The sequence below is a fragment of the Furipterus horrens genome, unplaced genomic scaffold (genome assembly GCF_987537825.1).
Source record: "Furipterus horrens unplaced genomic scaffold, mFurHor1.1.pri manual_scaffold_4, whole genome shotgun sequence".
Lineage (NCBI taxonomy): Eukaryota > Metazoa > Chordata > Mammalia > Chiroptera > Furipteridae > Furipterus > Furipterus horrens.
In genome coordinates this window covers 22,311,927-22,433,774 of record NW_028327174.1, presented here as the reverse complement: position 1 = coordinate 22,433,774, position 121,848 = coordinate 22,311,927, and the positions used below count along the sequence as shown (strand labels likewise).

At 45.3% G+C, this 121,848-nt stretch overlaps 6 protein-coding genes and 1 pseudogene across 17 annotated transcripts; 3 read left to right on the top strand and 4 right to left on the bottom strand.

Moving 5' to 3' along the window:
- Window positions 1-13,333: 13,333 nt before the first annotated feature.
- On the bottom strand, window positions 13,334-30,936 carry PEX5 (peroxisomal biogenesis factor 5). Of its 7 annotated transcripts, XM_090272805.1 has the most exons (17): window positions 30,879-30,936; window positions 30,089-30,251; window positions 29,463-29,498; window positions 29,068-29,200; window positions 28,718-28,849; window positions 22,779-22,884; window positions 22,204-22,294; window positions 21,690-21,800; window positions 21,336-21,428; window positions 20,896-21,015; window positions 16,864-17,007; window positions 16,587-16,657; window positions 15,983-16,195; window positions 15,492-15,657; window positions 15,000-15,157; window positions 14,589-14,809; window positions 13,334-13,620 (listed from the first exon to the last, which is right to left on the bottom strand). In XM_090272805.1, the coding sequence occupies exons 2-16, from the start codon at window positions 30,233-30,235 to the stop codon at window positions 14,608-14,610; spliced, it is 1,923 nt and encodes a 640-aa protein (XP_090128931.1). In that variant the 5' UTR covers window positions 30,236-30,251; window positions 30,879-30,936; the 3' UTR covers window positions 13,334-13,620; window positions 14,589-14,607. The 7 variants fall into 7 exon arrangements, with proteins under 7 accessions (XP_090128931.1, XP_090128930.1, XP_090128932.1 ...); XM_090272804.1 differs by having other exon boundaries at window positions 13,334-14,809; XM_090272806.1 differs by having other exon boundaries at window positions 13,334-14,809; window positions 20,896-20,991.
- A 3,706-nt stretch (window positions 30,937-34,642) lies between these two features.
- Window positions 34,643-35,633, bottom strand: LOC150011303 (DNA dC->dU-editing enzyme APOBEC-3C-like). Its single transcript, XM_090275386.1, has one exon. It carries the CDS (start codon window positions 35,593-35,595, stop codon window positions 34,963-34,965), a length of 633 nt encoding a protein of 210 aa, XP_090131512.1. The 5' UTR covers window positions 35,596-35,633; the 3' UTR covers window positions 34,643-34,962.
- A 6,173-nt stretch (window positions 35,634-41,806) lies between these two features.
- Window positions 41,807-68,421, bottom strand: CLSTN3 (calsyntenin 3). Its single transcript, XM_090272803.1, has 18 exons — window positions 68,067-68,421; window positions 65,621-65,743; window positions 64,970-65,165; window positions 63,479-63,687; window positions 63,079-63,228; window positions 62,673-62,858; window positions 61,946-62,227; window positions 61,076-61,188; window positions 58,228-58,390; window positions 57,560-57,616; window positions 56,468-56,625; window positions 56,183-56,331; window positions 50,498-50,724; window positions 50,029-50,199; window positions 49,056-49,201; window positions 48,692-48,827; window positions 42,920-43,122; window positions 41,807-42,657 (listed from the first exon to the last, which is right to left on the bottom strand). The coding sequence occupies exons 1-18, from the start codon at window positions 68,128-68,130 to the stop codon at window positions 42,517-42,519; spliced, it is 2,874 nt and encodes a 957-aa protein (XP_090128929.1). The 5' UTR covers window positions 68,131-68,421; the 3' UTR covers window positions 41,807-42,516.
- Window positions 68,422-69,607: 1,186 nt separating this feature from the next.
- Window positions 69,608-73,332, top strand: RBP5 (retinol binding protein 5). Of its 4 annotated transcripts, none has more exons than XM_090275384.1 (5): window positions 69,608-69,935; window positions 70,078-70,158; window positions 70,448-70,626; window positions 72,655-72,756; window positions 73,057-73,207. In XM_090275384.1, exons 2-5 carry the CDS (start codon window positions 70,086-70,088, stop codon window positions 73,126-73,128), a joined length of 426 nt encoding a protein of 141 aa, XP_090131510.1. In that variant the 5' UTR covers window positions 69,608-69,935; window positions 70,078-70,085; the 3' UTR covers window positions 73,129-73,207. The 4 variants fall into 4 exon arrangements, with proteins under 4 accessions (XP_090131510.1, XP_090131509.1, XP_090131511.1 ...); XM_090275383.1 differs by having other exon boundaries at window positions 69,611-69,935; window positions 70,032-70,158; window positions 73,057-73,206; XM_090275385.1 differs by lacking the exons at window positions 69,608-69,935; window positions 73,057-73,207 and adding an exon at window positions 73,217-73,332 and having other exon boundaries at window positions 69,943-70,158.
- An 18,276-nt stretch (window positions 73,333-91,608) lies between these two features.
- C1RL (complement C1r subcomponent like) lies at window positions 91,609-101,021 on the top strand. Of its 2 annotated transcripts, none has more exons than XM_090272802.1 (6): window positions 91,609-91,704; window positions 92,340-92,568; window positions 96,411-96,600; window positions 97,652-97,777; window positions 97,911-97,985; window positions 99,424-101,021. In XM_090272802.1, exons 1-6 carry the CDS (start codon window positions 91,640-91,642, stop codon window positions 100,194-100,196), a joined length of 1,458 nt encoding a protein of 485 aa, XP_090128928.1. In that variant the 5' UTR covers window positions 91,609-91,639; the 3' UTR covers window positions 100,197-101,021. The 2 variants fall into 2 exon arrangements, with proteins under 2 accessions (XP_090128928.1, XP_090128927.1); XM_090272801.1 differs by having other exon boundaries at window positions 92,281-92,568.
- Window positions 101,022-103,390: 2,369 nt separating this feature from the next.
- On the top strand, window positions 103,391-115,870 carry C1R (complement C1r). 2 transcript variants are annotated; one of them, XM_090272799.1, is made up of 11 exons: window positions 103,391-103,514; window positions 104,237-104,465; window positions 105,939-106,131; window positions 106,452-106,598; window positions 106,700-106,896; window positions 107,161-107,308; window positions 107,423-107,544; window positions 109,555-109,633; window positions 110,002-110,157; window positions 114,272-114,346; window positions 114,813-115,870. In XM_090272799.1, coding segments are annotated over exons 1-11 (2,118 nt in total). In that variant the 5' UTR covers window positions 103,391-103,512; the 3' UTR covers window positions 115,583-115,870. The 2 variants fall into 2 exon arrangements, with proteins under 2 accessions (XP_090128925.1, XP_090128926.1); XM_090272800.1 differs by lacking the exon at window positions 103,391-103,514 and adding an exon at window positions 104,083-104,159.
- Window positions 113,330-114,087, bottom strand: LOC150011299 (transmembrane protein 14C pseudogene; annotated as a pseudogene).
- Window positions 115,871-121,848: the final 5,978 nt, after the last annotated feature.

Sequence of the window (121,848 nt, the reverse complement as noted above, 5' to 3'; positions counted from 1 at the left end):
AATCTAAGAAGAAGGACAAGCAAGAAGAGTCACCTAAAAATGTGGAGATAAAGAAACAACCCCTCATCTGAGGGAAAGGAGGAATTCCCAGAAAGAATGATAGATGGAATAGAGGCAAGCAAACTGTCAGACACTGAATTCAAAATAATGGTTATAAGGAAGTTGACTAGTTCCGTGGGCTCAGAGAAAACTACAAAGAACTATAGGACAGCTACAACGAAATCCAGGGAGCTACAAGGAACTTACTGAGAACTACACCAGCATTAAAAAAGACATAGAAACTATCAATAAGTGCCAGAAACAAATGAAGAATACAATTTCTGAATTGAAAAACACAATACAGAGAATCAAAAGCAGGCTAGATGAAGCAGAGGATCAGATCAGCACACTAGAGGACAACGTAGAAAAAAAATTCTACTGCAGCAAAATGAAAAAAGACTGGAAAAGAAGAAAGAGGGTTTAAGAGAGCTGCAGGACAACATGAAACATAATAATATCCACATCATAGTGATACCAGAGGGGGAAGATGAGGAGCAAGGGATAGAAAGCCTGTTTGGAACAGTAATGACAGAAAACTTCCCTGACTTGAGGAGAGAAAAAGTCTTGCAAGTGCAGGAAACACAGAGGGTCCCAATGAAGATGAACCCAAACAGGCTCACTCCAAGACACATCATAATTAAAATGAGAACATTTAAAGACAGAGAGAATCCTAAAGGCAGTAAGAGAGAAACAGCAAATAACATACAAGGGAGCTCCGATAAGGCTATCAGTGGATTTCTCAATAGAAACACTACAAGCCAGAAGAAATGGCAAAAAATATTCCAAGCAATAAAAAACAAAGACCTACAACCAAGACTACTCTACCCAGCAAGGCTCTCATTCAAAATGGAAGGTGAAATAAGGTGTTCCCAGACTAAAAGGCTAAAAGAATACATCTCCCAAACAAACATTGCAAAAGATGCTAAAGGGACTGTTTTAAGAAGATGAAAAAAACAGAGAGAGACAGAGAGGAACAAAGGTACAAAGAGAAAAAGTCACAATGAATAAATACCTATCAATGTAAATGGATTAAATGCTCCAATCAAAGACATAGGGTAGCTGAATGGATTAGAAAGCATGACCCACATGTATGCTGTCTACAAGACACCTACCTCAGAATAAAAGATCTACACAAACTTAAAGTGAAGAGTTGGAAAAAAAGTATTTCAAGCAAATTGACACACAAAAAAAGCTGGGGTAGCAATACTTATATCAGGCAAAAGATATTTCACAACAAAGACCATAAAAAAAGAAAAGAAAGTCATGTCAGAATACCTAAGGGAACAATCTACCTAGAAGATATAACTCTTGTAAAAATATATGCACCCAACATAGGAGCACCCAAATATATAAGGAAAATTTTGGAGGACTTCAAGGAGGATATCAACAGCAGCATACTCATAGTAGGGGACTTTAACACCCCATTGTTAACAGTGGGTAGACCTTCCAAGCAAAAAATCACCAAGGATACTGTGCCACTGAACAACACTCTATATCAAATGGAATTAATTGCTATGTACAGAACCCTTCACCACAAAGAAGCAAAATATACATTCTTTTCAAGTGCACATGGAACATTTTCAATGATAGACCACATGATAGGACACAAAACAAGTCTCAACAAATTCAAGAAAATTGAAATTATATCAAGCATCTTCTCAGATCACAATGGCTTGAAACTGGAAATCAACCTCAAGGAAAAAACTAAAAAACATTCAAAGTCATAGAGACTAAATAACATGTTATTAAATAATGAATGGGTTAACAATGACAACAAGGAAAAAATCAAAAAGTTTCTGGAAACAAATGATAATGAGCACACAACAGCCCAAAACCCATGGGACACAGTGAAGGCAGTCCTGAGAGGAAAGTTCATAGCCATACAGGCCTACCTAAAAAGGATAGAGGAATCTCAAATAAACAATCTGACCCTACAGCTACAAGAACTAGAGAAACAGCAACAAACAAAGCCAGAGCAAGTAAAAGAAAGGAAATCATCAAGATCAGAGCAGAATTAAATGACATAGAGACTAAAAGAACAATTAAAGGATCAATAAATCCAGGAGTTGGTGCTTTGAAAAAATTTTAAAAATTGGCAAGCCTTTATCCAGACTCATTAAGAAAAAAAAGAGAAAGGACCCAAAAAGTAAAATCAGAAACAAAAGAGGAGAAATCACAACTGATACCACAGAAATACAAAGGATTGTAAGAAATTACTACAAACAACTATATGACAAGAAATTTGAAAACCTGTGTGAAATAGACCGATTTTTGGAAACATATAATCTTCCAAAACTGAATCAAGAAGAAGCAGAAAGCCTGACTAGACCAATAATGACTAGTGAAATTGAAGCAGTAATCAAAAAACTCCCAGCACACTCCCCAGACCCGATAGCTTCACAGGTGAATTTTACCAAACATTTAGGGAAGAACTAACTCCTATCCTTTTCAAACTATTCCAAAAAAATCCAAGAAGAGGGAAGACTCCCAAACTCTTTCTATGAGGCTAGTATTATTCTAATTCCAAAACCAGGCCAAGACACAACAAAGACAGAAAACTACAGGCCAATATCGCTGATGAACATAGATGTTAAAATCCTCAACAAAATATTGGCTAACTAGATCCAGGAACACATTAAAAAGGTCATAAACCATGACCAAGTGGGATTCACCCCAGGGATGCAGGGATGGTGTAATATTCACAAATGAGTAAACATAATACACCACATAAACAAAATGAAAGACAAAAATCATATGATCATATCAATACGTGCTGAAAAGACATTTAATAAAGTACAACACCCATTTAAAATAAAAACTCTCAACAAAGTGGGAATGGAGGGAGCATAGCTCAGTGTTGCAAAGGCTACATATGAGAAACCTGCAGCCAACATCATACTTAATGAGAAAAAACTGAAAGCTTTCCCCCTAAGATCAGGAACAAAACAAGGATATCCACTCTCTCCACTCTTATTCAACATAGTTTTGGAAGCTGTAACCACAGCAATCAGACAAGAAGAAGAAACAAAAGGCATCCAAATTGGAAAGGAGGAAGTAAAACTGTCATTATTTGCAGACAACATGATAGTATAGATAGACAACCCTACAAACTCCATAAGGAAACTACTCAACCTAGTAAGTGAATTGGTCGAAATAGCAGGATGCAAAGTCAATAATCAGAAATCAAAGGCATTTCTGTATACCAACAATGAAATATCAGAGATAAAAACTAAAATAATCCCATTACTATAGCAACAAGAAAAGTAAAGTATTTAGGAATAAACTTAACCAAGGAGGTAAAATACCTGTACTTGGAAAACTACAGAACATTGACAAAAGAAATTAAGGAAGATACAAATAAATGGAAGCATATACCATGTTCATGGATGGCAAGAATTAACATCATTAAAATGTCCATAGTACCCAAAGCAATTTATAGATTCAATATAATCCCTATTAAAATACCAATGACATATTTCATAGACCTAGAACAAATGTTTCAAAATCTATATAGACCCAAAAACAACCCTGAATAGCCTCAGCAATCTTGATAAAGAAGAATAAAGTAGGAGGAATCACAATACCTGGTATCAAACTATATTACAATGCCATGGTAATCAAACAGTCTGGTACTGGCATAAGAACAGACATATAGATCAATGGAACACAATAGAGAGCCCCAAAATAGACCTAGGTCTCTATAGTCAATTAATATTTGACAAAGGGAAAAGGAGCATAAAATGAAGTGAAAATAGCCTTTTCAGCAAATGGTGTTGGGAGAACTGGACAGAAATATGCAAAAAAATAAAACTAGACCACCAACTTACACCATACACCAGAATAAACTCAAGATGCATAAGAGACTTAAATGTAAGCTGTGACACCATAAAAGTCATAAAGGAAAAACATAGGCAGTAAAATTTCAGATATCACACATAGCAATATGTGCACTGATATAGCTCCTAGGGCAAGAGAAATAAAGGAAAAAATTTAAAAATGGGACTACATCAAGCTAAAGAGTTTCTGTTCAGCGAAAGAAAACATCAGCAAGATGAAAATGAAACCAACCGTATGGGAAAACATATTTGTCAAAGATACCTGAAACAAGAGTTTGATCTCCAAAATATATAGAGAACTTAAATGACTCAACATCAAGAAGACAGACAATCCAATTTTTAAAATGGGCAAAAGACCTGGACACTTCTTCAATGAGGATGTATCAAGGGCACAGAAGCATATGAAAGAATGCTCAACATCACTAACCATCAGAGAGATGCAAATTAAAAGCACAATGAGAGAGAATCCTGGCCAAGATGGAGGCATAGACAGACACACTGTGTTTCCCCCCACAACTAAGAAAGAACACAACTACCTTAAAACTAGAGACAACCAGAAGTTCCAGAAAATTGAGCTGCATGGAAGTTCAACAAACAAAGATATAAAGAAGAAATACTCATCCAGACAGCTAGGAGAGGCAGAGCCGGGTCAGAGAGGATGCAGTGTGGTGGTTGCAGCAGTGGTGGCAGTGGCAGGCTGGTGGAATGTACAATCACACGTTTTAAAAAGCAGAAAGAGACACCTGGGAGTGCTCCCAGCACCACACCAGACTGCACAACTATGGTTCCAGCTCCAGGGAAAATAAAGCCTCAGTGCTTCTGACTGTGCAAACCAGGTGAGGGTTGGGGCAGAAGACAAAACTGCCGGTCTCTCAGAGAAGTCTGCTTGTTTAAGGAGCACCCACAGTCCTAGAGCTTCTGCAGACCCATCCACTCTGGGAACAATGGCCAGGGCAACAGCTGGAGAGGCGCCGGTCCCATATGGAAACTGGGAAAGGTGCCTGGAAGTGGGGCGAGTGCTGATTGGGCAGCATTGTTTCCTCTCAAACCCCGCCCCCACATGCAGCACCACAACGTGGTGAAATGGGTCTCCCTGTACTGACAAATACCTAAGGGCCCACCCCCTTACAATGTAACAGGTACGACAGCTCTACCTAAGACACAGAGGCAAACACAGAAGCCTGTCAAGATGAAGAGACAGAGAAGTATGGCCCAAAAGAGGAAACTGATCAAGGCTCCAGTGGGAGAACTAAGCGATGAGGAGATAGCCAGCCTAACAGATGTAGAGTTAAAAACACTGGTGATAAAAATGCTCACAGGCTTGACAGATATACTTAAGTTGGGCAAATGCATAAGGGAATAAGTGAAGACTATGTTAAATGAAACAAAGGAAAATTCACACAAAACCAATGGTGAAGGGAAGGATACTGGGATTCAAATCAATGATTTGGAACAGAAGAAAGAAAAAAACAGTCAACCAGTACAGAATGAGGAAATAAGAATTGAAAAAAATGAGGAGAGGCTTAGGAACTTCTGGGACAACTTTAAACTTGCCAACATCCAAACCATATAGGTGCCAGAAGGAGAAGAGGAAGAACAAGAAATTGAAAGCTTATGTGAAAAATAATGAAGGAAAACTTCCCAAATTTGGCAAAGGAAATAGACATACAAGTCCAGGAAGCACGAAGAGTCCCAAAAAAGCTAGACCCAAGGAGAACCACACCAAGATACATCATAATTAAAATGCCAAAGATGAAAGATAAAGAGAGAATCTTTAAAGCCATTATTACATGAAATGTTAAAGGGACTTATTTAAGAAAAAGATCAAAACTATGAACATTAAAATGACAACAAACTCACCACTATTAACAACTGAATCTAAAAAATAAAAACAAAATCCAACTAATCAAACCAGAATAGGAACAGAATCATAGGTATGGGGATCATTTGGAGGGTTATCAGCTGGGAGGGGGAAGGGGGAGATATGGGGAAAAGGTGCAAGGATTAAGAAGCATAATTGGTTGGTACAAAATAGACAGGGATAAGTTAAGAATAATATAGGAAAGGGTGAAGCCAAAGAACTTATATGCACAACCCATGGACATGAACTAAGGGGGGTGGGATTGCTGGAGGTAAGGGGGTACTGGGCAGACAGGAGCAAAGGGAAAGAAATTGGGGCAACCTTAACAACATAATCAATAAAATATACTTTTAAAAAACCCACAATTAGATATCACCTTACACCAGTCAGAAAGACTATCATTAACAAATCAACAAACAACAAGTGTTGGCGAGAGTATGGAGAAAAGGGAACCTTAGTGCACTGTTGGTGGGAATGCAGACTGGTGCAGCCACTGTGGAAAACAGTATGGAATTTCCTCAAAAAACTAAAAATGCAATTGCCTTTGGATCCAGCAATTCCACTGCTAGGATTATACCCAAAGGAACCTGAAACACCAGTTCAGAAGAACCTACACACCCCTATGTTTATAGCAGTGCTGCTTACCATAGTCAAATGCTGGAAACAGCCTAAGTGCCCATCAGTGGATGAGTGGATCAAGAAACTGTGGTACATTTACACAATGGAATACTATGCAGCAGAAAGAAAGAAGGAACTCCTACCTTTTGTGACAACATGGATGGAACTGGAGAGTATTATGCTTAGTGAAGTAAGCCAAGTGGCAAAAGGCAAATACCATACGATCTCATTTAATACAGAAACCTAATGAACAAAACAAAGGAGCAGAATAGAACCAGAGGTATGGAAACAAGGAACAGACTGACAATGACCAGAGGGGAGGAAGGAGGGGGAAAAGGAAAGAAAGAAGAGAGAGGATCTAGTCAAGGAACTAGTATAAATGACCTAGGGACATGAACAACAGGATGGGTATTGACTAAGGTAGAAGGGGGAGGTGGGCAGGGCAGGTGAGAGCAATGGGGGGAAGAGTGGGACAACAGTAATAGAATAAAACAATTAAATTTAAAAAATAATAATTAAGATACTATTGTGGCAAACAAAGAATTACATAAATCCAAGAATGATAATGCAAGCAGAATTATTGTGGACAAATACATATCCAGAATAAGTATCTATTACAGTGAGGAATACATCACACCCTATACATGATGGAAAAACTAACAAAATCAGCCTGCTAACAAATGGCTGATTAGTCTCCAAAATCAGAGTGTAATATTAGGAATAAGGCTTTGGGCTCTGCAACTGTCATGTTTGGCACTCACCAAAAGTGCATCCAGATCAGCCTCGATGAGGGAAAGTCCAATTGCGGAGCTCATTTATAACCCCTATTCTTCACACTATGGCCACTTTGTTCATAAGTCCAATGAGCAAGCACCGAAATAGCTTTGGAAAACAATTGATAGGTATCCACAGAGCATATTACCTTGTCAAGATGATTTTTTAACACCTCCATGATAAATGACCTCTGGTGATCACTCACATGGGACACAAATTATCTTCACACTTTGTGTAAAAGGTTGATCTACATACCTGTTCTCCATCTCCTTCTTGTCCATCTCTCCATCTTTCTTTCCATGGTTCTGAACATCAAGCCAAACTATTAGCCACTATCCATAACTTCTCACCTCTCCTTCCAGGCAAAGTGAACAACTAAATGTACTGCCCCGGGTTCTACCCATTGAAAAGATATTTCTTCCTCACTCCCTTTCAGGAGCACCCTTGATGTATCTATAATACTGTGGTCATCCAATATCAGGTAGTGTCAACATTTTATCAGAACCATCTGTATATCGAACCTGAACTTTTTTTTCTATTGGTCATAGGAAGTTTCCCATGAAGCCTAGACATAGGTTAAAAGAGAAATGGCAACACAACAGGACTAGGTGCCAATACGCATGTAAAAATAGAGGGAAAATATGTTTCATCAAGTACTAGATAATACTTTGAAAGCTTATTATGTACCGAGAACTATCCTCTGTGGTTATATGTAATAATTCATCTAATCTTCACAACAATCCTATGAGAATTTTTATTAACATTCCTAGTCTACAAAGAGGAAAACCAAGTTAAATAACTCATCCAAGACCACTCAGCTAGCAAATATGGTATTGTGAAGCCAGCTAGTATAACTCCTGAATCTATTTTTTTAATCACCACTCCTCAGCAATCTTGGGTAAATGGTGTGGGAAACAGAATAATGGAGATGGCAGCAAACTGTTGGTTGCTATTAAGGTTCTTTGGCGCCATCTGCTGTTGATCTAGGGTTGGCAGTAGCAAATATTTGGATTTCCTAAATATGTTTCTTCTTCCTTTTATAGGATTATTTACATAAAATCGTTTCTTCTTCTCTTGGATAATTTATTAAAACAAAGAAATCAAGATTAATTTGTTCTCACTTAAACTAAAAGAAACCAGTGCCTTGAACTGGTTAATTAAACTGAGGAGTGAAAGGCAGAGGATGATGACTCCCAAGTTCACCTCTCTGTGTTATGGAGCCTGTCTCACTTGTGCTTGCCTTTAACACGGTCCACACAACTTAAAACAACCTTGGATTTGAGAACCATTAGAGAGTAAGATAAATTCAAATACGTAACAGTAGTTGTAGTAGCTTTTGCTTCATAGCAGCAGCTGCCAGATGTTGTTAGTGGAGTCAGCATATTAATTTTTTAACTGATGAAGCCTATGTAGTCAAACTCAGAGGAAGAACTGTTTAAACTCAGCCCTCTTAGAAGTTTTCAAAATTATTTTAAAATATTATCGAGTTAAATAGATATTAGACCAACTTGAGACAGTCTCCTTTGTGACATTTGAGATTAAGCCATGCAGCAGGGATCAGAGGATGAGGCCCCCAATTGCTAGAAAACTTACTAGAGTAGACCTAAGAGGAGAAAAAGGGTATGGCCCTAGGTAGATGCCCTTCCTCAAAACAAGACCCATTGCCATGTGTGGTTTGCTAGAAATCCTAAGACAAGCTGTAGTGTTTTATACTGAAATTGTCTGTGGGTCATCTATTCTCTTTTCTAAAATACAAGGCTGAAATGTAATGTCTAATGTAAACAAAATTGAATAATTTTCATCTATTTTTTGAAGAAGTGAGGATTTGTTTTCCTCTGTGAAAGCCTCAGAACATTGAAACATGGAGAGTAGAGAACCCAAGACAATTTCAGGATCCCAAAGGAACTCTAGCCTTTTGGATCAGAGCAGTGTCTGCAGAGGCTGTCTATTTCTAGAGACAAGAAACTTGTAGATGTATCTTGTCAAACTGTCAACACCTCACTCAGTTACTTCCACAAAATAAGAATGTGGCTTCCAAACCTCTTCAGACAGTTGTTTCCCCTCTGCTTTCTCCTTTCTCCAGCAGAAAGGATGGCATCATATAGGACCATGGCGCTTATCAGCATCATTTCTTTTGAGTCCATGTAACGGAATGTATTTTTCAGATATTGATATTTGCTTTTTCTATAACAATTCCTTATAATAAAATGAGGTTAAATTGTTCGTTTAAAGTGCAAACTTTAAGGGACTTCTGGCCAAGATGGAGGCCTAGATAGCTATGCTGCATCTCCCTCCACAACTAAGATGGAATACCACTACCTCAAAACTAGAGACAACCAGAAGTTCCAGAAAATCAAGCTGCATAAAAATCCAACAAAGATATAAAGAAGAAATACTCATCCAGACAGGTAGGAGGGGCAGGGGTGGGGGGAGAGAAAGCAGTGTGGGACGGCAGCGGCAGGCCAGCGGAGAGCGCAGTCACACATTTTAAAATGTAATGAGGGAGGGACATCTGGGGAGCACTCCCATCATCAGACCAGACCGAGCAGCTCACGATTCCAGTGCCCCAGAAAATAAAGTCTCATTGCTTCTGACTGTGAAAATTGGTGGGGGCTGGGGAGGCAGAAGAAACTGCCAGCCTCTCAGCAGAATCCACTTGTTCAAAGGGCCCGCATGGTCCCAGAACAGCTGCAGACCCACCCACTCTGGGAACGATGGCCAGGCCTACAGCTAGAGGGGCACCAGTCTCATACAGGAAGTGGGAGAGGTGCCCGGGAAAGGGATGAGTACTGAACAAGTGGCATTGTTCCCTCTCTGACCCCTCCCCCACATACAGTGCCACAATGTGGTGAAATAGATCACCCCATACGGATGAATACCTAAGGCTCTGCCTCTTACAATGTAATAGGTGTGACAGCTTACCTAAGACACAGGGGCAAACAAACACAGGAGCCTGTCAATATGAGGAGACAGAGAAGTATGGCCCAAAAGAGGAAACGGATCAAGGTGTGGGAGAGCTAAGTGATAAGGAGATAGCCAACCTAACAGATGTAGAGTTCAAAACACTGGTGATAAAGATGCTCACAGGCTTGACAGATATACTTAAGTTGGGCAAATGCATAAGGGAAAAAGAGAAGGCTATGTTAAATGAAACAAAGAAAAATCCACACAAAAATAATGGTGAAGGGAAGGAAACCAGGGCTCATATCAATGATTTGGAACATAGAGAAGGAAGAAACAGTCAACCAGTACAGAATGAGGAAACAAGAATTGAAAAAAAATGAGGAGAGGCTTAGGAACCTCTGGGACAACTTTAAACATGCCAACATCCAAATCATAGAAGTGCCAGAAGAAGAGGAAGAACAAAAAATTGAAAGCTTATGTGAAAAATAATGAAGGAAAACTTCCCAAATTTGGCAAAGGAAACAGACATACAAGTCCAGGAAGCACAGAGAGTCCCAAACAAGCTAGACCCAAAGAGAACCACACCAAGACACACCGTAATTAAAATGCCAAAGGTTCAAGAAAAAGAGAGAATCTTAAAAGTCACTATTATATGAAATATTAAAGGGACTTATTTAAGAAAAAGAAGATCAAAACGATGAACACTAAAATGACAACAAACTCACAACTATCAACAACTGAATCTAAAAAATAAAAACAAAATCCAGTTAAGCAAACCAGAATAGGAACAGAATCATAGGTATGGGGATCATTTGGAGGGTTATCAGCTGGGAGGGGGAAGAGAAAAGGGGAAATGGTGCAGAGATTAAGAAGCATAATTGGTTGGTACAAAATAGACAGGGATAAGTTAAGAATAATATAGGAAAGGGTGAAGCCAAATAACTTATATGCACAACCCATAGACATGAACTAAGGGGGATGGGGTTGCTGGAGGGGAGGGTGTACTGGGAAAAGAGGAGCAAAGAGAAAAGAAATTGGGACAACTGTAACAACATAATCAATAATATATACTTTAAAAAAAAGAAAAAAATACATAATGTGGAAACCTTAATAAGATATTTGTTGTTAAACTTTAATGCCGAAGTATTGATAAGCATTAAAAACAAACTAAGTTTTAAAAATAGGTAGATTGACTAAAACCCAGTTCTCTAGAGGAAACTTTGGTCTAGATTAGTTTTGCCCATCTCTAAAATATTCTTAAATTTAAAAGCCAGAACGTGTCTCAATTGCAATAGATTCCTATTTTAGTTGATGAAAGAAAAACTATGAAGCATTTTACATAAATCCTGGAAGGAATCTTAAAGGACACTGTGGTAGATCACTTTAATAATGGTCAAATAGATCATACATCCTGTATCCATATCTCTGTGTCGTATCTTCTCTTCACATCAGGAGATGAAGTCTATTTCTTCACACCCTTATTCTGTGTTGGACTTTTAAGTTCGTAAAATGAATATTTGCCTTGACCAATGAAAGGTGGCGAAAGTGAGATTGAATGAGTTCCAGAGACTTGGTTTTGAGAGGCCTTGTAATTCCTACTCATTCCCTTTTGACACCCTGAAACCACAATGCTGTGAAGAAGCCCAGCACATAAGACCACCTGGAGGAGAAATGAGGAGGCCTAGTCAATAGCCACACATGTTATTGAGACCATTTGGAACACTGCAGCCCTAGCTGGGCCATCAGATGACTGCAAGCAGCCTTGTGAGTGATCCCAGGTGAGTACAGCAGAGGAACCACTCAGCTTGCCAACCCACAGAATCATGAAAAATAATCAAGCACTGCTTTTTTTTTTTTAAGCCTCTAAGCTTTGGGATGGGTTTTTTTGTATTTTGTTTTGCAGCAAGGGATAACTAATACATCTTCCTGCCAAAAATTTGAATATCAAACCAAATTCTGAATTCTTTAAGTACACTCTTTTAGAAAAGAGGCACCTGGCACTGACCATGCAAAAAAGGCATCCTCTTGGATGCTTACATGCTACCCAGCACAGGCAAGATGGGTAGACTGGAGACTTCACTTTCAAGCCATTCACTCAGCCACTTTCTTCCTTCTTGTATCTCCACACGGTAGAAATCGCTCCTCAGCCTGCCCAGCCCACTCCCAAACCCGGTGTTTCACACTGCCCACTGCTCAGAGCCAGGACTCCAGCTGCCAGATCACCCAGGTGGTAGCAACAGATGCTCTCCTCCCTCAAGGCATTTTATTTTCTTTCCTGTGAAAAGTATTACGCATGCACTAACAAAAAATTGGAAAAAACAAATGATAAAATGGGGAAAATTACTTATAATGTTCACACTTTAAGCATATTGGGTTGTTTCCCTATTTTCCTTTTAATGTATTTTTTTTTCTTGAGATAACCTGTGGTTTGCTAATCTTTTCTCATTATACTGTTAGCTTTTATTGCCCCTGGAAAATGCACTATAAATAGCTAAATACTACTTCACTCCCCAGAAATTTACTTGACCAGTTCTCTTTTAGACATTTTTTTTTTTAACTCTAATGCGGCCATCAACATTTTTCTGGAAATATAAATATTTGTTTATATTTTTTTAATTTTCCCCAGGATAGTAACCCATGTTGGTATGGCTCTTGATACAGTCCTGAGAAAACCAGGTAGAGCCAAATGAAAACATTTATTTTTTTTTTTTAAGATTTTGTTTATTTTTAGAAAGATGGAAAGGGAAGAAAAGAGGGAGAGAAACATCAATGTGTGGTTGCCTCTTGCGCGCCCCCAACTAGGGACCTGGCCTGCAACCCAGGCAGGTGCCCTGACAGGGAATCAAACCAGCGATCCTTTGGTTCACAGGCTGGTGCTCAATCCACTGAGCCACACCAGCCAGAGCCAAATGAAAACATTTAAAAGCCCTAGGCATTGGGAAAAACTACAAAAACTCTCTAATGTAATTCACAATTTTAAAAATACCAAAAAATGACACAGCACCCTCATTTTTGTTTACAGTCGTACACAAGTGTAAAAAAATGCATATGCTTGTTAAATAGCTGTCTCTCCTGCTAAACCATAAGCTCTATGAACACAGGGAACCCTATCCATCTTATAGTACCCAGCATGCATTTGGTGCTGAATAATTACTAGGCAGATGTATAATCAATATACCACTGAGAATTTGAAAGATCAAGGGAAGAGGAAACTGTTGAATACCATCTTTCAAACAACAACCCACCTCCCATTACCCCAACTTCACGCGTGGCAGCAGAACTCAGACCCATGTCAGTTCCATTTACTCTTTATACAAATATTTCACAGTTTTATTTTAAAATCATTTACACATATTCATACAAAGAAAAATAAATTTCAGGATGGAACCTTGGGACCATACTAGTTTAAAAAAAATCTCTCTCATCATTAACTACTGAAGACAAGGCAAGATGCTCAGCAGTCATTTCTGGGGGTTGGTGTAGCTCCCCACACAGGGCACAGTTGAGAAGAATCCAAGCTCCAGATTCCCTGGGCACGGTGACCAAGCTGCTCCCACTTCTTCCCTTAATCTTCACCTTGTGGAGGTACTACAGGGGAAGGGAATTTTTTGACACTCTTTCCTAGAAACATTTCAAGAAATACAGCGAAGACCTAAGGTAACACTGAACCCTCTTTACTAGTTTTTGGCAAGGTGGTAATTTCTGAACCAACTTTCAGGAAGAGCTACTAGCTCAATTCCTACTAACCAGGCTAAGAGGAGGGACTGCTGTACTCACCACATCCCTCATCCCACTGCTCTGTCCTCCCACCAAAGGCCCCAGAACAGAGCCCTTGATCTGATCCCATCTGAACCCTTCTAGGCTAATTCCACAAATGAGTCTTCTGCCTAGCAAACACCCAAACACTGTGTAGCAACTGACCCTGCAGCTCTTGAGGACTCCTAGATGACGATGCCAACATTACTGTATGCAGCATCATACCCAGGCAATCCAGAGCGACAGCCAGGAGAGGTCCAAGATTGATAGAACTATGAGCACCCCTACCAAAATTAGGCTCTGCTGAGACAAATCAACATTTAAATCAAACAGGCTAATTCCTGACACTCCATCCTATATATAGTCATCACAGAGGTGCACAGTAGAGGAACCTCCTACACACAACTGCCCAGGAAAGCTGTACTATTATCAATTCCCTGTTAAACCGGGGGAAAGAACAGACATTACAAATGTGGCAGACCCTACGACAAATGGCAGCTGATGACAACAGTTACCCTATATCTCTGGGTCCTACCCAAAAAGCAGCACCATGAAAAGGTGTGATGAGCAGAGAGAGCTGTAGCTGGATGTGCAGCCCTTGAATTACCAAGGGACTCGAAGATAACACAGCTCATTTTCCTACAATTACATAGGAACTAGAGCAAAGTCTACCCACCCCTACATTGAAGCCATTCCTGAGAGGTCATACCGCTTATGATCATCAGCCCACCCCCTTGGTAGGCCCATTTGGGGAGAGGGAGTCACAGCCAGAGCGGGGACCCCTCCAAGCAGACACTCACAGGGCAGCCCATCCCACTGTCACTGGGACAGGCCAAACATAGCTAAGAGAGCGGACAGATCCCGGGCATCAGCTGCCCCATAGGCATCACTCTGGCCTAGCATAGACAATGCCAAACGCAGGGTGCTCCAGATGTTCTCTGACATGGCGCCTCCTTCACCCCGAGGGCCCCGGCTTTTCCTCTGCATGTTCAAGGCCTCCAAAAAGTGTTCCACAGCCTCCCTGTAGGAACCGGAATGAGAGCAGGTGAGCAGACCACCAAGGAAGAAAGTAGGTCAGCTGGTATGGGGAGAAATAAAGCTGGGGCTGGTTAGTCAAATAACAGGAGCAGAGAATGAGGAGCTAGGGTCAAAGGCAGGGAGAAAGAGTTCATTCATTCATTCATTCATCATCACTCAGTAGATATTCTCACCGGTGAGCCCCAAGGTTGATGCAGCTGATGCCCAGGTTATAGCGGGACCGTATATAGCCAGGCTGCAGTTCAAGGGCCCGACGGTATGCAGCTACTGCTTCTTCACTCTGGTTTCCATTGGCCAGGGTGGCCCCTAATTTATTCCACAGCAAATAGTCCTGGGATAGGGATGTAGAAAGGTTAGGAACATGAACCAGGCTCAGATCAAATTCTGCCCATTCTTCCCCTGGTTCACCAATCTGTTTAGCTAATATATGTTACAATCCCTTTCTCCTCAACAGTTCATTGTGTGGCTCAATTTAACCACTCTTACCATACAGATTCCCTTAAGTTCAGAGGACCCTATACTCCCCAGCTCTTTGCCCAATCCTCCCAAGGTAATCAGCATGTGGAACACTGGAAAGAAATATCCCATGACTTCAAAGGTCCCAGCACGTGATTCTTCCGTAAGGCACAGGGTTATCTCCTATTTCCTCCTGCCCTGAGACTCACATTGGGACGAACACTGAGGGCAGCTGTGAAACAGTCCACCGCCTTGTCATACTCCCCACTCAGGTTGAAAAGGACCCCCAGCCCACACTGCACATCAGGGTCAATGGACGTAGGGTCCAGGCGCACAGCTGCCAAGAAGAGCTCTTTCACTTCAAGAAACAGGGAGCTGGAAAGGAAAGAAAAAAAAGGTCAAAAAGTAGATAGAAGGGTATGTGGGTAGGTCTATATTCCCACCCCTCCAAAATAAATCCTAAATTGGTTGATCATATCCCAGAGATTCATCAATCTATCAGCCATCCCTCCTACTCTACTTCCAAATTCTAGTTTATAAACCTGTTTTTCTGTCTCCTCCCAGCAGACCTCCTTTAAGTAGACTCTGGGTCTTCCATCCCACTCTTAAGAGACCTGATTCTCAATCTATCCAAACTTCCAAAATCAAGGTTCTCCTCCTAATCAGGTTACCATTCTCATCCCAGGAACTCCTCACTCACTCAGACAACAGAGATCCCAGGATGCGCTTGCTGGGGCCCAGTCCTGCGCCACTGGCCCCTTCTTCCCCGGGCACCACCAGATGGGCATAGGCTGGTGTGTAGCGCAGCCAGTCTCGCAGGGTTTCACAGGCCTGTCGCTGCAGGGACTCGTTGGTAAAGCTGACAGCCAGTGCCATCAGTGCTGTCCGATTATCTGGCTTTAGCTCCAGACACCTGTTTGGACAGAGATGGGCACAGCTGGTACTGCAGTGACACTGCCACCCATCAGCACCCTGGATTCCAGCCAAGCTTCAGAAGGTAGTCACGATGGCCTCACCTGCCAAATCCCTCAGATGAAGACAAAGAGGAATCATCTACATCTAAGTTATTAGTAAAGTTACAGATGTGAGAAAGGGAACATTTTAGCAGCCAAGAACCAGCCAGTCCCACAAATAAAATCAAAAGCTGTTGAAGGAATAGAACCAGGTATCTCTAATTCACTCGAAACCTTAGGGTTTCAATCATGAGAAACACTCTTGTTAGTGACCAGAAAGAAGACAAGGATCTGGATCTGGGCTATTGGAGAGCCCTGGAACCACCTCAGCCCACCCTTCAGTGTACTCACTTCCGCAGCGCACTGATGGCCAATAGTTCTTGTTCATTCTCTGCTTGGGTGGTACCCAGATACTGCCAAGCCTAGGGAGAAGTTGACAGATTCAATCTCCCCTGGATTCACCTTTCCATCCTCCCTTCCTCTGGCTCCCCCCTCCACTCACCACCTCACTCTCATCCCCCACTCTAGGCCATCACCCAGGCCCTGATTCATCTGTACTGCTCTGAGGCCTCCCTCAAAACTGGAGGAAGCAGTCTCTAACTTGAAGTCCGAACAATGAGTCACTCACTTCCATGTGCTTAGGATTCTGCTGCACAGCCGCCTCAAAGAGCAGCACAGCATTCGGCAGGTCTCCATCCTGAAGTCGCCGCAACCCTTCCTCGAAAGGCTGGGGGTGGTCACGCAGGGGGTTCTCCTCCTCAAACTGGTACCCCTACAAGGAAGAAAAGCCAAGTGAGAACCCACACGAGAAGGAGCCATCACAAAGCAGCAGGAATGGGAGATGACAACCAAGACCGAGATGGAGAAGTTGAATAAATACTGGTGAATTTTCTGTATTATTAAGATCATCTATGATCATTCAGTTTTGTGCTCACACTGCTATCTCCTGTTCACAATAACTGAGGAGCTAGGTTAGTCTACAAACTGATCCATGCTGGGAATAAGCTTATTTTAGGAACTTGTTATAGACCTGGATTTCTGCATCTCTGACTTCTCCTCACTGAAACAGAACACACATCTTACCAGGATTTACTTACAGTAATAAGATAAACTCTCCCTAGCTACTCAAGGGCATTTCTTATTATCCTGTAATAGTGTGATAACATATAAAGGAAAGGCAATTTGGAATCAGGGACCCTGCCATTCAAATGCATCTCTTACCTAGCTCATGGAGTCATTGTGAGCAATAATGAAATAGCATGTGTTGAAGCACTTTGAAATTTTTAATTTATTCCCCAATTTCATTCTTAAAAGTTATTCATCTGTATCTGAATAGTAAGTGAAAGCTAGATCCCAAACTCCTGAGGGCAGAAAATGCTTCAGAAAGACACTGTTCCCTTCTAGCTGAGGATCTCTCATCTGAGACAAGATTTATGATGCCCTATGCAGTTTTGTCTACTCGTATTTCATGTTAGGTAAAGAGGTAATAAGGTAAAATGGTAATCACTAATAAACTATATGACTTGGGACAAGCAAATAAAATGTTCCTTTTTGGAAAGTAAATGGTTACCATCACAAACAATATACCAGAATGGCGACAAGATATAAAATACCAGGTAGGGCCCTTCTAAATGTAGTAAAGAACAAGTTAAAACGAAAGTGTGCATAATAAACACTATTATTGTGAAACTTCTGAAGAACCAGAAACACTTAAATCTTTCCAGAAAGTTCTAAACCATTAAGTCATCAGATGCAAATTATTTGTGACAAATAAAAATTAAATAATTACAATGGAGGTTTAAGAAACAAGACATACACAACATGGGTTTGGGGCACAGGTATAAAAAGTATATTCATGTCGAAAATAGGTAATGTTCCTGGGACTTCCCTGAACAACACAGAACAAACTCAGAAGGTAGAAATGACCCTACCCCAGGGATCAGCAAGCCTTTTCTGTAAAGGGCCAGGTAATATTTTGTCACAACTACTCAACTTCACCACTGTAGTGAGAAAGCAGCTACAGATATTATTTAAATAACTAAGCATGGTTTACATAACTTTTACATGTCACAAAATACTACTTTTCTTTTTTTCAACCATTAAACATTTAACATTAAAAATATTAAAACCATCATCAGCTCACAGGCCATATAAAACAGGAGGCAAGCCAGATTTACTCACGGGCCACAGTTTGCAGATGCCCACCTTAGAATATAAAAGTGCAACAAAATAAATCCTTCTGTATTCATCCTCAACTACTGTCCATCATCAGTCCATGTCTTAAGCCACCCTATAGGAAACAGTGATCACTGTCATCTGTGACACAATTTCCTAATAAAAGTAATTCCTGCCTCTCAGAGCTACTGAAACCATCGAATGAGAATATTCACCAAAGTCTATCAAAAAACTTTAAATACTCTTCGTAAATAGGTATCATCCTCAGCAGACATTGCAAAAAGTCATTGCCATCGTGCAGTGCCGTCATGTTTTAACCACAAGGTCCCCTAAGTATTCTCTTGTTCACGCTATCCTATCTGAGATTTAGCAAATGCTAATCAGAAAGAAATTTCTTGAAATTAGAATATTTGCATAAATTAAAAAAAAGAGTACTCTGGAGGTTATCTTCAACACTTATTACATCCTAAAAAGTCTAATCCAAGCCAATCATTAGGTCTAATAACTGTGTGGTCTATTCAAAAACCTCATAGGATCATACTGCAATAACAGGATGACTACTAAGAGTGCCTCCCATCACAGAAACTTCTCTATGCTAACAGTATACAATACCTGCTTAAGCCTGAGCTATAAGTGTTAAGTTGCCTTAAAAAATTAAAGAACCATCAATAAAAAAATAGTACATCCAGAGACCCATGAAAATGTATCTGATAATCAGAGTCAGATCCACATTTGGAAAAAACAAAGTACTAATGACAAATAATTCAGTAATAGCGCAAAGCCAGATAAAACATAAATTGTTCATTGTTAGCGAGTAATAAAGTAAAGCATATTTTTGTGGAACATTAATGCAAATATTTCTAATCCTAATTTTGCACTATGCCAAGGTACCAATGATATGAAATGGGGTTTAAGAATCTAAAAACATAATTATGTTTTTGAGTTTTGAATTTAAAATTGCCTCCGCCTAGCATATCATTAATATGTGAGTAAAAAATGCTAACAGAAAATGCTGCTCATATGAAACTAGTGCTGTATCTATATTTATCAAAAGCAGGTAAGTTTTTATCTAAAATGTTGTAACTTCCCATTTATAAGTCAACAGAGCCTATGCAGCTTATCAAATTATTAATACAAATTAATAAAAGTAATATCTCCAGGTATTTCCTAAAGTTCTTCCACGTGAGAATACAGTAGTCCCTCGCTATATCGCGGTTCACTTATCGCGGCCTCAATGTATTGCAGGATTTTTTTAAATATTATATTTAATTATCGCAGATTTTTCACTATATCACGGGATTTTGTGGTACTGTATACATATGTTGTTAAAGTTTAAAGTGTAGAATAAAATTTAAGGTTCCAACTTCACGGAGCGGACTGGAATGTAATACCCGCGATAAGTGAGGGAATACTGTACTATAGAAGAAACTCTTATTATGGTTAAAGCATAGGGCAGGGTCCCAAAAAGTCCCCTCTCTTTTCTATTATATTACTGGATAGCTCTGAGGAAATCACCCTGGGATAACAAACAAAATCATATTTCTTTCAGTACTAAGTTTTTTATTGGCTTTTTAAAGTTATCCTTGCCTTTTAAGTTATTCTGAACTTTATTTGTCTATCTCTGTAAGTTCCCTTATATCAAGATCTACCTCCAGCATGCTGCCTTGTATCTCAATTCCTGGTTCTAGCTCCAGAATCCCTTCCCAAACACGTCTGAACTGAGAAAAAGACATCACTGCTCACTCACCTCCCAGGCCCCAGTTTTGCCTTTTATAAAACCAAGCAATGCTTGCCCTTCCGAATCAAGCTTCATCTCAGAAGCTCAATTATTAACCACATCCCCAAATGCCCTACAATCCACAAGGAGTATTTTTTCACAGTGATATCCCCTGAAATAGCATAAGTCAATAGTATATGCTATATACAAAATCCAATCATCTTTAACCACTGCACTGACTGTTGGGAAATTTTCCTAATATTTATTTAATATAGTTCTTTGAAAACATCCTGAATTAGGACAAGTGGTTCTAATCTCAAGGAAGAGGTTAGAATTTAAAATAAACTTGTGAGTTGAAAAAGTACATAGATACTAAGTTGTGAAGGCACAGCAAAAGCCTCCCAACTAGCCATTCCACACCAAAGAGGCTATCAATCGTCTCAAAACATTCTCAACCTCCAAAGCAGGGCTCCCTTGTTTGTGCTCTTACTGCATCATGAGCAAACCTGTATCATAGGTGTATCATAGGTATAATGTCATTGTATCATTGTTATTTAACAAGGGTGGTCTATGATTATTAACCTTTATACCCTAAGAATAAAGTATCCTCTCAATTACTAGAGGAGAGCAGAAGCAAGGGGATGTTTCAGACTTCTTTTCATGGAAAGAGGATTAACAAAGAATTACTTAAAAATGAGTACCTGAATTCCAGACTAAAAGACAGACAACAAAACAAGAAAATCCTGCTATCTGGCAGCTAGTTCTTACCTTATCATAGGAAGCAGTCGTGAGGTCATCATAGTCAGAAAGCCAGGGGTGAGCCTCAGCATCCCGTTTCGCCATCTCCTCCAACTCTGCCTGCAACTTGTCCCAGAAATCGACATCAGACTGTAAGGAAGGGAAGGCAGATAGAAAAAGGGGATACATCATGACCACCCCACCCCGCTGTCAGCTCCCCTAGAACAATTCTCTAAAGCAGTAGTTCTTAAACTTCAATATTTTTAAGTGCATCTGAAGAGCTTTTTAAAAATGCAGACTCCCTAGATCCTACCCCTAGATTGGCATTTCTGAGGTACCCACACCACCCCAAGCAATTACGACACAGACGATAGGAACACTATGTTCATCGTCTTTGATGTTAACACACCCATTGTCTCCAAAGGAGTCTTTTCTCTTGGGGTGTCAGCTCCTGCACTACCTGCTCTCACCTCTATAGCTGACTTGGCTCGTTCAAACTCCACATCAAGGGCAGATGTGTTTCCTGGTCTTGTGAACTGGTCAACCCAGGCATCTGACGTACCCTGTGACAAAGAAGGATGGTGATACCACCACGACCAACTTTCTACCCACTAAAAACTGACTAAATACCCAGTGAACACCACCAACCTGGACACTTCTGAGAAAAACACTCTCAGAATCTCTTTCCCACCCACTCCGACCTGAATGCTACCATGATAAGCTGGCAATAAAATCCCTTCCCCATCTGGGACTGCTGAACACTGAACACAAGGCCAGGGCACCAGCTGGCTCTGAAGTGGGACTGGGAGGTGACAATGTCCTACCTGCTGCTGTATAAACTCTGCTGCCCACTGTTCTGCCTGAGCTCGGCCCGACCCTGCACCGGACTCCAGGGACACCTGCCCTTCGCCAATCTGCCGCACGAATTTCAGGAACTGGGGCACAGAGACACACATAGGCCACTCGGGAAGGAACTTCCAGGTGTGCACTCTCAACCATGCCCAAGAGGAGCCTGCACTTACCCCTCCCCCCTGACCATTCTGGCTACAGACCAGATATGCTAAAGACGCTAAAAAATGTAGAGAGCAAAAAAGAAAGAGATTTCTGGGCCTAAAGATTTGAGAAGGCACAGAACAGAAAAAGGGTCAGTCGGCAAGGAAATGAGAGAAAGAATGTTGGAAGGAAAAGGCCGATCCAAAGTCTTCATTCCCCAGTTGGGAAGGAATGGACCTAGGATCTCATCTCCTTCTCTTCAAACTGAGCTGGGGTAAGAGAAGCAAGACCATTGACTTCTAAGACCAGTTCTGCTGGGCGAAGCAGCAGTGGGGTGTGGCTCACCTCAGAGTTAGCTAATTTGGGGTCATCCACTTTGGCCACAAAGTCACTGGCGGTGTGTTGCAGGTCTTCCTCTGGATGATAATCATCGTACCTGGAATAGGGAAGGGAAAACTAATTTCACACATTAGTTAGCCATTACCTTCCTCATGCTATTCCCCACTACAGCCCACAGCAATCACAGTTCCTGTGGGGAAAACAGGGTGACCTTACTCCACTCTCTTGCTGAGGACCCACAAATTCCAAATTTACATTAAAGAAGGACAGGTGGGCAAGAGTGGTAAAGCATCACTACACCCTTTTACATCGCCCTCTCCCAAACGTATCTCTGAAGAGAGAAGGACTAAGACAAGCTCCAATTAAAAAAGGGAACAGGGTGCGTACGGTAAAGTTACAAACTTTTGGTTAGGACCGTTAGGATTCTTATGGATCATAATACAAGTGGAAACCTTAATGTACAAAATGAGGGGTTTGCAAGTTGGTTTGGGAATGTGGATGGAGGAGTTTAGGGGAGGCTGGGAAAACTGTCCAAGCCTCCTTCCACAGGGATACATCCAGAAAAAAGTACCTGCACTCACCAGCGATCAGTAGTAGCTGTTCCCTCTTGCTCTCCCAGCCACAGCTTCTCCTCTGACTGTTCCAGATATTCCTCAGCCCAGCGGGCAGGTGACACAGACAAAGGGTCTGCAAAGAGCAGAGAGTTGGGGAAATCACACAGGATTCAGTGAGCTGGCAGGAAAAGAGTGCTAACTTGACCGAGCCAAAGCAGACAAAATCCTATTTAATGCCTCAGAGATCTCCGGCCCAAAGAAAATATTACTAAATTTTCAATATCCAACCCATTCCCCCAAGGGGCCTGGGATAGAAATTCACTGGGTTGGAAACAGGAGACCAAATAAAAAGGCTCAGGAAAGAAGTATGGACCAAACCCTTTTGCTTGAAGTACCAGAAACCTCAATAAGAAATAGCAGACACTAGGGCCTCCACCTTCCTCGAAGATACTGCTGGGAAGCAAGCAGCAAGGACCTAAGGGAAAACAGAAGAGCTCTGTTCCTTAACCAGATCCCTGGTCTGTTCTCCACCGACAGGGTTCACACCCTCCCAAAGAAAGGTGCCTCATATTTCATCTTAATATACCTACCAAGAGAATCTGAGAAGCAGAATGCTGAGCTAGAAAAAAAGATACATGAGTCCACTCTTCGCACTGGATGTTTGGGTTTTTTTTCATTTTCTTAATTGAGATGTAAAATGCAAACATGAAAGTATATAAAGTGTACCAAACTTAAGTAGACTGCTTCATTAATTTCTACACAGGAATACACTCAAATCACCACCACCCAGATCAAGATACAGAAGACTTACAGTTCCCTCAAAGGCTCCCTTATGCCCCCATTCCCCAGGGATAAACACTATTCTGACTTTAGTCACTTTTGATTAATTTTGAGGGCTATGTTTTTAAGTCTAATTCTAGAAACTGTCTTAGCTCTAGTGACAAAGGACACTGCTGCAATATCTGAATAAACATACCAAGGCAACAATCAAATGAGGGTGCTGAACTGTTTGTTTCTCAATCTCCAAGACTTTGCCCTTTACTATTCTGAGGCCAGGAAAAAAAAAAAAAAAAAAGGCAAAGAAAAATTATTTAAGGGGGCCCTAAGGAATGAGTAAACATAGAGAAAATGTGAGCCTGTCATGTTCATTCCTTCTGCATCTTTACAAACCAGATACTAAGATGGGCATCCTGTCTTTGTCTCCACTTTGAAGATCTGTCATTGCTTTTAATACTGAGAAGGAGATGTATCCCCTCAGTATTAATGTTTAGCAGAAATGTATAGTCGATTCAACTGTCACTTTGTCTAAATAATTTCAACAAAGTAATTTCGATACCTGAGAAAAAAATTTCAAAATCTAAAAAAAAAGGAAAAAATGATAAAAACTTTCAAAATATACCTAATTATAAGTAAGTACTAAATTTCTATTGCCCTGGCTGGTTTAGCTCAGTGGATTGAGCGTCGGCCTGCGAGCTAAGTGTCGCTGGTTCGATCTTCCAGTCAGGGTACATCAGAGAAGGAAAACTCTGACTCCAAAAAACCTCCGCTGCCTTGCGGCATACCTCTTCTGGGGAAAGGCTAAGGGAGTAAACCCCGACAGAAAATCCGGAGCCGGAGTCCCTAAGGCGGTTTGACGTTGTAGTCAACACCGGCAACTCCTGCGGTGCACCTGAAGCCAAGCTGTATCGACTCCGTCTTTCCCTTGGACCCTTCAGCTGCGAAGAGAGGGGGGGTCTGCTGCATGGGCAACAGCAGACCCTCCATATCACCCTGCCCAGGCTCTGTAGCTTCAGCTCCACCGGAGAGGACACTCCAGCGTCATCGCAAGATGTCGATCCAACACGGGAGGAGACAGATACCGTGTCACTCCCGAGTCGGACTGCACAGCCATTCTCGGCGGTGCAGATAGACACTTAAGAAGCTACACCATCGTCTCTCGAGATGGACGGCTGCCGACGATGACTAAATTTCTAATATAATAAAAGATACAGTTGACAATTTTTTTGATCATGGACTCTGTCTCTTAATTTCACAGACTCTCAACATTTATATCCAGATTTCCCTCACTAGCTCTTACAGGCAACATTTATTTTTCCTTTGCCCCAATTAAACTGTTAGCTCAAGAGTAGAGACCTAATAAGGAGATGTTTAAACACTTAAGACTTTATAATACTTCCCAGTTTCCCATTCGGTTGAAAAACAGCCAGTCCCTCCTTCTTACTCTCCAGTCACTCCTTACTCTCAACTAGAGGCTTTTGCAAAAGCATACTCCAGCCACAAGTGCCCCTATCAAAGACAAGAAGGAACAGAAAAAAAAAAAAAAATACAAAGCACCTGGACTTTAAAATAGACATGAGATAAATTAAAAGAAAATCCAAGAGATGAGAAAAGACATCTTCAAATATCTGTAATTTGATATTTGACCATATTAGCCACAAGACTTAGAATTTTCTGGCACTGGAAACAAAGGAGTCAAAATAAAATACCAAAAGAATACCACTTGGCCATCACAATATTTTTTGAGAAATTCTTACAGATCCATTTGGATACCTCTGAGGTTGAAGCAAATATGGCCTATAGAAAGGACTGTCCCTAGATCACATAGATAAGTAGAGTTAAAACCAACAACCTAGATACCAAATACCCAATTCAGAATGTTCACCTCATAGTTTCTCCTTGTGTGTTCATTCCATCTAGGTACATCTACCCCAAGTCAAAAATTCAAAACTTCCTGCCCTTATCCATGAAAGTTTCCACATTTGCTAAACAGCACAGTGGTAAAGAATGTAGGTTCTAGAGTCGGCCTACCTGCCCTCAAATCCCAACTCCACAACTTATTCGCCATGCATCTTCAGGTAAATTACTTAACCCTCCAAGTTTCCACTTCCTTATCTATAAAACAGAGACAGTAATAGCTACCTCACAGAAATTGTTACAAAGATCACATGAGATAATGCACATATAAAACAAAAAGTAACAAATATGAGCTGTTGCTATCGCAGCTGTCCCCTCACGGCAAACCTACACCAAAAGTAGAAAACATTACAATGAAATTGTTATTCCTTTTATTCCATAGCCTCTCCCTCTGCCACCCAGGGGCGATCTACGGTAATCATCTTCTGTCACTGCTGCCTACTGCTCTTCCTATGAAAGTACAGGTTTATCTCTCATGATTACCACTGAACCTCACATACCATGATAGTCAAGGCTGTCAAAATTCAAAACTCCTTAAAGATGTGTTTTATTTCTAGACCTGAGCAATCATGAGATGAAGAATTATTTGGCCCAGAAAATTAGGGGGAGGGGAGGGGTGACAGATTCCACCAAGAAATATGGCAGACTGAAAAATGAGCTTCATGTGGTGACAGAATAATTCTATATCTTGACTGTGGTGGTGGTTACACAAATCTATACATGCTAAAACTGCATCAAACTGTAAACACAGAAATAAGGGCATGTAAAACTGATGAAATCTAGTAAGCTCTGTGGATTGTACCAAAGGCAATCTCCTGATTTTGATACTGTGCATAACTAACAGTTAGGTAAAATGCTATCACTAGGGAAACAGAGTAAAAGATACACAGAATCTTTCTGTACATTTTTTGCAACTTCCAGTAAAACTGTAATTATTTCCAAATAAAACATTAAAACAAAAAAAGGAACTTCAAGATTCCTTTTAAACTTAATTCTAGAATCATAACAATCAAAATCAGAAAATAATAAGGATTTAAAGACTATATCCTTCTCTCATCTCTAATTATCCATAAATAGGTAATCTATATCATCAATATAAACATATCACCTACAAATGCCATGGGGATAATAAAATGAATTACTAGAAAATCAATTTCCTTTGGCTCTTTCACTCAGATCTCAGTCATTCATTCACTAAATACTGAAGATCCTCTACATACAAAGCAATATACTGCTGCAATAGGACAATTTTATAAAGGCAAACTCCAAATGGCTCAGCTTCTCTCTCCAGCTTCCCATGTCCCTGCCTCTGTGAAGCAGGCATGGTTACAAAAGAATATATAAAAAAGAGAGAGATCTCCTAAGAGAATTTAACAGGTAAGACAGGTCCAACGTGTTTTTCTAAAATCGTTTTTCATTTACAGGTTAAGGAAGATTTCAATGGCTGCAAACAATTCAGGTAAGTGTAATAAAAATCTCATCAGTCTCAATGCTTATAGTAGCAGTAATTTTTTTGTTTGTTTCTTTGAGTTAAGAAAAATGACTAATGCCCACACATTACAACAGAAGTGTCTCTATAATAAGAAATAGCACTTAAGTCTACAGTTTGTATTAAACACTGAGTTTCAGTCTGGTGGAGGGTCTCCATTACAGCTCAGATTTCTCATTGATAGTGTAACGTTTCTAAGTACAGAGCCTAGAGTCAAAGAGACATGAGTCGGAATATCATCTCTGTTACTGAATGATTTGGGACAGTCTTTAACATTTCCAAAATCTCTGTTTCCTTATCCATAAAATGGGGGAAGAATATCTACCTTCTGTTACTATAAAGATCAAACTGATTTAAGAATATAATTTGGTTAGCACTATTAATGAAACCAAAAGCACCTACTGTTCACCTAAAACTCTTAATTTAAGGGTGGAAAGGGGAGTCATCGTTAAAGAAAACTTCATTAAAGGTGAGTGTTAGCTGTTAGATTTTGGGGGTTTTCTCTTGCGTGTGGAGGAAGCACTATCTTTAGGAGAATAAAATTGATAGGTGGAGAAACTAGTTAGGTCTCATTAATCATTTCAAGAAAATTCAGTAACTGTAATGATGTAAGCACCCTAAGAGTCTAGAATCTGTAACTTTATCCATTTGAGTCTCTTGTTATCCTTGATTTCTTAAGTTGGAATAAGGCTAACGATGCTGCTCTCTGAGATCAATCAGGAAGAGAAAAGCTGAAGAGAATGCCCTTCTTCCATGTCCCTCATCAGACAGGTTAAGGGGGAGAGAAAAATCAATCTCAAAAGATGCAGTGAGCATGGATGCTCTCAAAGAGGGAAAATTTGACTGAAGGGCTGAAGCTGCAGGCCTGGCAATATAGTAGTCCCTCTCTGTATCGCAGTTCACTTATCGTGGCCTCACTGCATCGTGGGATTTTTTTAAAATATTATATTTAATTATTTATCGCAGATTTTTCGCTATATCGCGGGATTTTGCAGTACTGTACAGTAAATACTAAAATAAATGTAAGGTTCCTACTTCGCGGATTTTCACCTGTCGTGGGGGGGGTGGGTCTAGAACGTAATACCCGCGATAAGTGAGGGATCACTGTACTGCATAATGGTTAAACCCACAAAGTCTAGAATCATTCAAATCCAGTCGAATCTCAAATCCACCATTCACAAAGCTGTGTCACCTTGGGCAAAGTTTTCTTATCTATAAACTAGGAATAAAAACAGTAATTATCTCAGGGATTCTCGTGGGGATTAAATAGGTAATGCATTTAAAGCACTTAACATAAAGCCTTAAACATGGTAACAGTTAGCTATTATTATTAATTTTTATTATTATCATCAGGGTATGTCTTTGCCCCCTCCAGATCTTATACTTCAGGCCCGTGAACTCAACAATCCCACTCTCCAAGGCCCAATCCTGTTCAGGATGACTTAATGCCAGAATCCCACAGCCTGTGTTAAACACTTCTCTCTTCCTGGGCCAACAGCAATCCACCCAATCTCTCCACAAAACTACAGTATTAAAGCTCCAGGTAACCAAGAAGTAAACATAATGCCTCATGTTTTCTTTCCCTCTCCCTCTCTCATCTCTTACCCAATTCAAACCCAGTCTTCTGTTAAATATAAGGTTTCAATTCCCTATTATCGGGTTCAGTGCCCCATAGAAATGAGCCAAAAGTCCAGAAAAACCATAAGCAGCTGAAATCATTCTATCTTCCAAGATGACTTAGGGTAACAGTGTCCATTTTAGATTTTCCCATGATGAGCCTCACCTGTAACTTCAGCGATGAATTCTTGGGACCAGTCAGTCTCATTATAATCCTGAGTGACATCCACAGCATCTCCAGCTGCAAGAAACTCCTGGGCCCAGTTCTCAGACAAGGCCAAGTCTGCCACACCAGGGGCTTAAGAGGGAAAAAGAGAGAACTAAGAAACAAAAGAAACACCTATCATTCTATCATGCCTAAGGAACCGGAACCCTGAATGCACATGAAAACACTGTTCGTTTTGTCTCTTTCTGCATCTCAGCTTCCAGGTCCCAACAGCATCCAAATATGGAACCCGTATGGCTCTATCTGCACAGAAAATAGTGAGCTCCTCTCCCACCAGACTCCAGACCCACCTCTCTGGGGTGCCTGGCGGAAGCTTGACTGTTCAATCTCCTGCATCTCTGCCAGGAGGTCATCCATCTTGAAGGTCTGAGGGGCCCGGGATACAAGAGGTGCATTCTGGTCCTGCAGGAACTCAGCCACCAACTGTCAGAAGAGAGGTGGTGAGATGAACCCAGCAAGAGACAGGTCCAATGGGTGGGGATCGCTAATGTCAAATACAACGGAAGGGAAACACAGAAACTCTAGATATGGAGAACACTCAAATACATTTTTAAAAATAAGCAGAAGCTAAGGCAAATTACATTTGGTCAGGAAAGTCCAAAAACTGAACTATGGATAAGCCAAATTTAAAGTAAAAACACATTGGACAAAAGAAAAATGCAATAGAAGACACTGGTCTATTTACCTCATCTTCAGAGGCTACCCCCAGCGGCTTAGAGACCTAAGACAGAAGGAAAACAATATGGTACAGTGGTGAAGACCAGACACACAACTAATTGAAACATGGGTTAAAATTCCAGCTCTGCCATTTCTATGACCTCAGGAAAAGTCACAAAACCTCTCTGGGCCTCCACTTCTTCATCTATAAAATGGCTGCCTCATCAATGTAAAGATGTGCAGTGCTTAGTATACTGTTTAGCAAACACTCATTTGGTAACCATTATTTGCAACACAATAGAGCAGTGATTTGCAACCCTTTTCATCTCCTGGCACACATAAACTAATTACTAAAATTCTTCAGCACACCAGAAAATACTTTTTTTTTTGGCCGTTCAGACAAAAAAATAGGTATAATTTTGATTCATTCATACCAGACAGCTATTATTGTGCTGGCTGCTGTCACTTTTTTATCTGACAATCTAAGGGAAAAGAGGTCAGTGCCCCTGACTATACAGCCAGGAATTGCATGTTTTAAAAATTCTTGCAGCACACCACCTGAAAATCGCTGCAATAAAGAAAGCAGTTAGGTGTGCATATGGATCCCCCGCCCCCCCCCCATCCCAAGCCGCCACTTGGGCTTTCCATACTCACCGCCTCAGAGGCTGGGGCTCCTGGTGGCCAGGGACCAGGTCTTAATCCCTCCTGCCGAAGGGCCTTGTCCTGGGTGAAGTGCCCGGCCAGCTTCATGAGCGGGTTGGCACCTCCGCATTCGGCCTCCACCAGCTCCCGCATTGCCATGGTGACCGCCAGCTCTCTGATGGGCAGAGGTTAGGAACTAAGGTCCCCTAATCAAACCCAACACACAACTCAGCCCGTATGGGGGGGGGGGGGGCGACAGACATCTGTCCCAGGTTAGCCACGGGCCACTCCCACTCCTGTGCCTTCTGCTGTGGCCCCCACCTCTGCAGGGAGTCCGGGAGGGGACCGCTGCCCTCCAGCCCTTCAGCCTCAAAAAGCCCCCGCTTTCAGCCTGAGCCTCGCCGCTGGCTCCACGACTGCGGTCTCGGGCGGCGGGACTGGCGGTCAGCCGCCCCCCAGAGGAGTCTGGACCCCAGAAGACTACGGAGGGACGATTCCACTACCAGCCTGTACCGGGGCATCGGCAGGGCAAAGTAGAGTGGGAACGCCGCCAGACCGTAACGCCAGTGCCCCACACTCCCCGCGGTCGGGTGAGCATCGCAGAGCGACCATCCAGTCCCTCAGTCACCTGAGCCCCTCCCCCAGCTCCGCCAAGCCGGGCCCACACCTCCGGCACTCCGGACCTCCACATCTCCCCCGCCCCAGTCGCAGCTTCAGTCCCGCCCCCGGGACCCGCGAGGACAAGGCAAGGACGCAGAAAGCTCGGGAATTTGGCCTGTGGCCCCCGCGGCCCTGCGCTCACCGTCGCGCGCCGCGCCGCACGACCCGCTGGGGGACCAGGTGCGGGCTGGTGGGGAGAGGAAAAGATGGGGCGGGGAACCAGGGGCGGGCCACAGGCTTAAAGGGGCCTTCACCAACGCGCTGCTGTCAGGGCCTGGCGGAAATTGTCTTAAGGGGCGGGGCCTTAAGACTGCGACGCAGCGTGATGGGAGGAGCCGTGAGTCTTAAAGGGGAAGAGCACCTTAAAGGGGAAGTCTTTGACTGCCGTGGAAGCCCTTACGAGGTTAATGGACGCCAGGACTTGTTTGAAGGAAAGCTCCAAGAAGAATGCCGCTAGGAAGGGCTTCCTGAGCTTTAGTGAAAGCCGAGGGTGCGGGATCCTGGGTTCACTTCATTCTGGCTCCCCCTGCAGGCTCATTGTGTGACGCTGGAGTTGCGAGTTCGTGATATCCGGGGCCTTCCTTAGCCTTCTAGACCTGCCCCCGTCCAAGTTGCCCCTAGCGGACCTTGTCACAGTCTCCATGGAGACAGAGGCGCGCCCCCACCCCCACCCCCATCCATCTGCAACCTCTGCGTAGAGGGAAAAATAGCACTGGATGATGACAAACTCCGGAGACTAAAATAGGGTCCAACGCATCCTTAAGACCTCAAGCTGGTAATCTACAGGGAGTTACTCCTCCTCGCTCCTTCCTCTCTCAGCGCTGGTCAAGGTCACCATGATGGCCTTATTCCCGCTGCTCCAAACTGGGAAAGTACAGACGTGATGCAAGAAATGGTTTTTAATCACCGATTAAGCCTCAGACCCCACCATCTGCCACAGGATTGGCTCGGGTGTCAAACTTCAAGGTCACTGAGAAATCCTGAAATCACACCTGGTTCCAACAACAATGACGTCCTGATGTCATGAAGAAGGGCAGGAGGTGCTCAGGTCTGCTGGTAGATGAGCAGGGATGGGTTAGTGCCCAAAGGACAAAAGTCCCAGTGCAGCCCAGGGTGCAGGAGAGGAGACAGGTAGACAGCAGGTGGCGTCCTGGACCAGGCTTGTTAACAGGCTGTCCTGCAGATTTCAAAGGTTGATGCTGAAGGGGGCCAGAAGGACATAGCTACTTAACTTATTTCTGGAAAGGTAGAGAAATTGCTCTGATACCTCGAAGGAACAGAATGACAGGGCAGACCTGAAGATTGCAAAATTTCTCCTTTTTCTTACCTTTTTACCTTCTTTCAGAGGCCATTAATATCCTTTTTCTCCTGGTACAAAAAATCCCAACCTTTGTGTGTTCACTGTTGCCAAGCTACCATTGTAAAGCAAATACCTAGTACCTAACTAAACTATGCCAAAGAGGAAGTGAGGCCCTCTGGGAAGTGCATACTTTTAAAAAGAAGATCTCTGGGGAGAGCAATGTTTAACCAAAAGCATGTGATATGGTAGAATTTCAAAATCAAGGCAACTAGAGAGGACTTCCAATACCACTCAAAGCACACATACACAACCTTCTGCTCTGCTAGCAGATTAGTAACTAATTAGCAATAACTCACTATGTGCCAGCTCTTGGGGGGGGGGATGATAATGATAATGATAATAACTGATGTGTATTGAATGCTTACTAAAGTCCAGGGATTGCATCGAACACTTTGTTTGCATTAGTGCTTGTAATCTTCATAATACCCCTATGAAATGGGTATTACTAACCCTACTTCACAGATAAGACATCCAAAATCACACAGCTGGGAAGTCAAAATTTAATTCAGATATAACTTCAAATACCAAGCCAGTATTAGAGAAGACTTGCTTATAAGCCATGGAGAACTTTAGTCTCTTAGCCATAGATTTCTTCACATAAACCTGGCCCACAAGTCCAAGATGGACTCTGGTACTAAGAAAGAACAATTGAGTTACTTGGGTTTTTAATATTTAGTTTATTGAAGTTCTATATTTAAAATCCTAGATTTTGTTAATCCAGGTTCAACTTTAAATTCTATTCATAAAAGTAATACTTTTTATTAAATGAAAACCATAATTCTTACTTATTCTTTGTGGATTTCAGACCTGCTGGTAAAAGGTTGTGTAACTGTGCAGACAAAACCCATAGTGGAGACTTCGAAGTAACTAGAGAAAAAAAGAGTAACAGAAGACACATTGGTTTCCGTGTCTGGCTGTGCCCATGACTATGAAATTAAACTCTACTGAGAAGATGGATTTGCCAATCAAGAGGTTTGATGTGGTGTAATCCTCATATCCCATTGACTAATGCTCGGTCATTTGGCCATTTTAATAGCAGAGGAGGCTGGGAAATGTAATTGTTTTACATCCATGATGAACTGGACCAAGGTTTGATGAGACGATGGTGATATCTACAAAAGTCCACCCTATGGTCACCAATGTCAGGCTATGTCAGTGACTTTGAAATTAAACTCCATCAAAAGGATTTTCAGTCAAGATATTTGTGTAACTGTTTCAGTCTTCCAATCTTCAATCTTTCAGTCATCAATTGTTCTATCATGGCTTCTACTGCAGTTTTGAGGGGCCACCTCTCAGTTGTGTCCTGGACCAAGAGTTCCCTTATAGTGTCCCCAGTCTTCCCTGGGTCATGTCTCCTCCATCTCAGATTTCTTTAGAACCCATCCCTCCTTCTGATCCAACAACTGATATGAGCTCCACAAGCACCTCATCACTGTGAATATTTTCCACTGTGTGGAAAAGACTATTTCCAGTCATCTGGGTTTAAAATTAGTATTTAATTTACTAATTTACAAGTATAAAATCTGGTTTTGCTTATGCTTTAAATTCAAGTTACAAATCCTGCAGTTCTATTTATAAGTGTACTACTTTAAACAAATTACTTCCACTTGTTCTTTGATTGATGTTTAACTCAACGTTAACACATTTAAATTTTCATAACAATTAGTATCATCTACAGACTTAGTAAAATTTCCATAACTGTTTTAGATCATATTCATATACTTAATATATTTGATGTCTTTCCCTCATGCACTTCCATTGCCTGACAAGGTAAACTTAAAATCCTCACATGCGAAATCTTTCTCATAATGTAAGCAACTCTTGTAAATCTAATTACTTGATCTACCATGTTCAGATGTAAGCTTGAGCAATCTTATACCTTTCAAGTAAAAGTCATAATTCTAAAATCAAGATATTTCAAGCTGAAAATACAAAGCTTAATTTAACCTAAATTCACATGGATTCTTAAACTTAACATCAAAATATTATGATTTACTTCACTGTCTCTGTACTAAATTCTATTCCTCCTCAGGAGAGCAGTTTGGCCATCTCAGGAAGATTGAGGTTATTAGGTCAAAAAAAAAAAAAAAAATTACTGCTGTAATAGAGTTAGTCGTCAGGTTGAAGACCGGGACAGGAGAGCTCGGGCTGCAGGACTATGTGTCGCCAAGGTAATTCTCACCAGTGAACACACTGAGCAGTCTCCTGGTGGACTTACCTCTACTGGCTGCAAGGTGGAGCTTTCAGCTGGACCAGTTCATAATTCACACGTGTAGGGTATCTTTCTCATTCCACTTTATTCCATCTTGGGCAGATGGACTGCTACTGCTCCCCGTCCCCTCAATTTCAGCAAGTTCCCCCCACCTACTAGGTCCTGCATTCTTTCTGGATGTTTCTTGTCTTACCTGATTCTCTAGCCCTGTCATTCTTCTCTTTTCTAATCTTCTAGTTAAGTCATCAGACCCTCATAAGTCTCCTTTTCCCTTTCATACCTGCCTGGCCTCTGAGACCTCATTTTCCTTTCTTTTCTTTTTTTTTTTTTTTTTTTTAGAGTCACAGAAGGGTTTATTCAATTTGGCCAAAGTAAAAGAAAAGGAGAGAAAGACCTCTCAGGTTTGTCTTCTCCAAAAAGAAGTGGAGCCTTTTTAGGCAGCTAGGGGGTGGGGCAAGGGCAGCTTCTGAGAACCTGGACAGACTTCTGTGAGTCCTCAGTCTTAGATGACACTTCTTCATATCAGACACCCGGGAGCCAGTAGCTGGGTTCAGCTACCTGGGAGACAGTCTTTCTTCTGCAAAGCACACTCGGGACTCCTCCTCGGAACCTGAAGTTTATCCCCCGGTGAACAAGTCTTGATTGAGAATCAAATTATTTCATCCCAGCTGCCCCAAAGCCTGAGGGCATTAGTGTCACCATGAGCTGAGCTATTCTGTAAGCCCAGAGGATGTCATTAAGCTCCCCATCCAGAGTATAATAATGTCGACGAATGTTCGGCCAATACCTGAAGTTCCTTCCGCCGTTGCCCACAAAGTTATCCCAACAATATTCAAAATCCTCTGGGCACATCATGGCCACCTGGGCCCCTGCCAGGTCCAGGTATCGAAGGCCCTGCTTGTCCTTGTAATTATAATAGTAGATGCGGGAGGCGAAGATGTTCAGTTTCACTTCCTTGTGCTCCCTGAGGAACGTGGCCACCGCCTCTGCACAGCTGCCGCAGGGGCTCCAGGACGCGTACCAGGTGACATCGTAATTCGCATAAGGAGACAGAATCCTGTCGAACCATTTCAGGAAGCAGAGTTCTGCGTGGAGAGGCTCCTCCAGATACCACTGGTTTCGAAAGACCCCTGAGTAGCAGGACTTAGGACAGTGGCGCTGTTTTTCTTTCACTTCGAAGCAGAGGTAAGTGAGGTTCCGCTCCGGGGCGTGCAGCAGGTTGCGGAATTGGAAGCTGAAGGTCTTGGGAGACAACTTCTCCATTGGGTTTCTGGGCCAGGGCTCCATGATGTGGTCCTCTTGCCAAGGCTTGTTTCTCCCCTGGTGTCTGTGGCCAGCACGCTCATTTTCCCTTCATGTGTCGAGGCTATCTTCAAAGACCATAAACCTTTCTTCTGATAAAATCTATGACTTTCACCAACTTAACCAGCCTTCTATTTTTTCTTTCAATTTCCACCTCTCCTGTTCTAAGAGTAAGACCAAATCCTATGTTGTTGCTGCTGCTGCTGCTGCTGCTGCTGTTTTTAAGCTATTCTTCACTCTTTGAGCAAACATGATTCCTAAGAGTCAGAATGTTTCAGACAGAGGCCTTTTCAATTGCCCTCCTGAGCCTTTAGGTTTGCAGTAATTTCAATTATTTTTCTTTCTTAACAAGAAAATTGTATATTCCTTACATAATAAGGGATCTCCACACCTTGATCTCTTCATTGGAAAAAATATACCATCCTTGGTAGCTAAAGCCACAATCTGGATCTCCCAAATTCAAAGTCATGTCCAAGGATTGCATAATTAACCAAAGATTATAAAGGCTACAATTCCAGATTCACCTGGATATGGTTAGAGGCAACTCTTGGGAGCTTGTGGAAAAGCCTAATGATCTGAGATATTGGCTGCTATATACCCCATTCCCAAGTCCCATGATATAGTTCACAAGGACAGTAAGAGACTGACCAGGCATAGCACACTTGCACAAAGCTCACACACACATGCTCGGAAATGCAACTTAGCTCCTTTTAAGGTTTGAGGCTCAGTCTGAACACTTAGCTGGAAAACACAGCAGTACAAAAAGTTATTTCATTCAACTGTTAACCTAAAAATAAAAGGCCAAAGTAAAAGGCAACAAACATTTATTTGAGACCAAAAAGGAATAACTATTTGGGAAGTACCAATTCAGGCAGAAACCCAAATCATGTTCCAATTAGGAGACAAAGGCAGTGGGTATTTATGAGAAAGGGAGGGGGAACAATGGCATCAATAGAAGGAAGGCATTTCTATTGGTGCAGATAAGCTAACATCGTGACACTATAATTCCAAATATGTTTTTGATTTTCAGTCCAGTGGGCATGATATCTGCTTTCTTATAATCTTTACAGTTATTTGGGTCACAATGTTGCTTTAGCCTCAGTCCAAAGGTTTTAACATTCCAAAGGTTTGAAGACTAAGACGTGCAACTCCATTTTAAAGTGGCTCTCTCTGTATTATTTTTCCACACACCAATGCCTCACATTAAAAGCTTTCTTTAAAAGCTTTCATAGCCAAAATTCTACCCATTTTGAGGTGTGACCAAAAGGCCACGTGTTTGGTGAACGAATCTCTATTTTTGTGCTAACTGCAATACCAGGTCACCTTTGCCCATCTAGCTCAAGGTCACCCACAAAAGTCAGCACCCAAAAGCCTGTGAGCTCTTATTTGCTAAGACCCTAGCAGCTCCCATTGCTAAATACCCTATCTATTAAAAAGATAACCCTCTGTCTGTTTAAAAGAGCCTGGCAAATATAAAAATAGTCACTCTCCTATGGGCATTAGTTCTGTAAGCTGCCAAGGAATAAAAAAACCCAGGTGTGTCTGACTCCAAAGCATGTGTTCAAAACCACCACCTTGTGCTGCCTGGGGTTTGGGTAGAAAAAACTTTAGGAATCTCCCCATCCCTAGAACCTCATGCTTTTAAAGACCCCATGGGATGGTATTGTAATTAATGATAATGATAGCTACATGCAATATGCTGATTCTGAATTACTTGAGAAAAAGTTCTTATTTAAGCCTCACTCAACCCTTTGAGAAAGCAATTCTCCTTTTAGTTGATAAAACAAAGCTTAAAGAAGTTAAAGACCAAGAACAAACACTAAATTGCTGGGATTTGAACAGAGGCAGAGCCCTCAACCTTGCTCCCCACCACCTCACCTGGCAAGGGGGACCCTCTGTGCTGTAAGATTTCCTCAAAGCAAAAAGGTAGCATGTCAAGGGTAGGGGCTTGAAGTAGATGGCTCTTGGCCTTGGGGTCAGTGAGAGGACTGTCAAACTGTCAGAGGATAGGGTAGTATGAGCAGCTTAAGTCCACCTGGTACCCTGGGGCTTTGACCAGTTGTCATCTAGAAGGTGTATTACCCTCTCTTGACTGCTTCATGCCTTTCGGATTTTACACTCTCTGTAGTACCATAGAATGAAGGAAAACTACTCTCCCCTCAGACCTAACTTAAAATTAGAGGTCTTCTCAAATATTGGTTTTGCCCACTAACAGCCTCTTCCTCCCAGAGCCAGCCACACTGCATCCCATGGAGAGACCACCGTATAATCCTAACTGCACGTGTTTAAGAGGAAATACATCTGACGAGGAGATGGGACAGGGCTGCCAACCTGAAGTAAGAACTTGGGAAATTTGGGTCAGATCTTTGACACTGGATATTTGGGACAGATACTCCCTTATCCTTATGGGTTAGAATCCTCACCCAGATATCATGGTGCTCCTACTCCTCTTCTCACAAAAACATCCCAGAGTCTCCATCATCCCACCCACCCACCCACTATTGCTAAATTTAAACCCTCATCTGTCCTTTTCCTGTAGGATGTGGGTATTTTAAGGGAGTGACAGCGTGGTGCCGCAGGAGATGCAGTGACTCTAGCGCTGTGAAAATAATCACGCCAGCTCCTCCTGTCTGTCAGATGCACCGGCCCATCAGGGACTCACCCAAAGGATGCTGGGTGAGGAGAGTGTTCTCAGGAGGTGGAGTTGGGGAAACTGTACCCACAGTGCACTGAGGAACAGAGTGGACACAAACTCATCCTCAGACATCCCTCTGAGACATCTGAAGGTCTGAGGGACTCACCAGATCAACATATAGTCCAGAGAAGCCCTGAGGTGTGATAAGTCTGGGGAATCTAGGGGACACACTTTGGGGAACAAACAAGGACATTACAATCTGAAGGGCATATGAGATCTTCCATAGCCTCTAGAAGACTGGGAGCAGAAGTGTCATTCTTTATCTGCCCAACAAAGTCCACAGCGTGGGGGCTGGTGGATGGGGAAATGGAGGTTTCCAAATTCTTGCTGATTGATGCCTCACCCGCAAAGGTTGAAGGGTGGAATGCAGATTCCTGAAGTGGGCAGAGCCCTCCTGCATTTACACACAACCAGTGTGTGTGTGCCCGCATCCCGGAAGGCACAAGGTCGAGTCTTTGGGTCTCTGGTCTGGTAACAGAAGGACACACATTGTTCTTGGACTCATGGTTACCATATCTGCCTCTACAGCATGGCTTTCCCCAAGGGCATAGCTCTTCATCATGTACCTTTCAGGAAGCTAATAAATTTTCACTGCAGAGAGAATACTTCCGAAGAAAACTGCCCTCCAATGTAGAAGAAAAGAATGGAGTCAGGCCAAAGGAGGTGTTTTGGCCATTTCAAATTAAACAGGAATAAGTAATTGGAAACACTGCCCAATGCCTGGCACCCTGAGGTTTTGCCAACTTGTATGAGGGAGGTTATGGAATAGACTTCCAGGAGATCTTGAGCAACAAAATAAAAACCCATTTGGACTCCTGCCTGCTGTCTTTTCTTTGCACAATAAGAGTTGGCATCTTGCCTCGCTCCTGATTTCTAGTGTGTGTGTGTGTGTGTGTGTGCACGTGTGTTTGAGAAAGAGAGAGATTAAGAGGGGTGGGCCGGCAAGCAAGGGCAGTGGTTTGGTGGCACAAAGAGTTGAAGATCTTCTTCAAGCCCCCAGGCTCCTACTTATCCCACTACCCCCACCTCTACCCATGACTCCTCTGTGTGTCTAATTGTCATATAGGGAGATGGCAGTAACCATACACTGGGATCTGAGGTGTCAGACACAAGGGACAGGAAAGGTTACACCTCTAAGACATAATCAGTGATCAGTGACTCTGGTTCTGGAGAGTCTCCAGGGAACTAATGTAGAACGGTACATTTCAGAGGAAACCCCATCCCAGAGACATGATCCAGAAAGACCAAGGTTGGGGCATGTGCTAAGAAAGACTCCACACTGCCATTTGCCATTCTGTGCTGCAGATGTATGTACCTCAAGGGGGGACAGAGTTCACAGCAAGTTCTCCCTCTCCCCCACCTGCTCCCTAGAGCTGTTGCTTAAACTGGATGGAGGTGAGCAAGGACCCAATGCCTAAGACTCAGCCACAGTGCTGGGCTCCAAGGGCAAGCACAGAAATAATAGGATGAACTTGGCTTCAGCCTCTCTGTGTGAGAAGCTGTAGTCTCTGACACCAGGGAGGGTGATGATAAGGAGGGATGGCAAGGGGAAAGATAATGGGGTGAGCATACTGAAATTCAGGACCACAAACTCTCTCCTACCTCTCTACCTATTGAGCCATCATCACCTGAGTCTCTGAGGGACTCAGGCTAAACAGGTAGAGCTGCCTCCCACGTGGAATTGCCACAGACAGAAACGTCAGCTTGGCATCCAGGCAGCCCCACCACAGGAGAGGCTGCCACAGGGCATCTGCTTAACCACCTCTGTCCTCTATGCACCGACCTCGTAAGCCAGAGGGCTACCAGAGCAGCTCTCCTCTCCCCTTCCACCAGTGAGTCTCTCAGAGAGCCACACGTATTACGTCATTCATCATTTACAGAGCCCCTACCACATGCCAGACCCTGTACAACTTGCTGAGGATACAGCAAATCTGGTGGTAGAGACCGACATGTCTAGCAGGAATGCTGTGATGGAGGCATAAATAAGAGGCACCAGAGCACAGAAGACTTCCTAGAAGAGGCAACATTGGAACTAGGTCTTCAGTGATAAGTAGAAGATTGCACACAAAGTAGAATAGTTAAATAGAACATATGCACACAAAGGGGAAAGAACATGCTGGGCAGTGGGAATAGCATGTGCAAAGACACAGAGGCAAGAAAGCTGAGTGAATTTGGGGAAGCACTAGTGGTCTGTGTGGCCAGAGCGCAGGTATGCAAGGGAGTTGGCGGAGAGGGGCCACGGAGGGAGGCAAGGCCTGACCCACCTGGCCTAAGGGGCCTCCCAAGGCATCAGAACTCAATCCTGGCAGTGACAGGAGGTAGGCAAGCTTCTAAAAGGAAAGTGGCATAACCAGAGTTGCACTTTAGAAAAGTCACTCAGACCCAGAGTCGGGCTGGGGTAGAGTAAGACACCAGAGGCTAGAAGAACAGGTAGGAAGCAGGTAGGAGGCTCTGGCGACGGACCAGGCCTGTATGGAAGAGGTTGTGAATCATGAGAGCAACAGCAGCAAATGGAAGAGAAAGAAAAAAAGACACACTGAGAGATTTTAAGGGGTAAAAATGACAGGGTTTTATCACTATTTGGACACAAAGTTAAGGGAGAGGGAGAAATCTAGGCTGACGCCTGGGTGTTTGGCTTATGTAACTGGGCAAAAGGTGGCAGGGAGAAGTAAGCGAGAGAATAGAGCAGAATTCGGGCAAAGTTTGGGTTTGAGGCACAAGGTGCCTGAGTGGACATACAATAGGTAGTTGTAAACAGGGATCAGGAAAGAGGTCTGAGTGGGAGAAATATATGTGGAGGCACCCACACTGAGCTGGTAGTTGAAGCCATGGGTAAGGCTGGGGCACCCAGCAGAAATAAGACTAGGCGCCGGGTGGGGCACAGGATGGGCCCGTGAGCTCCCCTCCACTCCACCTATGTTAACAGGAACCCCAGAGAACTTTACTGATACTCAAAACCCCTCATCCTGCAGAAAGGAATTGAGTCTCAGACCCCTGATATTTGCAAGGGCAGGGACAGCACAGGAAGGAGGCTCCCACCACAGGTCCCTCTTCTGAAACAACTCCATCTGGTCCCTGCTCCTTCCTACCTAGGGAACATGCCTCAGGGCCCACTCTCTTTACAAACAGCAGGGCTGCCTGCCCTTACTTCCCGGGCTCCCAGGCTAGGAGTCCATGTGCTCCGGATGGGATGTTCCAAGAGATGAGAGGGGACTGACAGTGACCCCACAAAGCCCAGGCCTCTGCAGTATCCCCTGACTTACTTCTCTTATGGCCTGGCATCCTGGCAAGGGCACTGAAGCCAGCCAGCCCTGCCCCACTCACCTCCGCTCTGCTCAGAGACCCAAAGGGGCCTTGAGACCCAAGAGCCCGCATCCAACCCAGTACCCGCACGGAATGAGGCAGGCAGGAGGCAGCTCATGGAGCTTTTTTCTGGTTGTTTTATTTGAAAACCCTCAGGTGTGTCCCCTCCCTCACCACACCAACCCCTACCCCTCCCACCCCAGGACATGACGATGCCACACACACACACACACACACACACAAGGCTGTGAGCTGCACATGGAACACAGGGGCTGTGCTCACGACATGAAAAAATATACATTATATATAATACACCGGGGCCCCTACTCCCAATCCCACCCCCACAACCTAGCCATGACCAGGTCACGTAGGAAGGGGCAGGGGCTGTAGGACCTCAGGTAAGGACAGGAGAGGGAAGAGGACAACAAAGGAAGGAAAGTGGGTACGGTGAAGAAGCAGGCGTCCCCAGAGTGAAATGGACAGAGAAGTGGGGATCATAAGAGAAGCGGGAAGGCCCCATGGAGGAAGCTGGGGGAGGAAGGCCTCGTGGACAGGAGAGTAGGGAAGGGCAGGGTGGAAGGTTCCTTCAATCCCACCCTTGGCCCCTGCCATTGTTACTGACGTCCCCCTGACCCAATCAGTACAGAGCCGGGCCGGGGGGGTGGGGGGGCAGGCAGAAAAGACAACCAACATCTTCCACACTGGGGGAGTCAGAGCCCAGAGGCATGGGAGGGAGGTGGGCTGGGAAGTGGGGAGGATAGACTCCACAGGGATTTTGAGATTAAAGGATGACCCAAGCTCTCTCCCTCTTGGTCTCTCTTCTCTCAAACTGTCCTTTTCTCGTTTCTGGGAGCATCTCCGTCTCACCAGGGCAGAATTCTCTCTCTGTTTTGGGAGGGGTGTAGGCCTTAGTAGCGGTGTGGGGGGGTCTCGATGATGCGTCTCTCGTCGCTGCTGGGCGAGTCAGCTGCCTCTGAGTCACTGCTGTCCTCGTCCTCCTGCTGGCCACCAGCAGCCCCCACCACACAGGCTTGCCGATTCTGGTAGGACTGGAGAAAGTGGGAGTGAAGGGGAGAGGGGCTCAGCGGCCACACACACCCCAGAGCGTCTCCTTTGGGGCCACACGCCCTCAGTCTTCTCACCCCCATCCCCACCACACCCCCTCCTCCGTCCAAACCATTCTCCTTCCTGCTCACGAGCTCTGCCGGGAGCTTTATTTCCAGGGCCTGGACATTCCTTAGGGGTCTTCACCATGTATGTTCCAGCTGAATCTTGACCCTTTAGACCTCCCCACACCCCAAGGCCACTCACCTCCATGGGGTTCACAATTATGGTGAGAGCAGAGTCATCCCAGAAGAGGTCCGGGTCCTTGGGGTCACTGGAGGCCCCCGGGGGCCCGCCGGCCCCTGAGACACGGCGGTGAAGGGAGTGGATCCTCACCAGGCCCAGGATGACCATGAGCACCAGGAAGCCCACACACACCACAATGATGAGAGTCGCTGCACTGGGGACCACTGTGGGGAGAGCATGCAGTGAGGAGACCATGGCCAGGCCCCCCTGAGGGGACTCAGCACAGGGAGCAGGAAGGGGGGCCCTGGGCAGAAGATAGGATCCATGATGGCCCAGAAGAAGCTGGGAGGAAAATAGAGCCGGGAAGGACCAGAGACCAGGAGAGAAGTGGGCAGCAGACTGGCTGCTGCTAGGACCAAAGGAACAGAAAGACAGAGGGAGGGAAGTGTGCAAAAATGGGGACAATGGCAGGGGAAGGAAAGGATTCCCAGTCCTATGCTGTCAGGAGCACCCCTGTTCTTAGGGGGCAGAGGGCAAGGTTTGGAACCTGCCCAGGTCATTCTCTTGGGACCACTTGGCTTAGGAATGAGGTGCCTGGTGCCCAGTGAGGGAAGGAGAGAAGCAGCCACATGGGCTTAATGGTGTGGGAGGAGAGACTGCCTAAGGTTGGGGACAGTTCCAAGGGGCAAGGAGCAGCCCCTTCACTTACCCACCTGGCCTGAGCTCACTCCTGCTCGGTGCCGCCTCCCTTCTCCTTATGGGCTTGGGGATCCTGGACATCTGGGGCTTCTGCTCCTCCCCCTGAGGTACACCCCCCTTCTCTATGGCCCGGTCATACCTCTGGCCCTGCAGCCTCACTTTGAGGCCCACGCTCAGTGGCGCATGGACCCTGAAGGGCAGTGAGACACTGAAGGGCATGTGGACTCTCACATGAACCCTAGAGCTGATGGCAGAAAAGCAGATGTGCATGCACAGGTACATGCCCAGGAAGAACGTCTGGGCACACAGCCGGACAAAGGTTGCCACACCCCACACCCGAGCCAGGCTTCTGGCCCACACAGCTGTCTGCACCAGCCGCCTGGCAGCCTGCTCACAGAGCAGGTTCAGTGGGATACGCATGAGGGTCTCCAGTAAGGCAGAGATGAGCCACAGGTGCAGTGTCACCCAGCTCCCTGCCAGCTGGGCAGACCAGGCAAGCCCCTGAAGGAAGATATAAGCAACTCCGCCGTGGGCTGCGAGGGCCACAGAGCGAGCAGCCACGAGCACAGCCCTGCGCCCCTCCTGCACACACAGAAACAGCCCTCGGCAAAGCAGGAGGAAGCAAAGCAGGAGAGTCCACAACCCCAGGGACAGCAGCTGCTGGCAGAGACCCCACACACGCACAGTCAGGCCCAGGGCCCTCACAGGCAGCTGGGTCACTACACCCCACATGGTGCACACCCCTGCCCCCTGTTTTTGCTCACAGCAGCTCACCCGACCACAGAGGCTCCATGAGGCCCAGACTCTGGGCAGTTCCGTTGCTGAGGAACTATTACATGTATGCGTCACACACACACATTATGTCCCAAGCTACAGATAATTCCTCCTTGTCCTGAATGTACCCGTAGCCTTTTAAGACTCACATGTCAAGAGAGACAGAGCAGAGCGCAGAGAAGCACACAGCTTGGAAGCCCCACGCGCCCCGCTGCAGTCTGCTCCTGCTGGCAGCCACCACACGCACGCTGCCACACGCTCCAGGCCCAACCAGGTGTGTGAAGAATGCCCTGCCTGAGCAGGCACACTGGCCTCACACCTCCCTGAGGCCACACTGATGTCGCTCTGCCAAGTTGGTCCTCATCCTGACCCGACCTATAGCCCACTTGGGGCCACCTCCAGCTACAGCTGACTGCCTATCAGGGCAGAGTTGGTCCTGGCTGGATCAGCATTTCTCAACTGCCCGGGGATAGGGGAGGAGGGAAGAGGAAGACAGAGATGACCTTTCTGCCCATCTGCAGAAAATAGTCCCTCCCAAGTCTCCAAGTCACGGAGCTAGATTGGGGGAGGGGGAGGGGGCCATGACCCTTTATCAGCATTAGACCCCTGTAGGTAAGCCCAGGCTCTAGGAAGAGTGGAGACTTCCCCTCAAAGTGGAGGCCACAGCAGGTGAACTTGCTCTGGGGCACAAAGAGAAGTCAAAGTTTCTGGTTTGTGCCTTCATCAAACGCATTTGTCCCTCTGACCTCCTGGCCTGGCAAAGGAAATTACAAGTGGACTGCCAGGACTAAGAAATAACAAAAAGGAAGGAAGGGAGGGAGGGAGGGAAGGAGAGAGGGAAAAGGGGAAGGGAGGGGAGGGGAGAAGGGAGGGAGGAAGGAAGGAAGGAAGGAAAAGAAAGAGAGGGGGGAGGAAGGGAGGAAGGACGGACCACAGGAAAGACAAAATATAGACACACTATTGGTAGGCCAAGGAGCAGGGTTAATTAGTTTAAAAATCCTCTCATCTTCCAGGGGGCCGGGAAGATGAGAGGATTTTTAAATTTGCTAGAAACAAAAATCAAGAGTCTAAAAACTACAATCAACCTTCCTTGCTGCATTAGATCTGAGCAGTTACTTCTGATTTTGAACAACCTCCATAGTCAACATGAAGGGGTGTTTTAGCAAATGGCCCATGTGAACTCCTGGTTTCAACTGATGTTGAGGACACTGTGGAGAGCCCTGTCCACAGCCCTGCGTGCTGCCATGTGAAGACCCCCAGGAGAAACGTCTCTCTGCCCTTGGGCCCAGGGCTTCTCCTGAAATCCTGCTGGGCAACTACCATATGACTTCCATAACTGCTCAGGTTCCTTTTCACTTTAGCTACAAGGAAGCTCAGAGTCAAAATTCTGACCAACTCTAGCAACTGAATAGCCTCAAAGAGTATATATTTTATGAACTGGCTTCATCTTAGTCTTCTTTCATCTTCGTCCTTCCCTCTGCACTTCCTAATTCATTTTCTACCTTCATCTTACATTGTAGGTCTTTCTGCAAAGCCTTATTGGAAACAAAGTAGAGAAATGGATTCGAAATTCAGCTGCACATGGGGATCACCTAAGGAGTTTTGAAAACCCTGGCGCCTGGCTCCCACCCCGGGACACTCCTATTTCACTGGTACGAAGTGTAACCTAGGCACCAAACGTTTTTACAGTTCCCCACGTGATTCTGATGGGCATCAAATTTTTGGATGACTTGATAAATACTGTCTTCACCATTTGGTCTCACCCTTCTCAGACAACCTTATTCTCCCTTACCATATCACCCTAAACCAACCACCCACCCCTAATTTTCAAATTCTCATTCTCTCTCATAACCACGCAAACTCTCTTCTGTCCTTCAAGGTTCAGGTTCAAGTCTAAGTGTGCCACAAAACATTCCCTGACTGCCCACTCACACTGATCTCTGTTTTCTGAGTACTTAGGAGCTTCAGAGAAATCAACCTCCTGCCCCATTGGAGGAAATGGTTTCTCTTACAGCTTCTGTATTGGCTAAAGGAATCTGAAATTGCAAAGCCATAGTTCTGTAATACCACCTTTGGGGTTGGGAGTGGTAGGGGAAGGATTGCTCTGAGGAGGCATATGGACCAGGTTTTACGAAGTGGATCTCCTGGTAAGCTCAGATGTCAATCACCAACAACCGCAAGTGAACTATGAACTCTGCACAACACTCAGGCCAAAATAAGGGGAAAGGCAAAGTCAGGCTGCTGCTCTCAGGCTCTCGGAGTGAGCTTGGTTGGCCCAGACATCAGCTCAGAACAGGGGATGGGGAAGTGAAACAAGGGCAACACTTATACACCCTGGAGCACCCCAAGGCAGCTGGGCAGATTAGGGTGAGGGGAGGAAACTCTGGGGTAGTTAGAACGGGGACTCCCTCCCCTGGGACCTCACGCCAGAGAAAACAAAGACTGAAAACCTCAACAGGCCCAGCAACAATGCCAACCGGGATCTACCTTGAGCAGGACCTAGTTTCCAACCCAGAGAAGGTTGAGTGGGCCGATTCCCACAGAAAGAACTGGAGAACGAGCTAAGGAATCATGGGAAAAGAGAGGCGTGGCTCTTTGCTTACATGTCTCTACCAACTAAAGATGGAGTGAAGCTTCTTAAAACTTGGGCAACTTGGTAGTGCCATGTACTCCCTCATCACCCCTATATCCCCATCTGCTCTGCCATAGTGAGTCACAGTAAAACACTTAAAAAGGCTTCCGCCGAGAAAGAAGGGAAGCAGTCCCAGGGAAAAGGAAACACAAAGGTAGTGTAACAGTGGCCACTGCCCAAAGAGAGGAAGCCAGACTGAGTAAGAAGCCCTGGGAAGCCCTCAGAACTCCCCCAAATTGGGTGCAACTATAAAGCACTGAGGCTAGCAGTAGCTTTTTAAAGCATCAAACATAAATACAGAGGGTATTTAGGGCCCTGGTTAATGCATGGGCTCTGGAATTCTGCTGCCTGGATTTGAATCCTGGCTCTATCACTTTATAGCTGTGTGATTTTTAGATAAGGTACTTAACCTCTCTGGGCTTCCATTTCCCTCTTTTTAAAGGGGATAACTCTAGTACCTATTCCATTTGTAATGACTTAGTGAGTTAATATGTGTAAAAGCCCGCGAGCATGGTGCCTGGCATACATTGGTGTGTTCACTGGTCTTTTATTCCATTATTGAAATGAGGGCTGCCCTTTCAGGGTAGTGTTCGGTGACCATGTGCTTCTTCCAAGAAAGCATTCTTGGAACTCCTTAAGGACTTGCCTTCAGAGCTTGTGATACACTTTTTCATGTTTTCTAAAAGTGACAAATCTGTGCCTTTTGAGAGTGGGTTTACTGTTTAAAATCATAGAATGACATCCAATGCCAGCTCTGACAAAAGTGGGTGTTGAAGCTGAGTAATATTGAACTGGGCCAAAAGCAAGGCGTGTCCAAAAACTGAAATAAAATAAATGCATTTCCTAAATTGGCTTTGAAAGCAATCTGAAAGGGGATTCTAAAAATCATTTTTAGCAACATCAAAATGATTTTGCGGTTTTTAATAATGTGTAAAAGACTAATTTTATAATATTTGGTATAAAACTCAGGTTACAAAATAATTAGATCCCAACTTTGTAAAAAAACAATAGGTATAAAAAACACTGACATGTAATATGCCATATTAAAAGTGGTTGACTGTGATAGAATTATGGCTGGGTTTTTTTCTTTATAGTTGTAATTTCTAGCTTTTCTACAATTAAGCAACTCTTAAATTGGGAATTAAAAAACTGCATCACTGGTGAAGGACCACGGCCAGGGCATGAGATCGCTTTGAAGGGCAGCACTCTACCTGGATATGTGCATATTTGCATATTTGTTTTAGAAATAGTCTTATGACTTTGTAAATAGCACATGATTACGAGTAATAGGGTCAACTTTCCCCTTGAGAATAGGGACTATATCTATCCCATAATTCTTTTATATTTTAATAGTACTTTAGGACAGTGCTAATATATAATAGGTGCTTAATAAATACTTGATAAGGTCCAGGGCTAACTTGATATTGTTGTGGGAGGGCAGCAGGGACAACAAAGGCTTTGCCTAAACCCCACACTGACTTTATGATTCCAAGCACTAGGCTCACGTTCTTCACAAGAGAAAGTTAATGATCCAAGGGGACAAAAGGACTGGAACACAGCCGTCAGGTATCACAAGGGAACAGAACCCACTGCAGTCCCCTGTTCGCCCCTCCCAAAGGTGGAGGGGAAAGATGCCTGTGCCCAGCCCAGTACCCTGCGACCCACCCACTCCACACAGCCTTACGTACTGGAGTTTCGGTGGGAGCTGGCCAAGCTGTGTCCAGCCATCTCAGGAGGTGGCTGGTGACCACGGTGCAAGAACTGCTGGGAGCTGAGCACGTGGCTAGGGTGGGCAACTCGGTTCATGCTGTGCAGGACGTTGACCTGGAGAGGGAGGGCTTGGTGGGCACGCACTCCTCCCCAGGTGCAGCTCCACCTCTCTCAAACCGTCTCTTGACCCCTGCCCCACAGCTGCTGCTTCCCACCCACCGCCATGTCCAGGAGTCCTCCCTGCTGTAATTTCCATTCCCACCACCTATCAGTTTCAGTCCACTCCACCTGGCACCTCGCCAGTTGGGGGTAGCTGTAGAAGGGAAGAGACTCTCTGGGTACCTCGACGATGAATTCATTGCTGGAGTAACGACCGTTCATTTCTGAGCAGGAAAGCCGGAACTTCCTGGCATAGAGGGCAGCTCCGTGGCGCAGCTGATACCGAGCCTGCCTCAGGATCTCTTCATAAACAGTGATGCTCTCCACCCCTGGAAGACGAGGAAGTAGCTCAGAGCAGGAGCCAGCGAAGAGGCCCAGGGCGGGACTCTCTCCCCAACTTCCACCAGCCTAGAATGAGTTAGTTGCACCATTCAATTGGGGGCGGGGGGGCACCCATGCTCTCAGAGGAAGAGGTGCTCCCTTCCATCCCCCATCTGGCTCTGACTGACTGTGATAGGCTGCAATTCCTGCTCTGCCCTTCTCTAATAGCTCTGGGGTTACTTAGTAGGAATGGAGAGGTGGAAATCAGGAGACTCTGCACACCTTAGGGAGCTGGCAAGCAGGAGAGGAACAGAGAGAGGAGGGCATAGAGAAGCCTCAGGAAGGCTCTCAAAGGGAATGGAAATAGGAGGGACCTGGTTATTCCCATCAACTCTTATCCTCCCTATGGAGGGTACTTTGGAGAAGAGCAGGCTTCCTTTGGAAGCTCCCAAATCATTACTTCTAGTTAGGTGACATCCTAACTGAAAGCTATCCTGTGTACATGAGATTAATGAGATGGAAGACGGACAGGATGGCTGGTATCAAACAGCTAGAGAATTAGGAAGCTAGTCAGGGAAGGCTCAGCCAAAGGAAGAGTGGAGGTGAGCCAGGCTTTAGACAGAAGCAGGGAGAAAGGATCATTTGGAGACTAACCCCCAGCACATCTCCTCTAGGGGCAATCTAGAAGGCAAAGGATCTTCCAGGCTAGGAAAGTACAAAATGACACATGGCAACATTCCTGGGTCTGGAAGGGGGACCCTCTGGATTTCCTGGTACTTGATCATGAGGAGAAGCACGCACAGAAAAAGAAGGCAGGCTCTCAGGCCCCACTGACCAGCAATGGTGAGGTATGCAGACGTGTTGGTGAGCTCCAGCCCTCGCTGCTGCAAGGATGCCATGTCCAAGAGCAGGCTTTCCCGCTCCGGGTCCAGGTCATCTCCCACCAGGGAAATCTCACAGCCATCCAGGTTGTGCACAATCTCGTCCGACATGCGTGTGTCTGTCACTGGATTGGAGAGTCAGGGTCTGGGTCAGAGCTGAAGGCCCACCACGTGGCCACTCTTCCTCTCCTTCCAGGGTCATTCCCTGAGAGCAGTCAGCAACATTTTCAAGAATGCCATTACCCAACAATTTCTGTACACCCGTAGGCCTCCTACTGGCTCTTATGCCTAATGGTAAGTGGTTCTGGTGAAGCAAATGCAGGATGAAGTTGCTTGTTCACATCCAGCCCTAGATTTTCTCCCTCACTCAGGTTCTACACAGGGACCCTTTCTCTGGATGATATCACTCCCTGTCATCCTTACCTGTGCCCTGCCAATTCTCATCCTTTTTGGCCTCCACCTGGTGAGAAATGGAGCAAGTGATTTGAAGATCTGGGAACAAAGCAACCCCATCAGATCCCTCGAAGTCCACGGCCGGGCGGGCAAAGTGAGCAGTGCCACTCAACAGGATCTGGGGGGCATCAGGCTGGAGGACCACCACGTAGCCCTCCACTTCAGGGATGGAGACGCAGGATTCTTCACTGAAGCACCTACAGGAGAAATGGGGAGAGGCAGCTTGTGACTCCCAAACACCCTCCCTTATAAGCTATATTCTGTTTCATCCCTCTGGGTTCTACCTCTACAAAGAGTACCCCATGTAGGGAGTGTGAGGGGAGGAAAAGGGGATACTGTCTCTGTACCACCACCATCACCACAGCCCCAGAGCAAAGCTAGAGGGAGCTATTCCATCTCCTGGCAGGATGCCACTCAGGAAAGATCAGGGCCAGAAGGTCAGGCAAACATGACCTAATGGGTTGACCACATCATCAATGCTCTACCCCAGGATTATAGAACCATCTATCAAACTGCATTTTATAAGCTAAGCTCAAAAAATGTATATACATACATACATACACATTTCTTTATCAGGAGGCTTTTTTATAGTGTATTTAGTACAATATCTGGCAGATAGGTACCCCAAAATATTCAACAACAAAAGGGGGTGAGAAGAGAAGAAGAAGACTCTGGGACATCTCCAAAAGTGCCAACATCTGAAACACAGGGACGCCAGAAGGAGAAAAGGAAGAGCAAGAAACTGAAAACTTATTTGAAAAAATAATGAAAGAAAGCTATCGTAATTTAGCAAAGAAAACAGACATGCAAGTCTAGGAAGCACAGAGAGTCCCAAACAAGTTGGACCCAAAGAGGAACATACCAAGATACATCACAATTAAAAGACAAAGTGAGAGCAAGGGAGAGCAAAGGGGGAAAAATGGGACAACTGTAATAGAAAAACAATAAAAAAATAAATTAAAGAAAAATAAAGAGATAATCTTAAAAGCAGCAAGAGAAAAGAAGAGGGTAACCTACAAAGGGGTTCCTATAAGACTATCAGCTAATTTCTCAAAAGAAACTTTGCAGGCAAGCAGGGACTAGCAAGAAGTATTCAATGTGATGAAAGCAAGGACCTACAACCAAGATTACTCTATCCAGCAAAGCTATCATTTAGAATGGAAGGGCAGATAAAGTGCTTCCCAGACAAGGTAAAGCTAAAGGAGGAGTTCATCATCACCAAGCCATTATTATATGAAATGTTAAAGGGACTTATTTAAGAAAAAATGATCAAAACTATAAACAGTAAAATGACAACAAACTCACAACTATCAACAACTGAATCTAAAAAACAAAACAAACACAAAACAAACTAAGCAAACACCTAGAACAGGAACAAATTCATAAATATGGAGATCATTTGGAGGGTTATCAGCTGGGAGGGGGAAGTAGGAGAATGGGGAGAAAAGTGCAGGGATTAAGAAGCATAATTAGTAAGTACAAAATAGACAGGGGGATGTTAAGAATAGTATAGGAAAGGGTGAAGCCAAAGAACTTATATGCAGGACCCATGGACATGAACTATGAGGGGTGATTGCTGGAGGGAAGGGGATACCAGGCAGAGGGGGGCAAAGGGGGAAAAATTGGGACAACTGTAATAGCATAATCAATAAAATATGCTTTTAAAAAATGTACTCTCAAAATCAAAAAGGAAAAGTAGCTAGTGAGCTACCCTTTCAAGGAAGGAGGACTTCATGCCACAGAAGGTGAGGCGTATACTCAGGGGGGTAGAGAAACAAAAGGCAGGAAAGGCCAGGGCTAGATCATTGAGGGCTTTGAGTGCAATTTTTGTGAAGTGGACAAGACAAAACCATTAATGTCTTCTTCATCAGAGATGTGTGAGGATGAAAATTCTCATTGAAGATCACTAAGTAGCCTCAGGGCAGAAGGTGAACTGAAGTTAGAACTCTAGAGACAAATCAACTAGTTAGGAAGCTACTGCAATAGGCCAGGTGAGAGGGAATGAGAGCGTTGGCTGGAGTCATAACAGCTGAAATGGAAAAAGCAGAGACAGATTCCAGACATCTGGCACAGAGGTAGGATCTGGGTGACCTGGCAACTGACGGGGCATGGAGGAAAAAGACAGGGAGGAATCCAAGATTACCTAGAGGTTTCAAGCCTGGGTGATTGCAAGGATGGAGACATCATTACAGAAATAGAGAAATCAGGTGGAGGGTCTAGTCTGGGCATTGAAGTTCATTATTTCAGCTTTATCTCTTTTTTTTTTTTTTTTTTCATTGAGGTGCTGAAAAAACTTCTAGGTAGAGGTTATAGTAAGCTGGTAGATATTCAAGATCTATAGAAAAAGACCAAAACTAGAGAAAAATATGGGTTAATGTCACAAATATTATAAATAGGCAAGAAAGATTTTTTTAAAAATTAGGGAATTCTTTTACTAACTGAATAGTTGCATAAACCTGGCTTTAGACTTCCAGCCAAGATGAAGGCATAGGTAGACATATTTTGCCTCCCTCTACAACCATAAAAAGAAATACAGCTACCTCAAAACTAAAAACAACCAGAACTACCAGAAAATCAAACTGCATGGAAGTCCAACAAACAAAGATATAAAGAAGTAATACCCAGACAGGTGAGACAGCTCTACCTAAGACACAGAGGCAAATACAGGAGGCAGTCAAGTTAAGAAGACAGAGAAGTATGGCTGAAAAGGAGCAGATCAATGTTCAAGAGGGAGAACTAAACAATGAGGAGCTAGCCAACCTAACAGATGAAAAATTCAAAACACTGGTAACAACAATGCTCACAGGCTTGACAGACATGCTTGAGTACGGCAAATGCATAACAGAAGAAGTAAAGACTATCTAAGTGAAAGGAAGGAGAAAATCCACACAAAATCAGTGGTGAAGGGAAGGAAGCCAGGGTTCAAATCAATAATTTGGAACATAAGGAAGAAATAAAGTCAACCAGTACAGAATGAGGAAATAAGAACTGAAAAAAATGAGGAGAGGCTTAGGAACCTCTGGGACAACTTTAAACATACCAACATCCGAGTCATAGGGGTGCCAGAAGGAGGAGAGGAACGGCAAAAAAGTGAAAATTTATGCAAAAAAATAATGAAAGAACACTTCTCTAATTTGGCAAAGGAAATGGACATACAAGACCAAGAAGCACACAGAGTCCCAAACAAGTTGGACCTAAAGAGGAACATACCAAGACACATCATAATTAAAATGCCAAAGGTGAAAGATAAAGAGAGAATCTTAAAAGCATCAAGAGAAAAGAAGAGAGTTACCTACAAAGGGATCCCTATAAGACTATCAGCTGATTTCTCAAAAGAAGCTTTGCAGGCAAGAAGGGACTTGCAAGAAATACTCAAAGTGATGAAAAGCAAGGACCTACAACCAAGATTACTGTATCCAGCAAAGCTGTCATTTAGAACGGAAGGGCAGATAAAGTACTTCCCAGACAAGGTAAAGCTAAAGAAGTTCATCATCACCAAGCCATTATTATATGAAATGTTAAAGGGACTTATTTAAGAAAAAGAAGGTAGAAACTATGAACATTAAAATGACAAACTCAACCAAAATAGGAACAGAATCACAGGTATGGGGATCATTTGGAGGGCTATCAGCTGGGAGGGGGAAGGGAAGAAATGGGGAAATGGTGCAGGGATTAAGAAGCATAATTGGTTGGTACAAAATAGACAGGGGGAAGTTAAGAATAATATAGGAAAGAGTGAAGCCAAAGAAGTTATATGCATGACCCATGGATATGAACTAAGGGGGATGGGACTGCTGGAGGAAAGTGGGGTACGGGTGGAGGGGAGCAAAGGGAAATAATTGGGACAACTGTAACAGCATAATCTATAAAATACATTTTTTTAAAAACTGGCTTTTAATGGATAGAGGCCCAATTAGAGAAGCCACATGAACTATGGCAAGGATATGTATCCAAGAAAGGGAGGCGCTGGTATGTATCTGTCTCTCCCCGTTTCACTCACTCACACATACACACACACACAGAACCTCTATATTTTCTCCCACAACCTGAGGAAGCTTAGAAATGGAGAAATTAGAGTTCTCTCTTTCTTAACCTCAGAAAGAAAACAAGGCCTCCTTCCTGTACTACAGGACCAAAGTCAGTTCCCAGCCCTTTTATAAGCCTCGTCCCTGGGCACGACAGAGGTAGGAGGAATTCAGTGAGCTCATCAACAAAGAGGATATCACCTCCTCCTTCTGTGGGACGACCCTTGCAGAGCTCCACCACAGACTGAGGGAGAGTAAGCCCTTTTTAACTGGATGACAGCCCTCTAACAACTGGGGTTCTGACTAGAACACAGTGGGACACATCCTCAGCTCTGATCTGCACCCACATGACTTCATTTACCTGTGACCTTCAGCTCCACAGCATGACCACACATGTCCACACCACAGCCTAATTCCCAAAGCCCTTGTCCCCACCTTCCGTGCTCTGACTGTGAGGCCTCATACTCACACCCTGTCACCATCTAGGCCTCCGAGCCCTCTCTTCTCTAAACCCACGCCTCTCAGGATAGGGACAAGTCATAGATATGTACCTTCATACAGCTTATGGAGAAACTGAAGCAGCGTAAGGGAGAAGGGAATGCTTACTCAAGAATCCTGACTGCAACATTCTGTAATCTTCCCACTAGATGGCAGAATCTCCCAAAAACTGCCTCATAAACCATAAGGGGTAAAAATTCCTTTATAATAAGAGCCAACATTTGCAGAATAGGCACTCTGCCAAGCATTTGATCTGGATTATATCGTTTAGTTATAACAATTCCATGAGTTAGAGTCTATTGTTATCCCTGCTTTATAGCATTTGCTCAATGAGAAAAAGCTAGTAATAGACTCTGTGTCTGTATTGTGCTTTCATTACCTCTCAGTTAACCTGTATTTTGAAACATCAACTAAACCTAAACCTTGAATTAATATATAATTTTTCTTTTAAACGATTCAAAATCATTCACTTAGAATTCAAAGGTCAGCAAGTTTTTTATGTGAAAGGCCAGATAGTAAATATTTAGATTTTTGGTCCTACAGTCTCCATCCCAACTACTTAGCCCTGCCATCACAGTGCAAAAGCTGCCATAAACAATATGCAATAGAACAGGCATGACTATGTTCTAATAAAACTTTATCTACAAAAACAGGCAGCAGGCCAGATTTCCCTGGGGCCATAGGTTGCCAACCCCCAGATTTACATCACCCAATTTGACTGCAAGAGCTTGATGAATCAAGATTAAAAGAGGTAAAACAACTAGAACTATTTGCCAGCATCCTCTAGGCAATTAGTATTGAGTCAGAATTGACATCAGCTACCCCAGCTCCCAATCCAGTATTTCTCTGTCCCACTTTATATGTCAGCATAGAGGCACAGAGAAAATTAAAACCTCCAAATCCTGGAAGTGCGGCTCAGTGAAAAGAGAAAGGGACCAGTTGTTGGGAAATCAGTCTACCAGGCTAGTCCAACTGAGCAGATCAAGTGTCCTCTCTGGGGCCCCAACCTCCCCATCCATTAAGTGAGGGAGGTATGCCTAGCCTAAGGTGGCATTCTGACAGCCAAGGGGTTCTGACAGTCTGGCTCTGCTCTGTGATTGGCCCGCCCCACCCCACCCCACCCCACACTCACTTGACGGCAGTGGTGAGGCGCAGGGGCCTGACGCCAGGCGTGGCAAAGCGCAGAGTGTTCATGTAAGCCACATGCTGCAGGGCATGGTTGAAGGTCTCCACATCATCCCCCTCCAGGGTGAGCAGGGACTGCGAGGGGTTCACGTGGACCTGGGCCCCGGACACAGACACAGCTGAGAGCAGGCCCAGGAGACAGGAGAGGAAGGGAGCAGAGGGAGAGAGGTGGGAGAAGGGCAGGGGACAGGGGGCATGCCTGGAAGGGGAGGGCTAGAGGAACGGGCTATACCTTCATGCCTTTGCCCAGGCTCTCGAAATCCCTATAGTCCAGCCCCTCCCGACATGCATAGAGGCACTCGATGACCTCGCGGCTCTCCAGGCGGCCTGAGCGCACACTGAAACCAGCCAGGTAGCCATGGAAGTAGTGGTGGATCTGCAAGGGGTCTCCTAGGGCAGGAACACAGGGGTGGACAGGAGGTGAGAAGAAAGGAGGAATAAAAGAAGGAAAGGGACTGAGAGAAAGAGAAAGAGAGAAAGAACAGAAGGCTTGAGAAAGAAAATGAAAAGGAGAAAGGTGGAAACTAAAAGAAGGTAAGAAGCACCCTGGCTGGTGTGGCTCAGTGGATTGAGCCTGCGAACCAAAAGGCTGCTGGTTCAATTTCCAGTCAGGGCACATGCCTGGATTGCAGGCCCGGTCCCCAGTTGGGGTGAGCATTGGGGGTGTGCAAGTGGCAACTGATTGATATTTCTCTTCTTTCCCTCTCTATCTCCCTCCCTCTCCCTCGCTCTAAAAATAAATAAGTAAAAGTTTAAAAAATAAGTAAAAGAACAAAAGGAGAGAGAGAAGTGAGGCTAATTGGGAAATCAGAGAAAGCAGAAAGACAGAATAAAACCAGGGGAGAAGAAGGGTGAAAAATAGAAGCAACACAAGTGAGAAAAGGTTCCAGGACAGAGAAAAAGGGGGAAAAGAAGGGAAAGCAGGACCAAGGGAGGAGAGAGGAAACACAAGGAAAAGGAGGAGACTGCAAGAGAGGGCATCTTCAGTGGCATGCGAGGGGACCAGGGTGAATGTGTGTGAGCTTCACAGATGCCCAGACCCTCCCTGCTGTGATGGACTCCTGCCTCCTACATTCCAGCAAGAGAACTCCTTCACATCACTCTGCAGGCAGGAAGGGACACCCAGAATCCAGCCAAGCTCCATCTGGCCTTGCTCATTAAGGAAACTCCCCCTGCTTTGTTGTAGTTCTCTGACGCTCTGCCCCCTGGTGGCAAGGGAAGCCGTAAGTAACAAAGCTGGACAGGATTTGGTATGGAAAAGGGAGCGCAGAACAGAAAGTTAAGGTGAAAACTCTCTAGTCTTCAGTTCTTCCACACAGAGTACCTTGTGTGGTGTCTGTACTGTTGTCTCCTCCCTTTTCCTTCTCCTTGTTCTTCTCCTCTGGAGGAAAAGAAAAAAAAGAGGCACTGAGATCAAGGTCGTGGGAACAGATGGACAGAGAAGAAGAGGTCTTCCCTGCACTGACCTGCCCTTGTAGGACTTACAACCTCTCTGGTGAGTCCCAACCCTCCTTTTGTCATGTCTCAATCTCTCAGGCCTCTGGTGGAAACAAACCCCCAAATATGTGGCTGAGGAAACACCAGGCTCTGGTAAGACACACACACACATGCACTCACTCCCAGAAGGAAAAAAAAAAATGAAAGAAATAGCTTAAGAGTTGGAAGATTGATGACTCTCGGAAGGGTTCCTGGCCTCCCACAGTGGAAAGGGCTGTGGAAGTCATCATCACTGTAATGGAACAAAGTGGAAACTGGCTGAAGTGACAGAAGGATTCTGGTGATGCCTGACTGGGCACCTCCCAGTCAGAGGTAATGACCAGTTGCATAGGTGGAAGATACAGGGGGTTATGGTGTCCAGTGGAGATCTTTCTGAGTCTCCCTGCCCAACTGCAGGGGGATGCATGAAGTCAGGCTGCCCTTGCTCCTTCACCAAACCTAAGCCACTGGAGACTCCAACCTTCTGCGTCTTCACCGAGAAGTGAAGGGACTTACCAGTCCAGCAGGCCCCAATCATGAGAGCAGGTTCCCTTCGCGGCGGATGGATGAGACCATTGTCATGAATGAGGGCAGGGTCAAAGGAGATGCCATCAGCATAGAGTGTAACTGTGGGGAACTCCAGATTCAAAGCATAGTGGTGCCACTCATCGTCGCAGACCTGGGGGAGCAGAGTAGAGGCAAGAACCCCTTGGTTACTTCATCTTCAGGGAACTAACACAAGGCACTGAATCAATGGACAGGCTCTCATATTCCCAGTTCTATCATCAGGGCTTACTAGCAAACTGTTGCCTACCCAGCTCTAGGAATAACATCCTTGCACAAAATCTATTAGGTAACTAATCTAATACCTAACATTTCACTATTCAGGTAAATCTGTAAAACTATAAACATTTCTAAGAGGAGTAACACACTAATTTGTGAATTAATTTTTCCCAAAATAATTCATGCTTGCAACATGCTGAGCTCTTTCCTACCACAGGGCCTTCGCATCTGCTTTCCCCTCTGCTTAGAACACCCTCTTCTCACAGCTATTTCCCATCCTATAGGACTAAGTATACGTTTTGCCTCAGTCAGGCCTTCCCTGAACATCCAATATAAGGTGAGTTCCCCAATCTTTGCCTTCCCCTATTCTCTACTTCAGAGTCTTAGTTGTTCTTTCAAAGCATTTATCACAACTTATCATTTTTATATATGTCTGCTTACTTTCTAAAAATCTATCTCCAACTAAAATGTAAGCTTAATGAATGCAAAGATTTTGTTCTATCATATACTCCATTGTATCTCCAGAACCTAGCAGAATGACAGGGATGTAATTGATATTTAATTAATATTTGTTGAGTACATAAGGATAAGTAAAAGAAAAATAGAGGGAGTAATGTTACCAATATTAGCAACAAGAGGGAACATCAAGAAGTAGCAAATGGCAGACTATATCTTTAAAAGAGTGCCACAAAAAGCAGTTTTTGTAGACAGCCCTCAATTATCCACTTTGTGGATATTCTAGACCCTTCATTTCCCTTTCTCTTCCACTTCCTGCCTTTTTTCAGCCATTTGCTTAATCAGCCATTCCACCAGGGCTTGCAAGAACAATAGGAGATGGAAACCCATTAGTGCCCACTAGTCCTTGTGGTTAGCTTGGAGAATGCAACTGTTGGCTCGAGAGAGGATTTTACTTTTTTTTTCTTTTTTGATCCATTTTTATTTATCCCTCATAATCATGGATAGTAACGATGAGAATTAACATGCATAGAGTCCTTTTCAGTTTACGGTCGTGCACTGAATAACAATATTTCAGTCAACAACCTACCATATACACAATGGTGGTCCCATAAGACCAAAATGGACCTGAAAAATTCCTGTCACCTAGTGACATTGTAGCTGTCATAACGTCATAGTGCAACACATTACTCACGTGTTTGTGCTAATGCTGGTGTAAACAAACGCACTGTACTGCCAGTCATATACAAGTAAAGTACAAACAACTATGTGCAGTACGCAATACTTGATAATAATAATAAAGTAAGTTACTGGTTTACATATTTACTATACAGTATTCCCTCACTTATCGCGGGTATTACGTTCTAGACACACCCCACCACCACCACCGCGATAGGAGAAAATCCACAAAGTAGGAACCTTACATTTATTTTAGTATTTATATATATTTTCAGGCTTTATAAACCCTTCCCACACACTTACAAACCATTCCCAGTCCCTTATTAACCTTTCCCACTCCCTTATTAACCTTTTCCACACTTTTATAAACACTACTTACGTTCTTAAACATATTCTACACTCTTAAACCTACGTAACTTTAACAACATACGTATACAGTACCGCAAAACCCCGCAATATAGCGAAAAATCCGTGATAAATAATTAAATATAATATTTTTAAAAACCCCGCGATACAGTGAGGCCACGATAAGTAAACCGTGACATAGAGAGGGACTACTGTACTATATTTTTTACCATTATTTCAGAATGTACTCTTTCCACTTATAAAAAAATGTTGGCGGTAAAAAAGTAAGAACTGTTATGCCAGCAGCAGCCTCATACCTCTCGTGTGTACCATGTGTCTTGATTGCGTCATTTTCTCGTGTGCCTGATTTCCCCTCGTGTGGTTTTGCACAGGGACATGCTGTACAGGCCCGTGGCCTGGGAGCAATGGGCTGTCCCCTACAGCCTGGGAGCAATGGGCTGTCCCCTACAGCCTGGGAGTGCAGTAGGATATACTATCTAGGTTTCTGTAAGTGCACTCTGTGATGCTCGCACAACAACTAAATTGCCTAACAACGCATTTCTCAGAACGTATCCTTGTCGTTAAGTGGGATGACTGTATAAAGATTACATCAATTAATTCTACAACAACCCTGGAATACAGAATTCTTATTATCCCCATTTAATAGGTAAATAAACTGAAGTTTAGACATATTAACCAAGTTTTCATGGCTAGTAAGTTCCCCTGGCAGGACTCAAACCCAGTCTGTGTACCTGAAAACTACTTATTTTCTCAATTACAACATTCTGACTGCTTGAGAGTCAGAGATTTGTACTGTTAAGGTTCTAAAACAGAAAGAGATGAAATAAAATACGATGGTGGGTTGGATTTGATGTTAGTAGTAATTTGTTCCCTATTTCCTTTTAATCCAGGAGTGCTTTCTGCAGGAGACAAGCCTTAGAAATAGAGAAGAAGAAGAACCCGGGGGAATACTGGTGAGGAGTGGAAAGTAGAGAATGAAAGAGGGGACAGAGGGCAACCAAAAAAATCCCAACCCCTGCCCTAGGAACCTCCTGCCCTGAAAGTAAGTTACATCCACCCATCTTTCTGGCATTGGTCTCACCTGCTCCAGCTTCCAGAGGAATTTGACTGGCCGGGCGCTCTCAAGCAGAGGCCAATAGAGGAAGGCAATTCTGCAGCCATGGACCGTTAGCGAGTAGTGAGAGAAGCCATCCTCTGAGGGAAGAGGATGGGGATGGGGGTTAAACACAGGGGCAAGAACAGGTTCAAAGCACCAGGAGGGAGAGGATGCTGAGGTTCTCTTTGTCCTCTCATGAACTCTCTCACTCTTGCATTCACTAGTCTTCTCCCCCCATCACTCATACACACACACACACTCACTCCAGTTCAGGTGGTAACTAGAGCTTCTTTGGCCCTCTGGTTGGATGAGAGGGGCACCAGCCAGCCTACTCCCGCCCAGATCATTATTCGTCCTTTGGTTAATACAAACATCACTGGTAACCATCCTTCTCAGGTTAAGAGAAATGACCTTAGAAAAGTGGCAAAAATGAAAGAGCAGATAAAGCCAAGCCCCCCACGTACCCCTAGGAGGATGTGTCACTGCATACTTAGTGATGGAGCCAACTAGCGCCATGAGATGGAGGTGGAAGAGAAAGAATGGGGCTCACACAGGCTTTCCCACCACAATGGGAGGGCTTTAATGGAAGTAGACTCAGGGAGCAGTCTACCAGTGGGAGACAGGGGGACAGGCAACTGCAAGTGAGAATGGTCCCTCTGAACTCTGAGAGATGTAGGATCTCAACTTACATTGGGAGTAAATCATCAAACTTCACGGATATCAAACCTAGCACTGCCATCTTACAAGTGACAAGAGAGGAAGTGATCCACTCACAGTCACAGCCCAAACAGGGATAGAGGCAGGACAAGAAGCCCATTTCCCTATTCTCAGACCAGTGCCCTGAGGAAGGCTCACCATTCTGCACAGTGTTACATACGATGGTTTCCTCTTCCTTCTTGCCCTTGTTGGGAGTTACACCGTGCTTCATCCAGAAGGACAAGGTAAAGTGGTCACTGAGGCTGTCTTGGGGCCCAGAGCCCAGCCCAGCGGTGCCACCCAGGGGCACCTGCACAGCCTGAGTGCCGTTGAACCAGTAGATAAGGCTGCTGTCCTGGCTGTAGTGCACTGAGAGCCCTGCTGTCCAGTTGGCGTTGGGGCCAGGCATGGGCAACAGATCCACCTCCCCAGTGGCAGCACCTGCAGGAACCCCAGAAAGCACAAGTGTCAGAGCTGAGTGGCAGCAGATGAGGAAGTCAGAAGTAGGCAGGGAAAGAGTAATGAGAAAAATCTCCTACAGTTCCTCTCACCACCCCTTCTGGCTTTTCAAAGACAAAGAGGGATGGACCTCTCTTTTCGGAATACCTGTCCATGAGTATTCTCCAACTCTTCATCTCCCCCTCTCATGGTTCCACAATGTATCTGGTGACTGTCTCGTGCTACAATTATGCATCTTTGCCAATAACATATTAACCTGCTCTTTAGGCCATAAGAACTAACTACATGCCACAACCCCTGTGAATATATACAGCTGTAGATGGGCAAGAGAAGATATAAGGCAGATTCTTAAGAAAGAGGCAGAGAAGGGTTGTGTAAAGGCTGGGTGGGACTGGGCAGGTGTGGGGATCAGGATGTGCACACCCACCACAGAGTTTCCGCAGTGCCCGTTCAGAGTAGTTGTCTCGGTCGCAGCCCTTGGCCACGTGGCTGGTCTGCAGCTCTATGGTGGCCTGAATATTCCAGAGAGGTTCATCACAGGTCTCCAGGTGGATACCGGGGAACAAAGCCAAGCTCCCTGCACCTGGTGCATATTCAATCCTTTTGTTCCAGCCTAAACGGGTGAGAGGGAGCAGGCAGTGGAGAGACAGAAAAGTAAGGCAACCCCTCCTATCTGTATATTCTGGTCTTTCCATTCCACTGACAGTCTCGGGCTTCCACAAAAATGACCCTCCAGGGTAGACAGCTACAGCCTGTTCCCAAATATCCCTGCCCTGACTCCTTGCCTAGCCCCGTGACTGTCAGTCGATGACTCACAGAGCAGGGCTCCTCACCTTGCCAGCTAGGTTTACAGGTGGGCTTCACCTGGATCTCCACCTGGGCGTCATCTGCTGCCCGCTTCTTCCCGCAGTCATAAGCTGTCACTGTAAATTTGTAGAGCTTCTCGCCGCTGTACTGCAGCTTCTCTGTGTTCTCAATGTTCCCTGGGGTGGGGGTGGGGGTGGGGGAGGACAGAGAAGGTCAGGAGCACTAGAGAAAGCCTAGGGAGACAAGGGGGGGACTCCTGACCTAAATGGGCAGCAGGAAGCTGGAAAGAAGGCATCTGGGGAAAAAGACTCCACATCTGGGAAGGAGGTTGTGGAATGAGAATCTGAAGGGCAGAGACGTGGACAGCTCAGCCCTGCATTGTCCCAAGGGATGCGGGCACACAAGGTGGGCAAGGGCTGGACTTACCATCATTGTCGATGAGGAAGGGGGTATTGGGCGTAAGGATCTCATAGTAGCAGATCTGGCTGTACTGGGGGGAGCAGTCGCCATCGATGGCTTCCACCCGCAGGATGCGGTCATACAGCTTCCCCTCAGTCACTGCAGCTCGGTACAGCCGCTCCACAAACACGGGGGCAAACTCGTTCACATCATTGACCCGCACATGCACGGTCGCCCTGCACAAGCCAGAGCGGGAGGAGGGGAGAGGATGAGTCAGCTATCCTCATACTAGAGACTCAAGAGAGGCAGAAATCAGACAGGCAATCAGAGCAGGAGGGTGGCAGTCTGTCCCCGAGCCTGTCCCTCTGTTCCTGATGCCTATTCCCCCCACTCCCCAGGGCACCAGGCACCTCGAAGAAGAAGGCCCTCAAGGGAACTGTGCTAAGGACAGGTTATCCACTGTGAGGGATAAGAACAACCCCAGGTGACACCAACACTGATTTTGATGGCTTCTGTACAGCAGCTACAGGCTGGGGCTGCCAAGATGAGGGGTAAGACAGAATTCTGTGTCCAACAGTTCATTCCTTCACGACAGTCAGATCCGATGCCATACAGAGGAAGATGCAGCGTAAAAGCCAACTTAAAAGCCAACCACGGGAAAGGAAGTGGCATTTGTACAAAAACCGTTAAGTCATCTGACATGAGCAGTACCCAGAAGACGAGTGCTGCATTTTGTGAACAGGTGTGTAACATGCATGTCAGCTGCAGCCCCTCCCTGCTGAGGGCAAGCAAAGATGGGGCTAAGGAAGCCTTTTGTACTGAACCCTGCCCCTAGCCAAGATCCAGGCACCCAGGGCCCAGAGGCAAAGGTCCTATCTCCAAATGGGAAACTGAGTCACAAAGAGCAGTTGCAGTTTATCTCCAGTGCTTCCTAGTGGCCCGGGAATCCTAACTGCCAGCCTTCGCCTATTCTCAAATGAGAAGTTAGCTGCGAACAGACGAAGGAGTCCCATGTCCCTGCCTCTTTCATGCTGTAGCCAGCGCTGTGTCTGTCATAACAGTGTGAGTGTGGTGCACACTGCAGATAAGACTGGCGGGGCAGTAGGAAGGAATCTGAATGTGTGCTGAGTGTGTTCTTCCCCTTCCTCCTTGTTCTCCTCATCATCATCGCTCCCACATATTGCTCCCTGTACCATCTGTCAGGCCCTGCGGTACATGCGTGTTACACAAACCATCTCCTTTCCCCTTCACAGCAACCTAAAGAGGTAGGTGCCATCATGACCCCCATTTTCCAGATAAAGAAAAGCAGAACCAGAAAGGTTGAGTAAGTTGCCCGAGGCCATAAGAGGGAGAGCGAGGATTAGATCCCACTTATATATTTCTGTCTCCTGTCCCTAAACCCTAGAAACAGAGAGGTCAAGTGCAGATATCCAATGACTACATGGACAGAGGATGGTGAGAGGCTTGGAAGGAGGGAGGAGGTCCTGCAGCAAGGGCAGGGGACAAGGGCTTCCTCACTTGTGGGACTTCTTGGTGTTGGCTCCATCGGGGCCCTCGCCACAGTCATAGGCCTGGATGGTGAAGGTATGCTCCTTTTGGGCCTCGCAGTCCACTGGCTCCTTGGCCCGGATCAGCCCTTCTCCTGTTGCCTTGTCCAGAATCACAGCCTCAAAGGGCACTCCAGACCCATGGAGCCGGAAGCCACAGATCTCACCTGGCCAAGGGGGTAGGGAAGGATGAGGGTCCCGCATCACCTCCAGAATCTTCTTTCAGCCTCAGCCTCCCTGCCTCAGGTTCCCACTTCTCCTCTCTCCCAAACCCGTCCCTTGTTTGTGCACATAAAAGCAATAATTATCAAGAACACAGCTCCAGTACTAGCTTTCCTGAGCAACAACCTTTCAGAGGTACCACATCTTGAGATCTGGCAAAATCTTGATGCGTTTAACCACTGCCTGCCCACGTCCTTCTCCCTGGCTACCTTTACTCAACCACTAGCGTCAGTGTGGTCCTTTTGGCTCCTTGAAGCTACTTTATCTTCCACTTTCCAAGGCCTCTTCCCCACTTCCTTATTGTTCTCCCTCCCAGAACATCCCCTCTTCCCCCTGCTCTCTGGCCTCCCAACCACTTTTCTCTGTCCTACCCATCTTTCCATCCACCAACCCCAATCACCTGCATAGCGCAGGGGAGCATCCTTGTCCAAGGCAAAGAGTGGTGGGTTCAGCAGGACTGTGTTGTCGTTCTCCATGACAATGCCCTGGTATTCTGCCTCGATCCATGGCTTGTGCTTGTTGGCTGATGCCCCAGGGAGAGGAAGGAAGAACCTGTGAGCTGGCCCTCCACTCCCACACAACCCTCATTGACTCAGACAAATTCACACTCCAGTATCATCACCTTTTCCACACCCTACAGAAGCACGTGCAGCGAAAAATGAGAAAAAGAAATTAGCTATTAAAGGAGTCAGAGGGTCTGAAGGAGGTCACGCAGCCTTCTTCTATGGCAAGATAGTTTCCATGGCAACAGCCTGCCCTGGAAAAAGAGATCTCCTATCTCCCCTAGGAAACATGGTCAGAGGGTAGAGAACTTTCTTTAGGGACTTCCAGTGCTGCAGAGGTTCAGGAAAGAGTAGTGGGCCATTAGAAGGCCCTGGGAAAGGGAAGGGATAAATTAAGGGCAGAGTTGAGATTAGGAAAAGAAGATCTAGAAGTTTCCTGAGATTCTGAATGTTTATGCTCTCCACCACCACCCCACTTCAATCCTGATCCCTTCACTCACCATTTCTCCCAGCGAAGCCCCAACCTAAGGCCATTCTCCCAGAGTAGAGGGAAGAGTAGAAATGACAGAAGAAAAAATATATAGGACAGAGGGAGGGGGACAGAGGGGCAGGGAGAGAGCAGAGGAATTGATGTCAAGTAACTGGACCCAGCAGAGCTGACATCCTAAGGGATTATCAAGCTGGCCTAGAAACACGACAAATCACCTTCCTGCTTCTCACCCCCACAGCCAAGAGAACACACTCATACCAACACATCTCATACCACAAACCCCACTCCCTGAACCCCACTTTTTATACAGGCGCATAACTTAGTCCCAGTTCTTACCTACCCCGTCCTACTTCCCTTCAACCATCAGCCAATTCTGGATGCATATGGGACTCGGCCTCCAGATGTCATCTATCAGACTTAGCTCACCTGTGCCTCCTTCCAGCCAGGACCAACCTCCCACTAGCCTGGTAAGAGACTATGGGGAAGGCACAGCAAGTTCCCTTCCCTTCCTGTGTCACCTCCCAACCACAGCCTCCGCTGCCTGTTCTAGCTAATCCTATCATGCCAACCCCCAGGCTCCCAAAGCTCATTCATGATGGCCCATAAGTGGGACATGGGCAGAGGAAGACATCATCCAAAAGGATGTGACCAAAGCAAACTTGTCCCCAGAATGTCATGGTGAGCAAGAAACCCTGATTTCCATTTTTCCTCCAACTCCACCCCAAAAAAGCTTTATGGTGTCTGAAAGTTTGCCCTTTTCTTGCTGATGACTGCCACCACCCCCTTCTCTAGTGGCAGAGGAGAAAGCCACAAGATGGTGCTCAGAAGGCAGCACAGGAAGTGGCAGGAGGCTAAAAAGCCAGGCTGAGGTCAGAGACTGGGGATGGAGGGGGTGCTCACAGCAAGGCCCACACAGGCACCCTGTCCACCACTCACCCCTGCCCTTGCTCCTCTCCTCTTGGCCACCAACTCTATCCTTGTGTCCATCTTTCACTCATTCCTGGCCTCCCTGTCTTTTCCTTCCTTGACTCTCCCCCTCCCATTTTTCTCATCTGTTCTTCCTTATTTCCCTTTCATTCCTCTCTCTTTTTCTGCCTCCACTTTTACCCTCTTCCAACCCCTTCTTACGCCCCTCCCAAACCTCTTCTCCCTTCTCCTTCTCAGCTCTCCCTCTCACCACTCATTTGACTCCCCCCACACGCCCACTTCTGCCCTTTCCTGCCTTTCTCCACCTACCTGAGGCCTCTTCCCCCAACCCCTCTCTCCCTCCCTCCCTCTTGGTCCCTCAGTTGGCCTCACCCAGCTGAATGTATCTGCTGTCTGCCAGAGAGGGCAGCTCTGGTAACCCACAGCCCAGCTGCATGCAGGCAAAAGGGTATGGATGCAGAGGAACACGCCAAAACATACGTGCTCTGAATCGCTGAGGTTCAAGGAACAGTTTCTCCCCAGGATGGGATGGAGGTGAACCAGATGGATCTGCAGGCACACCTCAGTGAAAATGGAGAACCACGCAGAGAGGTGTATCACCCCTCAGGGCAAGTCCTTCTGAGACCTGAGATATCTCCCACAGGGAGAATGTGGGAGAGGGGCAGAGAGAAACCCCAGGATGGGAATAGGGACCAAATGGAAGCAGAAGCACGTGGGTAGAGATGGACCAGACAGGAGGATGTTGCAAAGGGGTTGCAAAGCAAGGGACAGGGGGCAGGTCAGAGGAAATAGATGGGAAGGGGACTGGTGGGAAGCACCAACGCCTGTCCTGTGCCAGAGAGCTTCAAAGGCTCCTGCCCTCCTCTACTCCACATCATTCTGCCCGATACCCCTCTCTTAGTGCCCCCACCTCCCACCTCACTCACCTTTGTTACAGGAGCTGGAGGGAAGCAGGAAGGCCAGCAAGAGGGGCAGCAGCAGGAGGGTCATGGTGTGGTGTGATGTAGGGCAGGGCAGGGCCAGGCGATTACTCTCCCCTGGGAGCCTCCAGCCCTCTTACTGCACCTTAGGGGAGGAATGCAGGGAGGGGAGGGAAATAGCGGGCAGCAGGGCAGAGACAGAAAGGAGCCTGCCACCCACACTAGTCCATAGAGCAGACCTGGGCAGAACCCCAACCTGGGTGGCTGAGGTGGGGGACTTGCGGTGGCTTCTCGTTTGCTCTCCAGCCCCGCGTCCTAGCTCGCTCGCTCTCTCGCTCTCTCTCCCCCTCTCATTTCCACCCCATCCCCTCTACTGCAGGATGACGTAAGCACAGCCAGACGAAGACTGATGGGGCCACAGGCCAATCGGTTGACTGGGAGGGCCAGGTGCTGCAGGGGGGGAGGGAACCAATGGGCGGGGGAGCTGGGGCGGGAGAGTGCGTTAGGGCTCTTTCCTGGGATTGCAATTTGCGGGAGCAAGGGAACTGTGGGGGCTGGGGAGGAAGCTGGAAAGTCGTAGAGGGGGTGGGAACTAAGACGGACATTGGGAGAATCAAGAAGCTAAAAGCCCGGGGGTGGGGAAGGGAGACGTCAACGGAGACCTGAGGGAGGCGAGGAGGAGCAGTATCCACGTCACCCCACCCCCCAACTCTGCATTAACCTCTTTACACAGCCCATTCCATAAGCAAGTCCTTGCTGCGTGCCTCCTGGGAACCGTGAAGTAAAACCCACAGTCTGAACGCGAGAGATCCTAGCATTTCCGTTTCCAGCCCCAACCAGGTCTCTCTGAGGAAACCATGCGATAGTCAGCAGGGCAGTGGGACCGCAGGAAAAGTGAGATATTTGTGCCCCTCACCCCACGCCCCGCGCGCACCCACACCCACACCTGTAGAGGCAGTTCACCACCAGGTGTAATTTTTCTCACTGCCTGCCCTCCCCACCTCCCTGTTCCCGAATTTCCCACCTTAAACCATGATAAATCAGCCCACTTGATTCTGAAGCCAGAGAAGTTAGTAGGTTTGAGAAGTGGGGGGAGTTGGGGACGGGGCACACAATAATTTAGGCTCACCTCCCCCCACCGTGGGCTGTCCAAGGGCTGGGGGCTAGGGAGAAGGAGACCCCTGCATCCCCAACCAAAGAATGTAAAATTCTCCAGAAAGAATGGCCATTCAAACCCCTCCCTCACCTTCTGCTCTGGACTTAGAACTTAACACCCCATCAATCTGCTGACAGCCCCCCTCTGTGCTTGGGAGGAGCAGTTTCCCCACCTCCTTCCTAAGGGCCCTGTAGGACAAAGAGTCTGGAATGCAGCTCAGTGAAGCTGTCAGGGGAAGTTGTGGGGGGCAGCGCTGTAGGATTTTTTTTTTACTTTGGCTCTTGGCCAGCTGGCTGTCCTTCTTTTCCCATCTTCTCCCCTCATACTTTTCAGGATACCTGACTCAGTCCCAGGACCTCAGGATATTGTTAGAACTCACGTCTGGGTGAGCCTGGAAGAGCTCACACTCCACACAGCAAGACCAGCTCCCTCCCAGGGGGCACCACCTCCCCAGAGCTCTGGAATGCTCCCCAAGCTTTCCAGAAATGGGCTGGAAGCCAAGCTGACCTTTGGAAAAGCTCAAGTCTTGGATGACTGACAGCCCCAGATCCTGCTCCAGGTTCCTTCCTCAGGAAAAGCCAAGGTCAAGCCCCTGCCCCTTGCCAAGTCCCTACCCCTCCCTCAGGCAGCAGACACCAGCCCAAACTCATCATGAAGGGAGGGAGGAAGTCTGGTAGGAGCTCTTATTGCAGCAGGGCCCCAGCTCTATAAAAACCCGGGTAAGTATAGACCTTTCCACTAGCCTGTCCCTGTGTGTGGAGGCCTGCCTGGAGTCTCTCAGCTCCATCTGCCGGACAACATCCCTCCCTCTTCAGCCTGTCTTCTATATTCTTTCGACACCTTGATTTCCATCGTGGCCAGCCTGGACAATGCCTCCTAACCTCACCGGCTACTACAGCTTTGTCTCACAGAAGAATATGGAGGATTACCTGCAAGCCCTAAGTAATGGCCTCACCCCTCCCAGACCCCTTTTTTTCCCCTTCTCCCCTCTCCCTTCCTGTCTCTCCATCCCATTGAGAAGGGGGAATGCCAGGGTTGGACTGTATGGCAAGGCTCGGGAGCTGACACCTGTCTTGGGATCCATCTCTAGCCAGGGGCATGGCTAGGAGGGAGTAAATCCACAGTCCAGACCCAGCTGAGGGAAAGCTCACAGCCCCAAGGTGCTGCGGCAGGTGGGGGAACCCCTGGATGGATGGCTAAGAGGACCCTGACTAAGAGATAACCCCCACAGACCTCAGCTTGGGTGTGCGGAAGATAGCGCTGCTGCTCAAGCCTGACAAGGAGATTGACCATCAGGGCAACCACGTGACAGTGAAGACCCTCAGCACCTTTCGCAACCATGTTGTAGAATTCGAGGTGGGAGTTGAGTTTGAGGAGGACCTAAGGATATTGGATGGACGAAAATGCCAGGTATCTTTCCTCAGGCTTGGGGGAGGGGATGTGGATGAGCAGGTAGGTGCCTCTTAACAATTCTGAGCAAAGCCACAGCAGGGGTAATGACCACCACAGCAGGCTGTGGAATTCCAGGATAACAGACTCCTGGTGCTGCCCACTCCCACTCTGCCCCTGCCCCGTTCTTATCACCAGCCAAATGGACAGAAGAGCAGGTCAACCTCAAGCCAATGAGCAAACATTTGCTTACCCTCTAGCCTTTGACCCTATTGGTCACCACAGTCTTTTTTTTTTCCCTTAGCCTCTGTAACTCACTCTCCTGCATTTCTTTTTGCTTCTTGTGTGTTCCTTTTGGTCTCCTTTGCAGACCTTATATCCCCTAATAATCTCTTAAACTGAGTTTTTCCTCAGCATTTTGTTCTTGGCTTTCTCTCTCTTGTCTGGACACCATCTGCGGGCACAATTATCTACACCCATGCTTTCAGCTACCATCTACTGCTGCCCTTGATATGTATTCTACAGCCAGAGCTACCTCCTTAGCTCCAGGGTACTTTTTAACTGCCTGCAGAATGTTTATATCTGCATGTCCCGAGGTTAAAACCAAAGTCATTATCTTCCTACCCCAACCTATTCTTGTTTTTGTGTTTCCTGTCTGTATTAATAGCAATAACTAGCAGGACCAAAGAGCTGGGAGTAACGGACAATATCTCATGTCCCCTTACTTCTGGGTTTCCAACACACACACACACACACACAAGCACACATGTGTCCACCACATCTAATTGGTCAAGGAGTCTTTATAACTTTTCTGCACTTTCCCATACATTAGCTATTAGCCATATACAGCTATTAAACACTTGAAATGTAACTAGTCCAAATTAAGACATACTATAAGTGTAAAATACACACTGGATTTTTTAAGCAGTACAAAAAAGAAGTAAAACATCTCAGAAGTTTTTTATATTGATTACATGCTAAAATTATAATATTTTGGATAATTTAGGTTAAATAAAATATATTATTAAAATTAATTTTATCTGTTGCCTTTTACCTTTCAAATATAGCTACTAGAACTCTTTCAATTATATATAGGGCTTGCATTTAAGACCCATTACATTTCTCCTGAACATCGCTGTTCCACATGGCTCTCCTCTGTTCCTTCCTAGCCTTTCTCACTAACACCATCCAACTCACCTGGTGCCCGAAATTAGCCCTCAGTCTTAACTCTTCTCTAAACCACTCTGCTTACAGTAGCCACAAGGACCTATTTAACATGTAAAAGTGACCATGTCACCCCCTTACTTGAACCCTTTCTATGACAATCCACTACACCCCAGATAAGGTCCATAGGCTTCACACATACACACTAGGTTAGAGCACCTGAGAACTATTTGCCCTCTTTTATTACCTCTATGCTGTTACTTTCCTTGCTAAAAATTTCCCATTAGCTCCAATCCAATTAATTCCTTACTTCCTTGAAGATTCTGCTCTTCCTTCCTCAAGTCCATCCTCTACAGTCTTGCCTGGTATCATAGACACCCAGACTGCTCTTCTATCTGATCAAGATTCTGAGCTCCTTGCTTATGGAAGGCTCAATAAATGTTGATTGCAATGCCTGGGCCCACCCAGTTCTGACTCAGAGGGCTTGATCCTTCGGTCTCAGGGACACTTCAGCTGTCCTTGAAAGTGAGAAAGAAGAATAGATTCCCTGGTGGGACTCCCAACTTATCTTTCTTCTTCCCCAAAGCCCCTCCCAAGTCAACCAGAAGTATCCAGAGGACAAAGTCTCCATTCTTCATCACCCACACCCCAATTTCACCCGTTATCCTGCTCCATTTCTGCTCTGCCCCGAACTGTAGACAAACTGTGGGCCCCCCTCAGTGGCCTTTAGGAGTGGAGGATGGGAATCCTAAATCAGAGCAACTTTCTCACTCAGAATGAAAGGGCTGGAGCAAGACAGTATCTCCTGTGGTGTGAAAGGGGGCAGCCCAGGCAGAGTGAGTGGGACTGCCCCTCAGTCTTCCTTTATTCCTGCCTTGCCTATAGACCATAGTAACCTGGGAGGAGGAGCAGCTGGTCTGTGTGCAGAAAGGGGAAGTCCCTAACCGAGGCTGGAAGCACTGGCTGGAAGGAGAGAAGTTGTACCTGGTAAGCTGGGTGAGGTCTGGGAAAGGGGACCCAAATGAGCATGTCTGGGAGAGGGGCCTTCAGCTAGGATTCATCCCTTTGCCCAAATCTGATAAGTTTACTACTTCACCCCCTGCCTCCTCTCCAAAGAAAGCAACCAAGGAAGGGAAACAAAAGCACTGGGAGGAGTAGAGAGAGGAAATAATAGAGTGGCCAAGATGGGCCTGGCAACAAGTCAAATGTATGTCCATAAATCATAATTGAAGAGATGGAGACTTCACCATTTCACATTCCCTGACCCAGCTACCTTCCTCCCTCTAGGGTGAAAAGTTGAGGGTCTGGAACAATGACACAATTCCTCATACATCAAATGCTCTAGTTGATTTATCCTGACGGATTAAATAGAAGTCAAGGACCCTGAGAAAGGACCTCCAGCTGCCAAGAACTTTCTTTCTCCTCATCATTCCTACTCTGTCCCCAGGAACTGACTGCAAGGGATGCAGTGTGCCAGCAGGTCTTCAGGAAGATCAAGTAGCCAGAGGGGAGTTGAGGGCTGCTCCAGACAGCACCAGTCGCCAGACTCCTCTTGCTTGTCCCAGGTCATCAGTCCCTTTCTCAGGCCACTCACCCTCCCTCTGAGTCCCTCCTCACCCCTCCCCATGTTAATCTATAACTTGCAGCCCCCAAGGCCAAAGTCCTTTATTTCTCACACTCCGCTGCCCAATAGTGACCTCATATCCAGGTCAAGGTCTGGCCTCCTGGATGAAAGAAACAGGCAAAGGGGAAGGGGCTCTTGAGAATAATCAATCTCAACAGTCTTTAGTTCATTTGGCCTCTTATTTTCCATCTAAGAAAGAACTAAGCTTTGAGCATTTGGGAGTTACTGAAAACTCTTCCCTGGAGGACCTTTCAGAAAACTATGCCTGGGGTTCAAGAATTTAAACAGGAGCTAATGGCCCTGGCTGGTACGGCCCAGTGAATTGAGCACTGACCTGCAAACCAAAGGGTCGCAGATCGATTCCCAGTCAGGGCACATGCCTGGGTTGTGGGCCAGGTCCCTGGTTTAGGGTTTGCGAGAGGCAACCATACATTGATGTTTCTCTTCCTCTCTTTCTCCCTCCCTTCCCCTCTGTCTAAAAATTAATAAATAAAATCTTTAAATAAATAAATAATAAAAATAAAAAATAAACAGGAGCTAATGGTAGAGGTTTTTGTCCATTTCCTTGTCCTTATTTTGCAGAAAGCTTCACATGTTCAACAGAACCATGCCCAAGGCACAGCCCCACCCACACAGTTCAGTTTATCAACATCTGATTGCATCTTGACTATCTTATACTTTCATCCTACATGCTGGGGAAGAAGGATGTGACTGGGTAAGACCCTTTGTACAGGACTGGGGGAGCTTCTAAATAGTGACCTGGCTTCCATGTCTGCTTTAAGGACAGGGGGCAAGAAGGTCAGAAAAGACTGAAAAAGGAAGCAGATGGGAAATACAAGGCCAAGAGCTAAAAATATGAGGACCATGGAAATGTGAAAGCAACAGGAGGAAAAAAGACCAATAGGCCTAGCTATAGAGACCCTCTGCTTAAAGGCCAGCAAGACTGGGGACAGAGGATAAGGGAGAGAACTGAGAACAGCAAGGCCCCTCCCTTAGGGTCCTAGCATCACTGCCCTGGAAAACAGCCCAGAAAGATAGGGCCTATTCAAGTTCAGAGCCAGCTCTAACCTCTGGCACCTCCCTACCTCCAATGGCCTTGGTTCTTTCAGAATAAAAGTACTCTGGAGCAAGAGTCAGAGAGAAGATTTCTCATTGTGGGGTGGGGACAGAGCCTGGCTGGGGTGTGGGGAGTAGGGCATTGTTGGAAAGTCTTTGGCTTGTGCTCATTAGATGAACGCTTCTGCCCCCTCTTTCTGCAATGACTAGGCCCCCTGCACATTCAGGACAGTCACTGGGGCTCTGGCCAAGAACTAGGCTTGCAATACTGACCCTACCACACACTGTGGGATGCATTTGGAAAACAGCAAGAAAAGAACTCAAAGTGGAACTGAATAGCTTATTCCCTGCCCAGTCTCTGCAGATGACCCCAGCAGAGTGGGGAGTGGAGAGCCCTCCTCTCAGACAAGCTGCCCAGCAGAAGCTCTGAGGCTACCTTGTCGCTTTCCAAGGTAAAGAGAAAGAAGCTGAAGGACGATGCTCCATTGCCTAAGTCACACACTGCACCTCCAAGCTTCTCTCCACAGGACTGTTCTCTGTGCTCGTCATGTCAGTGCAGTGCCCCTCACTGGAGTCTTGCCAGGGGGCCTGAACCAGAAGCTTGGAGGTCTCGGTGGTGACTGGCAGACCCAAGTAAAAAGCAGCCTCAATCCCCCAAACTCCTGTGACATGAGCATCCACACTTCAGGTCCACATCCTCCACTCAACCTCACCCCTCCAGGAGTCAGAGGCCTGAAGAACCCCCCAAAGGAACACAAGCAACGAGAAGAGGACCGAGCAGCTTCAGAGGCATCCATAAGGAAGGAATAAGAAAGGGCCTGGACCTACTGAGACTGTGAAGAGCTCTGGCTGCTGTTTCCTCTATGGGAAGTAGGGGGCGCTTCTCACTGCAGTAGAAGCCAGAGATCCACCAAGTTGTCCTCCCTCCTCCCCTCCTCTACCACCTTCTTGGATCTTCCATTCCCCACTGGACACACACACGCACACACACATGTGTGCGCACACGCGAATTTCCAATCTGCATACTCACCCCGACAAAATCCCAACCCTCATTCAAATTAGACTGCTCCATTCATCTTCAGATAGAAAAGATGGTCGCTGGGGGCACCAACACGTGAGTAAAGAAAAACCAGGGGAGGAGGCAACAGTCATAGATGGATGGATGGATCCCAAGGTGGGTCTGACCCCAGCCCTTCCAGGGGAACACAAAGCTGTGGATCCCAAGACTGACATTCTTTCTTTTTTTCTTTAAACCAGTCTTAGATCACAGGGAAATGATCACAAATCCAAGAACTTTATTTCCATGTGAGATGTAATAACTGCACCCATCTAAGCCAGCCCCACACCAGGCCCCTATCCCACTCCACCCAGCCAAGATAGCACCATATGGTTAACAACAAACTTCTAGCCTGAATGACAAATGTTGCTTTGTATCAATCCAAATACCTCAGCTCAGAAGAAACTGGCCAACAGTGAACAGGAAGACAGGAGCAGGTGTGTGTCCTCTGAAGTAGAGGACCACATACTGCACGAGGACTCAGGCTTCATATTCCAAGAGGGGGTCCAAGAGGAGGCAGGAGCAGCAAAGTCTAGCTGTGTACGCCTCCCCAGCTATCCCCCTCTCCCTTTAGCCCACCGGCCCAAGGAGCTCAGGCAGAAGTAGGAAATCCCTCGACCCTAAAACACAAAGGCCATCCCAGCCAGGAGCCTGATCCTGAGGACCCTTTGAGGCCACTGCAAATCCTAGAATCCCTAGAAAGAACACAGACCTGTCCATCTTGACCCCTTTCCCCACCCAAGTGTTATCTCTTAAGAGACAAGAATTCCATCTGGTCTAGGCTTACATACCCAAAGGTCAGTAAGAGGCCAGCAGTCCCTGATGTGCTGAAGATGACAAGGAGGGTGGAGACTGCCCTGGCTATGACCTGATCCCTCCTACCTTACCCTGACCTTCTACAGGCTGTTTTCCTCCTCTGGAGTTCACTGCTCATGTCTAGGCTAGGGTCCACCTCCAATACCCATACCTATACCCAGCTCTCTGGAACATCTCTCCCAACTTCCCCCCACCATTATCTTCTCAATCATGGCAGCACCCATGCCATCAGGGTCCCCAAGCACTGACCTTGAGCCACCCAAGGCTGTGCTATGATTGTGAACAAGTGAGGAGTGGGGAGTCCTTGCAGGTTCAGCAGAAGGTGAAAGAGTGAGGGGGGCCCAATGAACAGATCAATGGGTTCTGTGCAGGTCTCCGATGTAGCTGACCTGGGTTTGCACGGAGGACAGAAAGAAAGAAACAAAGATGGTAGCCAAGCCCTCTGAGGCCAGAGGTGCAAGCAATGGCCCTGCCTGGCTAAAGGCTAGAACCAGCACCCATCGGGCTCTCCCTTCTCCTTTCTTAAATCTCAGTCCACAGAATGGCTCTGAACTGGGGCCCCTGTGCTCCACACTGAATGCCGACCTCACCAGAGGCCATTTAGATTCCAGGGTCACGAGATGGAGCTGACCTTCCATACTCATCCTTCCAGCAAGAACAAGGGGTCCTCTGTCCTCTCAAGAACTTCCTGGCCCCCCAGCTATCTGGTAGTGAGACTCCTGCCTCCACCCATCCACCCAGAGACAAGTCTCACAATCCCCACTCTTGTTCTGGCCACTAGGAAGAGGGGGAGCCTTAGGGCTTTAAGTTCGGTCCCCAGTGGTTAGTGCCCAAGTTGAAAGTCATCAGCATAGCCAGGCTATTGGATTCACGGATAAACCACTTGCCTCAGAGACTCTAGATGAACCAAAAATGGCATCCATAAATGGAAGGGACTATTACATAATGGCCAGGTGAGTAAGCTCTGGTGTCCAAGTGCCACTTCTTACTAGCAGTGTGGGAAAATACAAGCCACTAACCTATAGTAAATACACCACATTTGCTGGTCATGCAAGACAATACCAAGGGTACTTCCTTCCTCCTAAGAACTTTGTAAAGATTCCAAGTAAAATCACTCAGCATAGTACCGGGAAGAGAGTAAGCATTGACGAAGGTTAGCTATTACTTTTATTATCTCCTACCTCTTAACTTGATGATTACATTCCCTTAACCGGAAGCAAAGCATTATATTCTACAGCTAAGGATAAGGCATCACTGCCAATGCCCCAGAGGTCACACAGTGGCTTATATTTATGCCAAAGTGTAAGTGACTGATACAGAAGATTGAAAGATGATAGAGCCCTCAGCTTGGCTGGCCAGGTAAAATGTTGGTTGGGGAGGGGAGGGTTGGGGGAGATGGGGATAAAGGGTAGTTGTTGCCTCCCCGCAAGGCTTCAGAACTAGAATCTCTCACTGTATCCGGTATCCCCCTACCTGCATGAGGACAAGTGTCCTGTCTCAGACAGCACCACCCTGCAGAGCCCCTGTGTCAGCATGCTGACAGCCACTTTTGCTCGTGCCGGCCAGGCTACAAGCTCCAGAGCAGCAGCCACTCCCGCCTTCTCACCAGCAAGAGAGGGAAGCTGATGGCAGGAAAGCTGCCCAGCCCCAGGGCCACTGTGGAGTCAGCTCTACACAAAGCCATCAGGCTCCACCGCCACCTGAGTCCCTCTTGGACTCCTCGCCCACAGCACACACTGAAGCTACACAATTCAAGGGGCTAAACCCCCACGGCAGGGGCTGGGTCCAGGCCCCAGTCTCCTCCAGTCATCAGCTGCAGGTGCAGCCATTTTCCCTCCACCCTTCCTGGCCCCTTACTTATCTTCCCTATGGATGCCAGCACCCTCTGCCCTGCACTGGGGTTTTTTTCCTCCATGTTCTCTCCTCTTCCCTGAGAGTTCTCCACCCTCTTGCCCCTGATCCCCTGCAGTACATCTCCTGTCATTTTTCTATCCTAACGAAGTCCCAGCAATCCTTCCATTCGTGCCTGAGTTTGGACCGCACCAGCTTTCCCCACCTAGGACATAAGCCAGGAGGCAGAGGGTCAACTTGAGCATCAACTGCAGATTTCCTTTCACAAGAATATGCATAACCCTCATAAGTCTGTCTTGCACACGTCTCTTCTACATACAGCGTGTGGGGAGACATGTATACACATGTCCATGTGCGAGCCAGCAGCTTCCTCTCTCTATCTCTGTCTCTGTCTCTCTCTGTCTCTCTCTCTGTGCTTCATGCATGTGACAATAGCCATACGTATTTCTTGACTCAGGCAGGCGGGCAGGACAGAGCAGAAAGCACTGCTTGAGGAGTCACTGTGATCTTGGGCAAATTATTTCTCTCTGTGTGACTTTGTTTCCTCACAGGACTGGTCCATTCTGCCTTGACGTCTATGAATGATCCACTCTATGGCCTTCTACTCCTCTTCTCCTCCCCACTATTTTCAGAAAACCCTGGCTCTCCTTGACCCGGCTGTAAGGAAACTATTTTCTTGTTGAATGTAATTAAAGCTGGTATCCTGTGAGGTCCCTAATGGAGAGAGAGCCCCAAAATGCGACGGTGGGGGTGGGGCTAGATCCCAAAGCATGCTCTCCTCCAGGTGGCTCCCCTCCCCAACACTGCCATCACCAGCCCCTTGTCCCTACCACTCCTTTCTGGGTAGCACAGATGGGACAAGGGTGTACTGTTTGAATAAAAATGTATTAAGGTCTTGGTGGAAGCAAAGGGAACTAGAAAAGAGACTAATATACAAGTTGATTATCTGCAGTCCAAACGCAGCCTCACCCATAAACTCCTCTTGTGGAAGGAAGGGATGGTGCAGGAGACAGCGGAGCTGCCTCGCTATTAGCAAGCAAGGCACATTCGCAGTATGTGTAGAGTCCTTTACTGAAGGACTTGACCTCAGGCTTGAAAATCCACCCAAAGCCCCACGGGTGGGAGATTTGGAACTGGAATCTCCAGCCTCTGAACTCGCCCATTGCACAATCTGCAGGTGTGAGACCGCAATCCTAGATTCTAGGAACTCACACTATGATTAACCTCCCCTAGGTTGGAAAAAGCATTCTGTCTGGGGCTTCTCCTTCCTGCTCATCCCCTCTTCTTTCAACAGTTTCTTGGTCCTTTTTAACTCTTTCCTATCCTCCCAAAGCCCCACCTCCTCTCATGTTCTGTCTCCTGTGGGTCATTCTTTCATCTACACAGTCCTGCTCCCTTCAGATCTTAAGATGGAAGAGAAGAGGACCAGAGTCCCCAAGAGCACTGTAGCTTCAGGTTACTACATCTGAAGTACACCATACCTAGAAAAAATAACATCCTGCATTTATTGTACTAAAATAACATGTCTACTTCTGTGATGGCCAGCCTCCCAGATGGCCCCAGTGATCCCTGCTTCCAGGCATTCCCATCCCTGTGCCCCCTCCCACAATGTATCAGGGTTGGTTTGTGTGACCAGCTGAATATGGCAGAAGTGATACTAGGTTATAAAAGGTATTTTTGGATTGTCTGTACAATGTTGTGCCTATAGCTAAAATACTATATTATACACTTAAAATGGTTTTAAAAAGATACTTGGGACTCAGCCTTGCTCTGTCTTCTTAGATTACTCCAGGAAAGCCAGCTGCCATGTGATGTGGACAGTCAAGTGTCCTGTGAAGAGGGCTACATGTCAAGGAACTGAGGCCTCCTGCTCCCGACCACAGGAGTGATCTGTCTTGGAAGCAGACCCTCCAGACCCGGTCAAACCTTCAGAGGACTGCAGCCTTGGTCAATACCTTGAATGAAGCCATGTGAGAGACCCTGAGCCAAAACCACTCTCCTAAGCTCCTTTGATTTCCTCAGAAAATGTGTGAAATAATGCATTTGTTGTTTTAAAGTGCTAAGTGTGTGATTTATGACACAACAGATAATTAACACTTATTCTCACCTTGAACTTCATCAGAAATGACCCTCATCCTAGTACCATAGCTTCAATTTTTGCCAAGCTGGCAAAAAAAAAAAAAAAAAAAAAAAAGAGGAATGAGTAACTCACAGCAATAAAAGTCTGACCAGCCACAAGATGGTAAGGCTGTACACTCCGGGTCATAGGCTCTTCCATTCGAGTCCTAAGCCCAGGCACTGTCTGAGCACCCAGTACCAGGAGCCCACAGCTCAGCATCTGCCCTTCTAGAAGGATAAAGAATGATGTTCACTCCACACCCCCACTCTTATTAGGGTTTTCTGGACCCAAGAGTAGGTAGGACGACGACCATGTCCAGCTTGAAGCAGCTAGAGGAGCTTGAGACCTTTGCCCATTGTCCTTTACAAGATTACAAAGGGTCCTAATATTTGAGAGGCGGGGGATAGTTAATTTTTATGAACCAGGGGTATGGACTTGGGGGGGATTGCTGGGGGAGGGGGGTGCTGGGTGGAGGGGAGCAAGGGGGAGAAAATTGGAACTGTTGTAACAATATAATCAATAAAAAATATTAAAAAAAAAAAAAGAATGATGGTCAAAGAGAGGCAGGCATCCCCTGTCCTTCCTCTTGAACATCAAAATAAAGGCTGCAGGAAAAGCTCCCTGATCTGGAACCTGCAACCCCATTGGCTCCTTCTCCCTGAAGGAGAGCCAGTGGCAGCACCAGCAAAAATTTCAAAAATAAAAGCAAAACTAAAACTCCAAATTCTGAAAATATGTTTATGTACTTTCTACACTCAGGACTACCTACTTCCCCTGCTTTCTCTCCATCCCCCCTACCACCAGCCCCCACATCACAACTTTGAAGACTTTCCTCTCTCCCTGCTTCTGCCCTTTGCCCCTTCTCAGTTAATGAGAAACAAAATTCAATGGAGGGGGCGAGCTGAGACAGAGGGCATCAGGTGTCTTCAGACATAAGCTCCCCGAGGTTGAAAGGATACTGCCTGGCCCAAGCTTATACGCAAGGGCAAAAAGTTCTTCATTAATCACACGGGTTAAAGATGACACTGGAGCCAAGGTCTAAGCATCATCTTCAGGATCCATGACCTCATCCTTTTAATCTAGTCTGTCTTCGAAGGGGCCATCTGGTCACAATTAAAATTTCAAATACATACATTTTATGATTATTAAAGTGATTTAGTAACATTACAGAGATCTCACTAAACAGGGAAACATTTTTTAAATCACCCACAGCCCTCTAATAGGTCAGTTATTTTAGATTGTTCTCGTGTTTTCTATTTTTGTGAACATAGTGTACTTACAATTTTGTAGCTTGTTTCCTTCATTTCCTTTATTCAATCCTCCCGAACTATATATGGGGACCCATACATAGAGCAGATGTGACCTTGGCTCTTTACCGGCTCACATTTGCTGAAAGAAAGGGGAACAAAATTGATGATTGAAGGACTAGAAATAACCAGCTCTCCAGGTTTGCCTGGGGCTCAGCCAGGTTTAGGATTGGAAGCCCCATGTCCCAGGAAACCCCTCAACCTCAGACAAATCCGGACAATTTCTAATAGGTCACCCTTTCAGAAACAAGTCCCCCAAACGAAACCAGTTTAGAGCTCAGAAATCTATTTTAATCTATCTATTGCTTTTAGTTATACCTCTTCGCCTTTATTTTTTAAATTTTTTCTTTCTTGGTGGTCACTCTAGGGCAGTTGATCTCACACTTTATACCCTTAAAAATCATAGGGAACTCCAAAGAGCTCTTGTCTATGTAGGTTGCAACTATTCATATTCACTGAATAAAAATTAAAACTAAGAAAAAATTTAAAATACAGGATACATAAGCACATGTTCCCTTAGTTGTGAAGGGACGATGTCATCACACCTCATGTAGCCTCTGGTCACTCCCTGGGTGCTCATGAGACAAAGAGAGGAAAAAACAGCAAATAATTTCTTAGTATTGTTATGAAACTAATTTTGATATAATAACCCCCTGGAGGGATCTCAGGGACCCCCAGAGCTCCCCAGACCACAGGTAGAAAACCACCACTCTGAAGAGAATGGAATTCTTTACTTATGAATCTTTTTAGACTTAATATTGGATGAAGAAACTTGGAAACTGTATGAGTAGCCTCATCCTTTATGCTACAATTTCCGTGTATATTACATCTACACATGTTATAAACCCCGCAATACTATGTTATAATTTTTTCTTTAAATAGGCATATGTATTGTTAAAACATTAAGAAAATATATATTTTATATTTACCTACAAATTTACCATTTCTCTTTATCTATCCAGCCGCTCTGTTCCTCTATCTGAATTTCTTTCCCTTTGGCCCAAAGAACTTTCGCATCTCTCTTAATGCAAGTCTGCTGATGACAAATTCCCTACGTTTTCTTCCTTATAAAGATGGTTTTATTTCATCTTTATTCTTGAAGAATATTTTCACTGGAAAAGCGACTATGAGTTGATTTTGTTTTTTCAGAGTTTTAAAGATGTTCTACTGCTGTCTGTTCTATGCTTTCTTTTTATGAGAAAGCAGTGACATTGAAAATGTTCTGTGTTTGCAGTCTGTTCTTTTTCTCTGGATGCCTTCAAGATTTTCTTTTTATATTTGGTTTTCAGCAATGTGACTGTGATGGGCCTATGTGTGCTTTTTTGTTTATTTTCAATTCTACTTTGAGTTTACTGAGCTTCTTGAACCTGAAGATAGATGCCTTTTTCAAAAGCTACGAATTTTCCAGCCATTATTTCTCCAACCCTGGCTGGTTTGGCTCAGTGGATTGAGCATCGGCCTGCGAGCTAAGTGTCGCTGGTTCGATCTTCCAGTCAGGGCACATCAGAGAAGGAAAACTCTGATTCCAAAAAACCTCCGCTGCCTTGCGGCATACCTCTTCAGGGGAAAGGCTAAGGGAGTAAACCCTGACAGAAAATCCGGAGCCGGAGTCCCTAAGGCGGTTCGACGTTGTAGTCAACACCGGCAACTCCTGTGGCGCACCTGAAGCCAAGCTGTATTGACTCCGTCTTTCCCTTGGATCCTTCAGCTGCGAAGAGAGGGGGGGGTCTGCTGCATGGGCAACAGCAGACCCTCCATATCACCCTGCCCAGGCTCTGCAGCTTCGGCTCCACTGGAGAGGACACTCCAGCGTCATCGCAAGATGTCGATTCAACACGGGAGGAGACAGATACCGTGTCACTCTCGAGTCAGACTGCACAACCATTCTCGGCGGTGCAGATAGACTCTTAAGAAGCTACACCATCGTCTCTCGAGACGGACGGCTGCCTACCTACCTATTTCTCCAAATATTTTCTCTGCCTCATTCTTTTCTCTCCTTCTGGGACTCCAAGAAGACACATATAAGAGCTTTTTTAATATTGTCGCACAGGTCCCTGAGTTTCTTCTCATTAAAAAAAAAAGTATTCTCCCTCTCTTTTTCAGGTTGAATAATTTCTATTTATCTATCTTCAAGGTCACTGACTCTTTCTTCTTCCTTTTCCATTCTTCTATTAAGTCCTTCCAGTGGTTTTTTAAAATTCCATATATTGTATCTTTTAGTTCTAGAATTTACATCTGGTTCTTTTTTAAAGTTTCTGTTTTTCTGCTTATGTTCCTATCTGTTTTTCTTTAATATGAGAATATTTTTATTTTCATCTTTGTGTGCTACAATTCTTGGGTACTGAATCCAACATCTGGGTCATCTTGGGGGATGGGTTCTGTTGTCTTTTATCTTGAGCATAGTTTGTGTTTTCCTGTTTCTTTATTTTTAGAGTAATTTTAGATTGTATCCTAAACATGATGATTGATGTGTTATAAAGACTGTGGATTCTGTCGCTGGTTGCGTGGCTCTGTTGGTTGTAGCATTGTCCCATGCAGTTTTGATCCCCAGTCAGGGCACATGCCTGGGTTGTGGGTTCCATCCCTGGTCTGAGTGTGTTCTCTCTCTCTCTTTCTCTCTCTTTCTCTCTCTCTCAAATCAATAAACATATCCTCAGATGAGGATTAAGAAAAAGAAAAGACTATGGATTCTGTGATGTTCCTCCAAAGAGTACTTCTTTTTTTTTTTTTTGCAAGTAGGCAGTTAACTTGGCTTACCTAGAACCACACACTGTCTTGAGATGAGCAACAGATCAAATTGAAGTTACATTCTTTTAGTCTTAGCTAGGCTGCCTGGAGTCTGCCCCGTATACTCATTGTTCAGGGGAACAAGGGTAGAAATATCTGAGGCACTCAAGTAGCTTACAACCTGATTATGATCCAGGCATCACACAATGAGAAAACAGCCACTTGTAGAGCTTGAAGTTCAGGGAGGTAGTGCAGGGTCAGTATTATAGCCCCCACAACCTGTCCCAGCACCTACCTGTGCCTCCAGACAGACCAAGCTGTGCAAGCACCTTTCCTGATGATAACATTAAGAAAAAAGTGCTAGCTCTCCCTCAGACCTGCTCCCCTCCCCAAGGCTGCAGACCCCAATCATCAGCTCCTCATTCTCCCCTCTCCCCACTCCCAGACGTGGACAGTGTGCCATCCCAAGCAGTACCAGCCCTGAAGAGTTCCGGCGCCTGCATATCTGCCATAACTACTTGGACAGCTACTTACTCTTCTCCTGCTCCAGGCAACAAACTGCAGAGCAACAACCACATCTGTCTTCCTGCCAGCTGGGGAGGAGGCCCCAGTGCAGGGGAGGTGGTCCTGAAAGCAGGGCAGAGGCCCAGCCCAGCCCCTCATGGGCCTGCGGTGATCAGCTAAACACCAACCAACAGGCTTATTCTCCAGTCCCAAGTCCCTGGAGGCCTTCTCCCCTGACCCTAACACTCTCGTTGCAGCTACACAGTATTCAAAGTATTAGATTCCTAAAAGCAGGGACCACATCCGGGCCTTGGACTGCTCCAGACACCAGCTGTAGGTACCATCATGGTCTCTTAACCCTCTTGGCTCCCTGCCCTCTTTCACACCAGGCCTCCACCCAGCACTTTAACCATTATTCATTTAGGTTGACCCTCTGTTCTGGTCCACCCAGAACTTTCTCATATCCCCTGAAAGCTCTCAGTCCCATACAAACCAGAACAGTTGTCCCTGCCTGCTCTGGAGTTTTCTTTTAAGGCCTTTATCTTCCTCTTCTCCAGAACATTGCCAAGAAAGATGGGCTACCCTAGGTACTCCCCACGGGTCCTGGAGTACAACTCAGGAGCAGAGTACAACCTTGCTCATTAGACTGTCAGAGAACAGGAAATGACACTGTGAAGGGAGACTAGGGGTGGGAGCCTTAGCTGGGTTCTTCCCACCACATGGGTCTTGGATTGATACCACTGTCCACCCCTGTGGGTATGTCTCTGCCTTTGCAGGTGCTCCAGATGACCCTGAGAGGGGGAATGCTTCAGTGCTCTCAGGGGAGGGGGGAAATCCCAGCCAGAGGGGCCTGCTGCTCAAAAGATGCCTATGGGAGATGGTCCCCGGGTGTGGCTGCGGTTGATGTGTAGCACACAGGGTAGACTTCATCCCAAGACTATACCTGGGAAATTGTGTCTCTCCCGACCATCACTCTCCTGCCATCCCCTCATAGCCAGGGACTGTGGCCCTCCTGAACCTTAGCGTGGAAAAAACAAAGATCCAGAATGTATCCTGTTTGGGTCTATAACTTGCTGCATTTGTGAGAAACCATATTACTACATGCAAAATGGAGAAAGCAACAGATTCTTCTATGAGGAGTGTGTGTGTGTGTGTGTGTGTCTAGAATATAAGCCCAAATGGAATGTAAGGATTTCCATACATTCTGCACCTAGAACACCTGGCACATAGCAGACGTTCAAGGAATATTTGTTGAATGAATGAATATATGTGAACATGTGCATGTCTCAGAGTTGAATGGTAAGTTCTCCTTAGGCCTGGGAGAGTAAAGGGGGAAAACGAAGCTCACACTGACGACATTTTTTTTTTTTTTTTTTTTTTTTATGGAGCCAGCAATACTGCTGCCAACAGGCAGAATGAGGCACAAATATTATTCCACTACGTCTGTTTTCCTCACTCCAAGCACATTGCAAATCTTTCCAGAATCTTTCTTATTTTCTGCTTTGAGGACTCCTCTCTGCCTTCTGTTCCAAACAACCTGGGACACGGGGGAGCAGGTAGAGGTAGGAGGGTTCATTTGAGGATGTTCTCCAGCCTCTTCCTCATGCTGAGTTCTTATGGCTGGAGGACCTCAGAACTTTGGGACAAGCTTATCCCATTCCTGCCTTTCAGACCCAAATACATTGAGATGACATTTTTTAAGTACTAAAGAAGGAGGGAAGCTCTGGGTTTGGTGGAGAGGGAAGAAACAGAGATATGTTGGTGAGCGTGTATCTTATGAGTGATTCCAGGGGACTGTTGTTGTGTTGCTCGTGGCAGCATGGTGACCGAGGCACTGGGCACAGAGCTGCTGGACAGTGTTCCAGGTAAGCAGCGCTCAGACTGGGGTAGTGGTCACAACTACTGGTGATAGTGAGTGGAGCTAATGGCAGGGGAGGTCTCTTGCAGCACAGTCACCATATTGAAGTGGCTGCAAAGCACCATTCTCTAGGATGACCATATTAGTTGTCCAAACCCACCAGGATACCTTTGAAAGGGAAATGGGGCATATGAATAATTACACTAAGACAACCAATGTAAGCTGGGACTGTTCCAACGAAACTGAGACAGATGCTCTCCCAATAGATGATTCTAAAGAGTGTTCTGGAAGATTAGGTAAAGTTAGTCTACCAAAGCAACAAAGAGTGGGAGCATTGATACCCTAGTGGGTGCAGCACTAATGATCTTACTGGACCTATCGGAGTGACTCAGGGAGATGACATCAACAATAAAGTGAATCAGTTATGAGTGATCAAATAAAGTGAGCCAGGGTGGGTGGCAATAAATGCAAGTCACCATTATTGCTTGGGCTGCTAAGTGGTTAGATGGCTGAATGATGAAGGAGTGAAACATGATCAGAGAAATAGAGAAAATAACATGGGGGTCCTAACCCTTATGATCCAGTGGCTGGTTCATCATCCTTTCTTCCAAGACAGATCCCTGTGGGCTCATGCTATGGCTCCTCTCATTCATGGGCTGTTCCAGCAGGTCCTGGCTTTTTACTTGCAGGCATAAATAGAAGGCTTCGTCCTCCAGGCTTTCATTTGCCTCCTCCCTCAATTAGCAAAAAGTGGCCCAAACTGGACTTCTAAGGACCATAGGCTGAGCAGTCCACAGTCAGCCACCTTACATGCTCTGACATCCATGAAAAGGCAGGACCTCAGACACTGGCTGTACTCCACGTTTCCAACTCAGGGCAAGTGGAACAATGCAGACCAGGAGCTGAGAAGGAGTCCACAAAAGTGAATTCCACTACCTTCACCAAACTCTTTCTTTCAATGAGGTTGGGTCCTTGTGCCTCCACATGGCCATCACTCTTCTCCCCAGAGCACCTGCCCTGGAAAAGAAGGGCAGAGCTAGAGAACCAGGAGCATAAAAAAACGGAAATCAAGGCTTTGAGAGAGATGTTTTTTAAACAGCTTCTCCTTCAAGTTAAGTCTGGTTGTTGATGGATACAAAGCCTTCCTGCTCTCAGAAATATCAAGCCTCCATTGGGGTAAAAACTAGCTACAGTATTTCGTTCATCTCTAAGCCAGACCACAAGTATCTACTCCAGAGACTTTTTTAAAGTCATGTTGATAATTACTGTACTTCCAATAACTTTCTTCTCCTCCTGCTCCTGGAACCTTCCCCAGCCACAGACCCATTGCCTCGCCTGGGCCAAGCCCTCTCACTCGCCCTGCAGTGAGGGGACCTGACTCCCAATTGCAGAAGAAAGACAGAATGTGTCCCATATTACATTTGTTAACTTTCTCTTTTCTTTTGTACATTTTAAGCTTCTCAGATCTGCTCTCTAAATACTCTGTAATGAAATTCTGGTACTTGGTTTTAAAAAGCAGGCCTCACAAATGCTAACAAAATAAAGCTCAGCAAGATGAGGAGAACAGAATGTACTCCCTCTTAGCCTAGCATTGCAGAAAATCAGACATAATTCTGTTCATACAGTTGATTCAGATAAAGTAGTGAATCAAAAACATTCAATCTCACTGGTGTGGAAACATATAACTCTGTTCCATGTTGTATTTATGTCATCTTTGCAGTGTAATTTATACAAAGCAATCTTTAAAGACATTCATACTTCAGAGATGATTGCTATAGGACCACTGCAATGTAGTCTATAAAACACAACAGTCTGCAAGTCTGATTGGTCGTTGATAACATTTTACTAAAAAAAATTTTTTTAATTAACCTTTTACTTTTCAGAAAGCATAAATACTCGTGATATTGTTATTTGTCTGTTAGACCAGAAGAATACCTTTGGGACTCTCTTTTCCTCTTTCCAAACATCAAGATAAAATCCCATTACTGTGTTTGATTTTTTTTTTTTTTTCTGAAGAGTTTAAGAATCTGCAATTATTTGCATTAACAGGAGGAATTCCTTAGTCAAAGAATGTGTATAAATGACTCATGGACATGGACAACGGGGAGGGATATGATTGTGGGAGAAGGGGTGGGCTGGGTGGCGGAGAGCAATGGGGGGAAAATGGGACAACTGTAATTGAAAAACCAAAAAATTAAAAAGAAAGAAAGAAAGAAAAAAACAGGAGGAATTCCTGCTCTGTGATCTACCAGGAAAAATAGAAACCAACCTTCTGGGAAGAGCTGGAAAAGGAAACAGAGAACAAACTAATGATTGCCAGATGAGGGATGGGGGGGGGGGGCAAAAAATGTGAAAGGGATTAAGAAGCACAAATTGCCAGATACAAAAACAGTCAAGGGGATGTAAAATATAGCATAGGGAATTTAGTCAATAATATTGTAATCACTATGTATGGTGCAGATGGGTACTAGACTTACTAGGGGGATCACTTTGTAAAGTATATAAATATATAAATGTCTAATCACTATGTTGTATATCTAAAATTACTATAATATTGTATGTCAACTGTAATTGAAAAATAAATTTAAAAAAAAGAAAAAAGAAAGGAAAGAGAAAGAAGCAAGTAAAACCCTGAGTTCAGGTAAGTCAGAATTTGGAATTTGTCTGTGGTCTGTAGCACCCTTTCCCTGGAGTGATCATAAGGAAGACATAGGCTCAGATCATGACACTTGGGGTCCCCACCTCCACTAAGCCCCTCTTACTTGAAAGAAAATAAAAATTCCTAAGCCCAGTAAGAAACTGCCTTCTTGAGTCAGAGGCTCCCCAGGAAGATAGAGCAAGAAAATGCTCAAAGGAGAGGAAGTTGCCAGAGTTGAAGCTTGGACTAAGAAGGAGGGTGAAAGAGAGCACAAAAGCCTGGAGAAAGGGAGAAAAGAGAAGGAGGTGAAGGACAAATAAAAGCAGAGTAATAATCCCTGGCCAGGTGTTCAGTTGGTTGGGACGTCATCTCGTGCACCAGGAGGCTATGGGTTCAATTCCCCAGTCAATTGAACCCTAGGTTGTGGGTTCAATCCCTGGAGGGGGTGCGTACAGGAAGCAACCAATCGATGTTTTTCTCTCACATTGATGTTTCTCTCTCTCTAAAATCAATAAACATATCCTCAGATGAGGATTTAAAAATAAGCAGAGGATTGAGAAGGAAGAGAACATACATACCACTGGGGACCTGAGCAGCACACATGCACCCTGAGTAGAGATTACTTCATGGAATAGGTGTGCCAGGGATTGCCCCCAAGCTGTCCCTTGGAAGGACAAGAATGGAAGGATGAGCACAGAAGGACGAAGCTCTAGGAAGGAGAGGACCCCAGAGGAAAGGCACTTGGGAAGGAGCCTGGTCATTTGGAATGATCCAGAGAGAGCCCAGAAGGAACTGCATATTATTACTACAGGATTACAAAATATACGACGTATACCATTTTTTAGTATATTCTGTATCTTTAAGTTTTTCTCACTCTGTTATTACATAGTTGTGTTACAACCATACACATTTTGTTGGGTGTCTTGGGGATGAGGGGGAGTATTCTGCAGGAAAAGGGGAAGAGGAGAAAGTCAGGTCCAAAGAATAGAAGCAGAAATTACTTAAAGTGACAGTGAGGCTGGATGCAGAAGGATTAGAGGGTTAGCATAAGGGGGAAGAAGGGAAGAAGCCAGTGAAAAGACTTTCTGCCCATACTTTTAAGATCAAACCACACACATTTCATGATCCTGTATATGGGCTAGGCACCTTAGTAGCCATCGGTGATGGGGAGCCCAGGCCCAGTAGATTGTTTGGGAGTGCCCCTAAGGGTCCCAGAGAGTCTCCTGAAAGAATTGTGGACCAAGAGCACTGGAGTGGGTGTCCTCACTACCATTCTTAGCTATGGTAGCCTTTGTAGTCCAAAGAATGGAGACAGAAAAGGTAAGTAAAACTATTTGACAAAGCCCATGAGTTAGGGCTCTGAGCCCTAGAGGGGAGCAGAACTTCTAGACAAGGCGGGAGTACACACCCAGGACATGACCCCATGACCCCCAGTGGTGCAGTCACTTCATACTTGCTTGCCTTCTCACTCTTGCCCTCCTGTTCAGATCACAGCCCCTGGAAGGGGCAGGGGCTGCTCTGATCTGCAGGCAACAAGGTTCCCCTGTGGGCAGCCTCCTGATCAGAGGGAGTTTGTGTCCTTGGGGAACAGGCTGCTGCTGACCTTCCACACACCTGCCTCCCTTGAGGACAGGACCACTGACCTACACAAGAATTTCCTAGCCCCCAGTTAAGGCCACAGGTGAGTGTGTCTCTTGGGGAGGGTGGCCTCTGAGCCCAGGCATGGCCCTGGTATCTGCCTGAAGAAGCAGGAGTCTGGGCCTGATCCAGGCCCCGTGCCAACCTGACCCTGCAAGACCAGAAAATTCCAGGGGTTGTGACCAGGATGCAAAAGATTAGGACCCCAGCCATGCTTGGTGAGGAGGAAGAAGGCCAGGAGAAGCTCAAGTTCAGGGGTCACAAACTTCAACTTCAACAAGAGGCAGGCGGGTAACACAAATGAGTGGAAATGTCAGGGAGGGAGAAGTATGGCGGATTAAAAGCAACAGCCATAACTCACAAGGAGCCATCCCTTCCATTTACTATTTGTAAACAGTACAGAAGAGTCAAGAGTCAGTGCCATCCCACCCCTGATCTCTGAGGGCCTGCGTGGTTTTGGAGATTTTCCCCTCAAGTTGTGGTGGCTGGGCTATTCCCAAGTTAGACAGTAGGTGGCGCTCAACCCCGAGAATTAGAAAAAGGAACAGAAGAATTACTTAACTTATTTCCAGTAAAGCTCCCTCCTTCCCCTCGGGGCCCCTCTCTAGCCCCACCTCCTGTTTACTGGCCTAGGCCAAGCCCTCTCCAAGGTCCCAGATGTCCCATTCCTGATGCATGGTCTCAGAGCCGGGGATTTATTTCTTGGGAAGCCCCCACTCCACAAGCTGCCCAGGCAAGATGTGAGTGTGCTGTAGAGAGGAGAGGCCTGGAGGAGAGGAAAAGGGTGGGGAGAAGGGAAGGTGGGACCCAGGGGCGCATGTACACCACACACACAAACTCTCTCTCTCTCTCTCTCTCTCTCTCTCTCTCTCTCTCTCTCTCTCTCTCTCTCTCTCTCTCTCTCTCTCACACACACACACACACACACACACACACTCAGAGACTCTTAAAGCAGAGGGGAATTGGAAGTTGCCTGTAGCTTCTAGCAGCCTTCCTGGGGGGTGGTCAGGCACAATGCTCTGAGCCAGGAAACTAAAATACTTAACTGTCCCACACTTGTACCACCAGGTCTCCCTCAGATCCCAGGGTGGGGTTGGGATCTACTGAAGCAGAAAGTAGCCCCCCACTTTGTATGAGACTCTCCAGGACCATAAGCAATGGTGGAAAACTCACCAAGGAGCTCAGGCTGACTAGGAGGCTGAAGAAATTGGGGCGGAGTGGGGCAACAAGGGAGCCAGCAGAGGTGTCAGGCCTCAAGGGCTGAGGCCTTTTCCAGGTCTCTCAGTCCCTTAGCATTGCCTGCCCCCACCCCTCAGGACTCCACAGGCCTCGGGCCCCAGCTGTGTGGACTCACCTTGCCCTCACCCACTCACAGGTGGTGGCTGCTTCTCTGGGGATTCCTCCAGGCTTGCCCCACACAGGGCTCCGTGCTCTTGGCCCAGCAGCTACCCCAGCAGCTGACATTCTCTAGGTACCCGAAACCATACCTCAATGGCCAAGAGAGCACCGCTGTCATCGAAGCTCCGGAGGGTTTTGCTGTGAAGCTCGTGGTCCAGGACTTCGACCTGGAGCTCTCCCAGGACTGTGAGCAGGACTCAGTCACAGTGAGCTGGGGTCCTGGAGGGACTCTGGGGAGGGAGCCTCCTGTCCTGGAGCCCGGGGGCAGTGGGAGGTGGTGGGGTCCTGAATCTCAGGGGATGGACGAAGAGCTCAGGTCAGGGCACAGGCTGGCTTACCCGCAAGGCGAAGGTCTGCCCAAGTGTACAGCCTCCACCAGCAGCCCTGTCCCTGGCCATGCTACCATCTTGGCCCCAAAGGGACACACAAATACTGCCAATCCCTAGATTAAACAGCGAGGACTCACATATCAGTCATTAAAAACACATCATCAAGCATTTGCCGCGTGCCTGCTCTGTCAGGGCAGGAAGCTGGGCATGAACAACAACAAAAGATTTGGTGACTGAGTTTATCTTAAAGTTCTTATGATAAGGGCATTATTCAGAATAAAGCCCCTTAAAAACAGTACTTTATGTTTTGGTTTCAATTTTATTTATATCAAAATAATAGATGCACAGTTTGTTTGTGTGTGTGTGTTTTTAAATCAGAGTACCAATAAGGCTTATAATGAGAAACAGCTGTCTCCAGCTTTGCTCCTCGCCCCCATTCTACTCTCCTGGGGCCGTTAATTACAATTCATGTAGCTGTTTCATCTAGCATTCAGTTTCCTATGTATCAATGGCATGCTCATTCTGATTTTGTGTGTGTGTGTTTGGGTTTTTGTTTTATTTTTTGGTGGTTGTTGTTTTGTTTTACATATTATCCATTGACTTTCAACTATAGAAGATAGGACTAGCTTTATCTCAGACCATCACGCCTACATTTCCCCTCTCCCAGCCTCCCAATTTACCTATATCATTTTTCATTAAATCTGTAATCATTATTTACATTATTATGATTTTAAATATTCGCATCTGAGCACATGATGTACAAGAATTATAGTTTCTTTTTTCTCCAACTTTTGGTTTCTCAGGAGTCAATAATTACATGAAGTTCTTTGTTTTTGTTCTATTCTTTGGTTTGCTTAGTTCTGTGTAACTAATCTCCTCAAACTCTTAGCCAACAGAGTAAATCTCCTCTTAACACATTCAAGTACAAGTTTCAAATGAGTCTTCCTTTTCATTGGTGACATTTCACGTAAAGATCTCCCCTTTAAAAAAAAATTTTATTTATGTATTTTTAGAGAGCTGGGAAGGGAGGGAGAAGGAGGTACAGAAACATCAATGTGTGGTTGCCTCTCATGCGCCCCCAACTGGGGACCTGGCCCACAACCCAGGCATGTGCCTGACTGGGAATCAAACCTCCAACCCTTTGGTTTGCAGGCCGGCACGGGATCCACTGGGCCACACCAGCTAGGGCTAAAGATCTCTTGATGATTTATTTCTTCAGTCTGAATCCTTTGCTGTCTAAGCCTTCACACTTTCTGGGAGTTCCCTTCCCCATCGTGCTGGGAATTCCCTTTACCTGTCCTGGGTTAAAACTGAATCCCATTGTCATTCTCTGTCCTGTTTTCCTCCCTCATTTTTAGAGCAGCACTTTGTCCTCCAGAAAAGGTATGTGGGAGTAAATTTTAGAGGATCTTACATAACCCTAAATGTCTTCACTCTGCCCTCACAGCTGACGGATTGTTTATCTGGGTTGCATTCTAGGTTGTAAGTCATTTTCTCTCAGAATTTTGATGACATTGTGTTCTAGCTCTAGTGTTATTAAGTCTGATAACAGTATGATTTCTGGTCCTTAGTTTTTTCTCTCTAGAGCTTTTGGAATTTTTTTTTTTTTACTACCAGTATTCTGAACTTTCATTATGATGTGCCTTGATGTGTGTTGCTTTTTATTCATTGTACAGTGTTCTTTTAATCTAGAGACTCTTTTAATATAGTCCTTCAATTCTAGGAATGTTTTTGTATTATTTTAAAAATTATTTCCAGGTGTCTACTCTCTTTATTTTCCCTTTCTGGAACTCCTATAATTTAGCTGTTGCATGTTCTGGGCTGATTCTCTAGTTTTATTATTTATTCTGTTGTGTTTTCCATCCCTTTGTCTTTTTGTTCCACTTTCTGGGAGATTTCCTCATTTTAAATACCCACTTTGATGTTTTTTTTCTGTTGACTTTCTTTTATGACTGAAGGCTCATTCGTATTTCCTAAATGCACCTTTTTACAGAATATTGTTCTTACTTCATTGACAACATTCTTTTTCTGTCATAGGATTATTTTTAAATGTTTTTCCTGTTCTCCTGTATTATCTCTACTTCGTCCAAGTTCTTTTTTACTCTTCATTTGTTTTGTCTCCGCACAAGGCCTCACAGACCATTTTACAGGACAGGAAACTAAGATCTGGGGTGGTTAAGCAACTGCCCCTGTCACACAGAGTTAGGAGCAAAGTCTGGAATTTAACATGGGTCTTAGGACATGTGTTCATTCTACTTTGCTGGTTAGACTCCTACGTGATTCTCTTTAGCCAAAAACTCATGAGTAAGGTAGAAAAAAATAGCTGGGGAGTTGGACAACCAAGTAGATCAGTAAAAGACAGTTTCAGAGAACTAAGAGGCTTCTTCCCCAAGAGGCAGGCCTCTTAAATATGGGGCTTAACTTTGTTGACGTTCTGAGGAAAAGAACAGTATTGGGACATGCCCAAGCAAGGCATTTGAGAAATTTTCTTCGTGCCAACTTTTACCCAGTTAATGTGATCACAGTGAGATGGGCTGGATGGCTGATTAAATGAATTTGAGGCTATGGGAGAATAAGGGAATGAAGAACTAGCAAGAACCCAGGAGGTGGGTCAATATGAAAATCAAAAATTAAATGGAATAAATAAATAAATAAATAAATAAATAAATAAATAAATAAAATGAGCTGAGCAGTGAGTGCCCAGAATAGAGGTTAAAGCATGAAGCGCGGGCCAGGGGAACTCCTTCCAAGAGGTGTCCTTCCTTGGGTGGGAGAACCCACAGAAAGGAATCTGAGCAGGGGTGACGCAGTCAAAAGGGGTTTGAAGCAGAGACAACCTGCATGGAGAGCGTATAAGTTAAACAACAACAGGCAGCATATCCTTACAATGTACATTCGTGTCCTCAGAGTCCCACACCTTGTAAAGGCTTACCGACCATTCAGTTGGAGGAGAGACGCTCCAAAAGTAGGAGAACAGGAAAGGCCAGAAACCCCAGCTCAGTCTTTGCAGAGGGTCTTATTGCCTCAGAGATGTTGGCCCACAGGAAGTTTCTCAGAGAAGTGGAAAGGTGTGGGGTTGGAGGAAACCAGACGGGAGGGACCTTTGTCTGTATTTTCATTGATTCCCAGCTGCAGTGCTATAGGCACTATGTTAGGCATGAGGGAGTCAGTGGTCAGTAAAAACAGATGTATTTACTGCCTTCTTGGAACTTACAATCCAGTGGACTATTGCGGGGGGGTGGGGGGGGAACATTGGGTTCCCAAGGAACTTCTTTTTATTGATTTATTTTTTTAATTATAATTGACATAGAGTATTATATTAGTTTCAGGTGTACAACATACTGACTCAATATTTATGTAGCTTACAAAGTGACCACAATAAGTCTAGTAACTATCCGTCACCAAACATAGTTATTATGGTGCTATTGACCCTATTCCTAAGGAGCTTCTTGAAAGAAGGTATATATGGTGGGCTTTATGAGATAATTATAGTAGGCTAAAGAAATATACAAGGTATCTGGTCATGTCTGGAAAAATATTGGGATTCAGTCATGAACAGGAAGCTACTTGAGCAAGGTTCCACAGGGTACAGCTTCTTAGCCCCAGAGGTGTGCAGACCTGTCAGATGGGGATGGAGTCCATGCCCATGAGTGCCCCTGGGACCACCAGTGGTGCAGATTTACCCCACACCTGCCTGCCCCCCTTTCCTTCCCTTTCAGATCACAGCCAGAGGGATGGATCCAAGCCGGTTCTGTGGCCAGCGGGGCTCTCCGCTGGGCAGCAGCCGAGATCAGAGGGAGTTTGTGTCCTCGGGGAACCATTTGCAGCTGACTTTCTGTGCACCTGCCTCCTCTGAGGACAGGACAACGGGTCTCTACAGGGGCTTCCTGGTCCTCTACCAAGCCGTGAGTGAGTGTCCGTTCTCGGGGTGTACTCTCTGTTCGTAGCCACGGCCCCTGGTATCTTGATGCAACAGTCAGAACCTTGAGTGACTGTTGAGGCTGGGATCTCAGGGACAGACACCTGGGTCTACCCCTTCCCTGCACACTCCTAGCCCCTTCTGGTGAGCTGCCCAGGGAAAAGGTAGCCAATGCTCAGCTCCAGCAGTCGTTCCCATGCTGATTGACTCAGGGTTTGCAGAGCATCACATTTTTCATGAGAAGCCAGAAATACTGATTTTAAGTGAAATTCCAAATTTTTAAATGGTAACTCAGATTTTTTTTTTTGAAAGATAATATATGCCCATGGTAAAAATTTTCAAAAAAAAAATATGGTAAAAAGTAAGTCTTCCTCTGATTTCTGGCCCTTAGTCCATGGCTACCTTGTCCAGAAACAACTCTGTTCTCCATTTCCTGGGTATTCTTCCAAAGACATTCTATGCCATTCAAATATAACTCTGTGTGTGTTGCATAATATTCACAATGTTTTAAATTTGGCATTTTTCACTCAATGAGATATCTTAAAGATCACCCCATGTACATGTGGCTCACATTGCCTAGTTCTTTTTAATGACCATATCATATTTCTTTGATTGATATGTCATAATATATTTAATTAGTCCTCCACTGGTAGAGATTTTGCTGCCACAAACAGTACTGCTATGGATAGATTGTATATACTTCTTAGAGCATTCATATGAGGGTGAATCATTAGAAATGACATTAGGTGAAAAAAAATGTGATTTTAATTTTGACATTGCTAAATTTCCCTCCAAAGAGGTTTTGCTAATTTACACTCCCACTTATCATATCTAAAAATGCCTGTTTCCCCATAGCCTACTTATCACTGTTATTTTTAAACATTTTTAGCTTTGACAATCTGATCAATGAAAAATAGTTCAAATGTTAAAAAATAAAAAAAGACTGCAGTTCAAATTAAATATGGCCATGGGCCAGAATCACTCCCTGGGTTGCCAGTTTACGATTTTGTTCTAGGTTCTAATGACCACTTTTTCCTATAGGTATGAACCATGGTCGACCCATCAGCCAGGTTAGTGGGGGCTCTGAGGCCACACACGCACCTGGAAGTAACTCCTGCAAGACCCAGAACCACTGCCAGGAACCCTATTATCAGGCCATGCCAGCTGGTGAGTCCCCACCTGCTGGGGAACCAGTTTCTACCTGCCTTACTCCCATCAAGAGACCTGCAGTACCTACTCCTTTAGCCCCACCTCATGATTCTGAGCCTGTTTCTTTGCCTCACCTCATTTCACTCCTCAGGGACGCTCACCTGCACAGCCCAGGGCCCTGGGAAAGAGACACAGGACAGACAGGCGGTTCCTCACTGTGTGCCTGGTAAGTAGTGACCTGCCAGTGCTGTGACTATGGCCACTTTCCAAACAGGACTCAGCTGTACGTGGGGCCGGCGGAACAGGATACAGGGGATTAAAGGAAAGTCTTAGAATAGAAAGAGGAGATAAAGGCAGAAGGGGAGGAAGAAGAGGGGAACCAAGAAGGCCCAGAAAAGGAAAGGCAAAGAGCTTGCCCCTTATTCTTCGGAGATTAAGAGATAACTGAGAAAGCAAAAGCATGAAGGAAGTTAATCAGATGGGAAAGTGAAAGAGACAGAGGGGCAGAGTAAAAATAAGAGAAAACCTTTTCTTGGTACAGTATGCTTTAAGGATACATAGACAGGCCTCGGTCCCCCAAATATCTCCCTACCTACGTGCCACAGGGCCAGAAAGTTCACCTTTTTTTTTTCTTTTCATTTTTTTTACTGAGATAAAATTCACATGACATGAAATTCACCATTTTAAAGTATACAATTTAGTAGTTTTTAGTGTATTTACAATGCTATGCAACCATCACCACTAATTCTAAAACATTCCCATCATCCTAAAAAGAAATCCAGTACCTCCAATTCTCCCCTCCTTCACCCCTGGCAACCACTAATCTGCCTTCTGTCTCTATGGACTTGCCTATTCTGAACATTTCATAGCAATGGAAACATACAAATGTGGCCTTCTGTGTCTGGCTTCTTCCATTTAGCATACTGTCTTCAAGGTTCATCCGCATTGTAGCATGTGTCAGTACTTCATGCCTTTCATGACTGAATAGAATTCCACTGTATGGATATACCGCACTTGGTTTATCCATTCATTAGTTGATGGACATTTGAGTTGTTTCCACTTTCTGCCTTTTATGGACAATGCTGCTTGAGCATTCACATACAAGTTTTTATTTGAACATACGTTTTCAGCTCTCTTGGGTATATACTCTAGGAGTGGAATTGCTGATGTTGGGTTCTATCATAGCTCTATGAGTATATTTAACTTTTTGAGGAATTGCCAAACTGTTTTCCATAATGGTCACACCATTTTAAATTCCCATCAGCAGTCTATCAGGATTCAAGTCTTCCATTTTTCGAGACCCAATTTTTTGAGTCAAAGCATTGCCTTTCTAACCCAACAAGAATAAATTTCTCAGATTTTACTCCTGATCCACAGAAAGCTCTAGAGGCAGCCTGAAGTGGTGCTTTGGAGTGGGTTGGAGGACAAATAGTAATGGGAGATGTTAACAATGAAGAAATGACGCAGAAAGGAGAATCAAGAGGCACCGAAGGCAAATTCTGCTTCCTGCATGAGTTTGCTCAGGGTGGTCCCACCAACAATCTAAAAAAGTGGCTTAAAATGGCTTAAGGAGGCAGGAGAAAGAGCACTTCCCAGAAGCAGTTCTTTAATAAATGTGTCTTAATGCGTGCTGGTTTCTTACCCTTACCTCTCCTCTCTTTCAGTCTGTGGACAGCCAGTCACTCCGATCGCCCAGAACGAGGAGATCCAGGGTTCTTCCAAAGCTAAGTTGGGCAACTTCCCATGGCAAGCCTTCACCAGTATCTATGGCCGTGGGGGTGGGGCTCTGCTGGGTGACAGATGGATCCTCACTGCCGCCCACACTATCTATCCCAAGAACAGCATCTCTCTTGGGAAGAAGAGGAATGTGGATGTGTTCCTGGGCCACACAAGCATAGATGAGATGATAAAACTGGGAAACCACCCTGTGCGCCGAGTGGTTGTGCACCCAGACTACCACCAGAACGAGTCCTACAACTTCAACGGAGACATTGCCCTCCTGGAACTCGAGCACAGTGTCCCCCTTAGCCCCCACCTCCTCCCGGTCTGTCTGCCTGACAACGAGACCCTCTACCGCAGTGGCCTGATGGGCTACGTCAGTGGGTTTGGCGTGGAGATGGGCTGGTTAACTACCGAGCTGAAATACTCAAGACTGCCAGTTGCCCCAAGGGAAGCCTGCGAGGCCTGGCTCCAAGAGAAACAGAGGACTGATGTATTTTCTGACAACATGTTCTGTGCTGGGGATAAGACAAGGCAGCAGAGTGTCTGCCAGGGGGACAGTGGTGGTGTCTACGTAGTATGGGATGACCATGCCCATCACTGGGTGGCCACAGGCATCGTATCCTGGGGCATTGGGTGCGGGAAAGGCTACGGCTTCTACACCAAAGTGCTCAACTACGTGGACTGGATCAAGGGAGTGATGGATGGGAAGGGCTGACCCTGGGCACACTGAGCAATGGCCCTAGACTGACGATGGTTGCAAGTGAAGACTGAGCCCTGCATGTAGGGAAGGAGGGAGGCAGGGAATCCCTCTTTGAGTTACTGTGTGAGAGAGAATTCCTCCTCTGCTCAAGGCTGACACCATCCCAGATAGGAAGGGTGTCCCTCAGCCCCTCTTCCTCACCCTCTACCTTCCTGTGAGTTTGTACTATGCCCAGGAAAGCCCTGTACATCTCAGTGAGTTTCACTTTGAACTGTATCTCCTGCTGACACAGCTTCATCTGTCTCTCCTGGGAGACAGCCAACCTCTCATCCCCCTGTTCAAGTGGTATATGGGGGAAATGGTCTTAATTGCATTTCATCTCTGAAATGTTCTAAAGCCCCTTTAGCTGACCTTCAAATATTCAAACTATCTGCTGCACCACCTACCACAATTCCTAGCTGCAAATGCAGTGAAAGCTCGGTTTTTATTACGTCTTCTATTATATACCAGGCAATTCCCATACGTTATTTCATCAACTCTTCACACCAGCTTTGCAAAGGATGTGTTATAACCCACATTTTAAAGGAGGAAACTGCAGTTCAGAGAGATAAAGTGACTTGCCCAAGTGTCACAGCTCATTCAGGACTACAAAGACTGTGTGCTTTCCATTGCACCCTGACATCACTCAAGGGTCCTCAAAACCTGCTGTATCGCCCACTTCCCCTTCCCAACCCCCACGTCCCTACAGAGCCTCGCTCCCTGGGAATTCCTGCTGCAGTGAGGATGATGACACCTGGCTCACCCTTTCCTGGGGCCTCATCTCCTGCAGACGCCACGTCTCCTGAACCCGGCCCTGAGCTGGAAGTTCCTGAAGACACCCCCAGTGCTGCTGGACACCCCAACCCATGCTCCACCTGAGATGACCAACTCTAACTTTTAGTGAGGACGTGGGGTGATTTAGAGTAAAAGGCACAAATAAAATGTACTTGTTCGAATAGAACTAGAAAATAAATAAAACAGAAGAGAGCAAGTTTGCTAGTATTTAAAATCAAGGTAGCTATATGGTTAAAGGTTAGATTTATCTTTGAAAAATAGGATTCAAAGGTGTATGTACATGTGATTATTTCTATTTTATAAACCTGTACATAGTACAAAAGACTATTAAAAATACCCTAAAATATTCATTAGAGATTGTTTTAAGTGGCATAATTCTGGCTGATTTGTTTTCCCTTGTTCTCCATTTGCTAAATTTTATTTAATGAGCATGCATCAGTTGTCCCAAATTTTTCCCTTTGCCCCGCCCCCCAATTTTTAAAATTTTTATTACTGAAAAAATATGTTTCTCCCTACCAAGGCAGTAACATATATACCTATATCAATACATCTATATTTATATACCTAGATATAGATGTAATTATAGATATATCCACCAAGGGAAACCTACCATTACTATAAGGGAGAAAAATTTTCCCCCAGAATCAAATCATAAGAGGAATGAACAATACAATAGACAATATCTTCAAATACTGGTTTTAAAACAGGTGCCTACACAATCTTTATATAGCTTTTAATTCTTTCAATTCTTTCTATAAGTCAAGGGTATAAGACAAATGTGTTAAGTAAAGGTTATTTTGAGTGGTTGGGCAGAATGGGGGTTGGGCTGGGACTGAACTAATGAGGTCCATGTTTGTCACTTTCCAGTCATGTTGCATAATACCAGGACAGGACACAGAAGCTGTAAGATGGGATGGGAGAGCTTCAGCTAAGACTTCCCTTCTTGAACCACCTCCTCCTTCCCTGTTACCTTTGCCATCCTGCCCTGCCATGAACACACACACACACACACACACACACACACACATACACACACACACACACACACACTGTTGTCAGGATGCTAATGTGCAGTTTGCTAGACAATAGTCCCCTCTTTCTTGTCTCCTGATCTGGTCCTTTTCCCTCTTTCCTAACATGAAAAGGCCATGCATCATGTCATGGATCAGCCCTGTCAGGAAATTCATTTCTCAGCTCCAACATATACACCTGCTGGAGAAACCCTCCAGACCTTAATCTTGCATCTTCCACGTGTCTTCGCTTTAACTATATTCAGTGATGACTTGGTGGCTGCCTAAGGCGAACCTGCCCCATCTTCGTGAGTCCTTGAAATCCATTGCCTAGGAAAGTGCCTGGCACGCTACGTAAGTCGTCCATTAATGATGAATGAGTGGGTGAGTGGTGCGTGCAGGGATGGAGGAATTAGTCTGATAAGGGAAACAAGCAGAATATACTACAAAGGCCTCAGGGCTCAGAGGCCTGTTCTGCAGCCTGGGCCTCCCTAGGGAATACAGCACCTTAAGGCATTTGAGCAACAGAGAGTTGATGAAGAAAGGTTCCCATGAAAAGCAAACCTTTAAAACAGGACACTATGTCCTGATCGACAGGAAAGACAAGAGCTCCCCTCCCTCCCAGGGGCCTGGCTTCCTCTCACATTACACCCTTTGACCACCCCTAGGTAACTGTGACCCTCAGGGGCTCAAACTCATGACAAGATGCTGAGGAAAAGAGGATGTCTCTGCCTCTCCCCAGCAGCCCTTGCTTTCTAAGAGCCATGTTCTTGGCATGCTTCCGTTCACTAAGGTGGGGAGGAAGTCTTAAACCATAGAGGAGCTTTATGGTCACCCTGCAAACAGAATCCTTGTTCTGTCTACGTGTCACTCATGAGTGAAGTAAACCGGGGCCCCAATGCAACCAAGCTCTATTCTCCTCTTTCCACACCTGCACTGCCCTCCTCTGCCTCTGTCACATCATCCTGGGCATTGAAACCTCAGCTGTTCCTGGACCAGGGCTGCTGGGTGACTAAGGGCAGGACAAACCGAGTTCATGGAAAAGGGCAGTCAGAAAGGAGAGTGCCCTCAACTGTGCTTTCCACGGCACTTTGGGTGGGAACCTTGTAAACACAGCAGCAGCCCTAGGAAGGACCCCAAAGGAAGGGAGAATGCAGATCAGATTGAGAAAACAAGAAGTCTGTGCTGCTAGCAGAAGGCTTTCCTGTTCCTAAAAACTGACCCGTTCCCATGTAGGCCAGCAGGTGGCAACACCATCAGGGAATTCAAAACCAAAACTAAATTAAACTGGAAACTTTTTTTTTCCAGTTTTGTTTATGCAAATAGTTCATTCCCTGCAACATTCCTCCGGGAAAGGTCCCCCTTCCCCCTCCACAGTCAGTCGCTCCCTCCCCCTTCCCTCCTCTGCATGACCACTTTCTCCCTCTACATAAAGTGGATGAAGACGCTATCAGGAGAGTCCAGGATACAAAATCAGGACTTGAGAAATGTGAGTAAGGTTGATGGGGACCGAGGATGGAGGGAGAAACCAGAGGAGAGAATCCTGGGTGTGGGAGGCAACCCTGTCCCCAAGTTTATTCAGAGAGACTAGAACAGCCTCCGCCCCCGCCCCCCGCCATATCCCTTATCTATTCCAATGTGCACTCGCATGCACACACTCAAACACATAGCCCCCAATCCCTCCTCCTGAGGACAGAAGGAGACCTTAGACATATGAGGTGATGGCCACATCCCCTCTTCCTTCCAGCTCACAGCAGGCGAGCATTGAGATGGGGGGTCTCACTCTGCCCAGGAGAGGTGCCCTCTGTGCACCACTCTATACTCCGCAGGCAGTTTCTCCCAGACGCCTTTGCTGCGCCTTTTGGAGCCCTTTTAGAGAACCATGACTGGAAACCTTCACCCTCAATTAGCTGGTCCCAAGCCAACCTATTCCAGGAGTGGGAGGGGAGTGATAACACAGGGCAAGGGCAGGGGATGGAGAGAGAGGTGAAGGCAGTGTGACGACCTCTGGACTGGACACTGCCCTGGGGAGGAACACAGCGCAGCAGCTGCAGGGACCGGTCTCCCCACTCCACCCACACCTACCTGGAACATCTGTGAGGTCTAGAATGGGCAGAGAGGAAAATGCCCAACGGTATGGCCAACCCATCCCCCACCCCAGTCACTGCCCAAACAGCCCTCCAGACAAGACACCCTCTTTCTTTTTGGCAGGTGGCTTTTATACCTCCTGGTATCAGTCCTATTCTGCAAGGTGGGAGGCTCCGTCCCCACCCCTCAGGAGCTCTTTGGGGAGGTGACCTCTCCTCTGTACCCCAAGCCTTACCCCAACAACTTTGAGACAACCACTGTGATCACGGTCCCCACGGGATACAGGGTGAAGCTCGTCTTCTGGCACTTTGACCTGGAGCCTTCTGAAGGCTGTTTCTATGACTATGTCAAGGTAGGAGGTCAGGTCGGGAGGGCAGAGGGAGAGCTGGGCAGGGGGCTGGAACCTGAGGCCGTGTGCTCTAACCACCGTGGGTAGCACTCTCCATCCATGGCCACAGCCCCAGCACTGTAAGAACGGATGGCCGAGTGGAGTTCTGGGAGTCAGATGATGCCATGAACGGTGTCCACAGGTTTTAGAGGCCTTCAGTGAGAGGGGAGAAACACAGAGGAGGGAAGGTACAGTCCCCACTCTCAAGAAATTTACTATCTATAGTAGTCAGAAAAGTCTTTTCCATCTGTTTTCTTGCTGGGAGTGTGAGAAAGCACTGTGACTCAGTCTCCCTGCTTCCATGGAGAATATCAGTCACCATGACTGCCTGCCCTATCCGGAACACAGAAACACTGGGAAGAGAAATGTGTGTGGTAGTAGCTCAGGACATTGGGCTCAGTCCCCTCACCTCCCTAATAACCAAGGGTACCCTCCCAGTCCCATCTTTCAACATCCAGTAAAGATGAGACTCTAGGCCCAGAATTCATGTGGAACCTACTCACATCCAATAGACACCATTTCCAGAAGGTTTCAAGAGAATAACGTGAAAATGATACATCTTCGTCGTCCAGAGTCTGGAGAAGTTTGCAGTGCTGCGGGGAGGGGTCTTGGTGGCAGGGAAGGTAAAGAATGGAGTTGAGCCAAGGACAACTGCTTTGGATGGGTTAACGAAGCAAGAAATAAGGGAAGCAGGGTGATGCTTGCCAATGCCAAGGCTGGCAGGGCCCAGAGGCTCACATTCAGCTACGTGTATCAGGAGCAGAGGCGGATTAACGTCGGTTGAGGCCCCGGGCACAGAAGAAAATATTGGGCCCCTTAAAAAAGAGAGACAGGAGAAATAAAAATACATGTTAACCATATTTTATGCAGCATAGTAATGAAACCAAACTTGGTGTCATTAGAAAAAAGTGTAAAGTTGGGGTTTTGCGGGGTCCTTCAGAAGTTGGGGCCCAGGGCGCCCACCAGGTGCGCCCGCCATTAAATCCGCCTCTGAGTCAGAAGACATGGCTGGATGTGAATGGTTTGAATAAGGTGAGGTGGAATAACAAGATAGAAATTAGGGCAGATGAGTCCAGGCTCTAGGAATGATGGAAAGATAAAGGCTGGGCGGAGACAATCAGGATTCCAGTGGAAGACAGGCATGGGATGCAGTGGGAATGAAGAGAAGTCTGAAACATGCTGGGGGAACATAAACTGGGAATGGGCACAGGAAGACATGAAAAGAGTTAGCCAGTGGGAGACTCAGATAGACAGATGAAAGTCACCCGGGGAATTTGGCAAAAGCTAGAGCCCAGCAGGTAGAGACCAGCTGGGGGCTATTGCAGAAGTAGGTCATGATTCACTCTTTGGGGTGAGAGAAGGAGGACCTCCACTGACCTTCCACATGGCACAGGTCTCAACAGCCCTTCCTCCTACTCCTTGTCCTTCCTGCACCAGATTTCTGCTGATAAGAAAACCCTGGGAAGGTTCTGTGGGCAGCTGGGTTCTCCACTGGGCAATCCCCCAGGAAAGAAGGAATTTATATCCGAAGGAAACAAGATGCTGCTGACCTTCCACACAGACTTCTCCAATGAGGAGAATGGCACCATCATGTTCTATAAGGGCTTCCTGGCCTACTACCAAGCTGTGGGTGAGTGGTCCCTCGGTGCCCTTTTCTGGACCTCAGTCATATTGAATGGGGACTGGAAAAAGGGAATCTTGAATCGAAAGAAGCAGAATGCCTGGCCTTCCTTATTTTTCACCTCAAGAGAGCTTTTTCCAGAAGAGGCAGGCCAACATGGGTTCTGTCCCTAGTGGTAGTTCCCAGAAAGCATTAGAAAGGCCTGGAGGTCCAGGTGGTCAGGAGCTGACTTGGTCTTGTGGCCTCTGGTGAGTGACCACTCTGAGACCAACACCACCACAGAAGTCCCCTGGCAGGAATTTAATCCTTCCTTCCGGAATCTCTTCCAGACCTTGATGAATGTGCTTCCCAGAGAAACACAGTTGAGGAGAATCCCCAGCCCCCGTGCCAACACCTCTGTCACAACTACGTTGGTGGCTACTTCTGTTCCTGCCGTCCAGGCTATGAGCTTCAGAAGGACGGATATTCCTGCCAGGGTGAGGTTGAGTGGTGAGGGAGGGAGGCAGAGGCTGAACAAGGGCTCTCTGGGCCAGCTGGAGAATCTCCTGGTGACCCCCTCCCGGCTCTGTTCTCACAGTCGAGTGCAGCAGCGAGCTGTACACAGAGCCATCAGGCTATGTGTCCAGCCTGGAGTACCCCCAGCCCTACCCCCCTGACCTGCGCTGCAACTACAGCATCCAGGTTGAGCGGGGCTACACCATCCACCTCAAGTTCCTAGAGCCTTTTGAAATCGATGACCACCAGCAAGTACACTGCCCCTATGATCAGCTACAGGTACAGCCATCCCACCCCCAGAGAGACCCCTCCCTCTCTTTCCCGTTCCCACTTGGTTCTTCTCATCCTCTGGCCAATTGGGACAAGAATGTCCAACATCACACATGGGCTGGGCAAGCTCCTACACAACTGGAAGTGGGTCCTGGGGATCCCTTTTCCCCTCCAAGTGAAAACATACACAAAGCAAGATTACCACCACCATAACCCTGGCCCTGTGGGAAAATGTCTGCATTGGAGAGATGACCCTCCATCCTCCCCCACCAGATCTATACCCATGGAAGGAACATTGGCGAGTTCTGTGGGAAGCAAAGACCCGCTGACCTTGACACCAGCAGCAATTCGGTGGATCTGCTGTTCTTCACAGATGAGTCAGGGGACAGTCGAGGCTGGAAGCTGCACTATACCACTTCAAGTAAGGTTGCCTGGGGGCCTGCCTCCCTCACTGGCCCGCAATAGGGCAGGATCAGGTAGGGAGATAGAAGGCAAGTGGCTCTGAAATAAACATGTCCTCTGATCTCCACCACAGTCATCAAGTGCCCCCAGCCCAAAACCCTAGATGAGTTCACCATCATCCAGAACCTGCAGTCTCAATACCAGTTTCGTGACTACTTCATTGCCACCTGCAAACAAGGCTACCAGCTGGTGGAGGTAAGAGCCCAGGGCTAAGGGAGAGAGCTGGCCCAGCATTCCAGGAGCAATTCAGATGGATAAACCCACAGCAGATTTAGGCCCAATCCCAGGTGGGATCACAGATAATTAGAGCTGGAAGGGTCACCTGGTCTACCAGTTCTCAAACTTGACTGCACATTGGAAACTCTTAGAGTTTAAGAAATATTGATGTCTGTGTCCCCTGCTAGAGACTGATTCCATTAATCTGAAGTGCAGACTGGGCATCAGGATTACCTAAAACTACCCAGGTGGCTTTAATATACAACCAAGTTCAAGAACTACTGACCCAGTCTAATAAACTCACTGTAGAATTAGGAATTGAAAAGGCAGGAGTGAAAGTGGAGTGGAAGTGGACTCGCTTGACATCACAATGATTTTATACATCAGAGACCTGGACCAAATCTCCTCCCTCTTGCTCCAGGGCTCTTTTATGCACATTGGTGCTCTCACCCTGGTCCCACCATCCTGTCCTTTACAGACTCAAGGAAGGTTGTGGTTTTATCCACTGGCCAACCTCATAAAGGCTGGTAAACTAAAGTGCTATTTTGAAAAACAAAAAATTGAAGTTAACCCTGGCCAGGGACCTGGGACTAGAGATCCCATCTTTGTTCAATAGATCCACTTGGAGTGCCTAATCAGAATCAGAGAAGCAACTTTTGGTAGGTCCTTAAGTAGCAGTTAATTCATTCAACAAATACGTCAAGTGTTTACTGAGTATCAGGCAGTGTTCTAGATGCCAGAGGACAGTAAAAAGAAGCACACATCTTCACACAGCCTTCATGAAGCTTACCTTTGACTGTTGCATCAAACTAAGTTAGCCAGATAAATTGCTCTTTACTGCAGAATGCCTCCAGCTATGTCGTGAGGAGTGGGTGTCCTGGGCCCAGAAGACTGGACATACTCTTTGCTCTGGTTACAACCTTCCCTCTCCTTTGCTATGTCCACCCTAACCTTGGCATTTATATCATTCACATCACAGAATTTAAAGCAAGCCACACAGTATATTTCATATTATTAATATTTCACTCAGACATCCTAGTTCTCACACACATTCTCTTGTGAACTTTCCCAGGGCTAATGCTCTAGGATGGTTGTTGGTGTTAATAAAATGCACTTACATTGTCCAAATGCTTTTCATTTCCGAGGGTGCCATTTTCCTGCATCATCCCTGCTATCTGCTCACCTGCAACAGCACTTAACACGTCAGCATTGTAGGCACCCAGGAAAGTGACTGGGATGCACAAGTATTTTAGGAAAGGCCCTGACCCTTAAGAAAACTCCAGTCTAGGACTGAATAAGTGATGCAGGGAACTCCACAGGGAAAAATCTTCTGATTCAATGCAGAAAACACAGAACAAGGCTTGTTATTGTCTTAATTTAAAATTGCAGGGGTCAAAACGAATTTAAAATTGAGAGAAGTGTTGGGGGCTGGATGGAAAAGATGAAGGGATTAAGGAGTACAAGTTGGTGATTATAACAGAGTCACAGGGATGTATACTACGCAGGGAATATGGTCAATAATATTGTAATAACTATGCAGGGTGCCAGATGGGTTCTTGAATTATCAGGGGGATCACTTTATAAATTATATCATTGTTTAAGCACTATGCTATACACCTGAAACTAATATAAAATAATATTAAATATTAACTATAATAGAAAAAAATTTAAATGAAGTGAATAAATAAATAAAATTGTAGGGTTCAACTAGACCTCAGCAAAAAAAACAGGCAAGAGTCTAGAGAGAGGATTATTGGGTCTGACAATTAGGCCTGACTCTGTCTTTCTCCTGTGCAACTCAGAGTTCCCATGTATAACTCTGGTCTGAGAGGACTGGCAAGGGAGGAGGACAAAAGAGCCACATATACAGGGGTGCTGAGGTCTCATGGATTGAGAGCTGTCTTTGCACTCCTGGCTGTGTGGGAAAGAGCAGGAAGGGAGATGCAGTGCCTCCTTGTACTAATGGCATCTCTACCTCTGCTCAAACAGGACAACCAGGTACTGCTCTCCTTCACAGCTGTCTGCCAGGATGATGGCACATGGCATCGCGCCATGCCCAGGTGCAAGAGTAAGTTACAACTCAGGATGTATCTGCCCCTAGGGACCTCCCACCCCCCAGCCTTAGGGACCTAGGCTGAAAGGGGAAGAGGGGGAGTCTAGAAGTAAGCCTCTCCCCAAAAGACCCTCCCCTTGACTTGTTCTTTGAATTCTATGACTCATTGCAAGAACCAGGTAGCCCTCATCTCAGCAGGATTGATGGTCTCTACCCAGAACGGAATTTCAGTCCATCCAGTGCCCACCCATCACAAGTGTCCCCCACTGACCATATTTCTCTTAAGGTTCTCAGCCTGTTCTGTGGGTAGGCAACTCACATTCCTTCCACTGAAGTTCCCACCATCATTGTCAACTCTCACATGGCCCTGTGTTCTCTCCCAGTCAAGGACTGTGGGCAGCCCCGAAGCCTACGTAACGGGAATTTCAATTATACCACCACAAAGGGAGTGAACACCTACCAGGCCCGTATCCAGTACTACTGCCATGAGCCGTATTACAAGATGAAGACCAGAGATGGTAGCAGTGAGTCTGAGCAAGGTAGGGACCCACGCAAATGGCAGTTTTTCCCCTTCTGTCTTCTCAAGACATCTGAGATTCTTTTAATAGAATCCCTAAGGAATACATATCAAGGTATCTTCCCAAGACACTGGCTTCAGGGACCTAAAGTACAGTGCCAAGAGGAGCCTAGCAGGCTTAAAGAAGGAAGCACCTGAGTGATAAGGAAAGACTAAAATCTCATTAATAGCTCCCTCTCACCACTACCACCTCCATCACCATCACCACCACTGCAGTCACCACTACCACCACCATCATCATCACCCCTCATCACCCTTGCCACCCTCTATATTAACACCACCCCACCCTCACCTCTACTACCATCATCACCATCACCACCCCACCATCAGCTCTACCACCATCACCACCACTGCAATCACCGCCACCCTTACCACCCTCTTCAACTAACATCACCCCCCTGCTGCCGCCACCCCCCACTCCCCACCACACACCCCTATCACCATCATCATCCCCACCACCACCACCACCATTATCACAACCATCACCACCATAAACACCAATACCACTACCACCACACTATCACTACAATCATCACTACCAACACCACACCATCACCACCATTACTACCATCACCAACACGACCACTACAGCGGTATCAGTGGGACTTCTCCCAACATTCTCCCCACATACCCCCTCAGGCTGCTATGTTGTGACATCTTGCATTTAATTTTACTAAATGACTCTCAACTTCATCTGTGGATATCTTTAAATTTTTCTTTAAATAAAAGAAATCATATACTTTCTGGTTTGAAATATGCAAAAAAAGGAAAAAAGTCTTATATATGGGCTATATATGGTATTATTTAAAAGCTAGGTTTTGAAGTTGGGCAACTCTTACTTTGCATCTTGGTTCTGGAACATAGAAGTTATGTGACCATGTATAAATTATTTAAGATTAGTTTCCTCATCTATAAAAGGAGGGTAATAATGCATACCTGCAAGTGTCACCGTGGCACTTAAATAAGATTGTTCAGATAAAGTGTTTAGCCACAAGCATGGCACATTGTCAACAATCAGAAATATAGCTACCATTGTTATCTACAATCCCACTACCAAGATATCAAGTCATTGATAAGATTTTGATATGCTCATCCCAGTTTCTCTGTATTTCATAAGTAGGGATCACATCAAACATACAGTTAAGTATTCTAGTATTTTCACGTAACACTAAAACAAATATATATATATAGAAAGCCTCTTTATATATTTTTAAAATATGTTTTATTTATTATGCTGTTACATTTGTCCCAATTACTTTTCCTTCTGCTCCCCTCCACCCGGTGGCCCCCCTCCCTCCGGCTGTCCCCCCCTTTTAGTCCATGTCCATTGGTTGTGCATATAGTTCTTCTCAACCTCTTCCTGTCTACTCCACTCCCTTGTACTATGCTTCTTAATTCCTGTACCATCTCCCTCCCTTTCCGCCTTCCCCATCCCTGCTGACCTCCCCTCAATATGTTCCCCATACCTAGAGTTCTTTTCCCACTCTTGTTGCCTAGTTTGCTTTTGTTTCGATTCCCTAGCTTCTGTTGTTGGTTGTTGTGATGCAGTTTTCATTTTAATGTTCATAGTTTTGATCCTCCTTCTTCTAAACAAGGCCCTTTAACATCTCATATAACAGTGATTTGGATCTGATGAACTCCTTCAGTTTTACTTTGCCCTGGAAGCACTTTCTCTGCCCTTCTATTCTGAATGACAGCTTCGCTGGATAGAGTATTCGTGGCTGTAGGTTTTGGATTTTCATTACTTTGAATATTTCTTGCCAGTCCCTTTTTGCCTGCAGGGTCTCCTTTGAGAAATCAGCTGATAGTCTAATTGGGACCTCTTTGTACATGATTCTTTTCTTCTCTCTTGCTGCTTTTAAGATTCTCTCTTTATCTTTAATTTTTGACAATTTGATTATAATGTGTCTTGGTGTGGTTCTCCCTGGGTCCAGTTTTTCTGGAACTCTCTGTGCTTCCTGTACCTGTAAGTCTATTTCCTTCCCCAAGTTTGAAGTTCTGCTTCATTATTTTTTCACATAATTTTTCAATTTCTAGTTCTTCTTCGCCCTCTGGCAATCCTATAATCTGGATGTTTGGTCTCTTATAGCTGTCCCAGAGGTTTCTGATCTTCTCCTCACTTTCCTTACTTTTTGCTTCCTCTTTCTGCACTGGTTGTCTGTTTGTTCCTTCCCTATGTTCCGGTTTGTTGACTTGATCTTTAGATTTTATTTCCTCACCACTTGTCTCATAAGTGTTTTCGTTCATTTCAATATGAGTAGCTTTCGTTCCTTCCCTGTCTTGTTCCACATCTTTTGTTAATTCTGTAAGCCACCTCATAACTATAGCTCTGAACTGAGCCTCAGAAAGGTTTTCTATTTGTTCCTCTGTCAGGTCTTGCATCTGCTGCCTGGTGAGCTGCGTGCGTCACTGGGATTTCTATCATTGTCTGCTTCATTCTAACAGATTTGTGTTTAGCTTTGCTTCCTGGGCAGGCTATAGGGGGTGGAGCCCCATGCACTCGTCACTGTCTGGTGACCAGCAGCAATCAGCAAACTGTGACCTGCAGCGATCGGGACCTTTTTCGCCACACTGTGGCGCTTTGTGTGAGAGCAGGGGTCCAAGATGGATTCCTGCCATTATTCTCCTCTGAGAGACCGGGATCCGTCCCCCTGCCCTCTGGGCCTCTCCATCCAAGGCAATGGGGGGTCGGCCCTCTCCAGCGTTGGGATCGCGAGCTGCCGGGACTCGACTGCGGCCAGGCTTGCTCCTCTGGCTTTTCTCTCAGTCCCGCCGTTATCCCCACTGCTACCACAGACAGCACCATGTTTTCTCGCTCCTCCTACCCGTCCGGATGAGCACTGCTGGTTTATAACTTTATATGTTGGGCTTCCATGTAGTTTTATTCTCTGGAATTTCTAGTTATCTTTTGTTTTGAGGTAGCTATATTCCTTCTTAGTTGTAGAGGGAGACCGAGCGTGTTAGTCTAAGCCTCCATCTTGGCCGGAAGTCACTCTTTACATTTTTTTTTTTATAGTAAACTTTATTTCCATTGATATTTCCTTTAACATAATTTCAAAGTAGGTCTGTGCTCTAATATGGGCAAAAGAATAGATATCCCAAATCTCATAAGATTTTTTTTTTTATAATGTTCCTATGTAGGGTGTGAGGGGTTTCATGGCCCCCAATGTTGACACCTAACATTTCACCCTTTGAGACTTTCTGTAAAAATACATAAAGAAGAAATAACATCAACATATAAGAATCAAATTATACGAGGGTATTATAACAATAAACTCTTATGTTATACGCTACCCATCTCTTTAGGGTTGTAATAATAATGACGGATATTTTTCTCTGGAAAGTTCAGTTTGTTTTTTAAGTAAAATGTCAGCATATGTGAAAATGCTGCACTTATTTCTCTTAATATACTAAAAGTAGTGGAAGTTTTAAAATTCTTCAAGAGTCCAAGCTGGAACATGACTATGACTGATGGGGTCTATTGAACACACTAATTCCAAGTTTGGCAACCATCAGCAAACTGGCACCAGCAATTAAGCCTGCAGGCATAAACTTTCCAGAGTGGTAGAATCTCATGCCCATAATGCCAGCCAAGGTTCCAGATGTAGCTAGGAAAACCCAAATGTTCCTTGGATCCTGAGAGAGCTGATAAGCACCCAGGCCTGCTAAGCCACCAAAGAGGAGCCCAGCAGCCAGCGATGGGACGCTACCTGCTTTTGCATAGCCAATGATCCCACCAGAAGCAACCAGTGCTGCATAGCCAAAGCCAATTCAATGTAAAGGCACTAGTGGGTCAGAGTCCTTCGGCATTGTTCTCCTTCACTCAGTCTAGACAGGAGACTACACCCGGGCCTGCGCCACCGTGCCGCTTCCCTGCAGGCGAGCTCCGATCGAAGAGGGTCTTTACATTTTTGATACTCCACCCTTATATATGTGAACCTTTCCCTTGACCCTTGTCCATGCTGGTTCTGATTCTCCTCTGCCCCTGCCCAACACATTCAGTGCTCATTGACCTCCACAACCCGGTTTCCCTACCCACCACTTCCCAACCTGATCATAGCCCCTTCGCCCCTCAGGAATGTATACCTGCACAGCACAGGGCATTTGGAAGAATGAACAGGAAGGAGAGAAGATTCCTCGGTGTCTTCCAGGTGAGTGGAAACCCCCCAGAGCCATCCTTGGTGACCTTTGTAACCCTGTAGAGCACCAGAAAAAGCATGCACGGAGAATGGAGGCAAAGCGATTGGGGAAACACTCCAGTTTAAAGTTGAAAATAGACATGAGGAGTAAGGGAAAAAAAGAGATGTCCCAGGAGAAAGAGAGAGAGAGAGAGATGCAGAGAACTGGATGTGGTCCTGACATTCCAATATTTTCACTGAGCAGACAGGAAATCAAGGAATAAAAACAACAACTAAAAAAAAAAAAAAAAACAGGAAGAAATAAAGAACAAGGAGAACAGGCAATAAACCAGAGATGGAGCTCTTAGAATGGGAGGAGAAAGAGAAAGGGGCCCAGAGGCAGTAAAAGGGGATGAAAGGGAAACTGACTGACCACAGGAGGGAAAAGGGGTGGACCTGGAACTGACTTGTCCTTGCCTTCGCTGTCTCTCCTCTCCAGTGTGTGGGAAACCCATCAAACCTGTGGTAGAGAAGCAGCGCATCATTGGAGGGAAAAATGCCGAGTTGGGCAATTTCCCCTGGCAGGTGTTCACCAACATCCATGGGAGAGGGGGTGGAGCCCTGCTGGGTGACCGCTGGATACTCACAGCTGCCCACACCCTCTACCCCAAAGACCACAACTCACAAACCAATGCCAGCATAGATGTGTTCCTGGGTGATGTAAATGTGGATGATATCATGAAACTAGGAAACCATCCTGTCCGCAGGGTCAGCATCCACCCAGACTACCGCAAGGATGAGGCCCACAATTTTGAGGGAGACATTGCCCTCCTGGAACTGGAAAATAGAGTCACCTTGGGCCCCAACCTCCTCCCCATCTGCCTGCCTGACAATGAGACCTTCTATGATAGGGGTCTCATGGGCTATGTCAGTGGCTTTGGGATAACAGAGGATAAGCTTGCTGACCATCTCAGGTATGTCCGTCTGCCTGTAGCTAGGCGAGAGGCATGTGAGAGTTGGCTCCGGAGTCAAAAGAGTAAAGATGTGTTCTCTGAAAACATGTTCTGTGCTGGGCACCCGACTCTAAAGCAGGATGCCTGTCAGGGGGATAGTGGAGGGGTCTTTGCAGTGAGGGATAAGAACAATGACCGCTGGCTGGCCACGGGCATAGTGTCCTGGGGCATTGGGTGTAGCCAGGGGTATGGCTTCTACACCAAATTACTCAACTACGTGGACTGGATCAAGAAAGAAATGGAGGAGGAGGGCTGAGCCCACAGTTCACTAGGTCAGAATCCAGAGATCAGTGTGTAAAAAATTATCTGACTAGCTGTTGATAACCACTGAGAATCCATATTAAAATCACTGATGCAGAAAAACATTGTGTGAAATAAATTCTCTTCTATAATTCCATCCACGTTCTTCATCTGAAACAACCTAAAGGTCACCTTTCTTTTCTCCAAGGATTGCAAAAGGTTTATTCCAGACTGTCCTCTTCCACTTTTATACCATTGGATAATTGTATAAAGCTCTTTCCAAATAAAGTTTTGAGAAATTCCAGTGTGTAAAATGAGTTAAACATAATATAATTAATCAATATAAAAATATCTAGTAAGGTCATATTTAAAATATTTTACATAGGAAGGCAATGAGAACAATTAAGTTATGCACATGTTTACAATTACGGTTGTAGATCATATATTTCTGTGTTTTGTTTTGATGCTACAACATGAAGAAAATCCTGATTTTCCCACATACGTAGTTGCAAATATAACAGCTTTTTTAACAGCTTGCCTTCCAATTACTATACATTTCTTAAGAGAGGAGTGGTGTAAAATTTTTATTTCCAAGTTGAATCATTAACAATATTTCTAAATAACTTAAGTTCCTTAAGATACATTTAAAGGTCAGAGAAGGACCCAAAACTCAGACTAGAAAATTTTAAGTGTTAACAGAACATTATCATGACATTATTTCAAAACTGACTCTTCTTTGATTTGTCTGAATAACTTTACAAGAGCTGACACACACAGGCCTGAATTTAAGAAGACCAGTGCAGCATTAAAACCTTCCCTAGTAATGATGAGTTTTTAAGTCTAAATGCAGGTCCACAATCCCTCAGGACCAAGTGCCTTTCAATATTCAAAATTTTGCAGATTTCAGAAATGTAATTTGTTATTTATATTATGTATTGTCCCCAGCAGGGCCTAGGGCAGTATTCTATAATAAAACAGATATATAATTCTTCTGAAAAACATTTGAATATTCACATGTATGAGATAAAAACTCTAAATTGCAATCATCAGTTCAGGCCAGGTTTTGCCCCTAAATAAATTTTCATGCCAAACTTATTGAAACACTTCTAGTTTTAAAGAGCACTCTATATTTCAGGATTGTGGATTTCAGAGGTGTGGATTTGCATTAGTAGAAATGACAGGAAAACCTTTTATATATTCTGCTCAAAAGCATACACAAGTAGTATGCAATACATTGGAGAGCCATATGTCAGTTGCAGTTTTTTTAAGAAGTTAAAAATGTTTTCAGAACTGAAGAACCTCCAGGATTCTAATGGATGTGGGAGTGGAGTGGGTGGAGGAGATACAGGTGGTAAAAACAAAAGCTAAAACTAAAAAAATTGAACTATATTATGTCTAAGGTTCCTGGAAAATTTAAGATTCTAAAACCTTTGTCTTTATTGTGATCATCAAAGGTGACCCAGGAGAGTCTAATCAATGCTCTGATCCCACTCCCCTCCCCCCAAATCATGTGCATCTTACCCTTCAAGTGCCCTGGAATAGAAAAATAAGGACAAAACCAATGCCCTGTGAATAGACAATTAACAGAAAAGAAACACAAGTTGCTTTGGGGAGCATAAGGAAAACATTAAAATTAAGACACCACCTCCTTACTTATATATAAGTTTGCCAAGATAATACACTATGTTGGTGAAGAACGAGACAGCAGAGTCACTCATGCTGTTACAAAATGGGGGTCTCCAAAAGTCCCCAGAGTCTGTGAGTTGGGGGATGGGGAAAGGGAACAGCTTTTAAGATGCCTTCACTTGCCTCTGGCTAGTGGCTAGTGTCTTTGTTACGCAAATGGCTTTGGTTCTTCCAAGGCCCCAAGAAGATGGTAGGGGTTTTGGACCATAGAATAGTACAGAAAGAGCACACAGAGCCTGTGCAAGGTTCTGTGAATGGTCAGAACTGGTTACCATGCCCACTGCATCACAGGACGCAGTCAGGGATTTAAAAACAAGCAGCAGACATTTTAGGAGGAGAACACCACGTGGCTTTGAAAGGAAAGGGAGAACTCCATTCGGTTTACAAGGAGGCTGGAAACTCCACGTGGTTCTGCATTAAAAGCTGGAGGGCGGCACAACACAGGCAAAAACTCCCCAATCAGGATCCAGTGATTGGGAGCTGCCGGTAAAGCTAAACTGTGTCTGGGAAATAGGAAGACTGTATCTCTGACTTTTCTAAAACTAGCCTGGTTTTGTAGGGGGAGGCAGAACTATGTGTTTATGGGTGTTTTAAAGAAATAAGGCTTAACCGCAAAACTCTGCAAATAATCTAAATCTATATAACCATTAAATAAACAATTCCTTTTCTTTTCACCAAACTCTGGTATTGAGAGTTATGCTTCTGGCGGCAGGCAATCGAGCCCCTAATAACTGAACAGCCCGTGGGTTCTGTTACAATGCAATGCTTTTTGGAATGCAAATTGGTACAAACTCAATAGAGAGCAATTTGACAACATGTAATCAAAATTACAAATGCACTTGTTTTTGACCCAGCAATTACACTTCTTGGAATTTTTCCTACAGATATTCTCACATATGAGATATGTACAAGGATAGTCATCGTAGCATTGTTTACAATAGCAAAGTATTAGAATCCTGAATTCTGAAAGGTCTGGTACCAAAGTTTCAAGTAAATTATAGAATATCCAAATAATGGAATACAATGCAGCCAGTCAATCTCTAAGAGAAATAAATTTAAAAATAAGAAGCAGAACAGTGTGTATTACATATTGTCATTTGTATAAAAAAAGAGGAATAGGTATATATTGCTTTTATATGTGTAAAATATCACTAGAAGGATATACAAGAAATGGGGGTGGTCTCTGGGAGAGGACAAGAGTGAGTAGAAAGGTTATCACTATATATTTTTTTGATCTTTCCATGTTTGAGCCATGTAGATGTTTTATCTATTCAAAAATAAATAGTACCTGATCCTATCAGCCAGACTGGAAATATATTAAAATATTTTTAATTTAAAAATGTTTAAAGGAGTAGCCTCATTGAGGTTGATATTTAACAAAGATTGGAGGAATTTAGGTATTCAGAGATCTAAGGAAAAAGCATTCCAGGAAGTAGGAACAGCCATTGCAAAGGCCCTGAGGAAAGAACCTGCTTGATTCATTCCAAAATTGCAAAGAAAGTCAATGCAAGTAATATAAAAGGCTCATATTATTGTCTTATTGAAGTAAGATTATGCATAAAAAAGGGAATAAAGGGGACCAATTAGGAGGCAATTATGGTAACCCAGGCAAGAAATAATGGTAGCTCAGACCAGGTAGCAGTGTTACTGCTGCCTGCTACCACCTTCTAGGCAAAATTCCAGAGGCAAAGTTTGGTGATAAAGGAAAGGAGTCTTTATTCAAAAGTTTCACAATTTTGGAATAACAACTTCCCACAAGCATTAGCCACTTAAGTCTATCAATTCAGGCTAAACTCTTTGACACTTGAGTTCTCCTATCATTCCCGCTGTTTGAGATACAAGAGCTACACAATTTTGGAAGAATGGCAGCTTGTCCCCTCTAGGACACCAAAAGAATAACCCCGCCACTCCCTGCCTGCCTGCCTCGATTGATCCTAGGCTGCACCCAGATTTCCTTCCCATCCAAAATACCATCCATTGGGAAATGCAGGCAGTGGCAGCATGATCACCCAGATGTCTTCAAGGAAGAGAGCCAGCCAGCCAGAGCCCAAGAGCCCTTCTTTTATTTGACATTTTCTAGCCCATAATTCCATGCACTCTGGAGTCATTCAGCTTCTCAGCCAATCCCATCCTAGACTGTCACCATTGCCTCAGCAAACTCTTCCTACGGCCCCTTCTTATTCCTTCCCAGTGATCTGATCAGACCTCTCTCTCAGTAGCCGTGTAGGTGATGTAAAGTGGCCATATTACAGATTAAATTTGAAGGAAGAGTAAAAAAATTTCCAGATGGAGTAAATATGGTAGGGACAGGGAAGAGAAAAAGTGAGAAATCAACTAGATACAATTACAAGAGGGTACAGATCTGATGAAAAACGAGGAGTTCCATTTTGGCATGATGAGTTCCATCTGCTTATTAGATTAGGACCAAGATAGAGTACCAGGGATCAGTTTTACCCTCCCTCTTGATACAAACAAACAACAAAAGCATCAAATACATGACACAACAATTTTAAAGACATGGGATTTCAGGTAACAAAAGACAATAATCACTGAGAGACCAGCCCTATCATTGCCCCAGCTTACTCCTTTGAGAGGGTTTCCAAGCTGAAGTGCTGAAAGGAGAAACCCAAATAGAGCTCAGTTGATTCTCTAAATTGAGGAGATAGAGCCAAAATTGCAGGGACACCAAGGTCGCTTGAGCTCACAGGACTGAGTATCAGTGAGGAGAATGCCACAACTAGAGAACACCAGAGATCTGCAGAAGATTCCTACAAGTATTCACCCAAGTGCAAGAAATTACTCAAAGGTGGAGAAAAGAAGTCGCATGAGAAGATTAGAGTGAATAGTCCTCAGCAATCATCAGGGATAGGGGCAGTACCTGATCATATCAGCCAGACTGGAAAACCTCAAATTTCATGAAGCATTGGGTAAAGACATGCAGAAGGGTCTTGCCTCAGTGGTAGGGAATAATTTGCCCCATATTAAATGCTGCTCTGGTCCTATCTAACAATCAAAGCAAAACCCAAAAGGATCAAATTGTTTCCAAGGAACTGAGTCCTAGAACAACACTCAGGAATATTTATAGAATTACAAAAATATCCAGCACCCAACAAGATAAGATTTATAAAGCCTAGCAGCCAATCAAAGAATATGAAGCACACAAAGAAGAAGAAAAATATAATCCATAATGGGGAGAAAAATCTATCAAAACCCATCCAACATAGATGTAAGAATTAACAGACTGGGTCATTAAAACAATTATTATAACTGTATTCCATGTGTTCAAAAGCTGAATAAATGTCTATTAGACTTCAAATGAGAAATGCTAAAGAGGTTGTTTGATGCATAAACTTGGAGTTGAGGGAAGAGGTCTGAACTAAAAATGTAAATTTAATAGTTGTTAGTAGGTAAATCAATGAATGTTTAAAGTCACAAACTTAAATGAGACCACAAGGGAGTGAAGCTGAATAGAAAAAAAGACCAAGGCCCATGCCCTGACACATGCCAGTATTAAGTCTAGAAGGAGAGAAAAAAAATCAACAGAGGAGTTTCAGAAATATTGACTGTTATAAAATGAATGTTTGAGTCCCATCAAAATTTATATGTTGACAACCTAACTCCTAACAAAAGGGTACTTGGAGGTGGAGCCTTTGGGAAGTATTCAGGTTTTGATGTGGGCAGGGCCCTCATGATGAGATCAGTGCACTTGTAAGAAGAGGAAAATCTCTCTCCACATACAAGCACCAAGGAAAGGCTGTGTGAACAGTGAGATGGCTGTCTGCAAGCCAGGAAGAGGGACCCCACAGAGAATCAAATCTTTCAGCACCTTAGATCCTAGAAGTCTCAGCTTCCTCAACTGTGATAAATACATGTCTGTTGTTTAAGCAACCCAGTCTATGGTATTTCATTATAACAGTCTGAGCTGACTAAGACAGTGACCACTTAGGTAGGAGGAAAACCTGGAGAGTTTAGAATTTCAGAAGCCTAAGAAAGAAATTGAATCAAGGTAAAGGGGTGTTCAATTGATCATCTTGGCAAATGTTGCTTATACGCCAAATGAAGACTGAGGATCACTCTTTAGACAAAGCAAATGTCAAAGTCATTGGTGATCAAGAAAAGCACAGTTTAGTGGAATGGTGGGGGCAGAGCCTGACTAGAGCGGGAGAGAGAGTGGAAGAAGAGAAACTGAAGACAGAGTGTAATCAACTATTTTAAGGAATATGTTGCAAAAGAGAACAAAGAAATGGGGCAAGCTGTTGGAGAAACTGGAGTCAAGAGAAAAAACTTTTAAGACTAGAAAAATATGCTGATGAGAATTATATAACAGAGAGGAAAAATAATGGTGGTGGGTTGAAGTCAGGGAGATGGAACCCACTTGTAAACTTGGGTAAGTTATTTATGGTAACAGGCAAGCAGGCTGAGTATAAAATGCTGGTATTTCAGTAAGTGTGGTGGTATAAATATATAGAAATTCTGTTCTAATTCCTATCTGTTTCAGTAAAATAGAAAATAAGGTCATTACCTAAGAGTGTGGATGGAGAAGGATTTGGGGGTTTGAGGAGAGAAAAGAAGGAGTTAAATAGTCATCAAGGAAAG

Coding starts and splice junctions, on each gene's coding strand:
- PEX5 (XM_090272804.1), bottom strand. CDS start 30,235: ATGGCAATGCGGGAGCTGGTGGAGGCCGAATGCGGAGGTGCCAACCCG. Junction 21,801..22,203: donor CCAAATTAGCTAACTCTGAG/GTGAGCCACACC, acceptor TCTGTGCCCCAG/TTCCTGAAATTCGTGCGGCA. Junction 21,016..21,335: donor GAGCCAAGTCAGCTATAGAG/GTGAGAGCAGGT, acceptor CCTTCCTTACAG/TCTGATGTCGATTTCTGGGA.
- LOC150011303 (XM_090275386.1), bottom strand. CDS start 35,595: ATGGAGCCCTGGCCCAGAAACCCAATGGAGAAGTTGTCTCCCAAGACC.
- CLSTN3 (XM_090272803.1), bottom strand. CDS start 68,130: ATGACCCTCCTGCTGCTGCCCCTCTTGCTGGCCTTCCTGCTTCCCTCC. Junction 63,688..64,969: donor AACACCAAGAAGTCCCACAA/GTGAGGAAGCCC, acceptor TGGCTTGTGCAG/GGCGACCGTGCATGTGCGGG. Junction 56,332..56,467: donor GCCTGGGCAAAGGCATGAAG/GTATAGCCCGTT, acceptor TCCGGGGCCCAG/GTCCACGTGAACCCCTCGCA.
- RBP5 (XM_090275384.1), top strand. CDS start 70,086: ATGCCTCCTAACCTCACCGGCTACTACAGCTTTGTCTCACAGAAGAAT. Junction 70,627..72,654: donor TGGATGGACGAAAATGCCAG/GTATCTTTCCTC, acceptor CCTTGCCTATAG/ACCATAGTAACCTGGGAGGA. Junction 72,757..73,056: donor AAGGAGAGAAGTTGTACCTG/GTAAGCTGGGTG, acceptor TCCTCCCTCTAG/GGTGAAAAGTTGAGGGTCTG.
- C1RL (XM_090272801.1), top strand. CDS start 91,636: ATGCATGGTCTCAGAGCCGGGGATTTATTTCTTGGGAAGCCCCCACTC. Junction 92,569..96,410: donor GTGAGCAGGACTCAGTCACA/GTGAGCTGGGGT, acceptor CTTCCCTTTCAG/ATCACAGCCAGAGGGATGGA. Junction 97,778..97,910: donor TTATCAGGCCATGCCAGCTG/GTGAGTCCCCAC, acceptor TTCACTCCTCAG/GGACGCTCACCTGCACAGCC.
- C1R (XM_090272800.1), top strand. CDS start 104,134: ATGGGCAGAGAGGAAAATGCCCAACG. Junction 104,160..104,236: donor AGAGAGGAAAATGCCCAACG/GTATGGCCAACC, acceptor TCTTTTTGGCAG/GTGGCTTTTATACCTCCTGG. Junction 106,897..107,160: donor GCCCCTATGATCAGCTACAG/GTACAGCCATCC, acceptor CTCCCCCACCAG/ATCTATACCCATGGAAGGAA.